Source organism: Lepisma saccharinum, chromosome 2 (assembly GCF_977018435.1).
Source record: "Lepisma saccharinum chromosome 2, izLepSacc3.1, whole genome shotgun sequence".
Taxonomy (NCBI): Eukaryota; Metazoa; Arthropoda; class Insecta; order Zygentoma; family Lepismatidae; genus Lepisma; species Lepisma saccharinum.
The window spans coordinates 44,265,850-44,396,676 of record NC_139230.1 but is presented as its reverse complement, the minus strand read 5'-3'; the positions used below and the strand labels follow the sequence as shown (position 1 = coordinate 44,396,676).

The window sequence follows — 130,827 nt, the reverse complement described above, 5'->3', positions numbered from 1 at the left end:
TTCTAGGAGGCAAACATTGGACTATAGAAAGAAAGGTTGCAGAATCTAAGAGTAGCAAGACAAAAGGATACTCAAGATGGATTTAGTTTTCACGTCTTTCGTGCACTATTTCTTCCAGACGGCCAAGAGCACCTGCAAGGGGGCACAGAGGGGCAATTGCCCTCTCTCGATTTCTATCTTTATACCTTTTTAAATAAAGTTATATAAACTTGGACAGTTGCTGCTGATTACGGTGTAAGTTTTGCCCGTGTAAGGTAATAAATAGATTTATTATTAATTTTTGAAGCCGCACCGTTCATTTATAAACACACTGTATATGAGTCATTGTGAATTCGAATCAATTTAAACATTTTGCGTTGTTGCGAGATTATCTATTAGGATAAAATTTGGACATAAATAATCTAAATAGAAAAAATGTAACTTGTATATCAAAATTGCCATGTCCATCTGATCTCCGAAAGTAGTGTTAGCACGTCACATTTCAAGTATATGATTGATTGATTTGGTGTTTTGAGTCCACTTTATGCACAGTAAGGCTAATCGGGACTGGACCTACAGTTTGAAGTGGAATCCGAACCAATTGTGCCTCCACCGAGTATCGAACCCCTTGATTACTAGGCGACGACGCAACCACTGCGCCATCGGGGAGGCCATTTCAAGTATAGTCCATGAGTGTATCTGTTAAATGAACGAGATGTGTCCCTCCTCTCAAACAATACGTGGCTTGTCCCCAACGAACGAAGTGTGTCACTTATAAATTAAGTTTCCGAAACCAGGCATTATGCATGAACAGAACAAAAAATACTCCTGAGAAATTACAAAAATTATAAGCCAGTTCGTGGCCGGGAGTTATTGAAGGTCTTCCCCCCCCCCCCCCAACCTATCCGCTTTAGGTTCCGGGTTCGAGTCCTGGTCTGTAAATATCTTTTTTAGGTGTCTCTTCATCAATTTCATCTATTTATCATCCATCTTCATAGTTTCGATTAATTATAAAATGACTACAATGTCAGAACTACATTTGAAAAATAAAATGCGAGCAGAAGATTCATTTTCAAACAGGTATTTGGGTAGAATTGTGTAGACAGACAGCATGCTCCCGAAAGTTGCCAATCCACGTGTAGCATGACCTTCGATACTGGGGTTGCGCTTTTTCAGGAAAGTTTTCTCCACCCTCCTCAAGCGTCTTATCAAGAATGCCTCGGTGTTCGCAGCATTGCCAACTTATTTTTCGTCGGAAAAAATCTTTTTCCTCATTTTTAATCTGCGGTTGGCTCTACAATACATCATATTAAACAAGATACAACAACTGAATTACGGCGAAGTAGGTTAGAAACCCTGCGTGCTCAAGAGCAGCTTCGATAAGGCACCTGAATTGTTTCGAGCTGAACCAGGAATTGGGCGATCTTTATTCCCGAAGGCCATTCCATAAAACTAATGCAACAAGAAGTTTTCTGTGTGGATTTGAGAGCATGAAATTGTAGGTTGATGATAGTACTACAAGACGTCAAGTGGATTTTTTTCCTGTTTCGTTATTTTATATAGCTTTGCTACCTATATAGTTTGAATAACTAATCAATCATTTGATGATCAGACAAACACGAAGAAGCCGATCCCGTGGGAAATTAGTTAGCGTAATACACTGCGAAGTCTAATGTCGGATAAGAAAATATGGATGGGTCATTTGTCTTTATACCACTTCCATCACCTATCACATCCTTTATCATCGCGATTAACCGAAAGTGGTAGACGCGAAATAAAAATAGAACCTTTGCATGAATGTCCGAAAGAGAGGCAAGGGCACGATCCACCTGGAAAAGGAAAGTCAACCAAAAATTATATATATCGCGCAATTGCATTTTAGCTATAATAATATATGTTAATTATTGCATGAACATGATAACTTCAAATTAAAGCAATGGTTTTTGAGGAGACAACACTGTTATGGGGGAACATGCACCTTGTTTGGCCCCCCTGGAAAAAAAAGTACCTTGCTTGCCCCTCCCTGGAAAAAAAATCCTGCAGACGTCCATGACCCTTTGGTATCGACTTCGGAGTATAAAGCTGCAACGTGCCACCACTCGTAACTCCAGGGTATGGAGATCCGAATTGGCAACACACCGCTCCTTGCTCCGGCTGGTCAGTTGGGAGCACCAGTTCTCACCCAGGGATCGGGATTAAGACGATCCACCCTTCCTCCAGGAAGGAAACCACCGAATTGCGACACGTGACAGTAAATAAAATTCCAAATACTTTATAATTGAAATGTCCAAAATCTTTATTCACGAATCGCGCGCGTACATACTGATTCGCACAAGTTAAAAGTTATAATTTATTGGGTCATGCACGCTCGCAGGCAGTCATAAGCAATTTATTTAACACGAGAGTCCGCGCACCACCTTCACAGTTAATAGCAAGACCTCAACTGCTACCTCAAGCGCGAGGCGCAGCATAACAGATTGTTCTAACTTACAATACAAACTCATAACATAAAATAACACAATAAAAACTGATAATTTATATAACACATCAATGTTAATTAGCGATAGTAAGCTAAAGTTAAGGTTGGCAACAATTAAAAATGCCAACGTGGAAGTTTTTACATCGCCAAGAACACGAAGCGTGGTTCCCCCACTCCTAACATAAACAGCCAATAGGAATACGATATTTTATTGAAAACGAGGGAGAAATACTTTGCTATAATATTACAATATTAAACTATATAGAAATAACTAAACTGATTTTATCAAATAAATCATATTTGCCCTTGTACATAAAAAAATGATTAAATAAAGATTTAGTTTATAACGAAGACAAATTACTTCAAGCTTGTACATTGTTGAACAAAAATCGATATTAAGAAGAAATGTATTTAACTTGTGCTTGAAAAACGATGAAAACGTTGCATATATTATTTGGGATAATCATTAGCCTATAAATTCTGAATAAATGTTGCAAAAATACGCGAATAATATATAAAAAAAACGTAATATATACATGAATTATAAAAACAATTAACTATAAATAATTTAATCTAAGTTCTTAACTTGAAAATATACGAATAAGATAAATGCCAATATACAACTGAAATCTGCCTAACATGGCGGTCGTTAGAAAGCATTGTTTCTTCAATGTATAGCGCGGCAATAGACCGCGACAGCCTCTTATTTGCCAGGAAATATCAGCACCAGAACAGGGATAGGAATTCCTCTTATTTTAGATTTTCTCAAACTAATTTCAAGTATGTGGCGAAAATGCCTTCTATTTAGTATGAAAATCGTGGTTTTTAGTTTGAATGGTTTTTCCTAGAGACGATATGAGGCATTGCGGATACGAAGGGCGAACTCAACAAACGTACATTGTGAGGGAAATGGGTTTCAAGTTGTCAGGCACAGTTCTAGCTCCACAAAAACTTGGTAACAGTAGATCGGAATGTTTCATGCGCGATTTTCAAAGTTTTTTATGGGTGTTCGCACTGTGTCTGGCAACTTGAAACGCATTTCCCTCACAATGAACTTTTTTGAGTTCGCCCTTCGTATCCGCAACGCCTCATATTTAAAATTACTTTGAAGCATTTTGGACCATTTTTATTTCTATAAGCAAGTGCATTAATTATACATATGATAGAATGATCTTAAACATGAAACTCATTGTTTCTTCCAATGATTAACTGTTTTCTTTGCCTTTCATTACGCATGGTCACTCAGCCGCTATCTTTGTTGTGAGCCTAGATTAAGTGTGATTGGAGCTTATCCTCTATGCTTTCTTCATACAGCGTGGCTGTGGGCTACATGTTTGACATCTTAACACAACTTCTTTCAAACATCACTCATAAAATGTATTTCACCTATCGTCCTACGGGAATCAGAGGAACGTAACTACAATAATGCTGTTTTCAGTTTTGTTAGAAAAAATCCTCTGAAGAGTATTTGGAGTAAATCGACATTTTTCCACTTCTAATTCTTATTTGTAAGGCGGAATCACGTTTAAGAGTCATATTCCTAAGAATACATTATTTCCTTTCCTATAAATTTGATAAATTGGAGTTAAGTCCCTCTGGTTCTCACACACGCTATCAGCCCCTATTTTCAAAAATTTGGCACGTTAGGTATTACGCCAGATGTGTCATTTGGGTATGATACATTTTTATTATATGCCTGTGGAGATTCGAACAGCGTTCTCGACGTGCGAGCCAGGTTATACCGGCGTCAGCGTCCAACGTTTGGAGCTCATACATTGATTGCTCTAAGCAGGATGCTCTCTACCTTATGATGGGAGCAATGTATGCGCTCGAAACATTGGACGCTGACGCCGATTTAAGCTGGCTCGCAACCCGAGAACACTTCGCCAGGAAAGCTACACTTTTTTACCCATGAAGATTATTGTCCGTGGCCTGCAAGCAAGGTTCTTGTATGTGTGACTTTTCTGTTTCTCAGACTACGTGTGACTGCCTACAAATTATGTGAAACGATAACAAACAACTTCCCGACCGATTTCCAAGGCTCGTTTCACCCTAGCTACAAACTACCACTTCGATCACTGCATGCACGAGTGAGTAGTGCTATTCGCGTGTCTTCCCTTTAATGCAAAACCACAATTTGCTCCACAGCATACTAAGATTTTCGAAAGCAATACTTGGGTGTTAATTTAAATTTTGCCCTGTTCATTCATCTATACAGTATTTACTTCCAAATTTGTGTGCCTGTCTTGAGTTTGCATTCTCGTGGCTGCTGTCATATTGCGTAGATGAACGAAAAACACACTCAATATACCAAAATTGCTTGTAACATCAGACGATAAGAGATGAAACAATTGCAGCCTACAATTTCCCTCAATCAACTACAATTGCCATCTGAGTATGAGAAACCACTTGCATTCTAGCCGGGTTCGATTCCTGGTGGAGGCACAGTGGTTCATTTCCCACTTTAAACTGTAGGTCAACTCCCAATTAGCCTATCTGTGCATACAAGTGAACTTAAAACAAGACAAACTTTCATTCTAACCTCAGTCACTTGTGGGAGCTGCTTAGAAGTAGTAGTGTTGCTGGCATGGTGGACTTCGGTTCTTACTTTTGCTTTTAACAGATAGATACATTTTGAATAATAGTGAAATCAAAGTAATCGATAATTTTACCGAATAACAAAGTTATAATGGAATTGTGTTATCTCCATTACAGAACAACTACCTAATATCATTCAATTCCAGTGTTCTATCTGGTAGATAGATATATCAACCTTTGCAATGATGTAAACTTTCAGTGCAATGGCGAAAAAGGTCCAATAACTATAATGTCAAACTTTAAAGGTTTCCTGACAAAATGAAAAATGGACAGATCATGAATATTCTCAATGGACATGTTGAAAAAAAGACTAATATTCATTTTTTTTAATTTCTTTTTTTAGCGTAGGTAAAAGGAAGTCACTTGAAAAAAGTGGGAATATAATCAAAATGTCCATCAGCTATTCATTGATTTCAAAAAAGCATATGATTCGGTCAAAAGAGAGAAATTATATAATATATTAGTAGAGTTTGGAATACCTAAGAAGCTTGTTAATATGATAAAAGTATGCACCAGTGAAACAGAAAGTAAAATTCGTGTGGGTATTAATGTGTCTGACAAATTTACAATTCATGATGGGTTAAAACAAGGAGATGCATTATCTCCATTGCTCTTTAATTTTGCCTTAGAATATGCTGTTAGGAAGGTAAAAGAAACTAACGAAGGACTAAAATTAAATGGTGTGACTCAGTTGTTAGCCTATTAGGGGATGATATAAATACAATTAAGAATAATGCTAAAATATTTTTCAAAACTGCTAAAGACATAGGTTTGGAAGTTAACAAAGAGAAAACTAAATATATGCTTACAGGCCGAAAGCAAGGGTTAGGTAATAATCAAAATCTAATTATTGATAACAACTCGTTTGAACCAGTTTCCAAATTCAAATACTTAGGAGTAATATTAACAAATGAAAATTATATTAAAGAGGAAATAAAAAGTAGGCTTAATTCAGGAAATGCATGTTACTTGTCTCTTCATAAACTTTTGTCTTCCAGTTTAATAACTAAGAAATTAAAAGTTAAAATATACAAAACAGTAATTTTGTATGTAGTGCTCGTATTATATGGGTGTGAAACTTGGTCCCTTACATTGAAAGAGGAACATAAATTGAGAGTATTTGAAAATAAGGTTCTTAGGAAAATATTTGAACCTAAAAGGGATGAGGAGACAGGTGAGTGGAGAAGGTTACATAATTTAGAACTACATAATTTGTATTCATGTCCAGATGTTAGACTAATTAAATGAAGGAGACTTAGGTGGGCAGGCCATATGGCACGAATGGGAGAGGAAAGAGGAGTTTATAGGATTCTTGTTGGGAAACCTGATGGTAAGAGACCTATAGGAAGGCCAAGACCAAGATGGAGGGACAACGTTGAGATGGACCTAAAGGAAATCGGTAGGGATGGAAAAGAGTATATAGATCTTGCTCAATATAAGCACAGATGGAAGGCCTGTGTTGCTGCAGCCATGAACCTTCGGGTTTAAGAAAGCTAGAGAGTTAGTTAGTTAGTAAGTTTAGAGGAAGTAGCTAAAAATGAGTAAATAAAAAAATATTACGTGGCAGAGTGGTTAGCACAGCGCTCTACGACGCCAGGGGTCCCGGTTTCGAATCCAGACCTGCGCATGAGTGTTCTCTGTGAGTGTCCCTTCATCAGTTTCAGCATTCGTCGCTCATGCTCATCTTCGCTTTCTGAACCGCCAGGTGTACAGCACGTAGAGTAGCGTTTCGCTTCCGAATACCAGGAACAGGCAACTTACGGTTACCTGACCAAGTAGCGTTTCGTCCGAGGGCTACCATCCTAATAGTGATGAAGCAAACTCTTGCTAACACTCTTAAATGCTCCATCCAAGAAAATATTTTTTTGTTGTTTTAATATTTATTTCCCTCAGGAAATTGCAAATCTCACCTTCATAGTTGTCAAATAGTAAGAAAGTGTTGCCATCTGCCATGACTAAAATTTCTAGATCCAAGTTCACTTCCTCTCGACGATTTGTTTTGATTTGTGTTTTAATTTCACTTTATGCACATTAAGGCTAATCGGGATTGGACCTACAGTTTAAAGTGGGATCCGAACCACTTGTGCCTCCACCGGGTATCGAACCCGGGACCTCTCTCTCGACAATTTGGCTGTAGTGTTGCCCACGAGACGAGACTTTGGCCTGTCTCGTCTCGTGGAGTCTCGTGGAAATGCTGTCTCGTCTCGAAAATATCCGTTTGTCTTATGACACATGTTCAATCTCGTCTCGAATTTTTAAAAGCCTGTCCCGTCTCGTCCCGTGGGCAACACTATTTGGCTGAGTCTGCACTCCCTGCGCTGCACTCCGCTGTCTATGCAATGTAGTTTCAAAAGTTGTAAACCGAGGTATCCTAGTCACCAATTCCATCGCTGCCAGTGGTTAGTCAAGGTGTGACTCATCATCAGCCAGGCTCGAACGAAACGCAACTCATTAAACCGGCGCAGAAGAACTGTAGCATTTTTCTAGAAATTTCGCTTTCGGACGAAACGCTACTGAACCGTACAGCAGTCCCAATGCCTGCTCCAAGTTTCACAACTGCTTTCGGAGCCCTTGGTTTGGAAAGGGGGTGGGGATGAGGAAAGGGTCTTGATTTTTTATACTGAAGCTCGTTCATTTCGTTCTCCTATTTCTCTTTGTTGAATTTTCTGAGATACGGAATCTACCTCATTTTGCTTTTCATTACGTTTTATTGCGTCACCCACGGTACGCTTACATGTACTTAACATTTTCAATTTCCCTGAACCCTTTGGTTAGGTACGGTAAAAATATATAGCTGCCGTTCGTCAAATGTTGTATTTTTGTTTTTGTTACCCATTTTTCTCGTACTTCAGTCAGGGAGCAATACAGCTACTGGTAACAAATGTAGTCAGGAAGTAGCATCAATTGTTCCTTCCCCGCACTGTAGTTGACCGGTAAGAAACTATGTAAAGCCCCGTTTCCATTACCACAAATTTGCCGCGCAACATGACGCGCGGCATGCGACGCTGCATGTGCCAAGCATTTGTTGAAATGGAAACTGTCTGCAACATGCCGCGGCGCAAGTGCCGGGGACAAAATTGCCCCAAACGCTTAAGACGCACAACATGCGCCGCGGACAATGGAAACAGCTTGCAGCAAGTTCCTGGGGCATACGCACTAGGGTAGAAACAGACGACGCGACTACAATCTGTGGTCCAACAAGATATAATAACAATGCAAAATCACTTACAGTCATTCTTACAAAGTTTTCGTATCCACTTTGAAGACGTAAGTCTCTCATCAACGAGTTATACGCTCCTTCCGAATTTATTTTCGCTACAAAACTTTTAATCCACCATCTAGGTCGTTTTCGCCTCTTTTATTTACAAGTTCATGGTACGCGCCTGCCATAACCACAAAACCCGCCATAGTTGTATTGTTCTTCTTTACACAAGTTAAATCACTACCAAATTATTACAATACAAGAGAAGAAACACTGACTACTCTAAGGCACAATGGAACAACGCTACACTCAAGTCCTGCACTCCGGTGTTGTTGCGGGCGTATTTTGCAGAAGTAGTTTTGAATTGGAAACAGTGCACTAAATGACGCGCAACATGCGCCGGCACATGTTGCGCGTCATGGGTCTGGAACTTGTCAGAATGGAAACGTAGCTTAACAAAAACAGAAGTCTTTCACGATTTGTCTAAATATTAAAGTGATCTCTTTTTTCACACCCAAACATAAATAACTATTTTCAGATTTGAAAACGTAACAAGGGTGTAAGGGGTGACCTTCCACGTATTACATCCAATCCTCAACTTCATTCCACGTAGTACACCATGGACTGCTCTTTCCAGACTAACGAGACTCTGGCGACTGGCCCTATGGCCAGTATAATTCTGTGTGTTCTCCTGCTTTCTGTCATGTGTGCTGAGTGCCTCTTTACAGCCTCAGCTTTTAACCTAAGTCAGAATATTTTAATATTTCAGTTATGCGACATTACAGTTATGTTATTTGTTATGGTAAGGGGCTGCACCTCGTATAACGTGGCGGGTGCAAAATAGCCTAAGTGCTGACGCACCCAAAATTTAAAAAGAAGTTACATATAACTTTAAGAGATGCGTATAAATATTTCACCATCGTTTATATTTATGTACATGTTGTTAATTTTCAAATATTGTGAAGAAATGCAGCAAAATGCTACGTATTTGATTACTAATGTGAGCCACTGTATATGTTATGTTTTATTTCATGAACGATGTATGGTCAAACATTACTTTGCAGAGCTCCGTGGCGGAGTGGTTAGCATAGTGCAATACGACGCCACAGGTCCCGAGTTCGGATCCCAGCCTGTGCATTATTTTCTTTGTGATGTCCTTTCATCAATTTTGTCATTTCATCACCCATCCTCGTCTTCGCGATTAGCCAAAAGTGGCATAAAACCAAAAGTTTCACACAGAAACTGATTGATTGGATAACGACTGCGGATTCCTACTCGAGCAGAAAATATATACATTTCCATTTATTACTTACAACAATAGCAGACTGATTTCCTGCTAAATCAAAGAAAACTTCCATTCACAGTTACAAATTGACGTGTTGAATGAACTTAACTACAGATTTCTCTCACTCGAATTCTGATTAATCGAACAGCACACCACAACGTGGGTCATTATATATTTCCAACTTACTCTCGAGTTCCTCAACTAAAAATAAATTGACTGCAAGACAAAAACTCCTCTCCGCTAACACATTATATGCAGAGTGTACGTAAGTTGAAGTTCCATCATAATAATAATTTGAATTCTTCAAGTAGTAGCTACAAATATAATTTTCCATACATATTTTCTTAGCAAAATATGAAGTTCCTCACTTCACAAGGATAACATATACACAGTATTTCACAAGAGTTTTTAGTTCGAGCTAGTCGTAGGCCTAATATGAATATAAACGTCACTTCATTACTTAGTTAAAAAAAAGTGCCAGGCAATCAGAATTCGAGGGTATGCCTGAAATTATTTGCAGTATCTCATGTATCAAGCAGGCCCGTAGCTAGAGGGGGGGCAGGGGGGGCAACTGCCCCCCCCCCTGGGACCATGCCTTGCCCCCCTGTGAAAAATATAGAACACATTCCTATCTGGAATTCTCACTGTTCTTTACAATTATATCCTATATTGCTCTAGGAACTTAACAAAGACACTTATGGATTTGGTAATTTATTAAGGAACGTGTGTTGGATTCCATAATGTCGTACCAGAATTGGGAAAAAAAATTCTCTCCACATTCAGATTTCGGAAAATGATTTCACGATTTTCAATATCTAGACATTCTGAGTGGCCTTATATTATTAAAGATGCATAATGTGTTTGGATATGTTTTCTTGAATGCATTTCTATGGAGTTTGAACTGCTCAATTTTTTGTTTACCACGTCTACCTTTTGCTAATAGTGAAGCATGTGGTACAGAGAGGAAGAGAGAGAGTGGATATTTGATTTTTCTTACTTAACGTCTCTTTTCTGCCACTTCTAGTTAATCGTGACGATGAGAACGAGTGATGATATGAAATTGATTTAGGGACACTCATAAACAACACCCATGCCCAGGCTGGGGTTTGCACAGCGACCCCTGTCATCGCAGTGCGTTGTATAACCACCCCACCATGGAAGTCGTCCAGTGAAAGATGTAGGACAGATTACTGGGTCAGTTATCAAACATGACGAAAATGTGATAGTGTTTCACATTTATTATTTCTGTTAGAAAGCAATACAAATTGTGGTGTGATATGGGTTACACCAGGTATCTTTTGGAGTGTAAATAGAAAAGGTTCTAGGAAGGTTTTGCAATACACCTTTCATTTTCAAAATCTTTGAAAATACTTTCCACCACTTCTTCATCCTTCAAAAACCATTCGTCGAACCAAATCTTCCATATTTCCTCAGGGAAGTGGGTACACTCGTCATCATCCCACGCCCTTAGAAGTTTCTCTTCATTGGAAAACCTATTCCTTTGAGCCTGTTATTGACGTGAGGAAACAGTGCAGAGTCGCATGGAGCGAGGTCTGCACCGTAGGGAGGATGCCCCAGCACTTTCAGTCCCGTACGTGCCAAATACTCGATACAAACTTTGGAGCGGTGCTCAGGAGCGTTGTCATGGTGGTAAAATTAAGCGTCTGCCTTTGAGCGTGGACGAGTATTTTTGAGAGCTTGAACTACTTGGGCAGGCACTCCTCGGTGTACCACTTCGCGGTGACGGTCGTCTGTGTCAATAGCACCACGTGCTCCACAACTCCCCTTACAGCAAAGGCGACCACCATCCTCTTCTTTACTGATCGAGATACTTGCACAGACACGGGCGTAGACCTGAGCAGACCTTCTGATTAGGGGGGGGGGGCAAAAGCCTTGATGAAAGTTCAGTCGGGAAAGAAAATCCTCATTTTATCTCTCTGTTTAGTTTCATTGCATTGTTGGGTATATAATGCAGTAACATAGAGGCACCATAACGAATAAATAAATTATCTGTGAAATATGCTGCCCTTCTTTTCCTACAAATAATTGTGTTCATACATTTAAGACAAAATAGTTTAGCAGCAAGAGTGTGAAGTAATTAGTTATAACTTCTTTCTCTGATAATTTAGAATGCATTACAGAAAATAATAAAATTGCAAGCGAAGCGAGCAAGAATCTCTTACATCCAATTTTTTGCAAACTGAAAACAATATTGATTTAATATGGCACAAAAAATTCCATGGGGCGCCATGGCATTCTCTTTTCTTTTTCATTTAGATCGTTCACAACCCAGGACCAACTCCCACCGCCCACTAGCTATGGCTCTGAACTTGACAAAACTTCAAGAAAAGAAGTAATTTTACGAATTGTATTTTTATGTGTATAAAATGTGATATCTAGGGGGGAAATTGCCCCTTTGTGTCCCCCTGCAGGTGCTCTTGGCGGCCTGGAAGAAACAATGCAAGAAAGAGTATCTTGAGTATCATTTTGTCCTGTTACTCTTAGATTCTACTAGTCTTGTTTCTTTGACCTCAATGTTTGCCCCCCTAGAATTGATTTCTGTCCAAGGTTGGGGAGGGGCAATGCCCATTGCCCCCTGTGGTTGCGCCACTTCACCTTCTTCCCCCGTAGTGCTTTGAACTTTAATCGCTTGAAAATACTTGATTTTCTTTAAGAGTCTAATGTCGTCTAATATCGGTGATAAGATTCCTCTACACTAAATTTCTAGGTGAAACTATAAAATGTAGGGACATGGAAGGGGGGGCAAGGCCACCCCTCCCCCTTAGAAATCGAATGTCAACCTAAAAGAATATATTTAACACGTGTAATTTGATTTGTCATTGTAATTTACATTAATGCGATGATTTCAAATGGTGTTTTTTGAGGGGGCAAATATGACAAGCAACATGGGTGTGTGATATGATAAATGTATTTTATAAAGGAAAGGGTAAGTGTTGACTTACTGTTGGCATGCTATCATTTTCATAGTATTCTATTGCTTTTAGAAGTTTTAGCGGCAGTAAAAATAAATGCCATTTGCAACCATGAAGCTAATTGGGATTGCATACATTAAGAATGGCAGATAATGCCATTTTTCGATGGCTTGTAGCATCGAATCAAGAACTGAACGAACAAATACAGGGTGGAGCATTTTCGACTACCTATTTTATAATGAAGACAGAGGATTTGCTGATTACATTTACTTTTATTTTTCATTTCTAGAACAAACTTTGCACCTTTGGATTACAGAAAATGTATACATGAACAATGTGCACACAATTATTTCTTGAAAATAACATATTTCAAATGACGTCCCTGGCAGGCAACATATTGTGCAAGACGGTCTTAAAAGCTACGCTTGACCCATGTTCTCTGGTGTTCTGACTGTTCTTTTTCTTACATGTGGTTTATATTGAACACTTCCAACTTCACGACATTGTTTCCACCATTCAATGATTGTTTTCCTGTTAGAAACTCGTCCACGGCATTGTTGATCACCATTCTCCCTGCGGAATGCACGCTGCACCGCTACAATTGACTTCGTCAACACTTACTACTCCACACAAAACATACGTTGCTGTAGAGGCCAACGCTCCATTGCTACTGAAATCCAAAGTCCCAGTGTACACGAGGCAGAAGGAACAGCCCTCCCAATGCATTTGTTTTGCAGTGTTGCCAACCTCAAACTGTGTAGTCGAAAATGCTCCACCCTGTATAAGAAAAGTTGCTCGCCTTGTGTCCTCTACACACTGTGAAAATTGCCCTGCGTATATAGGTTCAAGAAAATGACACTGCGTTGTCAGAGGTCCTGGGTTCGAATCCCGGTTTGGACATGGATGTTTGTGTTTGTCCAAAAATGTAAAAAATGACAACCTGAGAAAAAGTGAATAACAGGGCATACTACCGCTTAGGGGTATTCCTTTAAAAAATAAAAAAGTCGGAACGGCGTTTGTATGCCACGTGGGAGACCCGGATACAGTTCCTGGGGTGGGTGATCTAAGATAGGAATTTTTCCGGTCTTGTCCCGCATAAAACAGCTCCGGGGCTCATCCAGCCTCAAATTAATGGGTACCTGGGGGCAACCCTGGGGAGTAACGGCTGCCGGAGCATGGTGCTGATCACATCACCTTCAATTTGGCCGAGGTCGATAATGTGTGGGGATCTATCCCCACATCCCCTAAATGTGTCTTCATGGCACGGAAACTTTCCCTTTTTTATAACCTAATTTTTTGCCAAAACATTCTGTTAACTCTTCTGCTGTGGAGTGGATTTTCCTAATTTTACTCATCTTAAGCCATTCTGTTTTTCACAAAAACCAGTATCAGTATAAAAAAACAACAACTGATATTTGGGGTTTGTACTCTTTGGTGGTGACAGGCATCCATGAGACCTCATACATCGAGCATGGAGTAAGGTGAAGGAGGCCCCTTATACACTGTATAGTTGATTTCATATTATAGTCATTAAGGAACATATTTTTTCATAATGTAAAGAGGATACAAAATTCCCCTGTATGCAACTTAGTATGAAATGACACCGAAATCCAAGAAGTCATTGATCAATCAAGGGGTTGCCATTTGTTTGTCGGGTGTCAAAGAAATGTGTTTTCAACAATAAAATAATACAATTCACACAATATTTTGCAAATTGGTTAACGTGACCAGTAAGCCAACATTTTCTGTAGTGATGTAAGAGTGTCCCCTTTGAAGCAAATAGGATCCGTGGTAGTCCTAAGAGACCCACGTTTTAATGTACAAAAAATGGAACAGAGTTTTACAAAGTTTTACAGTATCCATCAAAGTATAGATAATATGTAACCATTATTATTCACTTTATTCGATTTTTATTGCTTAACACAGCACATTGGTGTTATTGAATTCTTGTTAGATTCGTTTATGCGTAAAAATCTTGCATACTGGAAACTAGAGGAAAACATTATGAAGCACGATTTATAAAATTGGTCCGTGTTAATTGACTATTAACATTACCGACCTGCAATCTAGTTGCCTCAGATTCTATTTTGGGCGGCAGCACATTTAAATTTCAAGTAGATACAGTCCAGATTATCCTATTTATCTTAAATTTTATTCATATTTGATGTTCGACCTTTTTTTTCTTTTGTTCGTTGGCGTTTCACAATATCATCCCTTTCCGGTTAGTAATTGCTTTGTTTGTGGGGGGGGGGGGCAACGCGTCCTCCTGTGTACCCCAGTATATCTGCCAATGCGACATAATATATTAAAAATTTGCCCCCTCAAGAATTGACTTTGCCCCCCCTACTAAGAATTCCTGGCTACGGGCCTGGTATCAAGGGGGCTTTTTAAGTAAAATGAAGGATACATACCATATGCTTTGCTCAATTCAGAGTAGTAGAAACGTAATTATACTGCATGTTGCAACTGAAACCGTAGCCTCGAAGGCCGAAGTCGTTTAGTGATCCAGTCATACACTCGATACCAAACATTTCAAGTTCGAGTAGACATCTGGGCATGGCTGTTTTTTTTGTAAGCATCCCTTCATAGATTTAATATGATCATCATTCATCTTCATCGTCGCGATTATCTACAAGTAGCAGAAAAGCGATGTAAAACATGAATAATACGAAAGTATAACAAACAAAAGAGGATAAAAGGATGAACTGAGTTTGAGTTAATGATAGGAAGTTTTATAAAATTACTGTTTCTTGAATAATCTTGTCCTTTGTCCCGATTGTATTTCTCAGTCACACGTTGCTAAATGTCCATGTCGACTGCCGTTCTTGCGTTCTTGAAAATTACTTTCTTGTCTGTCTATGCCCTTCTTTCAAACGCGGTAGGTAGGCGGGCGTTCTGTCTGTTTGTACACCAAAAGGTTTAATGCACCTCCTGTCCAAGAAGACAAGAGTTACTGAAAGTAATTTTCAAAATTGTAAGCGGATGAAGGCCCTTGTAAATGATAAAATATATTGTCCTTTTATTCGCTTAGTTTTGAGAATCACTTTCCATACAATTCTTGCCTTCTTGAGAGTCCAATGGCCCTTTCTAGCTACAGACCAGTTGCACAAACGCGGTTTCGTTTGTTTCGTACAACAATTCCATCTAACATTTCGTTTCTACGTATTTTCTACTTGCCAAAAGTGCCTTTCATATCGCCCCAAGGCGTTGTCTACTCGGATGCTTCGTGATCGAAGGTCACGTGTACAAAGTTTCAGGATTCAGATTTTCCGATTTTGCGTGGTGCTGCTGCTATCAGTTCGGTTCGCCTTCTCAAGGTCGCGCAACAAGCAATTATTTTTCGTCTTCCGATAGGAGAAAGCTTGCCTCTCGCTTAGGTGGACGAACGCGTGGCACGGATGATTTTTTGGCTCGACCATGGTTGGTCCTTTATGTTTCGTCCTTCAGCAACTTAATCTAAGCACGAATCATTCTCATCGCCAAACAACTGTATTTTTTAAAAAAAACATGATGTAACACATGTAAACAGAGAGAGAGAGAGAGAGAGAGAGAGAGATAGATATAAACGTTTTCCCTTAACAAACGTTTGCTTTGCTATCGTATAAAGTGAACGTACATGTTAAAGTTCATTTTGCATAAATAATCAAATTAGAACAAATTTACATAAATTCACACCCATATATTTGTGATAAATACATAGTTAATAAGTAAATTCCAATAACCAGAACTTTTGTCACGCCGAATCTTGTTTACGGATGTTTTCAAACGTTTTGTTTTACAATTTAATTTTTTCACTGACATCCAAAACGAAAATACGTATTATAACTCAGTGACTTTCAAGGGGTCAAAGTACTGTAATGTTAGTGTGCTGCCGATCATAATTATGAGGCTTCTTCGAAAACGCCTTCGATAACGGTATTTGCTATTCGTAACGGATATGTGTATCACTTTTTCGAAACAGACTTTTGTGGAGGAAATGAACTGTAACGTTACAAAAGTAACGAGCACAATTATACGAGAGACCTATGTTATTCTCTCCGGAACACGGCATCGGACACGGTATTGCAAATCAGAACGTCTGTATGATACCAGCTATAAATAACGTTGTTGCTTTGAAAAAAGGAGTGTAACGTTTTTACAGTCGTGACCTCAATTAAGTTACTGGTTAATTGTAACGTTACTATCACTTTCCACATACATAAAGTTACTAGTCAATACGTGACGAACCTCTTTCTTACCCTGTAACGTTACTGGTTGCCGGCAATATATGTAACGTTAAAGCGTCACCTAACGACCTACTGCTTTACAAATCAGTTATGGTTCGGTACCGTTATACACACCTGTAACGTAATGTTTATATACCTGAGGTAACGTTTCTGTTCACGAAAAAAGTTATTCTGTTTCTGGTTGTAACGTAACGGAAACCGTAATTGAAAATACCGTTTCATTTCGTTACGTTACGACTCCCTGCAATTAAGTAACTAATCTGATATCGCCTGCATTCATATGTTATTTTGACATACTTAAACATATCCAAAATTACTAAAATCATAAACAAAGTATTAGCTACTACATAATTATAGTGTTCCAAATGTTTGTATCAAACATACATAACATATATTGTTTGTTTACTTATAGAATTAAATATATGAAAGTATTATTTTATGGAAAAAATGCAAATTCACTACAGTGTCAAAATTCAATGAAGAGTAAAGAAAACAATTATGTGATTGGATATGAATAAACATTGCTACTTTTTTAGTTAAAGTAACAATATGATATCGAGCTTTCCCGGTTTTGCAATTAAATATGTACTAGGGGTACATGAGATTGATTGAGTGATCGATTTGTTGTTTTAAGTTCACTTTATGCCCAGATAGGCTAATCGAGACTGGACCTACAGTTTAAAGTGGCGGGATCCTAATCACTATGCCATTTCCCTCTACCTGGTATCAAACCCGGAACCCCTTGGTTATAAGGCAACGACATACATCAGAATGAAAACGAAATGAACATGTAATAGTGTTTACATTATGATTTTGTAGGACAACACCTGTACTTCAGACTAAGGAACAAAAATTTTTTAAAAAAATAATTATACTTCCCGCAAATATTTTATGCCCCAGGCCCCGTAATGCAAGATTATGTTCTGCCAAATACTTAAGGACATACAGTATTCGTTTGAAGATCTCACACTAGTCCTGCTTTTCCTGTGAAATCAACAGTCCCTGTTGCTCATCAATAGTTACGTTTTTCTGCAATCTAAATTCACATTCGGTCCATTTTTTAAGGCATTGAATTTGGCTTTCTGATATTTCGTGGTTTTGTAGTCGATAGCTTAAATGCCTTCAATCATCGCAGCCTTCATTTGCCAGCATGCCCCCACCTTTCTCCCCAAACAGCTTACAACAAAAAGGAGAGAAAATTTTATCTTTCCTCTTCAAGTACACCAACCCTTCTGTTGATCGTTTCCCCATTTTGCATAACACGCTTATAATGTCCAGGTGAAAAGTGTAAATTATCACCAATAATTGGGTAATCATGATTTATGATGCGAACAGGGTCCTTTTGAATGATTGAGTCAAATTCGGAACTGTTTAAAACTGAGGTTCACTCACCTTGATCTAAAAGGAGAGGCGATCTGTCACCTGGCTCAGAAGATGACATGAAGCATACCCCCCCCCCCCCTCGGGTACAAGTAGTTTGGCATCTGGTTCACAGACGAGCTACCGCCGCCACTGATACATACGACTTGGACTATATCGCGAACACAGGCAAAATATTGATTGCCGGCCCCTGTGGCGGAGTGGTTAGCACATCGCGCTATGACGCTAGGGGTCCCGGGTTCGAATCCTGGCCTGGACATGGATGTTTGTGAGTGTTTATTCATCAATTTCATCATATCATCACTTATCCCCATCTTCGCAAATTAGCCAAAAGTGGCACAAAAGGCGAAGTAAAATAAAGCAAATCAAACTATATTTATTGCTACTTTTCTATTTTATGCCACTTTTCTGCCTCAGTTAAATCGTAACGATGAGCACGAATGACGCATATATAGAATTGAAGACGGGACACTCACAAAGGAACATCCAAGCCCACGTCAGGATTCGAGCGAGTGCATTTCTTGAGAATTAGATATTTGAATAGTAGGAATTAAAAAATGGGATGATATGAGTGAAGCAAACGAACTGAACTTATCTTTAATCTAGAAATTCTTCACAGTAATGCTGCTACAAACAAGTCCGTGGCACAAGAGCCGTCTTAGGGGCACAGCCTGCCACTCAGCTTTTCTTTGGGTGACCCGTGATGAGCGCATCGAATCCCATCGCCGCTATTTTCTGGCTTTCGAGACTGGAGCCCGCTACTGTTTCTTTTCAAGTAGCTCCTTAATTGTTCTCACGATGCTGGGTTGACACCGAAATTTTGAGAGTTCGTACTGGGAATCGAACCCGGGACCACTCGCACCAAAATCTAGAGCGCTAACCAGTAGACTTCGCGGGAGCCCTCTTCACAGTAATAACTACGCTTAAATTTATTTCCTTAATATAAAATAACGTTATCCTAATTTCATTTAATCATCATTCATCATCGTCGCCACGATCAGGCCAGAAAACAGAGAAATGCATTTTTATCCTTTGGGTGCCTATTTGCCTATTTGATTCAGAGGTTTTTGCTGACTACAAATCCACACCCCTACCCATTATTCTTGAAAACAAGAGCGTTACGTGCTTTGCACTAATGGAGTATTTATTACACACTCGGTAGACGGTTTCATCTTGCCGCTGCGGTTGTAAACACGAGAGGTTGTAGTAAAGAGCTCAGCGGACCTTCAAGGCTTTGATGCCGACTCTTGTTTTCGTCTTTTCGCAGAACGGCACACCCTGAATTTTGTTGGGCCTCAGTTTGCAGACAAATAACCATTTTATGATGCCTGGAGTCACAAATGGGTCGGTGAATTTTCACTGGTGGCTTGACAAAAGGGGACATAGTTGTCCGTTAGCAGAAATACAACTTTGTTATGACGCAATTTTTCTTTTCACAACAATTATGTTTTTCGTGGTGGCACGCGTCGCACACCCCTAACGGCGACCCGGGCTATGACACGCACAATAACTGGTTCGCTGGTAATCAGAACCTATCTCCTGATGTTTCCGGGTTCGCGTAATTTGTTCTTTGTGAATTGTGAGTGACCCTTCAGCAGATCCGTCTAATCAACATTCATCCTCATCGTCGCTGTTAACTAAATGGTGAAGAACGCCAACGCAAATGGAATAAATTAGAAATACATAAATAAGCGTATTAGTATCTTCCAAAATCAATGTCAAATGAACTATCGACATGTCAGATTGAACTTGTCCATCACTGACTGTGGCGTAGCGGCTGCCCCCGCAATGTCGGGAGCGCTAAATTGTAGGGGCCCACTATGTTCTCTCTCTGTGCTTCTGAAATTTTATATAATCCAAAAATTCAGCAGGTTGTGTCGTTTATTTTAAATAAAAAATGATTTTAAGAAACAGAAATCTGGTTCCCAGTAATATATGATATGACGACGTCTCCGGTATTGTCTCAGCCTGAGGGACCCGGGCAACTTGACATATGGGTCTCTACCGAAGTACAGAATGAACTTATTCACATATGGCAATCGGTAGGAAAATTCTCTCGTCTCGTACCTTTACAGTTACAAAGTTTATCGTAAACGTAGCCTCAATATGAAATTGAAATAAGATCAGAGATAAATATCCCACATTGTCCACACCAGGGGTTTATCCAGGATTTTTCCCTTGGGGGGGTGTTGGAAAATTTTGGGGGGTGTAAGTTTGGGGAAGTAAAGTGCATATTTTGGACCGTTTTAAAAATGTTCGCCCTAATTCAATTTGTTCATGGATGTTTCTAGAGATTAACCCCCCCTCCCTTCTCTTCACGTAACATTTCAGAAGAAAAAAGATGTCAAATACAGGAAAAAATGGAAAATAGATTAATGTTAACATTTCAATTTAACATTTCGAGTATTGCTTTCCTTCCGATAATGTTCAGTACTTAATTTAATCAATCGTTAGACAAAACACAAGGGATGACATTAAAAACACAAGATTTTAACATATTATTACCAGGAATCATTTCATGCAATTCTTAAGCTAGTTATAAAGAAATTAGGAACACTTGCGCAATATTTTAACTGTATTTGTATCGTTCTTGCCGTAGGTGTAAGTCGGAGTTGGGGTGCCCAATTGAAATATCAGTGAGAATGCATTGCATGGGTGTGCACGCACTTGCCTGTCTGAAGTAGTAGTAATAAATATAGATATAATATGACTTAAATAAATTATGACACTGCCAGCGAAGCGAGCAAGAAATTTTTTAGAACTATTTCTTTGCAAACTGATTATGCATATTATTAGTTAAACATAGCGACAGTATCCCATGATGTTTACACTTTACAATCTTGCTTTGCTCATTCGTTGAAGATTTCAATATGAAATTCCTTGACCGATTTCATTCAAAAGCAATATCAGGTATCTATCAAACGTGCATCCCAACTTCCCACTATATTTTAACGTCTTCATGGCCATGCTCTAAATATATCGAGTTTCATTACTTTATTTCAGTTTGTGAATCATCGTTTAAACAGAGATTTGAAAACTCCAGCAGAATTTGGAACTCACTCGCTACATAGAACTATTAAAATTATACATGCATATCTTGTAACTGTTAAAACAGGAGGGGCCAGGGGGCATGTGGTGAGGTAAAGAGGACGCCGAACGAGCAAAGCAAGATTGTAAAGAGTAAACATCATGGGATACTGTCGCTATGTTTAATTAATAATATGCATATGTATTATACCTTAAAACTTTGGAAAATACGCTTGGCGCTTTTGAGAGTTTATCTTTGAAATACTAAATGAGAGACTCTAGGGAATTAGGAGTCACGTGCCTCTTTGCCTTAAAAGAAAACGAAATAACATGTGCAAATAAACGCATGGCATGTTAACTGCAAAAGGAAGGCAAGGAATTTTCACTTCTAAATTGAGGCAATGCTTTATATTCAATTATTTAAAAATTGAATAGCATTTATTTCACTATCCAACACAAAGAGCACAATGAACCAAACAAATTTTCTCTCTCCACGTTTTTCAGCAGGCAGTGGCAAGCGCCGTCGTGCCCTCACTGGTGCACCTATGGTCAGATATAAATTTGGGACTTAATGTAAATTAAATTTCTTTTATGTTTAATTCCTTACACTCAGGCCCGTAGCCAGGAATTCTTTGTAGGGGGGGGGGGGCAAAGTCAATCCTAGAGGGGGCAAATTTTTAATATATTGTGTCGCATTGGCAGATATAGCAGGGTACACAGAGGCACTTGACACCTCCCCCAAAAGAGATAAGTAACAGAAAAGGGATGATATCTTGAAACTGCAACGTACAAACAAAAACTTCGATCAACATCAAATGGAATTTTTTCAATAATGACCTTTTTGATTGCAAAAGAATATAAAGTTTAACATAAATAGACTAATAGGGACTGTATGTACTTGATATTTACAGGTTGATAATGTTAATAAACGATTAATGGGCCTCTCTGCAGAACTGATTAAGGGAGCCCTTTATAAATCATGCTTCATAATGATTCCCTCTAGTTTCCAGTATGCAAGAAATTAACGAGAATCCAATAACACCATTGTGTTGTGTTATACAAGAAAAATCGAATTAATTAAATAATAATGATTACATATTATCTACACTTTGATGAATTGTGTAAAAATTTGTAATACATTTTTCTTGTACTTGCTAAAACATGGGTCCCTTAGTCCACCACGGACTCTATTTCCTCCAAAGGGGAGACTCTTGCATCGCTAAAGACAAAGTTTGCCTACTGGTTACGTTAACCATTTTGCAAAATATTGTGTGAATTGTATTATATTATAGTTGAAATACATGTTTTGACACCTGACAAACAAATAAGAATACCTTGATTGATCAATGACTTCTTGGATTACAGTGTCATCATTAATATTTCATATGAAGTTTCATAGAAAGAAATTGTTTTAATAGGGCGCAAATAATTTTACGGGGCACCATGGCATTCTCTTTAACATTTTTTTTCATATAGATCGTTTGACTCCCAGGGCAGAATCTCACCGCCCCATAGCTCTGAACTTTGACTATAAGAACACAATGCGAGCGAAGCGAGCAAGAAAATTTTACGAAATGTACTATTATTTGTATAAAATTTGAAATCGAGAGGGGGGAAATTGCCCCTTGCAAGTGCCCTTGGCCATCTCGAAGAAAAATGCAAAGAACTCGTAAAAACTAATTCCATCATGAGTATCCAATTGCCCTGGTATTCTTAGATTCTCCTAGTCTTGTTTTGTTTTTTTTACTTCAATGTAAATTCAATTCAAAGGTAAGAACTCTTGGAGCCACATAAATGGTATTCAACTATAGACGTGAATAAATCATGAAATACTTGCCATTTCATATCGAATACTCGGCCAGTAAATTTTATTTTGGTACTTTATGAATATCGGTTGGAAGGAATATAGTGTCACTGATTATCTACTCATCACGTTCGGTTTCTTTCTGTCTGGTTTTTCATTTTCTCTATCTTCTTCAGACAGTTTTGCAGTAAAGTTTCAGACATTGTTATACACTAAACAGAACGACAACACACGAACGGAGATGCTACACTGAGACTGACCTAAGGCCAATGGCATTTGACTGTTCTTTTCTCTACCGCTCCAAAATCATCCATCTCGCCAAGTTACAGAAAATAGTGTTGCTAACCATAGTAACAGAATTCACTACAAGGAGTCAAACCTGTATCTTTGAATTTCTTCCCTTACTTTTATCGTACATTTTTCACATTAAAGAATCGAAAGGAAAATGCAACAAAATGTAAATTTCATTGACTCAGGGGTTGAATAATTGAATTTACGAATCTGTAACGTATTTAAGAAATATATAAGGTATTCAAACGCTGAACTGTCAACACTGTGCGCGGAATGTGCTCCCTGGAAGGAGGGCGAGAGGTCAGTTTGACATTTTCCAGATGGCAGTGTCCCTTCCCTCCCCTTTAGAGCTGACCGAAGCCTTGTCAAGGGAGCTAGTGTTTCCAGGAAATGACCATGCTGCACATTCCACCCTCCTTCCTTGATACTTTGGTTTTAGGTGATCGAAAGGTCCATTGGACTACGCTTCTTCATCTACAAATGATTCCTTTCTGTTAATGTTGAAGTATTGTCATTCTTATTGTTGATATAAACATCCATATTTACACCCCCCCTGAGGGGGGGTGTTCCACTTTTCTGCTTGGGGGGGTGTTCACCAAAATTTGGGAGGGTGTTGGGGGGGTGTTAGGGGGGTGTAGATAAATCACTGGTCCACACCCCTTATGTTTTACTTCAAAGGGGCCTAAAAAATCAGGAGCTAGAACCCGGGGGCAATTATCCCTTTTGCTCTGAGGCCCAGTTGCCCTTATTTCGCCAAGGGTGTATACAGTGCTTGAAGTGAAAATTCCTAGCTGCGAATTTTCTTGTTCGAGTTAGAGGATAGAAGGAAGGATCATCACATGGATCAACGTGAAGACAATGCAGAAGGTGGAGGAGGATGCTTATGCAAATTATCCTAGCTGGGGGATGCTTTATGATTATTATTTTTTTGCGTCTTTTACACCCCTTCCCCCCTTACACACGCTCTTCGAGCACTGATGATCTAATAACAAAATGGCTCTTGTTTCATGAAAACGTCTAAAAGAAATATGAGTGGTCTATCGGAAAGAAATGGCATCGTTAAAACTATGAATAATAATATACGTCCATTAACATCAAAATTAAACACCTTGCCCGTGCGGCAACAACTTTTTTTTGTGAGTGGCCCCGTCTTTCCAATCGGCATTTCATTGAGTGACAAATTTTCAGTGAATGAAGTCCCATCGCCGCTTTATTATCTATCTCTCAAGATTGGAGTCCGTTGCTATTTTCTCGTAGCAGACTGCAATTGACCTTGTGGCGCTAGGTCACCATCGACAATCTAGAGGTCCGGTTCAACCCCCAAAACTGAAATCATAAATTTTCTTGAGTATATAACTATTTGTATAAGAAGCTTAATGTGAGCGGCTCTGACATAGACGCTTAGCCTGGCGCAGCCAGGCTTTGGGGGCTGAAGGCGCATCCACCTCAAAGTCCAAAAGAGGAGGGCTTCTGGGCTTACTACCTATTAATCACTTTCCACAAACAGTATTTATACATGTGTATTATATGTAACCTAATTGTTTCTTTTTAAAAATGTTTCGAGCCAAAAATACAAATGATCACGAGTAAAATATTTGGCTGTGTGAAGTCTCCCGAAAATTGATCCTGTCTGTGCCACTGCAAGATAAAATATTTCTAAATTCGTTATTAAGTTATTGATCAGAGATTTAGACCATCTTGATTTAGTTCCGAGAAACACTGATATATAGCCTATGTCGATGACAAAAAATGGGAAGGCAGGGTATTTGCGGTAAAAGTTAATTTGATTTAAACGGCGGGGGAAGGGGGTATCTAACTATTGTTATTGTACGTCTATTTATTTATTTTTTCACTGAGGGGCCCCAATATTATACTTGAAGGGGGGCTCCAGGGAACTGCGCTACGCCACTGATCACTGGCATACATTCATTAGATTCAGCTAATGAATTATCCCTGCATACAGAACACACCTTCATGTCTTAAGATAGGCTCTATTGTGCTTGAGATAGAGCGATGGGCTCTCTAGAACACAGGTGCAAGCATTCAGAAATATAGCGAATGTGTAACTTATTATCATTTCATAAAGGATCAACCTCAGCCTCCACAAACCGCTGTTCATGTTATATCGGCGTCAGGTGTGGACGCGGGTGGGCAACTGCCTTCTCAAACGAATTCTTATTTTCGGAAGATGTGATCTGGTTTCGATTTCATGCGTAATATCCTTGCGAATGTTGTCGATTCAAAAAATGTTCACAACAGGCATCTTCGCTGTTCTTTGATGCAGGAATAGTTTACTAAGAAAGGCTACCAAAATCGTTGCAAATATCCTGAAGCTTAAAACCTGTGAAATGGAATTAATTTAAACTTTTTTCAACTTCCTTAATTTTATTATTGGCAAGCAGATAGTATTTTCAGTACATTTGCAACAAAATAATTAATATTTACATGAATAGAAGCAATGCAAAATCAACTGACATCATCCCTTACTACACACTCCAGACCACTTTTGATGATACAGATATCTATATCATACAAGAAAAATGTACAGTATTGAATTCTAGTGCATACTGTACATTACACTCCGGCCGAAGCAATGAAACTCCCCTTCGTTCACCAAACTTGGAAGCTGTTAACTATTGTTGCAGATATGGAAGGAATGTGAATTATTCATCAAAGTCACAGATTTCTGTCTAAAGGAGAGGCCGTACGGCTTTAGCCTTAGGCAGAAATGCATGGCGAAACTTGGTTGGGGGAGGCAAAATCGAACTTGGGGATTAACTTTGGAAAGGGGGAGGGGCAGAATCGACAAGTTGTTTACCCCATAGAAATAGCACAGATAAACTTATAAACCTAGAGACATAAACCTATATACGTTTATCTGTGGAAATAGCGTCCACTACTACTTGGTATTTAAAATTACTCTTTCATTCTTTGTTCATCAGAAAATGCCCTGAACTTGTAAATTTTACTAGGCCTGAAAATTTCAGGGAAGGAAAATGACCCTTTCCCTCGCCAAGTTCCCCATACATTAAATTTTAACCTTAAACCACATGTCAGTGAACGAAATAATACATTCTGCAAAAATCTACATTATCATTTGTTGGTTGTTTGTTTTTTAACTCAGAAACGCAAAATTTAACTCAGTGATAAAACACCTTTGAAAATCAGTATCTATTGATACGTTTTTTGTTTGTTTGTTAAACCGTGGACGGTGCATAGAGTCTCGTCACCATTGTTACCTAGTTTGTTTATAATTTAATTATATTTTATTTATTTTATTTTTGCCGGAGACCCATTTTGGATATCGCCGTCACTTTCAACTTTCCTCTGAGACCGACACAGATTTACAGTCATAAGTACGGAATTACGTACAGTAAATTAATACGTATTAAACAAAATAACAGTGAGTAAGAAATGATTGTCTCATCAGATTTCAATTGTGCATTGCGGAGATGGAAATGCTGGACGTTAGCTACTTCCTGTAGGAAGTGGGGGATCGGCACAAAAGTCCCGGTCCCGCTAATGAACCATTCCAACGCCTGATGCTGGAAATAATAATGGAAAAGAATAACATAGATGTTGACAAGAATAATAAATCTCTTACATGTCTTCCTTGTCACGTACTGTTTCCATTGGAACAGATTTGCAAATGTCTTGGAAACGACCACTAAAGTGAATTCAAAGCCATTTCTCGAGAAAGCTTCGGATACAGAGCTCCCAGGAAACATGATCAGTTGTGTCCTGCGTCTTTGTCGGAATCTTTGAGCCTGTTATCTGAAGGAGGGAAAATGATTCCAAAAGGTTTTGGAACGGGTAGTATAGCCACAACGTACCATATGTTTTCAATTTTGGCCCTCAGAGCCTTTGCTTCCTCATTTTCGCGATTCAGTGTTGCAGACTCAAAGCATAGTGTTTTATAATAATAGAAATAACACTAAAATAAGGTCACTTAAAAATAATAATAACCCTTATTTTCACACTAAACAGCGAAAAATAACATAGATTGTGCTGCAAAATAACATATTTTGAAACTTATCTATTGAAGATAAATTGTTAGAAATTATTTTTATAATTTATTTTTTCAAAGCTTTGGTTTTCTCTCAAATATTCCATGAATTACACAGACTACTACCATATCATAAACTTTAAATAAGATAGTTAAGAGAAGCAACAAGTATTAATTCCATGAATTTCGCTACTTGATTTTTTATTTTATTTCAGTTGTGTATTTATTGTTTCATCTTAGGATATGATAACTATCGTTTTCAGCAGCACCGATTATTGTACGTTTGATGTTTGCCGAAGAATCAAAAACTATAATTTTTAAAGTAGGAAATAATGGACATTACGTTTATTCATTCTCTGTATATTTTGAGAATCTAGTAAATGTCTGGCTCGATATTGATTGATTGTTTTAAAATTAGTGGGTGCGTGGGCACATGTGGCCATTTTGCACACCTAGCTCGATATATCATCGGAAATAGGACGTGACAGTTGTGGTAGAAGGCAGCCTCAACTCTCGTGAGAATAAAAGAGTGAAGAACGAATGGTGAGAAGAATTCTGTATACCTTTTGTACTAATCTAGAGGAAACTAGCTACGCACCTGAAGAATCCCTGCCAGGATTTCCTTCACGTTCACTTGTAGGTATACAAATATACATGCTGCAATGTTGGAGACATAGGGTGCACAGATATTTTTTATTATTATTATCATTATTATTATTATTTTGCAACAGAGTTAAAATTTATTTCTAGAACATTGATTGCTTGTGTGACTGATTCAAATATTGTTTCATACATCTTATATATAGTATAGTGCCGTACTCAGATTTCTAAAAATGGAATAGAATTTGGTGTCTCCTGTACAAATTCACGCGTTCTGCTTCTGGTAATCTGTAGAAAAAATTACATGTGTTTTATTTCAAGCGAAAAATTCACTTCCTGAAATAAAAGTGTAACCCGACAATAAGTTAGAAATGGACTCTGCATAATGAAACCAGACATACAACTTTATTTGCATGTACAAGATTTGGATTGCTAAACTATACATATTATGTCTAATTTTCTTATATCTGATCAACTACTAACAGTATTTTTACATTAACGTAAAGAGGGTACAATATTAATACATGACTGTAAGGGAAGAGAAAGTCTGTGTAAAGTAAAATTTATGTAGTGCGTAGAGCGTACAGCTCGCACAAGGAAAATGCAAATAAATAATAAAAAAGTAAAAGTAAAAGTGCTCCCCTGTGCACAGCACCACGCCATGAAGGCACAAATATTATTTATTTTTCTAATTTTATGGAGTAATTTATATACAAGGCTCTACTATGTAGTGTACTTAGTACAATTATTACATTTTACAAGAATCGCTAATACAATAACAGGATAAAGTAAGGTAATTTGGTGGCATAGGTTATTTGGTGATAATTGTTCTAACGTATGCCGCCGCATAACCTATACATTATGCTCTGTCCAGGGAATCTCAGGAGCGAAGGAAAGCAACTCTGCACAAGTCATGACGTGAAAGGGCTCAACCAGTGAAAACATGGCAGGGAACGGGATTTCGTGGAGGGGAGAGAAGCAACTGCAGTTACCAGCCTCTGCAGCAGCGCGTACTGCTTCGCTCCTCGCACTCACTTTTTACCCTTATGCGCGGCCTTGCTCCAGAAGATTCCCTGGATAGATTGTAGATGAGATGACTCGCGATGCCCATTATGAAGATGCATTTGTGAAGACAGTCCCAACGTTGTCACTTCAACTCACTCATTGCCAGGCCCAGATTTATGTGGAGGCTAACGTGAGCCCTCCCCCCTCCCCTACTCCCCCGTGTTCGATTAGAAGTAAACGTGGAAGGAGGGTAAATTTTCAGAGCTTTCTATTTTTACATTTTGAGATTGTTGCCTGATATGTAGTTCTTCGGAAGCCAAAGGCGCAGGCAGAATTTTTTTCGGAGGTTGGAGGTGTCAAGAATTCTTTATCTCAAACTTTATGGCCTGCTTATTTCCATATCTCGAGGGTTTCTGTGAACTATTACTTCTATCGAATTTTTTGTTTAATCAGATAAATTTCACAGTAAGATATTTGCTATTTATGCATATGGTAAACCATCAAAAATAGTAATTTAATGGCGTCAATACTTTCATATAACTTTTAGAAGAAAAAAATTGTTTCACCTACAGACCAGGGTAATATTACATAGATTTCTTTTACAATCATCGATTTTTAATGTAAAATGTAGTACAAAAGTTACAATGTAGGCTGTTTTATTACTGTGAATTGACTTGAAATTAAACGATAATTATTACTTCAATTTATAAAATTAATAACAACAATGGCGGAATGGAGAAAAAGTCATTCCCTCGTTAGAAATTAATTTAAACACGCAGAGGTTGGAAAATAAAATGTGGGAAGACAAAACTCCATGACTCAACCTCCTCCCTCCACCTCTTCAATTCGAGCACTGCCTACAGTCAATTATTAATTCTAAGGTAAATTATGTCAAATCGTTAGTCATATTTTTACATGAGAGTTCAAATATCATCCATTTTTCTTCGTTGTGTGGCCTCTTTGAAAGCAATTTTTCCATAGTTGAGGGGAGACAGCTGAGTGGAGAAGGTAATTTAGAACTGCATAATTTGTATGCATGTCCACATTATTATAATAATTAAATCAAGAAAACTTTCGTGATCAGGTCATGAGGCACGAATTGGAGAGGAAAGAAGAGTTTACAGAATTCTTGTTGGGAAAACCTGATGGTAAGAGACCTGTAGGAAGACCAAGACGAAGATGGAGGCATAACGTTGAGAAGAACCTAAAGGAAATATGTATGGGATGGAAAAGATTGTACTGATCTTGCCCACGATAGGGACAGATGGAAAGCTTTCGTTGTTGGAGCCATAAACCTTTGAATTTAAGAAGATTAGAGTCTTAGAGAGTTAGTTAGATTTTAGTTAGTCCTCCAAATTTGATACTCAGTCCCCCTACCAAAATTCCCGATATAACCTAAGATTTAACATTGATATTCCCCTCTTTCCATCGAAAAAATACTCAATCTCTCGCACCGGAATTCGCCTGACAATTTAAGACTTAATAGGTCGCCACCACCACCACAACCAAATAATACATATTACCCGTTATAATTTCCTTAGCAGTCTACACATTTCTATTTATAAAGCAGCGATGCTCGAATGATGGCGTAGTTCAACTTCTGTCCAACACTCAGCGCCGCCATTAGACGTGCGACGCGTGTCACAACACAGGGCCTCGCGCTCCCAAAGTACAATTCTATCGAATTGTTTATTCATTCATTCATTTATTGTGAAAGCGTGATCCCATTCAAATAGAACGAGGGAAAAAAAACAACAACATACATATGTTAGCAACCCTACTACTACATAAAACGATTGATTGATTACTTCGCTTTTCTGCCACCTTTGGCTAATCGCGAAGATGAGGATGGTGAAATTATGAAACGACACTCATAAAGAACACACATGTCCTGGCGGCCTGGATTTTAACCTGGGGCCCCTGGCGTCGTAGCTCGCTGTACTAACCACTCCGCCACGTAGAAGTGATTTCAAACGGGTACAGCAAGATATGGCAACAGCCAAAAATCAACATTATTGCTATAAAAACATGCGAAAATAAAAATTTTATCCGCAACACAGTTGAATTTCTTGATTCGGAAAACGGTGTTCATTTTTGGCAAGTATTTGTTACTCTCATGCTACCACTACCAGTTAGTTCAAGTTCGCCGATAAGGAGCAATAAGCGACACTTCTGTTGTATGTGACCCTGCCGCTTTCTACTGGTTCATGGTTGCCCGTCATAAACCACTGCTCGAGAGGATGCAGGTATGTCCTCAAATTTGGAGACCATATTACGGTACTACCGTAATATGGTCTCCAAATTTGAGGACATGCCGCCCCTCGTGTCCTTGGAAACTTCACCACATTGGTATGTTGCATGTTGTTCTTCCCTTTGTAACAAACATGTCCTCATAAAGATCTGGAGATACTTCTATTTTTACTTCCTGAAAGAAAACACCCCCCAGAGAAAGGACGCTTGCTTGTTTAATGTTCCAAAAAGTTTCAAGTCATAAGCAGTGGCGGATCCAGTTTAGGGATGGCCAAACGGATCCAAACGTTAAGGATCTGGATCTGGATCCGAAAATTCCAGATCCGGGTCTGAAAGTTTCGGATCTGGATCCGGATCCGGAACTATCTCAATCCCATTATAATATTACCACACCTTAAAAGGTATTATGATCTTCGAAATTTTTCATTAGTTAGTCCTACAAGAATTTTTTTCAAGTGGTGTTCCTAAAATACTTTGCTACGCATCGGCTAACACACTCGTGCACAAAAATAATCTTACTTGTTTAACATAAAATGTCAGAGGTGATTTTGTAAATGCCATTGAAATGAATATGTATTCATTCGAATGTATTGGAAATGAAAACACACATAAATGTGAGACATTCCATTCCAGGATGAAACCTTTAACACACATAAGAAGATAGAAATGTTATACAAAAATTATACAATTGTTCTACAGTTACAGTTTTACAAATTAAAATAAAACATTATAATATATGCAGTGTTATATAATTACAAAGTGTAAGACTAAGAAGGGAAGTTATCTAAGTGTCCCCTTCCGATTTCCACGAAACTTGGCAGGCGTATAGTCGGGCCCAAAGGAAGAAATACGTGTTTTTTTGTTTTAGCTAAAAAAAGATTTTAGGGGGGCAAAACACCCTCAAATGTCAAGATGAGGACAAATTGAAGTGAGGATCTGACCCCTGTGCCCCCTCCGATTTCCATGAAACTTTTCAGGTGTATAGTGGGGCCCAATGGAAGAAATACATGTTTTTTTTGTTTCAGCTAAAAACGGTTTTAGGGGCAAAACCCCCTCAAATGTCAAGATGAGGACAAATTGAAGTGAGGATCTGACCCCTGTGTCCTCCTCCGATTTTCATGAAACTTCGCAGGTGTATAGAGGGGCCCAAAGGAAGAAATACGTGTTTTTTTTTGTTTCGGCTAAAAAACTGTTGTAGGGGACAAAACCCGCCTCAAATGTCAAGATGAGGACAAATTGAAGTGGGGATCATCTGACCCCTGTGTCCCCCTCCGATTCCCATGAAATTTGACAGGAGTATAGAGAGGCCCTATGCCCCCTGTTTCTTCCTATGCCATATTTACGTGGTTTCGGGGTCAGATCCCCACTTCAATTTTTCCTCATCTTGACATTTGAGGGGGGGGGGGCCTCTATACACCTGCCAAGTTTCATGGAAATCGGAGGGGGAGACTTACACCTCCCTTGTAACTGTATTAATTAATTACAAATCGCGCACGCGCGCACACACACTATATATATGTGTGTATGTATGTATATTATATATATATGTATATTAGCAGGTAACAATATGTTATAAGCACATTCTTACTTTCCAAAGAAGCGCATGTGGGATGGCAAAACGGATCCGGATCCGAAAAATTTTTGGATCCGGATCTGGCCATCCCTAATCCAGATCCAGAAGTTACAGTTGGGAGGGGCGAATTTCAGTCGGATATCTCACCTCACCCAGAATCAATTCTAACCTACACTTGCTCTGTATTATATAAGCGAGATATCATATTATAAACAGGAACCAAGTTCTAGAGACTAGACTTATTGTTTTGCAAAAATAGGATTCCAAGGCTGGAATAGATGTTTTTTATTGTCGTTATCATAATTCCTGCTACAGTAAACTGAACGACCAGATATGTTAAACTTGGTAATCATTTGAATCTTCAAAAATATTAGGCATAATAATATATCTAAAAGCCTGGCAGTTGGGAGGGGCAATCGCCCCTATCGCCCTCCCCGTGAATCCATGCCTGGCCATAAGTCATTATCGTTTGAAAGAGTATTGCGTGCAGCTTCCATCCAAGTATTACAGTTTATACTTATATGTACTAAAAAACCCGTTTCCTAATAGCTGTAACAGGATAATGCTAACAGTTCCAATAACACTCGTGAATGATGAAAAAGTTTCCCTCGTTTGAAATTAATCAAACGTGTTTAAAAATTAACATGTATCTTTATACAAGGTAAAATATTGAAAATTAATATTGAAAGTTTTTCTTGTGTCTCCAACCGGTTGCCTACGTCACCTGTGTGCACCATGGTAGCGTGATTAGCACAGCACGTTACGACGCTAGGGGTCCCTAGTTCAAATCCCGGCCTGGACATGGGTTTTCTTTGTGGGTGTCCCTTCATCATATCATCACTCATCCCCATTATTATTCCCCTTTTTACTAACTTCCTCTTCTAACAGTTGTGCACTATTAAGAATTTTGACTTTGCACTCATCTGAATAGGAGATGACATTGTTCAAACCGACATTTTCCCTTCAAAACAGCACTTCACTTTTTCCTGGAATGTGCGTTGCCTACGTAACAGTAGCAGTAGTAGCGGATCCAGAAATGATAGTTGCAATGGTCTAATGTTAATCGGTTACCTTACCTACGTCTTATGACAAATACATTTAAAATTATTTCCGACAATGATAATAAATTCATGAGGAATCTTCATCATTATAATTATTGTTTTTATTTGTCTTATAACAACTATAAACAGCATATTTCTATTTTTACACACACACACACATAGTATACATACATACATGTATGTACGTGTGTGTGTGTGTGTGTTTATATTATATATATATATATATATATATATCAGTTTGTTCCTTCTACCTCCCTACCTCTTTCTGTTTCGTCATCTTTCTCTCACTTTCTCCCCCATTTTCATTATGCTCTTGCTCTTTAACTTTCTATCACGGTATCTTTCTCTCAGTCTCTCCTTTCCTCATTATTGCCTTATGCAATACACATACATGATACTCTGGCTACAAGAGTCCACGTAAACTCAAAGGTGTAAACTCCATTTTTGTCCCTTTTTCTTCTTACTAAAACGGGTCAATGTCACATGACAAATAGTGTGTGATTGAAACATTATGTTCCAGAACTAACTTTACAGCTTTTTCATTGTTATTTTATGTTATTTTGTGAAGGGCCTCGTCCTTTATTTTTCTACCTCTTACCATTCTCAATCAAATAGAATGTAATATTTAAAAATTTTGTACTACCAATGTTTTATATTACAAAACAAGTGAATATTTTAAATGGGAAATGGACAGTACAAGGGGCAATTGTAACAGTGTTACAACTGTCACAATTAAATGTTACCTTTGCCCCACCTGCGCCATATTGATTGATTGATTGATTTGCTTTATTTTGCTTCGCCTTTTGCGCCACTTTGGCTAATTTGCGAAGATGGGGATGAGTGATGATATGATGAAATTGATGACTGGACACTTACAAACATCCTGGCCTCCCCGATGGCGCAGTGGCAGCATCGTCGCCTTGTAATCAAGGGGTCCCGGGCTCGATACCCGGTGGAGGCACAAGTGGTTCGGATCCCACTTTAAACTGTAGGTCCAGTCCTGATTAGCCTTACTGTGCATAAAGTGGACTTAAAATAACAAATCAATCAATCAATCAACTTACAAACATCCTGCCCAGGCTGGGATTCGAACCCGGGACCCCTGGCTTTCGTAGCACGATATGCTAACCACTCCGTCACGGGGGCCGGCTTGACGCCATATTGTTTGCGGGCTTGCAGCTACTAACCACGATCACGATACCAGAAATTCATATCTATATTAACAAATAAATAAAATAAGGCGTATTGCAATGGTATAGACAAACCTTGATAAGACGACATCGAGAAAGTACTATTAAACAATAAAGCAGTGATTTAAGTTTTTACTTACATGTTGAAATTTGGAGAAAATGCGAGTAATAGCTGCAGTAATCATGACATAGGCAACGCCGCCACATGAGACACTCACGACTCAGTTCTTCTTTCTGCAGATGCCTCACGAGAGGAGCACAGTAACGAACGCTGCATTTGCTCCGTGTTACAATTGGCCCCGTTCTCCACTACACCCTGGACTGCATTTTGCAGACTAACGAGGCTCTGGCACCTAGACCTGTAACCAGGATAATCCTCCGTGGTGGGACTCATGTTGGGTTGTCTATTTGTGTTTGTGATTGTCCTTTCACCCATTTCACGTAATCGTTATCCGCATTTTATTTTTGCAGATACTGATAAATAATTTGCAGTTGGAATGTAGCAAACATTGTGTCATTCTTCCAAACACACTACTTTGTGTGTGTTATCAATATTATTCTTAGTAAAGTATTTGAAATGAAGACTAATTGCTTTTTTTTTTTTTTTGTAATAAGAAAAATTCTCCCCACGAAATTCTTGGAAATATCTTAGGACAAAATTATTGGTGAGGGGAAATCCCTCACAGGATTTCGCACCATGCTTTGCATGATCACAGAACAAATGCATTCCACTTGTGTACAAAACTTTCAACCATAGAAAAAGGATCAACTTGTACCTCTCATTTACATCTCCATGCTTCACAAGAATTTATTGGTATCCCCTCCACCCACAAAATTAAAATTTATCAAACATCACGCAGTCACCCTCAAGAAGTTCCTCAACATCCCCTATAACGTTTCACCAGGGCTAAATTTATGGGTAACCTTGATTCATAACTTACTCTTACACCCCCGAAATATGAACTTACACTCCTCCAGATGGAAAATTCATTATCCACTCCTGCCATGAAATAACGAAAAAGAGATTGTAAAAGACCCTGACTCAGCGGCGGCTCGTGACTTTTCAAAGATGCGTGCTACAACTGATGCTGTTTCTCATGAACTTATAATGACCCCTACCCCAAACCCCCACCCCACCCCCACCCACTGTGGTCGACTTTCGATCTCGCCATCGAAGTTCAGAGTTGGAGTCTCGGCCCGGATATGGGTATTCTGTGTGAATGCCCCTTCATTAATTTCATTATTACAAAGTATTACAAGGAATACCATACCCGGGCCGAGACTCCAACCCGGAACTTCGATGGCGAGATCAAGTGCCTTTAAATGCAGTGCTGTTGTCAAGATGTTCTTTAACAGTATTGTCTAACCTGCTGACAAAATCAAGGAGCCCTAAAAATAACCCCAGGGTTTGCGGATGAATCTGTTTCATCGTGGCCGGCCACGCAGGACCAACGAAAAACTCCACAGAACTTGATGCAGTCTATGATTTTGGACAAGACGTGGGGATTTTTTTTCAACTTGCTCATTATGCGATTCTAGATAAGCGTGGCTTAACTGCGTTGCTATGTTGACAGTTCCGAGAGAGACAAAATTTAACTCATTATTCATGTGCTTTTTGCTTTGACTATGCTTTCCCATATATTCACATAAATGTCCTAGATCTTTTACACCTCCTTTAGACCACGAATCATTACTTCCAAAAAGTATGCAAGGAAAACAGAATAATGCATTTTGAATTTGACACCCACAAAGCCATGGTTCACTATCGTACAGTTTTCTATTAAATTGCCTTTTATACGTAGCGTTCTTACCTCCCTTTGCATTTTGCGATATATCCAAATCTGGCAACGGCCGTCCTAGTGCTTTTATTTCCAACTTTTCTTCAAGCGTTCTTGAAGAGATTGGTCGCTGAAACAAAGAATCCACCGAATTCATCGTACACTAACACACAATCACTTTCCCTTCTAACAACAACAAAAAGCTAATCCTTCACAACAATGACCACCACTTCACGCGCCACGCGATTTTAACACAATGAACCGCGCGGAAAATTTTCGGGTCTGGAAGCCGGGGAAAAATGACGGTACTCTGTAAGTTTGTTTCTTGACTATTGAAGTGCTACATAAACACAAGGAAATGTATTTCTAGCATTTAAAAACAGGTAATTTAGATAAAATATAAAATTAAAATTTCCTAAACATAAATTACAAAGCAGAATCCACTTTCGGAAGCAAAAAATGCACGGACTATAGTTTCAGAGTTGCAATCTTTACAACTTACCACCGAAATAGATAAAAGGCTAAGGGGTAGTGTCAATTCGCGTTCCAACTTTTTGTAGCTGCTGATGTTGTATACAACATGTTACAAACATTACGTAAGTCTACACTGATAACGTACAGAACGTTTGAAAATTACATTAAAAAACGTTGTTCTTACAGAGGCAATAGGTTGTTGTAAACTTTCTTCTTATCCTGAGATGGCACACTTACCGTGCTGAGTCTTCCTGTAGCACGCTAGCAGACGATTTTTCTCGAGCAGAGACCCTATCCCCCGTACAAATCGAGGAGTGGGGGTGTACAGTATTCATGCGCGGAGTGATGAAAAAGGGGCGAAAACGTGCTGTTGAGATTCTAGCACGGTACGCTATTCCTTATAACCCCAACAGCGTGAGGGAAATACGTGGCGCCGCTGGTAAATGTTGAGGCTCTTAACATGAGAAGTTTCATTTCACTTTGCGGCCTCATTAAACTTCTTGCATCTGTGAGATTTGCTTTTATCTTCTTTTCATTTTAACAAATTTAGCAACGTGCTATAGCACGGTAGCACGTATTAAGCAGCCGCCACTGCCCTGACTGACTAAACGGAGCTATTTGTTAATATTTATTTATGTACTGCAAAATAGCTTACTCTAGTGGGATATATTACACGTACTATCAATTTGAAAATGGTTACGTGACAGAGCAGATAAGATTTTATGTCGAACAATAAAAAGAAAAACTTCTTCCGAGGCTGCAAGTAGCTTCAATCCTTTGCATCGCTTCAAGAACTACTAATGAAGTACGGTGACCCAAAGCGTATTGTCTCTGTAACACGGTTTCAACTGCATAAGGAGAATCTTGATATATGTGGCACTAAAAAAGTAATGAAAGGTTGCACTGAAAATTGTGATTCAAGAATATCCACATTCGGAAAAGTCGATTAGAAGTTGAAAGTATATGTTCTGCTGAAATATGCCACTGTTGTTATTTAATCAAGATTACGTAGCAATGTTGTTTTTATTTATACTGGAAGTGGCAGTGTTATAGGTACGGGTGTTCCAGAAGTCTTTCAATGATTACAAACTTTATTCATATCCGCTATAGCCTATGCAAAGTAGAGATGTGAAAGTGGTGCCAAAATGTTGGAAAACTAACCAAGTTTTTTTTTGTTTTTTTTTGCAAGTTTGAGTAACGTGGCTGTAGTGTAGCAGTGTCAGTGCCCAGAAAACCGGAAATGTTCACAAATCAGGAAAAAGCTCAGCATGTCCTCTGGTATCACGAGACCCGGTCACCAATAACAATGCAGAGGAACTTTCAAATGTACAGAATTCTTTCGTCTAGAATATCTGCCATCAATAAGTTGGTATTTATAAAATGGAATTTATCTTCATTCCCAAATCCTGTCAAGTCCAAGAAACATTGTATGGAAAGATGCCACCCGATGTCAAGAGCATTAATTCCGGATTCCTTGGCACTGACGCTGCTACACTACGGCCAATTACTGAAACCTGCAACAAATACACTTGGTTAGTTTTCCAATATTTTGGCACCACTTTCACATCTCTACATTGCATATAGCGGATATGAATAAAGTTTGTAATCAGGGAAAGACTTCTGGGACACCCGGTACTTATACGATGAATAACAAACATTTGAAAAAATACGCGCGCCGCCCGCTTTTGTTTATTTGAAGTCCACTTTATTCTCAGTAAGGTTAATTAGGACTAGACCTAGAGTTTATACTGGGATCCGAACCACTATGTGCCTGCATCGAGTATCGAAGCCGGGACCCCCTGATTGCAAGGCGAGGGCGTTACCGTTATCTAGCTAATAAAGTTCGATGTACCCTGATACATAGGGCCGTATCAAGGTTTGTGGAGGCCCCTGGGCAAAATGTTTTGTGGGCCCCCCCCATTTTGTTTATTATTTTTTTACTAGGAGCTTTATTAGCTCAATAAATATTAGGTAGTGTCTGCTGCCACGTTCTTTTTCTGCTGGAACCTCAAAAAAGATACGCGTGGCAGCAGACTCGGTCTTTGTTTTATCGTGATTTCATCATGCTATATATGCAATTACGTCTGTAACACATACTGTGAAGTTGTAGCGATTACTTTCACAAAATGTTTTAAGATTAGGTCCCTTAGCATTCTTCTAATAATAAACCTAAATGCTCTCGTAGTTAGGTTAGGTTCTGTTCACATTAAAATAATATCGCTAAATGCTTTCTAAAGAAACAGGTTCTAAATTACCTGTACATTCATTCCCACTAATCATAAACTTGCATTTCTCTCATCTTCATCTGTTCTTAAGATTTGTAACATCCTTTTAGCAGACGAATTACGTGGCAGGAGCAAATTTGACGCTTATTCTTACTGCTGACACGTGCGTGACAGCAGACTCGGCCAATATGTTAACCACCAATTTTCAGCAGTTGAAATGGTAGACCTGATTTTAGAATCGGTAGTCATTCACAGTCGAACATATCGCAGATAGCTTTGCAGGGAGAATAGCGCAGTAAAACAAAGTTACAGGACGAAAATTGTAACGCTATAGCAGCAGTAAAATTCTGGGTCTAAATGTCTACAGCATATTATGAAGAGTGAACACCGTAACTACAATATATAGTAAATACTAATGGGGTTCAGACGGAAACAGATAACTGAGAAGTAGACTGTACTTACGTACATAATTTATTATAAATGATATTATTTACAATTAAGAGTAAATATGTGACTACATATGCACGATCCATCTACTGGACAATTACCGACAGGTTCATTGTGGAAATTGTAGTAACTACACTTTCTTCAAGAAAATTCCCAAAGGCTTAACACTTATAGTAGACACACTTTTCTTGCCTTTTTCGCCGAAAATTCATCTACTATATCATCGAAGTCCAATTCACGAAGAATAATGCTTAATAAACAAAGATTGGATAAGCGATCCTGTCCCATGGCAGCACGAAGCCTGTTTTTCACTAATTTCATTTTTGAGAAAGCGCTAGTATCTCTACATTTTTTCCCTAGAAAAACTCACAGTTCTAATACGATGTTATTAACGAAAGAAAGTTATGTACTTCGTAGGATTATTTATTATCTTAATCGTATCTGAGAATTGGTTGTTTGAATAAGTGTGCCTTATTTCCACACCACAGCCAATTCAGTCCATGGTATAAAGTATATTGAGTTTCATATATCTACAAACAGATCGACTGAGAGCTGTGCTACAATTTGATCCAGAAGAGTGTAGACATACGACAATATTGAAGTTTTATTTTTATTTTTAAAATAACTTCTTATGTAATTTTTCACAAGCATAGCCATTTGGATAAAATATTATTTTTGGTGGAGGCCCTTCACAGCTTCCTCTTGGTGGGGGTCCCGGGGCAATTGACCCAGTTGCCCATAGGTTAATCCGGCCCTGCTGATACATGTTTTTATGTTTTCAGTGTAGCTACCTACTCGCACGCGGAAAGAAATTGGTATTCATACTTCGCTTAACTTTGCCCCCCTAATATCGCTAGAAATCGGCACCTATGTTTTCCGGTGCTGCTTTGCTTGCTTGATTACTTGTTTAAATTTTTCCCTCTAAGTTCTACCTAAATGAAACCTTTTTACAAACATATTTTTGTTTGGTTACATTTTCCATTTTACCATCCAATTCTTGTCTCGTGCCGACCCTCCGCGATTTAGTGGTTAGCACATCGCGCTATGAGGCCAGGGGTCCCGGGTTCGAATCCCAGCCTGGGCATGATTGCTCTTTGTAAATGTTCATCAATTTCATCATATCAACACTCACTCGTCCTCGTTGTCGCGATTAACCTAAACAGGAAGAAAAGCAACGTAAAATAACAATTGCAGAACCAGTCTTGTCTCGTGTATTCATCCCTCTCCACTCTTTTTACAATGTGATGTAGTAGGTCTACTGTGCTTTCTACATGCCTGTTTCAAGATAATATGATGGTTCGCAGCTCGACTAAAGAGACACTCTGTGGAGATCGCTGGGAAGCCAGTCAGGTTCATTCTGGAACTTCTAATACGTCTATTGTCTCTCAGGGGTCATTGAAGGTCATGTACCTAGTTCTTTGCTCAATAATACGCCCCACTTTGCACTATTCATTGACATGTCCGATATTACAAATGCATTACACAAATATGATGAAAATAAATCAAATCACACATCATGAATGCAGGGAAAGTTACTTGGAGGAGAGCGGAGGGGGAAGGGGGTTATTGGCCATTGAAATGAGTCTGACTGATAACAAATATTAGCACACACAAGAGTCTCTGGGTATGACGTGGCGTTAGTCAACATCAAGTAGCAAAATAGTAGTTTGCAGAGCCGCTGGGCAGGATGGTAGAACGAAGTTACATTAAACTGTAAATTCAGTCCCAATTAGCCTATCTGTGCATAAAATAAAAAAAAACAACTCAAAACTCAATGAGATACGTTCTTTTCTAATAATTAGTCCCAGATTTAGTTAAAATCAAATGGTACATCCAGGGTTCGATACCCGGTAGAGGCACAAGTGGTTCGGATCCCACTTTAAACTGTAGGTCCAGTCCCGATTAGCATTACTGTGCATAAAGTGGACTTAAAACTCCCAACTCAACTCAACTCACATGGTACATGCATTTTAGGAGCGGAATGGAAGAAAGTTCATTGTTTACTTAATTTTTGTTAAAGCTGGCTTCCGTGGCGGAGTGGTTAGCACTCGCGCTACAGGGATCCCGAGTTCGAATGCCGGTCGACCCATGAGTGTTTGTGAGTGTCCCTTCATCAATTTCATCATATCACTCACCCTCATCTTCGCGATTAGCCAAAAGTGGCAGAAAAGCAAAGTAAAATAAACTAAATCAATCAATATTACAGAACGGAAATCATGTCACTCTAAACTTTGGCTTCCTAGGAGAGACGGACCACTTTCTTACGCATGACAAAGAGAGAGAGAGAGAGAGAGAGAGAGAGAGAAAGAGAGAGAGAGCAGGAGCTCATTACGCCGTCGACCCTAGTTTCGCCATCTTGAATCACGTGTTCTCTCGTTGAGTGTTGTACACGCCCACATTTTGTTACGCATCATATGATTGGCCTGGCCTCTTCTTCTTCTTTTGAGATTCTAGCGGAAAAAGAACGTGGCAGCAGACAGTTGCCATTTTAAAAGTGTGAAGTGATACGTTGTTTACATCTCGCGCTGCTGCCATTATGGGAACGAAAGACTATCGACAAGTACGGTGTAACAAGTACCGTGTGAGGCGAAAACTAGCAAATGGGTAGCCAGTCCAGCGTCAACCAGAGCATTCCTACTGGATATCCAGTTCCGTGTGATTCATGGCCGAGTGCACCAACGCCGATTATTTCGAAGTTCAGATGAGCGGGATCAATTTTGATCCACTCTAAATGAACTTGGTTTAAAGATTTGCATTGCACCAACGAAAAACGACGTTCAAGAGATTCCGTTCAAATGATCCGAGATTAATTTGTAAGGCTATACCTGATTGGTTGGCTAAAACAAATGACAATCAAGAACCCCACCGAATAGTGTGATGTGTTAAAGTATCAACGTGTAGGAGAAGAAAGTAATTCGGGCTGCAAACTTATCTGAATTTGAGAAATGTACTGATCAACCTTGTCGACGAGTACAAGGATGTAGTAGGGTGTAAAGAAATAATAATCTTAAAAAAGAACTGACGGCATAAGACAAAAGAATAAGGAGAAAGCATGGAACCTTCTTCTACGGGACTTCAATGCCTTACGAAATGCATTCGCGAGAGAACAGCGTACGCTGAAACTCGCCCGCTCAATAAAGATATTTTATTATTATTATTACTGTATTGTGGTAAGTATTTGAATTTTTCATTTCTTAATTCTTATATATTTATATTGTCATGTCGTGTAGCAACACCATGTAGCAATATCGTAACATTGCTCTGTTCTAATTTACCTTGCACTTGCACATGTTTTGTGTTCTGGGATAGAAGGTACAGTATTTAGAAAAATTTCGACTTTGCACCACAGAACCACAAATTATTATTATTATTATTTTGGCAGTTTTTAGTTTACTTTACACAACTCTCGAATTATCAGCATTGTACATCCAACATCTCTAGCGTTTGCACGCCCTCGATATCACTTTCCGCTTTGTTTATATTCAAAAACAACTGCCTGCAGTCGAAGCGTCAGTATCGTGAACCAGGATCGGCCACCAAAACGGTCTCGAATGGCCGTTCAGAAGATAAACTCGTTTTGATGTTCCTAGATCGCGATCAAGTGTTGAACCGTCTTCGTGCAATGGAATTTTCCAGTGATCCTTTCCCGATCCGAGTTTAAAATTTGATCTTCGTTCGTGCACACGGCCATCAGGCTTTAGTAGCAATTAGAACATGTCCTATTCCTCCAAACCAGTCAAGCAGTCAGACAGGCGGCCATGATTGCTACCTAGAAAGTTAAGCCCCTATCACACGGAACTGGATTTCTAGTAGGAACGCTCTAGTTGACGCTGGACTGGCTACCCATTTGCTAGTTTTCGCCTCACACGGCACTTGTTACACCGTACTTGTCGATAGTCTTTCGTTCCCATAATGGCGGCCGTGCGAGATGTAAACAACGTATCACTTCACACTTTTAAAATACGATAACTATTCAACCGAAAGGAATATCGCTTCGTATTAAATGGTTTTAGGTAGAGAAGAACGGCGCTGATAAAATACATACTTTACAACGTTTACTATACACGTATGGAAGAATATTTTAGCTTTTTCAATTGTAAACATGCCTTTCGTGATGTATGCACTCGGAAACCACAGACAAAAAACGCTACTTTGCAAACTCACAGATTATCTTCACATGGCCAAACTTTGCTCTGATTGGCTGTTCCACAGAATCTAGTCGAAGAAGATAGTAGCAATTAGAACATGTCCTATTCCTCAAAACCAGTCAAGCAGTGAGCCAGGCGGCCATAATTTCTACCTAGAAAGTCAGTTCATCGCCAACTAGGGCATTCCAACTAGAAATCCAGTTCCGTGTGATAGGGGCTTTAGTTCAGCGCCAACTAGGGCATTCCTACTAGAAATCCAGTTCCGTGTGATAGGGGCTTAAGAAATGACTGTCGCTTGTACGGCCCATGCTAGTTTACGGGACGAGCAGAAGCCCTGCCTGCACGCTTTTCTAAAGGATGACGTCAGACCTGTTTAGTCTGTGCAGAGGACGTTTTCAAATCTGTGACGTAGAAGGTGAATTTCAGCAGTGTTTGAAGGCGTGTATAGACGGTGTTAAAGGCGGGGCTACTGCTGAGCATGCGCACTCGGCTGGTCCCCCTCGAACATCCGGTTACGCTTACGGTGCTATGGACTTTAAATATGAAAGGGCAAATTGGATGGTTGTACAGTTCGATCGGGAACAAATTTATTGAGTCAAGTATCACTTCGTAGGTTTCCGAAGGACGTAGAAAGACTAAACCTGTTGATACAAGCAGAACGAAGAAAGGATTGGTACCCGGAAAGGATTTTTACGACTTGCATTTTGTTACAAGCATGTGGATCGTTTATCTGCGTATTGTGTTGTGGTGAAAACGCCTCTTAGTGAGGTCTCAAACCGAAGCGACACGCGACAGCAGTGGTTCGTACCGAAGTGGCAAGCGACACAGGCCCATTTAGTCTATAAATAAGCATTTACAGCTCATGGGAAATCAAGTCTCAGGCGGCACAATACACGCCATTGGAAATCTGAGCGACACGTACAGCTTGTCGCGTTGCTTCGGTTCGAAAAATTTCATTGATCACTGAGGATTCACTTTTAAGTGGCACGGAGATTACACACCGAAGCGGAAAGTAACGGCCCCTCTAAAGGAAACAATTCACCTTGCATACGAGTACAACAGAGGCGACACGATGCATGGTACTGAGAAAACAACAGTCCAGTCCAAGCGACACGTGCATTTTCTCGTGGTGAATTGATTCGAAAGGAAGCTTTCACACTGCAGCGATACGTGTCTCTTGGAAACCAACATTCAAAAATAAGCAACACCTTCCGAATTAAAGAGATACGACAAATTGCAGGTGTCGCTTGTCGCTCAAATGGGCCGTTTTATCAATACCGTGCATTGTGTTGTCCCGGCCTGTTATTTGCGCAAGCGTGACTGGTGAATGGTTTGCTTTAGATCGAATGCTTCTGTGCGAAATCCCGATGTCGCTTGTGGCTTCAGTCTGAAAACTCCCTTATTGCCTGAAGTAAATTCGTGCAAGTGAGAGTGGCATGACATATGATAGGTTTTCCCTAAATCTCTCAGGCGGAAAGGCGACGTTGAAAGCACATATATTTACTAGCCTTTGCTATGTGTCATTTCATTACTTCTGCAGATTTGTTGGCAAAGATTCACTTAAGCATACTTTATAATATAATAATATCACTAGTTTTATAGAATTATCTTTCCCTCACTTTTCCATTTACAAAATAATTGAATATATCTAAACTTTCGTACGTTTTGAGTTCGTTGTGCGTGTACATGAGATACTTGTATATAGTATGCTATACAATTGGCGGCAACAAAGACACGTCATATTTTAATAATCTGCTCTGCAGTTGATCATCCGACGGATTCTAGACGCCCACTCATTCATAGTAGAACTTTAACAAATACCTTTCTTGACTATCGTCGCACAACTAATGAAAACAAGCGCTCAATTCTTACTTCGTATGCCGCTGAATCTGCACTGGCAACAACGGGGACTGGCCTAAACCGGAAGTTCCGGGGGGACCGGGCAAGACCTCACCAATGTTTATGTTTACATTTTTAACACGGTCTATCTCGAGAACCAAAACAAATATCGCCGAGATATTTTGCACATTTCAGTTTGGTGTCATTATCAGTAAAATGAATATATTTAAAACGTTTTTAATGTCATAGTGAAAATGTCCATTCCTTCCGCTGACGCCATGCGAAACTTTCTCTAAACAAAACGCTGCGCCTGCGCTTTCGCCTAGAGTATCCCATAAGTCTGTAAAATAACTGGTTTCACCAGATTCAAGAGCCCAGTTATTTTCGTTGAATGCGTTCGTTTCGTTAAGACTTTCGGAACGCACCCACTGTTATGCTAAATGCCTAAATCGTTAGCTTATGCTAGCTAGGTTTAGTTCTCTTATCAAGAATCATACATTTTCAGTGTATTTATGCTAACAGAACCACACCTAACCTAAAAATGCAGGCAATCGTCATCTGACGTCAGAATGAAAGGCTGCTCTAGTGTGATGCGATAAGGGAGACCCGGAAGTCTCATAAAGTCACAAGACTAGAAATGAGCCATAAATGCTCTCGTTCATTTCGTAAGGTTCATTATGATGTGCAAGAACGAGATTCGCGAAACGAACGGGCCAATAAGCTGGTTTGTTCGATGAGAATCGTCTGCTGCTTGCAGACAACGCGCGTGCGTGATGGCTTCAAACTGCACTAGTTCGGGAATTGTATTATAATTTTTAGGGGTGTGCAGGATACTGAAAAGTCTGTGTAAATTAATGGCCGAGTCTGCTGCCATGCACGTGTCAGCAGTAAGAATAAGCGTCAAATTTGCTCCTGTCACGTAATTCGTCTGCTAAGAGGATGTTACAAATCTTAAGATAGGATTAAGACGAGAGAAATGCAAGTTTATGATTAGTGGGAATGAATGTACAGGTAATTTAGAACTTTTCTTTTACAAAGCATTTGGCGATATTATTTTAATGCTAACAGAACCTAACCTAACTACGAGAGCATTTAGGTTAATTATTAGAAGAATACTAAGGGACCTAATCTTGAAACATTTTTGTGAAGTAATCGCTACAACTTTACAGTATGTGTTACAGACGTAATTGCATATATAGCATGATGAAATCAAAATGAAACAAAGACCGAGTGTGCTGCCACGCGCATCTTTTTAGAGGTTCCAGTAGAAAAAGAACGTGGCAGCAGACACTACCCAGATTTTTATTTAATGAAAAGACAGGTTGCCAAACAAAAAAAATATCACAGACTAAAGTACCAAAATGTGTTTTAAACGCTTCTAAAAAATGTTTAAAACACATTGTTTTAAACGTTTAAAACACTTTTGTTTTAAACATGCCAGCCCTGTTCAAACGCCAGGCTGTTTTTTTATAAGGGTTTTAAAGGAATTAAAATTGAATACTATACGGATAAAACAGTTTTTTTCTCACTTATTACACTGCACATAGTTGTTAATGTCAATATTTTGTTACATTCACGATAAAATGTATACAGAAAAAAAATAGGTTAACTGCCACGTGGATAGAGTGGGGCCGGGCAACGGTGCTCTAGTTGAAGCTTCTTGAACAGCCTACATGCGAGATTTTACTTTTAAGATTAACAAGAGTAACAAATAAGTATTTTATGGAGTCAGTCAATCGTTTACTTCAAAACTAGGAACATAGTCCTTCCTTGGATTATTAACAGATTGCTGATTAATAATTATTCTTAGAATATAAGTCTTCTTGCCATTATGTTTTAAAGCTTTTAATTTATTTGTTTAAAACATGATTTTTTGGCTCTTGTTTATAACATTAAAAACATATTTATGACAAAAATACGGTTTGTTTTTTCGAAAGAAAAAAAGTTGCCAACCCTAATCCCATAAGTCTGTAAAATAACTGGTTTGATAGTTACTTTCGTTCGTTTCGTTATGTACATTCGGAACGCACCCATTGTTAAACAGCTTCAATGTAAAGCTTACGGCAAAAAAATGACGAACGAAATTATGTAGTGATACAACAGGGGTGGCGCCGCCACCTGAAGTGTTTGGCAATGAACAGCGACGCTGTCAGGAACCATTGTACTTATTCTAACTCGCTGTTCCGTTTTGAATCTGTGCCCCTCTCCGAAAACGAGACATTTGTTTTGAAACTGTGCTTTTGAGGAACGAGTGAAACGAGACGCTGTTTCTTTTGGCGAAATTTCGCTGTTTTTATCGTCTTGCCAGGTTTGTTTATTTTAGTAAATTTATGAAATTTTGTGTAATTGACAAGGTAGTATGACATAGATGTGATGCAGATCATTTTTATGTCGTCAATTGTGACATGCTAGTGCCGGCGGGTGGTGTGATCGGCAGGTAATCCCACACAATGTTAATGTTTAAGTTAATCGGTACCAGTTAGATGTGCAGGAGACACATTTAACTCGTTTATTTTCAAATAAAAATCATATCTACTTACCTCATATGCATAGTGGAACATTTTTCAAGTTGGGATCACTTTTTTTCCCATGAAAAAGCGTTATTTTTAACATTATAATTATTTATTTGTCGTTGCTAATTCGGCGAGCAAATCTTGACTCACTTTGTCTGTCTTCAGCTGATATGCATTATCGTCAGCTGATGTGCAGTGTTCCACAAACCATTCACTAAAGGTTAGGTTACTTTTTCCTAACCTCACCCGCATATATGCGATAACGCCCGGACACCTTTCACTCATTTATTTCCTTAATTTTACCACTGGTACTTACCTATTTTGCCTTGCGGAACATTCTTTAAGGTGAAGTTATGCCTTTTTCCATAAAATACTGTCAACTTTTCATATTACGATTGATTATTTGTCTTACTTGTTCCGCTTCTGTAATACACAATATGGCGTGCACTCGTAATGGATCATCGTGCGTCGTGACGCGCCAGCTTGTGTTTTGTCGATTTTCAGTGCGCAAGCAGTGTTTCAAACCATGACTGAAAATTACTTACTATTTCGATTTTTTTTTCATGTTTACCTCCACAAACCATGCACGTTAGCCCCAAAAACCATCCACAGATATCCCCACAAACCATTCACACAAGGTTAGGTTAGGTTCCATTAGCACTCATTTCACCCCTAAATTCATCGAAAAAAGAAAGCGCACCGAACATAGTTAAAAAATAGAAATTTTCGTAAAAAGAAGGCACGTTTGGAAACACTGCAGAGATCGCGTGACTTTCAACACTCTCGCCATCTGCACACACTCAATGGAAACAACGGCATAATGTGGCAGGCAATGCCAATTTCTTACGTAAAAAGTGATTAATTCTTGTTCGGCAGCATTAAACTACAAAGTTTTTACTTTCCGTGAAAGAAAATACCTCCAAGAACGTCCAGAATGCTAAAGAAACTCATTTCAGTAAGTACTTTCTCCTGTAAATTTGAAGAAATCCATCTGGGCGATATCGCATATTTACCTAGGAAAATTTAGAAAACAAAAGATAAAAATATTTAACTTTCGTACACATATAGATCCACTTCCCACCCCGTGCAATGTGTAGCTTACATATACTAGTACATTTAGGACATTCCATTTCTTCCTTCACGATTCAATGTTCAATTAAAAATATCTCGTTGGTCTACACTATCCGGGAACATTTTCACAACACAACCTTGACATGTCATCCTGTCAAACTACCGCGTGGTTGCTACACTGACAGGGGGTTACATAACCGAACGCACGGAACATTTGATTCACGTAGTCGACGGCAATGGTGGCACGAGCTATCGTGCAACAGAGATGCATGAATGACGAAAAATACCTTATTTACAGGCCAAATAAGTTGCACGATTCGAAAAAACAATTTCTCCGGCTTCAGAAAGTCCACAAGAACTCAATTGCGTAAGTACTTTCTCGTCTTTTCTGCTGTAAATTTCAATAAATGTGTTTCCGGCTTATCTAATCGTTACCAGTTAAACCACTCATGCTAACCGTAACCTATGAGATGGAACCATAAAGGTGTACAGGCCCGTACCCAGAATTTTTTTGAGGGGAGGCCAAGTCCGAGACTTTGGTTATAAATATATATAATCGCCATGAAATATGTCAATTATCAAATAATTAGGAGCGAATTTACAATGGTTCGTGGGGCTATCCGTGAATGGTTTGTGGGGCTACCCGTGCATGGTTTTACGACCCCAAATTCTAACTATGTTTGCGTAACCTAACTTAACCTAACCTTACCGAGAATGGTCAGTGGGGCTATCCGTGAATGGTTTTACACTAATTGTGATGACAAGCCGATAAATAATCTTATTTTTGTATCACTTTAATGGCAAACGTTCTTGGAAGATGCTATTTTCGTATCCTGCAATTTTACGATCGATGCATTGTTGCCAAACTTACCTATAATCAACAACTTTTTTTACTGTTCTCTTCCACCATTCTTACACGATCAATGCTCTCCAAGTATGAAATCAACAGTGTGGCAATGCTGTAGACAGCGTAACTAATTGTGAACGTCAATTATTCATATCAACTAATATGGTTCCCATACTTGTATGCGGAGAATCATTGCGAGAATAGAAAAACTTATTTTACAACTTCTACACGTTAATGAACTATTTCTACACCTCACCCCAACAATTTAACCTCAGATAAATCATCGCGACTAATTATTTAATGAGTATAAGCAGTAGCATAGAAATTACATAAGGATCCGGTATTGTAAATTCTTGCCAATAATTTATTTGGTAACTGTTCTATATATTGGAGATAAATTTCTTCATTTTTACTAAGAAAACTATTTATGAAAACTCGTTTCAGCAGAGTACGAAATGCTGCGGAAACTGAAAACCTCACCGTAGAACAGTGGTGTATCCTGGATTTTCATAAAGGGCATGCTGTACAAATTTTTTTTAAAACACATATATTATGGAATGGGGGATAGCATTATATGTATTCAATAGTTACGATTTGCACATTAACATTACTAAATATTGCATAACGTATAAAGTAGTGAAATATGGATAATGAAGTTCAAAACTCACCAGGTTTGATGTCTGATGTGGAAGTCTTCATAAAATTATGAAATCACTTGATATTTATAAACAGTTTATATTTACATTGGAGATTCACAATTTAGGTTTGTTTGGCTTACGCAAATAACATTATAGTAGAGGCCTAAATTACAATCAGACAGACCAGACTTAATTAAAATAATTTAAACGTAAATTCTGCTCTTCTGTTTTGGGTGTTAAATTCCCTTATAAAATCTTCGTAAAATGAGGGCAATGCTAATTTTCAGAAGCAGCTCTTTTTCAATGGATAATATACCAAGCGCACTTAATCTTTCTTGCGATTGGGTTGCTCTAATATAATTATTAATTCTTCTTAATGCTGGAAAAGATTGTTACACTGATGCAGTTGAAGCTGGTATTGACAAAATGAGTGTAGCCAACTTGTAAGTTTCACTCATAATGTTATGATTATTGTTCGTGTTCATATATGATACTAGTTCATGTACAGGTTTATTTTCAAACTCGGGGGAAGAATAGAGAGCAATCAACTCATTCTATAGCTTTACAAAGTCAAATAATAATAATAATCCTCTATCACACCCTCTGTTTTTTTTCTGTCATTTTTAAAAAAAAAATTACGGGAAAATACTGCACTAAGCCATGTGGAACTTTGAAAGAGGCCCAGAAATAAAAATAAACCAAACTTTAAACTAAATTTGCATTGCGCTGTACTTCTAAAGAAAAAAATCAGTCGCTGCCACCTCTTTGTTCAACGAAACAACAAGCATACTATTCTCTGTAGCTGTCACCTCACAGCATGCAGCCAATGCGATTTTCACGCATTGTGAAGGAGAAGAAGCGGAAAGGGGAGGGAAGATACACAGGAGTAGCACTTGCACACGTTAAAATCTTCCTTCACTGATGCGGTACATCGGACAGCTTGCTCTGCGCAGACATTAATAAGCATTTCTACATTCTAATTTCTTCATAAGGGAGAAGTGAAGACTAATAATTGGTAAACGCTGTGCCACAATAATTCAAACACAGTTTTCCACGTTAAACTGTGAAATGTGCCATGCTTTATAATGTGGTAAACGTGAAACATGGCTTGTAATCCTCTAAATAGTTCAAAGGGCATGTAAAGAGGTCACTAGTGTGCACATTCTTACCGACTGATGTGCGGAACGATGTGATTTCCTAACACTTTCACTTTTGGCACTTACAACGTTTACCACTTTTAGTCCTCAAGTATTTATTTTACACGAGAGTGCTCAACTAAGCTTACGTATATTACATTTCTTGGATCTGAAGTGAAAGAAAGTAATAATTGTTTTCCCACAATTGACGCATGCATCGCATGTGCCCAGAATACGCCTCTGCCATAGAATGCTGCAGATCACTTTTCATTTAATGAACTTGCCTTTTGTGTGAAGCGACATCATTATGATGTTGTTTCCATTATGTACCTGCAGATGGCGCGAGTGTCGATGTAAAAAGCATAATGGCACCTTGAACTATGTTCCGCAATACACAATTGCTAAGTACAAACCAAGCGAAACACAAAATATCCGATTTTAATGTGCCTCCGATATACGGAGCTGGTAATGTTTATTTATATATATTTATAAACATATATAAACAAATTAATTTGCTACATTTATAAACTAGCAAATTAATTCCTTTAGTGACTGGTTCAAAATGTCAAGAAATTAGAAGATAGGTCAAATGTTTTTAATAAGTGTTAGATATTATTTAATTATTGCTTTTTATTAAAATTGATGGTATGAATTTACAATACCGGAAGTATCTCCAGTCACGAGACATGCGCAGTTCGGCAGGTTAGGTTAGGTTAACATAGTAAAAATTAAGAGATTAACTTACCATCATAGCATCTTTTGGATCTTTATTCCATGACACATCGTTACATGTTTTGAATTTACATGTACTGCATGGTACTGGTTTGTTTGAAAAATTCGTGCATTCTCTCTTCGGTGGGAAATTTTCCTTAAATAGGTGCTCTGCTAGGTAGCCTGTGAAGTGATGCTTCTTCCATCCAAAAATTGGTATGGTATGACTTACATTATGCCATGCTCTTTTGATGTTTTGGGAGTGGATTGGAATGTCATCGCCCAATATTCCTGGCATGTTTTCCTGATGTATATGTCCACTTGCTGGTGTGTCCACAAACTCTATACTGTGGTTTACTCGCAGGTGCCTGTAGCCTGCTCCCTGTAAGTTTATATAGGCTTTCCAGCAGTCTGGCATTATGGTTGTATCTGGAAGAATGAATTTGCATGTGTGTTCCAGCAGGGTTTGTTCATCTCTATTGTCTACTGGGACAATTAAAAAAGCTTTATGGTTTCCTCTTTCTATTCTGCCGAACACCCACTGTCCCTCAACTGGACATCCTCTTCTTCATCTTGCCGAACTACGCTTCATCTATTTCGACAACAACTCCTTGACTTCCTAGGCGGCGAGAATTTTTAGTTACCCATTCCTCACAAACCTGTCTGCAAAAGTTTGACCAGTCAACAATAGTTTCTCTACTCATCTTTAATTCCTCTTCTATTACAGCTTGTTTTTGGGATGAAGCCAGAGATTGCAAAAAGTTAATATCGTATCCACCGATAGCTAACTGGAACCTATAAATGTGCCATTTCTTGCAGAACGTTCGAATCCGCACAGAACTTTCTGCGACGTAATGTACCTTTTCCCTCGATTCTCTTAGGACAAATAAACAAGCAATTGCCATCACATCCAACGTGCAGCTTACATGCACTGCCACATTTTTCACAATCTATTTCTTCTTTCACTATGCTGTGTTGGATTGTAAAATACAAGGAATCTTCTACACCCGATAATAACTTCACGTCTCATCCAGGGCATGCCATTTTCTCATAAAAAAAGGGCACGTTTGGAAACCCTTCTTCCACTGGCGACACCGCATGACTATCGACACTCACGTCATCTGCAGGTACATAATGGAAAACGGCTTCACACAAATGGCAAGTTCATTAAATGAAAAGTGATTATTTCTTGTTCTGCAGCATTCTTCGGTGAGGTTTTCAGTTTCTGCAGCATTTGGTACTCTGCTGAAACGAGTTTTCGTAAATACTTTTCTTAGTAAAAATGAAGAAATGTGTCTCCGATATACGGAACCGTTACCCAACATTCACACACAGGCAGACATGATTCTTTGTTATTCCTTCTTTGTATGTGTTTATGATGTTATTCTTAGTTAAGTATGTTTGAAGTCTAAACTAATTGCTTATCTTTGTTGTTATAACATAAACTCTTACTCTTTCTCTTAATGGGGGAAAAATTTTAATAGAACAAAATCTTTGGTGGGAAGATGGGATATCCCCCTTCCACCATGGGAATTCATACCCTGAATGTGACTACCAACAATATGGAATTATCCTTATAATGAAGCACTAGTCTGAATGTGAATTAACCACAAGAAGAGGACATTTTCTCATCAAGACTGCAGTTCGTTGAAAGTCAAAACGGGGAGTAAATATGGTGAACTGTCCCGACCAAATTGGAACATTTAGTAGCTTCATATATATGCTTATAATACTAAAATTACTAAATATAGTGGACCTCATACATCTGGAGTCTGCCCCCCAGAGACAACCCATTATTTTATACAAGAAGAAAATGTAAATTCTTGCAAAATCTTAAAAAATATCCATGTTATTTTTGTAGGTTTGCATCAAAATATTTCATGGCTCGAGAGGGTACGGGCCTGAAGATGTATCACTATAGAGTGCAGTTAACCTACACATTGTGGACATTTGCAGTTAACCTACAGTGTGGAAATTTGTGATTTTGTTTTTAAATGGAGACACATGGAACCTGACTTGACTACCCTAATAAGCAGCGTAAAGAGAATGAAACTATATTTCAAGGCAATGTATGTTTTATATAGTAAATTTCCACACAGGGATGAATCATTACACCCGGTGAAAATAGCACAAATCCTAGGGTCACCACCTGGTGAAGGTAGTCAATCTGTTTTATAAAATTGCATTTTGTTCAGTGGAAGTCACTTTTGCCCCATCTTCATCATATTCTACATTAAACCACTATCTTAGAACACAGTGGCAAATTTTCTACTCTTGATTCTTGCATGAGTATGAGGATAACATTTCAAAGAAATACATGTAAGTTTGTTGGATGTGTTACATTCGTTTGAGGTGAAGAGGATGCAGTCGCCAAAGTTCATTTTATTTTATTGCGATTTCATCATGCTATGCATGAAGTTTTTACATGTTTCTATTTCAGGTTACGTCTGTTAAAACATACTGCGGAGTTTTAGCGATTAGTTGTTTCATGTTTCCTTGACACTGGTTTTTCACTTCCATATACTTCTATATAATTCTGTACTTGCAAACAGCTATTTGTTTACTATCGTCTTGGTTATGAACGGATGCTTTCGTGGTTAGGTTAGGCAGTCAGGGTTAGTTCTCTTAGCATTAAAATAATATTCCTAAATGCTTTCTAAAATAAGGTTCTAAATTACTTCTACACTAGTCAAAAAAATTAGGGGAGCAAGCAAGAAATCCCAAAACCAAAGTTGGTAAGTCAAAAGTAGCAATGTATTTTGATTAGGTGAGTGTGTCCTTAACCAGTACAATACATGTCTATTGAGTCATTAGCACAACAGAGTTCTAGGGGTGATTTCTGCAAGGTACTGCACAAAATCAGGAGAACAGCACGGTGATAAGACAACAGAAATGGACAGATACGCAACAGATCCATACCTCTAATAAGGCGTGTGGTCGCCATGAACTGCTATGACAGCTGCACATCTGTTTTGCATGGAACCAATAAGGTTATCAACGACAGCCTGCGGGATATTCACCCATTCCTCCAGAAGGGCCATTTCCAACTGTTGCAGAGTTGTAGGCGGCACTGGCCGAGCAGCAATGCGTCTTCCGAGTGTGACCCACACATGTTCAATGGGATTCAACTCTGGGGAGGACGCTGGCCATACCATTCGTTCGATACCCTCATCTCATAGCATGGCATCAACCAGACGTGCTCGGTGAGGTCGGGCATTATCGTCCACAAAAATGAAACGATCACCGATATCTGCAGCCATTGGGACAACATGAGGCCTGAGGATCTCATCCCGGTACCGTAAGGCTGTCAAAGTACCATTCCGGATAATGTGCAGGGGGGTACGTAGACCAACACTGATCCCTGCCCATACCATTAAGCCATCGCCACCATACTGAAACACTTCGCGCACATGTGCGGGATAATTGCGAGTCCTGCATTCCCTCCAGATGAGAATGCGTCGATTATCTGACTGGAGACTGAAACGCGACTCATCCGAGAAGAGAACTGAACTCCACTCTCCATGTCCCCACTCACGATGTTCCACAGCTCACTGTCTGCAGGCCCTACGGTGTTGGGCATTCAGAGGGACACACACCATTGGTCTTCTTGCATAAAGACCCCTTTCCCGCAGGCGATTTCGTACAGTTTGGCCCGAGACTCTTCGTCCTGTTGCCAAAACAAGGCCGCGTTGCAAGTCAGTTGCAGTTTGCTGCCTATTCCTGCGAGCCGACAATGCTAAGTACCGGTCTTCCCTAACTGTTGTTGACCGTGGGCGACCTTGCCCAGGCCTGCTTCGTACTGTACCTGTCTGTTGAAATCGTGTCCACAACCTGGAAATGACACTGCGTGACACACTAAGGGCTGCAGCCACCTCACGTTGTGTTTGCCCTGCTTCCATCCTCCCAATGGCTCTCCATGGGCTAGATTCCCCTAAATCGTGTTGTTCTGCCATCATTCCTATTCAACACTACTCAACTGAATCCCACCTGCACTTACGGTCTGCCAGCACCAAACAACGGTGTTCCCAAGTGACCTCGTGATTGCTCCTCATATCACAAATTCTGCCACGTGCCTTATGGTGTCACTAGAGAGCTCTTCATGCTGATGATTCATCACAGATGAATTGTACTGGTTGAGGACACACTCACTTCATCAACATACATTGCTACTTTTGACTTTCCAACTTTGGTTTTGGGATTTCTTACTTGCTCCCCTAATTGTTTTGACCAATGTACATTCATTGTCACTAGTCTATGATACTTACTGTTGCTTCTATCAACAGAGAATGCCTTGTTCATGGGGAGCTTGCATGCTTTCGTAAGGTAATTTTAAATGTTTTTTCCAACATATATATATATATATTTTTTTAAATACAAAAAGTGCTCATTATCGTTACTTAAAGGAAGGTTCATATTTCGTGTGACAATGATTGCCAAATTTCTTGTACGATAATTAGTCTTTCTGCTATTAGAATTTGAAAAAATCACAAAACAATTTGAACCATTACCAAAGCAGCAATGTTCGGAAAATGTGTTGTGAAAGACAGAATGTAGAATTCTTTGTTCTCTTAAAATGTGTTTTCTAGTATAGATTAAGTGATAAAAAATTTGTTCAATTGAAACATAACCTGCCTACACAGTAGAACATTTCTAAAATAACTAACCAAATCTAACAATCCTAACCCAATGACATAAAATTATGGTAGGTGTTCGTAGGAACGTCTACATAAAATTATAGCTGCTGTTGTGGAATGTCATATTGCAAGGTGTATTCACTTGTGCGAAGCCTTCAGGCTATTCTGCTTTACAGTAAGGTAACAGTCATACTTCACAATAACACATTTCCTCAAGCTAAAAATAATTGAAAACATTTGCAAACAGCTAAATCTTTTTAAGCCATGCAAAATATTTCTTTCTTGAGGGGCTACAATGGGTCAAGGGTACCGACTGCTTTGCTCTGTCCACACACTTTCTCCCCTTCTCTACTGTCATGCACAGTGGTAATGGTTCCGAATGTATAATGATTTTTCACAAGTTTTATATAATACTAGGTAGTGCTTTAGATTACTGGAAATGGTTGGGGGAGTAAGTTCAAAGCTTGGAGATGCTAATTGGTACAGTTAAAAGCTTCATTCAGTATTATTTATAGAGAAATTTATATAAAATGTATCTTACACCAGCAGGCATTCTTGGTTTGCTTTTGACTGGGACACGAATCTTCCCAGATTTCATGCGAGGCTTGAAGGAGGGTTTTGTAGCCGAGACCAAATTTTATGTAATTAGATATTTAAAGCATTTAGGGACATTATTTTAGATAAGTGCCATAAACCTGACAAAATACCCCTACTCTACACACATGAAGTAGAAAGCAGCAGCACTCTGTATCTACGATGACAGTAAACGAATTGCTGCTCGCAAACAAGAAAAGATATATGGAAGGGAACAATATTTAACCAGATAACATGCAGAAAGTAATCACTGAGAGACTGAAATGTGTGTTAACAGACATAATTTGAAATTGTACCACTCAATGATAAATTTGTAATTAAACAATTGGAACTTGGGCCCTGCTTTGCTCCACAGATTCTCTGGACAGTGTGATTCTTAGGGTGACCAGATGTCCTCTTTTATCCGGACATGCCCTCCTTTTTTGGAAAGAGTATAGCATCGACCATAGCACTTGTGCTGCATCAAGAATGCTTCCACACATAACGATTGTCATATCACTTGGGGCACGTTAAGTATTTGAGCAATGCTCACTTCTGGGAGATGAACACTATTACTTTCCCAACTGAGTCATTAGTGGGGGTGTGTGGGATCCAGAAAAGCCGGTACCGAGATAGGTTAAAAGATTTTCCCGTTCCGATCCCGACTTCGGGAATGATTTCCAGACTTTTCAGGATCCCGAGCAGCAGGAACCTTCAAATGGTCATTTTTAAAAGTAGTTAATACTTGATGTTTTGTACATTGTAAGTGTCATGACACTTCTCGAAAATTGTAAAAAAAAAAATAATAATAATAAAATAAAAGACTTACATAAAATTCGTGATTTCCTCAGTGTTCTGTCCCACACACTCCTAGTCATTACATTAGTACATTGCTTCGCAATCTGAGACTTCTGCAACACATGTAATCTGAGCAGTTTGTTTTCGATTGATTGATATGGTTTATTTCATTTCGCTTTTCTGCCTCTTTTGGCTAATCGTAAAGATGAGGATGAGCGATGATATGATGATTTTGATGAAGGGACACTCACAAAGAACATTCATGCTCAGGCTGGGATTCGAACCCGGGACCTCTGGTGTTGTGGCACAGTGTGCTAACCACTCTGCCACAGAGGTCGGCCAGTTCATTTTATAGTAAAATATATACGCGACACAGAAATGTTTAGTGTGAATTTTGATTAATAAGTCATATGTACTTTTATGAAATAACGAAGCGAAAGTGTAAATTCATCAATGACCTTGCAAGAAAATATTCATCTTTTAAAGGATGGAAGAAATGAATATGAGGTAAAGTGTACCTGTCACTTTCCTCTGCTGTTGAAAGAGTGCAAAAATGTTCGTGGCATTAAAATCATATTTCCTGACACAATATATACTACCTAAAATTTAAATTCGGTTTTTGGAAATAAGTTAAAGTGAAGCTTACTTGTAACATTTGCATTCACATATGGGGATATTGCATTCTAATATCCAAGAATTGGAAAAAATAGTAAAATTCTGTGCTTCAAACTATAGATATTCTTAGTTATGATTGTCATGTTAATCAATAGATTAGGAGATTGTTCTCGTTGCTTAAAAGTACGAGGAATTTATTGAAAAAATGATCAGAATTATCTGTGAATAAAGTGTTGGTAGTTCTTTTATTTTTATTTTTATTAAATTAAGAGTAGTGGCAAAATGTGTTCCCATTTTTTGCGGTGTCCTCTTTTTTATGACTTTGTCCTCATTTTTGAATGTATGTGTCTGGTCACCCTAGTAATTCTGAGATAATGTGGGGCATGCTTATTCTTAACATAGGTTGATTTATATTCATCTCTCTGCACACACTTCCATCAGTGATAAACTTAATACTATGTATTGTATGGATAATGACTTGTCTCTTTTGTTCACTCATATATGCTTATTTGTTTGCGAGCAACCATTCTATCTACAGGGTGGCTCAAAAAGTCACTTAACACCCTCGGTACAAGGCCACTGCAGCATGCAACATGGAAATGGTGATGACCAATAGTTGCCAGGTCAAGGGGGAACCACATTTACGGCACCCGCACGGTCGGTGGCCATCTTGATGTCCGCCATCTTGAATTCAACTTTAGAATTTTAAATGGGAAGGGGGTGATATATCAAATCAGGCTAGAATTTCACGAGAAATGCAATGGTGAAGGTTTTTTCGACGTATCTGTAACCAGTAAAAAGTTATGACTGAATTCTTGTACCAATTAACTCCTTTTCGAGGTGTTAGAAAAATGCCTTAAAATTTGTTTAGCGCATTGGTAATGCATCGAGATCAAAGTGACATCTAGGGAGAGAAATTCGCATGCCATTGCACAAGATTTTAATCGGATACCATGACGAAGCAGTGCATTATGAATGGTTGTTGTGAACAATTACAGAGTGAAGCTTCCATTAAATGAAAAGTCCTTCACAGTGACAAGGCTAATGTTTATGTTCATAAGGAAGTTCATAAACAGAATATTCAATGTTTTTTATCTGACAACTCATTTTCTACAGATCAAAGCTGAATGGTTAGTGCTGGTAAGTTAATGGTGTGGCGTGCTGTGTGGAACATGATTGGTTAGTCAATTTTCCATCAACGGAACCTTAAATGCTTAGGGCTACTTGGATTTGTTAAATAAACAGTTTCTTTTTCATCCTTGATTATGGAAGAAGGTACTTTTTACAGTTTTTTTTCAATAGGGAGGAACACCAGAACAGTATGGGAACGTTGTGAAGCAGTTTCTGTCCAAAGTTAGTTATCACATGACAAGGGTCACATATTCTGTTTATGAACTTCCTTATGAACATAAACATTAGCCTTGTCACTGTGAATTACTTTTCGTGTGCTTATAAAAATAAATAGTGTGCATACATGTGCTAACTATGTGCAAAGGTTTGAGATATAATTTCATAATTTATTAATATGTGGCGATTTCCACTTGACATACGTTTTTCCACCGCCTCACCACTCACCATCATCAGTTCCAGGTAGAAACGAAACGGCCTTGTCACTGTGAAGGACTATTAATTCAATGGAAGTGTCACACTGTAAATTGTTCGCGAGAACCATTCATAATGCGCAGCTCTTCGTGGATGTATCCGATTAAAATCATGTGCAATGGCATGTGAACTTCTCTTCCTAGACATCACTTTGATCTCGATGCATTACCGATGCGTGAAACATTTTTTAAGGAATTTTTCTAACTCCTCGAAAAGGAGCAAATTGGTACAAGAATTCATTCATAACTTTTTACTGGTTAAAGATACGTCGAAAAAACTTTCACCATTACATTTCTCGTGAAATTCTAGCCTGGTTTGATATTTCATATCACCCCCTTCCCATTTAAAATTCTGAAGTTGAATTCAAGATGGCCGCCGACCATGTGGGTGGGGTCAATGAGGTTCCCCCTTGGCCTGATAACGATTGGTCATCACCATTTCCATGTTGCATGCTGCAGTGGCCTTGTACCGAGGGTGTTAAGTGACTTTTTGAGCCACCCTGTATGTCACACGAGTGGGGGTGCAAAGTGGTTTTCTGCTCAGAACCTGTTACCACATGGGGTGCATCAATTATCTGAGCGATGCGCACTGAGCAAGGTTTTTGCTGGTTGAGCAGACATCATTTACTTGACAGTGTGTGCTCAATGCTCATTGATCAAAATTTCAAGGTATAGTTGCGCATATGATAAGAGAATGGTTCAATTGGTGTTGTGCAAAGCTAATATTATAATTATTTCTTCTCAAAACAATAACCGGCTGCTTATGAATGACAAGAAAACCAAACATTTATTTTCACACACTTGGACAACTTTCCAAAACTATAGTGTATATTTGGAATAAACAGCACTTTCATTTTAAAGCGATCACAAACAGTGGAAAATTGTATTACCTTCTGTTAATTGTACTTCCTCTTTAATTTATGCTATATCGCTCCGTATCGTACCGTCAATTACAAATACTTCAAAGTTGAATCACAAAAAAGATACATTCTGTGGCTTAAACCTGCGATGAGCAATGTTTAAGTTCACTCAGTGAGCAAATGAGCACCACTCGCCAAGCAACGCTTATTTGGATGTCAAGTAGCTGAGCGATCACATTGTTCCCTGAGCTCTCGGATACTCAACGTGCCCCTGATAAGTTATTATGTTGCTTCCATTACATTGTAAAGGGGAAGTGGGAGTAAGAACATACAGGAAGTGAGTATACACCATTTAAAGGATAGTGAAGGACACGAACAAGAAGGAGGAAGAAAACATATGAAGAAGGGGTTATCTATGAAGTTAAGTGCAGGAAATGTGATAGCGTATACATAGTGGAAACACAGAAGAGACTGAAAGACATGTTGAATGGATAATGTGAAACTGAAGAGAGACAGAAATGTGAAAAGCAAGGAAGAGAAACGGGACATGACATAGAATGGGGTAAGGCTAGGTGGATGGGGAGGGAGAAAAGGACTAGAGAGGAAGTGGAAGGAAGGCTAAAGAAGTAAATAGAGAAGACAATGAACCATTATGGATGACTTAATATCAACAAAGAATGGAAGAGTGTGTTAGAAAGGATAAAAAGGAAGAAATGTGATCAAAAGAAGAGAAGAGGGAAGAAGACCACAAGATAAGGAGTCCCTCTACATCCAGATGTGAGGGGAATGATAAGAGGATGGTACTAGACAATTACTAGGTACCTATGGATCACCTGTCAGGAGACCCCACATACAGGAATGCCTGGAGAGCAATGTTGCAGATAAGAACTGGTACCTTTTTGTGTCTAGACTATGTATACCCAATCTTCCTGTTTGGACTTTATTTAATTTTAGTTGGGTTCTGAGACTGAGTAAGACCCTGATAGAGGCTTGAAATATCATGTATTAGGTGTTTCTTCAACTTTAAGGACATGTGACAATAAGAGATTCAGGAGGAAGTGCCCAGTTTTCAAAGTTTTCCAGAAATTACAACTGTAGAAAGTGTTTTGTTATTTCTGTTATTGGGGGACAGGCATTACTTGTTCTCAAACAGTGGTCTTTTTGTCCTGCTTCTATCCAAATTTGGTCCATCCATCATCCATAAAATTGATGCCAGAGTGATTTTTCTGATTTTGTCCATATGGTGGCAACACTGCGGCTCTTGTACATTATTGTTTTTTATCCTCAAGAAGTATCAGCATATTTTCAACAGAACTTTACATGGTTGTAGGAAAGTGCCACTGCCATATATTACGTACATTTTTCCATTCACTTTAATCTATTGTGGTGGCCACAGGTGTGTGCCAAATATATATATATATATACACATTATTTTCTTCTTCCTTTAACTTTCATTCATGGGAGGTACACTGTATAAATTTCACTTCTGCTAATAGCCCTGTCATTCTGAAAAAAGAAAAAAAATAATTTCATCTCTCTACGACAATTAATTTCCAAGTTATGCGTTATTTGTATATCGTGGTAAGTTCGAAAAACACATTCTTGAAAAGTTCCCATCGTAGAGGCTAGCCTGTCTGTTAAAGGTTAATGCTTCTATCAAGTCATAATATTTACCTAGTGTCAATGTTATGTTCCTAGATTCTACATTTTCTCACAAAAATGAAAAATACCATGTTATATATATATTGACAAACACTAAAATTTGAAGAGAAAAATTGTGTGCATGATCTGTGACAACTTTTACATGCTGTTCTTTTTCTTATAGCCATTGTAAAAGTGATGGACAAATCTAAATCAACTGTTCCAAAAATTGGGACCCATGATGGAACTTTCCATTGTGATGAGGTTCTGGCGTGCTACATGTTGAAGAAACTACCCCAGTATAAAGATGCAGAGATAGTTCGGTAAGATCCATGTTTTCTCAAATTTGTTTAGTCAGGCCAATAAAATACTTAAACTGGATATATTGCACCCATGTGTGTGTGTTTTCATATATGTATGGTGTCCCAATAAAATATATGCACAATTTGAACGAGTACAGCATCAGTGTTTATTAACACAGTTCATATTTATAATTTAAAATGATTTACAGACATGAAATTATTTTTCAACATCTTGTTAACTTGCAGTTAAATGAATTTTTTTCTGGAATCAAAGCACCTATAGGAATGATTCAGACAGCGTTGGAAAGGTCTTGAAGGGCTCTTTCACCTGAGATATAGCATGCATATGCCAGGCAATTGAAGTTGGTGTAGAGACAATTGTTGTAGCTGTTTTCTCAAAAATAGGTCTTTTAATTTTTTTTCTTCAAAAAATTGTTATACATACACTATTACTCAATAACTGTACAACATTTTAAAATGAGACACCAATGGGATCCAGAGTTATATTAGATTTAGGTTAGGTTACAGTAGGATAGTGTAGGCAGAGCGTATAGAAGGAGAAGTGTGTGCACTTGACGTAGTTTCGTGGCTCTAGTGTTGAACTCTGCTGACCCGCTCAATTAGCCCAGCAATGTAACCAAGTAACACTTGTTGTAAATTATGACAGTATGCCACACAATTTTAATTCAAAACACTCAACATTTGAAATACATATTTAATAATTTCTGAAGTGAAATTACAGGATTTATTTAACGGAAACGATAATTAATAATAAAATGAATAATGATATGTATGTACTCGCCAAAGCTATTTGTTCGACACCTTGGAAAGTTTCCGGGTTGATTTTGACGACTTGGATGACTGTAGCTCCTTACGAATTTCTTTTGTCCGGAAGAAAAATCTGCATTTTATATAATGTAGCACTACTTTGGGAATAATATCTCTGGAGTGTTCATCACAGCAACCTATTTCTGAAGATGGAACAGGGATATTTTCTATGGCATTGAGACAGTCAAAAAATAAGTCTCTCCACTTTGTATTTGCCAAACACAGTTTACTTTTGATTGCCCTTTCAACATGCAGGAGGATGTTGAGAATGCTGTTCGACGGATGAGTGAGAAATGCCGTGTTGTTCTTCGATCCGTAATCTTATATTTGCGTGAAGGCTGCATCTCCTGATGTTTGTGTGTTATGACTGCGAAGAGAACTGATGCATTGTTGGCACAAAATAAATTTATGCGAGTGTTTTATTATGTAACCTGCCAAATAATATACTAAGGATCTTTCCGTTGCAACATAATCAATCGAGGCTTCATCTGCAATGCGTACGTCACTTTCCCAACATTGATAGGAGTATTCAGCAGGGGTTACAATTTTATCTTTAATGCAATTTTCAATTGAAGATTTCAGTTCGAAATTGCTTTTCTCTTGTTTTCTTGCTAATAGGCGCATTTGACTGACGAACAAAGTGAGTGGCACATCACTTCTGACCTCGCAAGGGCCTCCCCCATGGCGCAGTGGTCGCGTCATTGCCTTGTAATCAAGGGGTCCCGGGTTCGATACCCGGTGGAGGCACAAGTGGTTTGGATCCCACTTTAAAACTGTAAGTCCAGTCCCGATTAGCCTTACTGTGCATAAAGTGGACTTAAAACACCAACTCAACTCAACTTCTGACCTCGCAGTTTGCAAATGTAAGAAGACTATGGTCGAGGGTTGTCACAGCTTAAGGAACATAAATTTCGAAAATGTATCTCAAGGGGATCTTGGCTTAATTTCCCCGTTAACACATATTTGTAGCCTTTGCCCCACAGCCATTCACTCAGTTGCAAAGTACTTTGCAAAGAAATTTTTAGCGATTCCATGGTCCTATAGGATGCAAAGGTATTATCAGTTGTTTTTAATGTGATTAGAAAATTGCACAAGAGTATGTAAGACCTTGAACCATTGTATAAGGCGTTGGAAGGAATTCGAGAATTCAAAGTGTCACTAATGTCATTTAAATCTCTTGTAAACTTTTCTGTGTGCTCACTGCCGCTCAAATCAGCCGAACTATTGGTCTGTTAAAAAAATCTAATTCCATCCGCTACACTTCTGCTGAAAAGTTGAAATGCCAATCTGGCATTCATCCTCTGGAACGGCAATGGGTCTAAATGTGTGCATGTTATTTTAGGACATACTCTAAGACCGGTGGACTGCTCTGTGTCTGCATCATAAACTTTCCGATAGCAGTCACAATTGAATTTTGTCGTGAAAGTGATTCCTTATGCATTTCAGTATGTGAACGAAATCTGAAAAAGCCCATATTTTCCTATTGTCATCGGCAGGATTTAAGATAAATGGTTGTTTTTTGTATATTCCTAATTATTTCCAAGGCTTTTTATTTGTTCAGCTGCCGTCACACGTAGAGCTGACAATATTAGCACCTGCTTTTTTCCAATTGAAGAACTACTTGATGTAACGTGGTAGTGGGGTCAAGTTGTGGTGGCACGCAATATTTAACTTGGAAATGGCTGCACGGCAACCACAACCACGAATGCAATGAAATAGATCTGAGACCCGTACTATACGTCGCAAATTTCTATTTGTGTCGTACTTCCTGCACGGTGCTGCGGGAGTTTACAGGCGGCACAGACAAGAAGCACGAGACAAAGGCCCTGTAAGAAATGCACATATACAATTACGCAAACATACGCAAAAATATGTCAAGGGTCCGACAATGAATAGCGAGTTATGCCTTCTCCATTGTAAGCAAGGTTTAAAAAGTCGTACTTTTACCCAACGTTATTCCTTTTCTCAATTTGCCCCTTTAGATTGCTTTATGTTTTAATTTGATTCTCAAATGCAACTTCTCTCACGCGAGACTTACTGACTAGAATCTGATAGGTAAGTTAATTTAAACTACTCCACAATTCAATTAACAATAACATATGTATATTGTCCCATTACGATACATTCTTATAAACACAATTATCCAAAAGGGAGTTGTAACAAAAATCAACAAACGTATAACCCAATCAACAATCTTTTTTTAGAGTGCAATCACTCAATTACTTTGTCCGCACGTCCAGCATGCCATGCCCCTTTTTACAATTAAACTTCAATTCTGCACCCACAAATTATGCGTAATTACCAACACGCATGCATGCTTAACAACAGACTAATTCAATACTCACTAACACAAAAAAAAGGAATAATTGACGTATGCACCATTCTCTCTCTCAAGCGTGCATGGAACGTTCAGCAGATCCCCTTTTTACTTAATCAATGACTCCTTTTTGACTTTATTTTATATTAGACTTAACCCCGCTGTTATTTGTTTTGTTCTGATCCCCTTAGCATCGTTAGTGCTACCGTGACAAGCATAGGATTAATAGCAATTTGCAATTCAAACAAACTAGGGAAAAGGTGGGGAATTGTAGTTTTCTACGCCGTTTTTCTCAAGTTCAAATAATGTCCATTTAACGCCACTAAGCCCAATCTTGAATAAACAAGAATATCAAGTTGCACTGCAAGCACGAACTCGCACCTCGTACGTCGGTCCAATTATGGTACGTCTGTTCGTTAAGTAATCGACCGTGCCGTATACGTTACTTACAAAAGACTATTCAAGAGAACATATTTGTGCAAGGGTACTTTTAACTAAGTTCGCTCATATTTTATGCACTTTTTCCTTCTTTTGCCCCTTTGCGACACACACGCAAAAATATACGTATATATTTATTTTTGGCACAATTAAACTGTTCTACTCGAGAAAAAGAAGGGGGCAAAATGTTGGGGGGAAGCTATAGGTTTCTCGTCGTTACTATTTAAGTCACGTGAAAACAAGGACGTCGCAAATAATTTTATGATGAACGACGACGAGAAGTTAATGAGTTCCAATATCACAGTCAAGAGTTTTCTTACGTACCTCACCACTAATATTCAGCCGATGTAAAGACACAACGCCACCTTTCCCATCGGAATCCTTGTGTCCATTAACCTGGCCTCTTCGCGCTGGTAGTTCGCGTGGCAGGTTTCTCTTCCACAGGCAGCGTGGTTGGGTACGGTCCCTTGCCGACGATGAATAGATGTAATATGCAAAAACTGGTGCGTGCCGTTCGTAGCGGGCGATCGAGAGAGACTGTTTGCAGGGTGGGGAGAGATTTATGGCCAGGCATGTTACGCAAAATGGCCACCAGAGGCAGCACTAATAGAGCTATCGAAGGAAGGAAACGACCTCTGGTAGCCAAAATTGAACATGCACTTCAATTTTCAATTATGTAATGTTTGCAGGCACGAAAGTAATGAAAACGTTACATTGGATAAATATTTTAACAAGGATTTCTGCAGGAGTGGAATTTCAGCTTGCATAAATAGCAACAGGCTGTACCCAATCGTATATAAAAGGTATAAACATAAAAACCAGGGCATGATTTGCTAAAACATTTTCTTTTGCGAATCTGGAGTTTCGTTCCCAGAGTCAACAAATCCATCCACTTTAAGAGAAGAGCTATTGAAACGAATTTCCTCCCTAAGTTTGACTTCATCAAAAACCACAATTCCATACCTCTTGTTATCGTCCATTTCATTTTTGTAAAAGTCACTTATTGCATTTATGGCATGTGGATTTAGGCCGTATGTACACTTCAACCCTTTAATAGGTTTTCTTAAATGCTGCTGCGATGGAAGAGGCAATAAATCATGCTTTAAACAATGCTTGTAACCCTTAGGGGATTTTATTTTTAATAATAAACTCTCTAAAATAAACTCCTCACTATACCTCATACCTTTTGAGTACTTCACGTGGCACTTTTTTTTAGCATACAATCTATAACCATCTTTCACCTTTCCATTGTAACCTGATTTACAACCCGGCACAAAACACGACAGTATCTTTGTTTCTCATTCACATTCTTTTGTTGCGTGTGCTGGCAGCAAGCTACAGCAGAATGCCACACCAGCGCATTAGTTCATTGGTCCGCCACCCGCTATGGGAAAGTCGCAGAGTGCGCCCACTTCTCCTTCTATACACTCTGGTGTAGGTTAAGTAGTGCATGATAACATATTTTGACAGACCAATTCCTATCATTCACAGTATTTTGTAGCACAGTACGGGTAAATTATGAATGCATTATTATAATTACAGGCAAAGTAAACAAGTAAAATGTGAATGTATGATATTTGCATTGGCACATTGTGGAAAAAAGTGCGTTCATTTTGGCTGTGGGTCAAGACTGTGTGTGACGACAGACAGAACAGCATGGTGCAGATGCCAGCATTTTCAACCTGTGATGTCCCTCTTATTTTTACGCACATATCTTTAGCTTGCAGACAATTATATTTGTATTAAAACGTAATCTGCATGTATGCAACCTAATACGTAGGTGGCGACAGTCCTGGAAAAGTCAGGGAATTTGAGAGGTAAAAAAAAGTCTGGGAAATGTCATGGAACTTTGTCTTTATTTTTCATGGAATGAATGTGCCTGTCGTTTGCTTTGAAGGATGATGATATGTAGTGCTGCATGGGAACAGGAAATATTGATGCCAGATCTCGGGGCCCCTGTTATGCACAACACAGCCACAGCACCAGAACAGAAACCCATGATGGGGGAGGGGAGGGATAGGAAATTTGATAAGCCTATAAATATCATGTGGAAAATGCATTGAAATATTATTTTTCTTGTCTGTATGGAAGTAGTAAGGGGACAGAACAGTCAAACAGATGCGGGGTATGGTGAGAGGGGCATTACCATTGTGGCACTGTCCGATAGTTATTGGGCATCGTATCATAGCATTTTGTCGGACATTCTGAAGGAACATGGAAACAAAAAGGGCACTGTAATTTGTTGAATGTTGTGGTATAGCATTTGTCGGATGAACATTTAGGCTCCATTGATGCATACGATTTTTGCCGGATATCGCCGTCTGACTAATGTTGAACTTCGACAAAATGTTCACTACAATGTGAGACAAAAATTGTATGAATGGCATTCTTTTGGGATTGATTTTTGTTGGATGTCTTTGGACTGCAACATCTGACAAAAATTCCGTGCATAAACAGAGCCTTGTACATTAGAGTTTGTCCGACAAAATCACATGCATTGCGCTCTCATGAATCCGATGTTTCTTGGATGTTATGTTATGACATTTTTTTGTCATTTACGATGTTTGTAGGATGCAACATCCAACAAAAATGGAGCCTTAGTCTGCTGCACCACTCAAATATGCAGCTGGAATTTTATTGCTCTTCTGGCTCACTTAATCTTATTCAATGTGGAAAAGCGTACGAAGGTTTTCTATCATCATCCAGGCGTAATACTGGTTTTTTACAGGTTAACATTAGTTTATATGTATAATGTTGAATAATGTCACGAAAAAGTAAAACAAATATCTGCATTGGTAAATGTCGTTCGTATAAATTTGACAAGTTTTCTGCAACACTTGTATTGCAATTCATGCCCCCCCCCTCTCTTTCGGTCCTGTTTGTTTAAACGAGTGGAATGTCCAATGTTATGAAATAAAATTATAATAATAAATAGTAAATATTTTAATATAATTACTCGAATCATTCAATCCTAAAAGCATATCACTTTCTTCAGTAATTGATGTTTCTCTGCCAGACCTGCTAAATTTTCACTTTTCATGTATTGATTCCGTAAAGTAAGTTTGAATTAGTAGGCACCTTGATTTTTTGCAAACGCGATAATAGTGAAAAAAGTCAATTGCTGCGAAGTAGTGTTTATGAATATGCAGTGATGTGTGGACACATTTTTCACCCATTCGAAATAGCGAAATAACTAGAATTTGGCATTAAATGTGAATTGTTTGTATTTTTTGCTAATTTTAAAAATGTGCTTAAACAACGAATGATACTTCAAAATCCAACATTCGTGTTGTTTTTAGGCTTAAAGAAACAAAATGTTCCATATTTGTGTATCTACAAGGTGGCGACAGACCTGGAAAATTGGGAAAAGTCAGGGAATTTGGGAGGTTAATAAAAGTAAGGGAAATGTCAGGGATTTTTTTTGCGCGCCCGCGCACGCGATGGGATGAATGTCACAGACATTTTCTATGAAAGATGTTATGAAGCCCTGGATGGGAACAGGAAATCTTGTTGCCAAGTCTTGGCGTCAACTTTTAGATCCCTTTTAACCTTTAATGCGCAACACAACCATAGTGCCAGAAACGGGTGATGGGAGGTGGGAAGAGAGACATTTCCTGAGGTTGGAAAAATTTGATAAGCCTCTAAACATAAATATTAGGTGAAAAATGCATTGAATTATATTTTTTTCCTTGTCTGTATGGGAGTAGTAAGGGGACAGAGCTGTCAACAGATGGTGGGCGAGGGGGGTTGGGGGTGCACCACCACTGTGGGGCCATCCAGTAGTTGTCGGACCTCGTAGTACGGCATTTTTTCAGACATTCTGAAGGAACATGGAGACAAATAAGGACGTTATGCAACCCTGTAATTTGTCGAATGTCATGGTACAGCAGTTGTCAGACAAACATTTAGGTTTCATTGATGCATGCAATTTTTGGGCTATATCGCCTGTTGACTAATGTCGAACTTCGACACAATATATCACTACAAGATGCGACAAAAATTGCATGCATGGCACTCTTATGGAATTAATGTTTGTTTCATGTCTTCAGACTGTGACATCTAAAAAAATTGCATGCATAAACAGAGCCTTGTACAGTCACAGGCAGTTCTAGGTAGTCTTTATTCATTGACTTTCAATGTTGCATCCTAGTTTCTCGGGTGTGGTACCACATTTTTGTCGGTCATAGCAGTTTGACTTTTCTTCCCTTTTCTACAGACTGCCCAGCCAATTCAATAACTTAGTGAACCAAATAGACATTTTAGAAAATCAGGCATGTTTTAGAACGCTGTTGAGTAAAAATATATGTCACTTCATTGCATGTAATATTAGTTCATGTTATTATTTTTCTTGTTATTTTCGGTTGTTAGTTCATTCCGTATTTAGAATCTTATGAAATAAATAAGTAAATTTGCCATCTGCGACATCCCACAAAAATCACATGCTATATACTCTTATTAATTTGATGTCCCAGTATGTCTTTTTTTTGTTGTTTACGACATTTGTCGGATGCAACATCCAACAAAAATCACGTTCATAAACTGAACCCTTACACTGCTTCAAATGCCACTAGAATTTTATTACTTTCCTGGCTCACTTAATAGTACATAAATAAAGGAAATTTGATCTCTAAACATTAGAAAGGGGATAGGTGGTCCTGTGGATCCACCTTGGTCGTTTCTCTAAGCTTGAGGTTTTAAGGGTTAATGTAGCAATGTGTATGAAGTTTTTCTTTCACCTCCCCCCCCCCCCCCCCAGGCATTTTGCACAGGTTTACATATGGTTACAATGACATTGAACTGTTTAATGTCAAGAAGAATCCAACAAATCAGGATATATCTGTTGAATAATATGACAACAAAGTCAAACAGATATATGCATTCGTAAACGTTATAAACATTTGACAATTGCATGCTCTGATCCTCAGTTTTCTGCTACATTCGTGAGAGATTATTGTTAATCTGGCACTGATTAATGTCCAACGTTATGAAATAAAATAATAACAACAATAAATAGGTAAATATTTTAATATAGTAATTACTTGAATCCTTCAATCCTAAAAGCTTATCACTTTCTTCATTAATCGATGTTTCTCTGTCAGCCCTCCTAAAGTTTAACGTTTTTTCTATTGATTTATACAAGGGGAGTCCAGAAAGTAAGTTCTGATTGGTAGGGATCTTGATTTTTCGCAAACGCAACAACATTGAAAATTGTTAATTGCTGCAAACTAGTGTTTATGAATCTGCAGTAATATTTGGACACATTTTTCACCCATCCGAAATGTCAAAATAATGTGAATTTGGCATAAAATGTGAATTGTTAGGTGATAAACAACTAAAAATACTGTGAAATCCAACACACTTGTGCTTTTTAGGCTTAAAAAACAAAATGTGCCACATTTGGACATGTAGAATGTGCACGTTTTCCAACATTTTAACTAAGAGAAATGTATAATACATGTTATACATTGAATAATTCCTACAGCTACATGAAACCATGTGTTTCCCACGATTTTTCAATTTCTATCGGAACACTTTGCATCACAGTGCAAAGTGGCGAGGTTCTGACAGGAGATCGAATGCTTATCTATCGCCACACGGGAGCCGTAACATTCAGTATTTGTCAACCGGGAAATAATGGAAAAATAATGTCAAATATCAGTTCCAACATATCAAACTCTCATGAACAGGTAGGTCATGTGACATACAATTTAAAACACTAGTTCAGGGTGGCTACTCACCGGGAATTTCTTGAATTCCAGGAATTATACGTGAAGTTTTGGCTCCGGGAATTCTGCGTGAATTTTCTCCATAGACATGAAAAATGCAACTTTTATTAATCCAAATGCAATTGAGTTTATATAAAATGGTAAAGTGTTTCCCTGTGCTTAGCACCACACCATGAAGGCGTATAGGGGGTGTGGGGGTAACGCCCCACACTTTCTTGATCCGGTCGTGAGTGGGTGTGATGTGATCAGCATCACGCCCCTGACTGCCTTTACACCCCAGGGTTTCCCCCAGGTACCCATGTCATTCGATCCTGGGTGGGCTCCAGGGTCGCTTCCAATGTTAGAAAAGTTCCCGTATTTGAACCGGCCAGGGATCGAACCCGGCACCTTTAGCGTGATAGTCAGATGCGTTACCAACTGAGCCACCGCGGCAATTGAGTTTATATATATATATTTATAAATGCCCTGAGGCAAGTCCATATTGATGGGTCACATTTTACTTTGTAATTTTAGATATTATGAATATTTTAACATTTTTCTAATGCATAGTATTGGAAGCCTGAGCTTGGGAGTTTATATTAATTCAATTTACATTATATTGTTCTAATTAATTATGCTGCTGTGGACTTCGGTTGAAATTTCTTAAATGGGAAATTGTTCCTCACTATTTGAAGCTTCATCATTACATCACAAAGGCAATTGAGAAAAAAATTCGAGAAGCGCAAAGAACCATCTCGGGAAGTAATCCTGTGTGCTGTGAAAAACATCCATGAAGCAGCTAATGCTGACTGGAAACTTTCACCTGGTCGACCTCGAACATCTCGTATTGAACGCCTGGCGAATACAGCCGAGCAATACCTAACCGTAACAGTTACTTCTGAGTGCCACAACGTCATGTTAATCACGTTTTTCGTTCCCTAAATGAGGCTGGGTCCTACACAAAATTTGTATTTACATTTAATGTGAATGCAACAAAATGGTGTCACTATTCATACAGGATTAGTGGCAGTGAGATCCCTTCAAGATAGTTTCCCCAATTGCCCCATTTCCAGATTCAGCCATGTTAATCATGCAGATGACCATATATAACGCCACTCCTGCAGGATTAACTAAAGGATGTGTACACCACAAGACCCCAAACAGCTGCTCAACTCAAGGGAAACATCTGGAGGGAGATAGAGGCCATTCCAATCGGTTTGCTGCACCACAGTATGGATAGTATGACTTCGAAAGCCCAGAAAGTTCTCCTCAAGGTGGTGCCCATCTACGGGATGTTACATTCAAACGATGAACAGTGCAGTAAACTCCCGTATCTTGGCTCCGTATTTCACATGGAATGTTCCATTCCTAGAAATGTACATCTGAAATGTGTCCCATCACTCCTGTATTTCACAATTTAGCTTTTATTTTTATGGAGGAAGGAAAATAAAACTGAATTCTCTCAATCCATTTACTTTGTTGAACATCTATCTGATAGACTGAAGTTTTTTTTGCAAAATAAGATACCTTGAATTTGATGAGGTAAATTTGAGTTTGAAATTCATGTATAATTTACAATTTTTCGTAGATTCGTATATCCTGTAACATTTGTGACTTGTGTTTGTAGATGTATTTCGAGTCTGAGTATGTGAAATGGCAAATGTAAACTCTGCATTTTAAATTAAATATTTTAAATATATACACCGTTTTATTGAATTGAATTAGAAATTTTTGATACATTGGAATCACAAAGACTCTTTATATTGTTAATATACTGTATTTGAGGGAGGGATCAGGGGGTGGTGAGAAACAGTAATACGCAAGGTTGAAATAGAGAAAACATCTGCTTCTACCCTTGAATTTTTGGAAAGTTCACCTTGAAAACCGGAAATTATACTTGAATTTTATCATGGTCCTAGAGTGGTCACCCCGTATCTTCAAAACACCGTGAAACTAGGTATATTTGCTAGAAAATGCACTAAAATGAAAATGCGAAATTTGAGAAAATAGTAAAACAATAACACCGACTTCGAAACTTCCTGCTCTGACCACTAGTGCCACGTACAAACGCCATCGGAATTTATTTTCTCGATGCACCTCGTATATAAACTTTCAGAAACTTATCAACAGCATGTTTTTGTTTTAATATTTCATTAACAAAATCAGGCACCTGTACAACAATGCAGTAGATTCCCCTCTAATTATCTTGCCTTAAATTTTTAGTATGTATATACCATTTATGTAAATACCCTTTTCATCAGCAATAATGGTATAACTATGTGTTGTCAGTTTTACAGTACCTGGATATACTGTGAATGTTTGTATTGAAGGAGAAGTTCCATTGATAATATAAGGAAATATGACACCTTGTTTTGTACAATTACATTGTATCACTTTTAGAACATTTACTCTCGATAATCAGGTTTAAGGGATTTTAGGGGTATTGGTGCCAAGCAGACACTATGTGTTCCCATGTGTGCATCGAATAAGCTGCAAATTGCTTGTGATTTGTATTAATTTTCCAAATTCACTCTTTTTGCCGTTTGAATCCAAATCATAGAGAAATGAAGTCAATTTCTCTGAAGATAATATTATTACTTAATTAATTCTACCTGGATCTGTATGACTTTATTATATCTATTTACTAAATTATGGATTAAATTCATAATTGTCAGGGAAAAAATTAAAATTTGTCCTGGAAATGTGGAAAAGTCAGGGAATTTCATTTCTGGTTGTCTGTACCCACCCTGATCTAGAACACACAAGTTTTCCAACATTTTATCCAAGAGAAAACTATAGGGGTATGCAGGATCCCAAAAAGTTGGGACTGGGATCAGAAATAAACATTTCCTAGCCCGATTCCGACTTCAGGAAATTACTTCCCGACTTTTCAGAATCGTGAGCAGTCGGGAAATATCGAATGATCATTTTAAAAAGTCGTTAATTCTCAATGTTTCCTGCATTGTAAGTGTCTGGAACTTATCTGAAATTGTTAGTTTTTATTCCAGAAATGCAAAAACAATCACTTAAGGTGAAAATGACATGTAGTATTCGAGATTTTCAGAGCTTCGGGAAGTCGGGAAATTGCAAATTTTTCCCGTCCCGCCCAAAAAGATTCTGTCCCGCACACTCCTAGAAAACTATAATACATGTTGTACATGGAATAATTCTGACAACCAAATTCAATCAAATATTTCCCATTATTTTCTCAACTTGTATCAGAACATTTTGCACCACAGAGCAATGTAGCAGGGTTCACACAGAAGTCGCATCATCAGTATTTGTCACGCAAGAAGTGTTTTGAATCACCGAGCTAAGTGGTGTGATTTGGTGGAGATCGAGTGCTTACCTACTGCCACAGGGGAGTCGTAACATCGCCATTTGTCAAGTCAGAGATGGAAAATAACTTTCTCAAAAATCAGGTCCAACATATCAAACTGTCACAAATACATACACCACGTGACCTATAATTTAAAACAGTAGTTTAAAAACACCATGAAGGTATAATTTTAGGTATATTTGCCACAAAATAACAAAAGATCAAGGTCCCTACCAATTAGGCATAAATAAAACAAGAATAGCAGTAGTAATTGAAAGCATTAGTTACAGTGACTCCTCATCTAATTTTTGGCATAATCACCACTGTTGCTCTGGCATTGGTTGTAGCATGACACTAAATTTTCTCTCTCCATGGCACTGGAACTATCTGTACTGCAGTGTAGTTGTCAAAACCTTGTCCTGCCAGAAACCTCTTCAGCTGAACAAGGAGATGAAAGTGGGCACATGCAAGACGAGGACTGTACAGGCAGTGAGTGGTCCAAGATGCTGGATTCTGAGCATGCAAAAATCTGATTACCACAAGTACCTTGAAGTCGGTGAGATACTGTATGAAAGCTGCCATATTTAACCTAGAACTGTCCTAAAACGGCTGCATTTTACTACACCAGCATACAGCCACATGACACTTCTTCTTGCCTGCATGTGCATGTACCGCTAGCGTTGCGCTGCGTACAGGTGATATTGGACCTTTTTCTGGATTCCCCTCGTACATAAACTTTCAGAAGCTGTTATCAACAGTGTGTTCCTTTTTTAATATTTGATTAGCTAAATCAGGCACCTTTACAGTGCAGTAGATTCCCCTTCTATAAATTGCTTGCATTCAAGTTTTAATACATATATACCCTTTTCGCCAGTATAATGGTATAAATGCATGTTGGCAGTTTCACAGTGTTGTGAATGTTTGTACTGAAGGAGAAATTCCGTTGATAATGTAAGGAAATATGACACTTTGTTTTGTATGATTCAGTTGTTTCACTTGTGTGCAAGGGTTAAGTTGTTTTCTTTACACAGAAAAGAGAAGAAGGTTTGTGCATTGAATAATGAGTCTGCACTCATGGTTCTTGTAAGCAGAGGGTTCCAAACCTCAGTGGAAATATCGACATATAATAACAAGAAAGACTAGATTGAAAAATTACAAAATTCCTTTTTGCACCAATCACTTCACTCTAATCTCATTTAGTCTTAAATTTAAAAATAATCAAATATTGTATTGAAGAACTGGGTGTATATGAAAAAATCCCGTAATTCCTCTCTTGCTTGTGAATAGTAATAATTTTCCAAATTCACTATTTTGCTAAGCTAATATAGGTACTTAATATACCTGGATCTGTATGACATTCTTATTTCCATTTGCATAAACATGAATTTAGTTTATAATTGGCAGGGAAAAATCTAAATTTTTGTCCTGGAAAAGTCAGTGAATTTCATTTCTGCTTGTCTGTAGCCACCCTGAATACAGCAAACAATCGCTCTGACGTAACTTCCAGGGACACGTGACAGGTTTGCTACTAGCATGGAATGTCCTACAAGCACCAAACTGTGAGAGTTTTTAACGGAGTCCTCCTGGGCACCCAGGCACTGCAGCCATCATTGTGTCAGTTCCATGAGTCTTTTGGCATAGAAGGAAGTTGACTGCTGTCGTAGATGCTGCAGGACATCTTTTGTCAGTGTATCATCTGTGTTTGAATGTGGATTTGACCCAAAGTCATCTGCCTGAATTATTCCTAATTGCTCATCATACCATGCAACCACAAAGGTCTTTGCCGTTTTGGACAACAACCAATAAAAGAACGCAAATGCCCTGAAAGGCAACTTTATTCAGGAAAATAAGCACCTTCTACATCATTTTTTTTCTATCGTGATACAAGGTCATAAATACCCTCGCGATAGAAGTTTCTGTCCTGTGTGCTAAAAAATGTCTGTACCACGTTCCGCATTCGGGTTTCGTCAGCAAATGCCTCATTTCGGAGATGATTGTCCAGTGCCCTAAAGAAGTGGTAATCTGTAGGGGAATGGTCAGGTGAATAAGGTGGATGGACCAGTCTCTCATAGCCAAGGTGTCTTTCGTTATTCTTGCAACATGTTGATGAACATTGTCCTGGAGCAGTAACACATTTTTCCTATTCACCAATGCTGGCTCCTTATTTTGAGAGCTCGAACTGTCAAGCTGCTGGGGATAGAGGTTCCCTATGTTGGTTTGCCCAGAAGGAAGGAGCTCAAAATGCACAAGGACACTTTCCATTCACCAGACCCACTGCAAAAGTTTCTTCTGATGCAATGGTGGTTTTGGGGTGAGAGCAGTGGGGCCACCCAGGGTCAGCCAATAGTGAGAAAGCTTGGGATTGTTAGTCAAAAATGGCTCGTTACTTTGCCTAGACTAGAGGAAAAGACAGACTGTTAGTCTTTGCTGTTTCTGCTCCATATCACCACTTCGAAATTTGGCAAACCAATGTCCGGTCAATCACTGTGTTATGTCCAAGTACCTCACATATGCATCATGTCACATTTGCTGCAGATGTGACCATTTTGAACTCGTACAGTAAGCATGCTCTGATTACTTGCACTGGTACGCCCATGTCTGCACCATGACACAAGACTCTCTCTCGCTGCCTAGGCACGCAATTCATGGCAAATGATTGACTGGGACATCCTTCTATTGGAGCACACCAGAGGTGGCACCTGTACATCCTTCCGGAACTACTACATGTTAACAGTACCCATGTCCGAAATGGCAAAGACTTTTGTGGTTATCTGGTTGTTTATTAGAAGAAGAAAAAACATTCACAAACTACCCAATCCCTAATAATAACACAAGGACTAGGAGTATACTTTACCATCCTCCAAGCACTTCAATTTCTTCCCTCTCATATGCTCTTTAAGCAGCTCAAACACATCTGATAATCACTGAGGGCTAAGTCATGAGTGTAAGAACTTGGAGCAAAACCTTTCACAGAGTTGTTGCTGTCAAATTGACCATATTGGGACCATGCATTGTCATGGTAAAAAATGACATCTGCAGACAATATTCCCACTCTTTTCTTGCAAATGGCATTACATATTGCACCCTTCATCAATGTGCAGTAATACTGGTCATCAGTCATGACCCATTCCCAAAAATATCCACATAAAGAACACCTAGTCAGACAAATGTGTCCATGTGGTTCATTTGCCAGCAACTAGCATTCTTCAGCAAAGAGTTGACATCATTCATACACTCTTACCCTTGACGTCATTTGTTCCCCATACTGTGCTTGCAATCTTATCAAATCTTCAGCTATCTTCAGTTTCTCCTTCACAAGAAATTTGATCATACACCACTGCTCCACACCTACAGATACACTACTTGCCACCATTTTTGTGAACACTACTGCGCATGTGCCAACTACATTAGAGCAAACATGCAATACTCATGAAGGATGGAGGTACATCCTCTTGCAGTTTTATCGTTCTCCAGCTACTTAACATTTTTTATAAACAAATGTCTGTCAACTTTAAATGACCCTTGTAAGAAAAAGTTACTGGTTTTTATGATATCTACCAGCACAACCATTGTTGAAGTTGTTTTAGGACACCCTGTATATATAACAGTAAAGTTTATACCATAATAAGTGCTTGTAATTAATTTACAGAATACAAATTTAATCCTTTGGGAACTTTTACTTCCAAAGTTGATGCAATATTGAAAAAATTAGGACTGTAATGTCTGCATGAAATTTATGACTTTGTTTAGGAAAGAATATGAGTCAATCATTTACTTGTGTGGATTTCTTAATAACAATAAAACAAAAGTGTTAATATTAGGAGTTACCATCACTTCTTTGTGATTACTTGCAGAACTAGAGATCCAGAAGTTTTATCTACCTGTGATATTGTAGTTGATGTTGGAGGAGAGTACGACCACAGAAGAAAGAGATATGATCACCACCAAAGGTAAGTGATGCTCATGTCGAATTGCATCAATATGAAGACAATTACAATGTATGCATGTGTTTGTCCCTTTATCAATTTAATATCATCAGCATTTGTCCTCATTGTTGTGATTAACCTAAAGAGGCACGGCAAAGTATAATAATCAAAATTTCTGGATGCAGACACACCCACTCCTTTTAAGAAACATAGTTTCAGATTTGAGCAGTGTGGCTTGGCTTTTAATTTAAAGTAGGGAATAAGTGGAGAATTCCGTACGCCCTGGGATAATAGTGTATAATTTAATATTGGAAGAAACATTTCTGAAGTTTATTTACAAAGCGATGTGCTTGCTAGTTGTGGATGTAACAAATTTAGTCCAGTAAACAAAGGATTTTTGTTGGAAAATTAGGGAAAGCTGAATTTTGTTGTATTGTTACGGCACATCCCCCACTATGCCAGTTGGCATGGGGAAGCTGTTCTGCTTTGCCAATATCGATGGATGTTTCCACAGTACGACAGTGTGGAGACATGCATCAGTTTGATGCCTTGTTGCCAGCACACGTGAAATACTCCCATGAAAATGTATGATGAGCACGGTTGGCACAATTTTTTTAAAAAAAAGAAACAAATAAAACAAGTTTTTTTTGTTTCAAACATGTTTCAAATGTTTTAAAACTGTGTTTTAATGAAGAACAAAGAACCATGTTTTAAACAAATGAAATGTTTAAAAACAATGCGAAAAGGACATCTTTTCTAAGAATAATGATTAATAATGAATCTGTTGATCATTCTAGTTATAAAGTTGACTATTTTCTTAAAATACCTATTTATGTTACTCTTAATCTCGCATGCATAGGTGCCCATTTTGGGGTGGGGGGCACTTGCCCCATCTGAAGATAAGTGGAGAAAATTCATATGGTGAACTTGTAGTGATATTTTATTACAAATAGTATATATTTACTGTGATTTACAGGCAGTCAGTTACAGCAAATAACTACCATGTCCTACAAAATAACAAGGGAATGTTTTCACAACCAAAATGCCATTAAACATTTTACAATGAACTCCATATATAAAAGACAAAACGCAACCTGTTAGTATAACATGTTTCTGTTTCCAAAGGTGTTATATATATATATATATACTGTATGATTAATTTACAGTCCTTGAATGATCCCAGCATCACACACGACAATATGAAATTATAACTCCTGCCCTTCTCCTGAGAAAAAGAAATCCTGTGGGCACCCTTGCATTTAACCCTATCACTGCTACCGGCAAGTATACTCGTCCAAGGAATGATACACTCATATGCTACGGACGAGTATACTTGCCCAACTAGTTCGCTATTTTTAGATTGGCGTCAGCACAATGCAGGTTCAAATTTGTTGATCACTGATAGCTACTGCCATCTTGGGAGGTACAAAGCAATTATGTTCATGTATACTGAAACCTCTAAGCTCTGCTACGGGTGAGTATACTTGTCTTTTTTGAGTTGTGGAATTGCCATGTGAGTTTGTGAATCTTATTGTTGATAACTACCGCCATCTATAGTGAGAACGGTCATTGTTTTGTATACTTTGCACATTATTATTGTTTGCAATGGCTTCTAGTCGTGCAAGTATGAGTGCTCTTACCAATGCTGAAATTGCTGAATTTATTACAAATGACGAAAGTGAGAGAGAATGATTTACATGGTGAAAAGGAAAAGCAGTGTCACGGCAGGCTTTCTGATGATTCCCCACTTTGCCTTACTGAAAGACATTTTTTGACATTAGTTCCAGCTACAGAAAAGAAGAAGGAACCTACCAGAAAATGTCATGTGTGTGCCAATTCGACTATAGAACCCAAGAAGAGAAAAGTCTCTCCTTATATGTGCCAAAAATGTAATGTCACACTTTGTGTAGTACCGTGCTTTGAAAAATACCACACTTTGAAAAACTACTAACATTATGTGTGTATTGTTATGTGTATATTAGATAGATGAATGTTAATTTGTTTCCTAACAAATTTTAGCAGTGCTTTCTTTTATGATACAGTTTCTTGTACATACATTTATAATAATACAGTGATTTCATATACAAAAAAAGTTCTTACAAAAATATATACACGTTTAGATAGTTACCTATGTGTATTATGTGTGTAATTTTTTTGGTGATAAATAATAATATGTACAACTTTTTAGCAGTTTTTGTTTGTTGAAACACTCTAAAATCGTTAAAATTGAAAGAGAAAAATGGTACAAATTAAACTGTTAAAATGTAAAAAGTAGTTAGCACAGCATGGTATTACAATTGAGAAAGGCCGTAGCAGTGAAAAGGTTAAGCTGTTCGAGAAGCTTCAACTAATCCACAGTCGCCATTGCCTGGCCTCACTTTTCCACATTCTAGCTACTCTGTTTTCTGAAATATGACATTTTATCATAACTGCAACAAAATATTGACATTACAAGTATGTGCAGTATGTTATGTTTGGAACAAGACAGTTTCATCAATATACTATTCAATGTTATAAATGTTTTAAACACTTGTAAAAAAAAAAGAAAGAAAACATAGCCAGGTATTTTAAATGTGGCCCAAGGGTACTCATTACGATATGTTTCTTTGTTAACTGACAATATATATTTTCAGCAACTGATCAGATTTCTGTAATATGCAGTGTTTTAGGAAAACATATGCATTTCTTTGTAACCAGTGGACATATCGGTACATTCGTTTTGCTATTTCAATCTCCATGTTATGCTCTACAAATTTGGTTCACTTGATGTTTGTAATACACCCAATGGTTTTTGAGTAAAGTTACAACAAACCATAAAATAATGTAAATTTTTCTTCTTTTTTTTCTTTGTGGCACTGTATTTTAATGATGAATGACTTTGGGAAAATTATTCAAACAAGTTTTAGAGTATAAAATTATCTTTCGATTTATATCCATATTGACAAGTTTACTACTAAAATTGGCCACTTAGCAAGATAAGTTTGAAGGCATGCATGCTTTCATTCACAAGTGTGTGCTCTACAGGTCTCGCAGACTCCTACTAAATTTAGTTACTTGGTGTACCGAATGCACACATTTTGATAGCTTTTGCTTAATACGCTATATTTGTTTTAATATTTTGTAAAATGCAATGCAAAGTAACCTATGTGCTGTAGAAGAATAGACTATACAATTTTAATTGTCTCATGTTGAAGACATTAAAATAACCTGTAGGGACATATTTCCTTTACTTTCCTCAGATAAAATATCATTAATGTCTTGCCATTCTCAAATTGATGAATTCAAGCCCATAGGGACAGAGGCTGCAGACGTTAACACTGTACACATGTTAATGTACACAGTTTGAAGTACTTTTCATATCTAATTTTTGTTTTTTAAATGGGTTTCATCTCCCATACACATGTTATTTTCAAGGGTCTATGATATTCTACAACTAATCTTCAAAATCTTGTTCATTTTCATTAGTAAACACTGAAGAATTATAGGGTATGACATGTCAAAATGTTACTACTTCCTGTGAAAGCCTGGACTTTCCTGTCAGATATAAAACTATCTTCAACTATGACAAAAAATTCTCCTGTTACAGTTTTTTTTATGTACAAATCTGCATATTTGAAAACTTACACTCAAAATATAATTTTTAAACAGATTTTTGACAACTGTACCATACTTGAATTACGTACCTTTTTATGTCTACTTGTATAAATGAAAAAGGAAAAGGTGAATGAAATATCAGCAGTAGTTTTGGAGAAAGGATGTGAAATTAATTCATGTGCCACCAGAACATATATACATATTTGCCACAGCTACCATTTAGTACTTGAGTTTCAAGCATGGATATATATTTTTTTCACTCACAATTGTGAGTGTATTTGTGCTTGCATGTGATTAAGGGGATTAGGGGCTGTGGACGTGAATTTTTTTCCAATTCTTTGTATTATTTGTTGCAGGTCTTTCAATGAAAGCATGAACTCTTTGAATGGATCAAAGCCATGGAAGATTAAACTAAGTAGTGCTGGGTTGGTTTACAATCATTTTGGTGCGGACATATTAAGCAAAATACTGAATAAGCCTGCTGATAGTGAAGTAGTGAAACAAGCATTCCACCGTGTGTATGAGAACTTTGTTCAGGAAATTGATGCCATAGACAATGGAGTGGAGATGTGTACAGATCCCAAGTAAGTCATATTTGAAGGGCTGTGGTGTGAAACATGGTAAGTGTCATTTTGGTTATTTTTTAATTACAAAGTAAAATGTGCCATCCTTCAATTTTCGAGTGAAATTTCCATGCCATGGAATTTGCATTGGACTCAATGAAGCCTTCTGAAATTGGTAAACAGAACACAAAAACAATTTATCTACAGTAGAGCTTCTAATAACATTTTTTCTTAATGAACTCAGAAATGATCAAAAAGTCACTTACCATGTTTTACACCCGAATTCTTCATTTGTAAGTTGTTTGTGTCCATTTTTTTAAACAGTTTTCAAATTCTTTTAACCAGTATTTTAGTGGTTGAAATATCTGACACAATGGACCACATGTCACTTTCAAATATTGTTCACTACTTAGCTTAACTACAGTCTTTCCCAATAATAGTTCACTGTTGTGTTCTGTTGTACTTTTTTGTTTCCATTGCCCTTTTTCCATTATAATTTATGACATTTATTGTCTTGGAGCAAACAAGCTTGATTTATATGTCTAGAGGATCTGTAATTCATTTTAGTGTACTTGACATTGTAGACTGAAATTTTTGTTGACATCACAAATACAGATCGATCTATCCTTTCCCTGCAGTACTCTAATTAAGCTTGAAGGTGTGTTTGCTGCAAGATTTAGAGAAGAGATCAATGATTAGATAAAGTTGTGCTCACAGTGGTGTAGATATTGGTGTTTGAAACTCCATCCACTGGATGCTAATTTTTCTCACCAACCCCTACAGGCTGTTACTACTTGAGTTTGTTGCCACAACCAATATCTGCTCGCTGCATGTACATAACCAGGGAGAATCATTTTTTTCTTCATCAACCTTGTTTGAATTAAATTTTTACCAAATACACTCCCCCAATGGAGTCTTCGGCAGCATGATGGCATGTTGTACACATCTCCCAGAGACAGCAAATATTTTGGCCACAGAATTGTCTAATGCATCCAGTTCAGATAATTACCAGCCACAAGAGGAAGTGAAACTTCGTTGCTAAAGCCATAACACAGCCATAAAATTTGCCATTCAGCGAATGAGACATGCTTGCTTTGGGACTCTGAGAATACCACTACTGGGCTTGATAACATCCACTATGAGATGCCACGATAAGGTAAACTCTTCCTTCTTGCAGGCTTCAAGAGGCTTTGGTTGGAGGATTCCTTTCCCACATCTTGAAAGGAGGCTATTATTGTTCCCATCCTGAAGCCAGGTAAAGATTGACACACAGCTTCTAGTTACAGGCCCATCACCTTTAAGTAGCTGAGTGTGCAAGCTGATGGAACACATGGTCAACAAGCATCATATCTGGTTTTTGGAGGCAAACTCCTTGAATAGTCAATGTGGGATTTGCCCCAACTGTTCCATGCTCATTCAGCTGGAAACACATATTCAGGATGCTTTCTTGAAGAAGAAGCACTTAATTGCAGTCTTCTTGACCTTCAAAAGTCCCATGACACAATGTGGCAATTTGGTATCAAAAAGCAGCTCCACTCCTGGTGTGTCTTGTGGCCCCCAGAACTTTTGAGGTGATTGATATTTATCTACAAGAGAACGGCATTCTGCACAGACATGCTCTGAATATAATTCTGTTTGCTATAGCAGTCATCAGTATTATGGCAAACATTCTTCCCTCTGTACATGGTCTTGTCTCCTCTGTGTCTAAGACCTGGAGATCTTTTGCCGCTCATGGCAGCTTCTAGTCAACTTCACCTGACTATAAATTGTTTGGTTGAGTGGGCCTCTCAAATTGGTTTCATCTGAAAAATCTGTGTGTGTGTGTGTGTACATATTTGTTATCAATACACTTGCCATCTAGACCCTAACCTGTATACGGGAAGAATGCCTCTGCATTTTGTGAATGAGGTGTGATTTCTTGGCCTCATTTTTGACTAAAAGTAACCTGGCAATCAAGCCTTCGCCAGCTGAAATTTTGTCTGAGAGTTTTCAACCTTCTTCCTGTCTAAGTCATACATCTTGGGGTGTTGATAGAATGGTTTTCTTCAGTCCCCACTGTTCTCTTATGAGGTCAAAACTCGTATTATAAATGTGTGTGTGTGATCTTCTGCCCATCATTCTTGGCTTCACATCCTCGACATTGTTTGTCATGCTTGTATTCATCTGTGTTCCAGTGCATTTCGTAACAGCGCAGTCATCAGCGTGTATGTGAGGGCATTGAAACAATCATGGTCTCCACATAGACGATGACTCATTCTTGATTATTACCTTCATCTTCACTTGATGCCTTCCCATCTATCCTACCACACTGTCTCTGAGAGAATGTTCTGTACTGCCTACATCTTCATGCCACGAGAGCATTTGGTGTTTGTGCAGATGAGATCCTTTCAGCACTTGGTGTTGATAGCGATCCACCTGGTCTCTCCACTTGTTCCACCACTGCCCCCTTGGAAATTTTCTGCACCTTTTGTTGACCTATCTCTAACTACCCTCCCAATGGCAGAAACACATGTGGTCAAATCTCAGCAATGGTATTTAGAGCAAGACAACCCCATACATCTTTCTCCTGTTAAGTTCAGTGATGGTTCAATTTTTATCTGTGTTTGTTTTTTTGCAGGTATAGGATAACAACGAATATCAGCAGTAGGGTAGCCAGATTAAATCCTCATTGGAACAGTCAAAATAAAAATGGGACAGAAGGATTTTACAAGGCCTTTACCATGGTTGGCAAAGAATTTGAAGAGCGCGTTTTATACATAGGGGAAGTTTGGTGGCCAGCAAAAGAACTTATTGTAGAGGCTGTGGAAACACGTTTCAAGGTGTGTACTAAGTTTATTGTATATTTCTTTATATGCTACATCCACCACCCACACCTTGGCCAATTCAAATCAAAATTAAGAAATCATCAAGTTACCAGTCCTGAAAACAGGGAAATAAAATAAAATGAAATCTTCATGTAAACTTGTAGGACCAACACCCACTGATTTTTCTGTAATTTAGTACGTTTGTTATGTGTGTGTTTACATTTTACCTGTATTTTTTACTTTCTTACAGTGTATATGTGTTTTTCTCTTTTTTTGTGTTTTTTAATTTTTTTGTATTTTAACGTTTTTAGTTTTTTTTTTTAAATGAAGAAAATGATAGGAGAAGACATTTATTGTGATTGATAAACAAGTAAATACCTTGGCTATTTTTTGACGTAGTCACCATTAACCTCCAGACATTTCTGATAGTGTGGCACAAGCTTTAGTAGACCTTCTGCGTAAAAATCTACCGTTTGAGAGTGCAACCAGTCCAGAACTGACGTCTTGAGCACGTCACTGTCGTTGAAACACTTCGATGCAAGCCACTTTTTCTGGCGAAGAAAAAGAAAGAAATCACTTGGGGGCAAGGTTGGGGCTGTAGGGGGGATGATTTACTAGTTCCTATCGAAATCTTTCAATTGTCTCAACAGTATGAGCAGCTGTGTGTGGGTGGGCATTGTCATGGATTAGAAAAATTCCAGAGTGTAGCATTGTAGTGTGCCGATTTTGGATGGCACGTTGCAGATTGTTCAGTGTTTTGCAATACACCTCTGCTGTAATTGTTCATCCTGGTTCCAAGAATTCCACAAAAATCACACCCTTTTGGTCCCAAAATATGGTTGCCATGATTTTGTGAACTGATGGTGTTTGAATTTCTTCACTTTAGGAAAACCAGAGTGCCGCCATTGCATTGACTGCTGCTTCGACTCTCCAGTGGCATACAATATCCACGTTTCATCCCCCATCACTATGTGCGAAAAGAGGTCATCCCCATCCTCCCCCCCAGCAGGCCAAAAAATCAAGTGGAGCTGTCCTCCTTTGCGCTTTGTGAGCATCTGTCAGCATTTTTGGTACCCACCTCACACACAGTTTGTGTTACCTCAGGTTGTCAGTCACAATTCGATGCACTGTTTTTGCAGACACTTCTGGAAACTTTGGCGAGTTCAGATATTGTGAACCGGCAATTGGAACGCACTTTCTTGTTAACGCATTCCACCAGATCGTCCGTCTGAACACTAGGCCATCCGCTACGCTCATCGTCATGGACATTTGAACGCCCTTCCCGAAACACTCTGCACCATTGTCTGACCTTCCCTTCACTCATCACTGTCGGTCCATAAATGGCGCATAATTCCCGATGGATGTCAGCTGCATCCTGTCCTTTGGTGTTCAGATATCATATGACAGATCTCACTTCACATTGGGTGGGATTTTGTATTACGGCAGCCATTTCACCTTACTGCTACTCGCACGTATGCAACCCCACTCTGACGATTCTATCTCTGTTGCAAGCACAGAATAGTAGGGAATGCTCCTGCCCATGCTCAACTTCATCAGTGTTGCCAACACCGCGTAAACATATTATCGACCCTTTACCTATTATAATCAATTTATAAAATGTAAAGTAGAGATGGCTAAGTGGAAGAAAAAGTTTGTGCCTTAACTTCCCCATGAAAATCAAGAAATAAGTAAATATTATAAATTACAGTGAGACGAGAATGGTTAATCAGCAGATGATAGATTATTAGCAGAGGCACATATTTTTGGTAAATAATAAAGCAAATTTTTGGTATAAAAACAGAGTCAATTTCAGATTGAAAAGAATAGAATAAAATGTTGCTGTTATAACAGTGAAAAAGCGGTATATAAAAATCACATTTTGGTTTTAAAAAATGTGAATATAATCCCAAATTTGATTTAAAAACTGCACATACTACACAAAATAAACATATCCCTTCTAATAGCATATTTACGTCGTTTCCAAAATATTTAGTTTATTCCTGTATAAAGAGGTCCATTTTTGCTTCTCAAATATTTACAGCAGAATTGATAAATTTTCCATGAATTGCATAACTCCACAGGATAATTCTGACTTCAGAAAGTGTCGCATCTGTAAATGAACCCTAAATTTCATGTTAAAAAGTCTATTTTGCATTTTGCAGTTCATTTTGCATTATTTCGTTACAAAACAGGGTAGGAAAATGCACCTCACACCTTTCAGAAACATGAAAAATTAACATTAGAATGTGTTATTTCACATTTCGTGTTTTCGTCAAAAATGAAATATGCATGCCTCTAATTATTAGCTATGAATGGAATTTTGTCAGTGAAATTGTTGTAAAGTTAGTTATCTGTTAAGGATAGCCTCCCCGATGGTGTAATGGTAGGATCGTCGCCTTGTAATCAAGGGTCCCAGGTTTGATACCCGGTGGAGGCACATAGTGGTTTGGATCCCACTTTAAACTTTAGATCCAGTCCCAATTAGCCTTACTGTGCATAAAGTGGACTTAAAACACCAACTCAGTCAATCAATCATTATCTATTAATGAAATTAGCTCAGTTATCGGATAGTGCTCTAATATCGGATACCACTGTTTCTCGCCAACCAATTGTTGCACTAGAGTGGCAGTAAGTGTATAGAATCAACAGAATGGCGACAGACCTGGAAAACCGGGAAAAGTCTGGGAATTTGAGGTGTAAAAAAAAGTCAGGGAAATTTCTTGATTGACTTTTTTTTTAAAGGATATTGTTATAGAACTCTGCATGGGAACAAGAAATCTCAGTTTCAGCCTGAACTTTTAGGCCCCTTTTATGCACAACACAACCACGGTGCCAGAAACCTGTGATTGCAGGAGGGAGAAAGGGAGAGAGACAGGAGAGAGAGAGAGTGAGTGTGTGTGTGTGGGGGGGGGGGGGGGGTAAGGGAGTAGTAAGGGGGCAGAACTGTCTACAGATGGAAGGGATGGGATCGGGTGGCACCGTCCAATAGTTGTCGGACATCGTAGTAAGGCATTTTGTTGAACAAACTGAAGGAACATGGAAACAAATATTACTCTTCTGGCTCACTTCACCTTATTTAATGTAGCAGTGCTTACGAAGGTTTTCTTTCATCATCCTGATGTATTACTGGTTTCTCACTACAACATGCGACAGAAATTGCATGCATGGCACTCTTATGGAATGATTTTTGTTGGATGTCTTCGGACTGCAACATCCAACAAATATTGCATGCATAAACAAGAAGAGCTTTAGACTGCAAATATGCTGCTGGAATTTTATTACTCTTCTGGCTCACTTCACGTTATTTAATGTAGCAGTGCTTACGAAGGTTTTCTTTCATCATCCTGATGTATTACTGGTTTCGCACAAGTTAACATACGTTTACAATGACATTACACTATTCTTAGATATCAAGAAGAATCCAACAAAACTGGATATATATTGAATACTATCACGAAAAAGTGAAACATAAATCTGCATTGGTGAACGTTATAAAAATTTGGCAAGCGCATGCTCCCAACCTCAAATTTACTGCAACACTAGTATTGCAATGAAATTAACGCCACTGGCTGTCCTGTCTGTTTAAACTCATGAGAGATGGTTATTAATCTCTCACTGAGTAAAGTTAATGTCCAGTATGAAATTAAATACTAATAATAAATACGTAAATATTTTAATATCATATTTACTCTAATCATTCAATCATAAAAGCATATCACTTTCTTCAAGAATTGATTCTTCTCTGCCAGCCCTGCTAAATTTTCACTTTTCATCTACTGATTTATACGAGGATGGCTAGAAAGTAATTTCCAATTAGTAGGTACCTTGATTTTAAGCAAACGCGAAAACCGTGCAAAATGTTAATTGCTGTGAAGTTGTGTTTATGAATTTGCAGTGATGTCTGGACACATTTTTTCCCATTCGAAATAACGCACATTTGGCATACAATGCAAATTGTTGGCATTTTTAGCAATTTTTTTAAAGAAATGTCCTAAATCAACGAAAAATTCCATGAAATCCAACATTCTTGTCTCTTCTAGGATTAAGGAAACAAAATGTACCATACTGTGTACATAGAACGTGCAAGTTTTAAAACATTCGAATAATTCCGACAGCCACATTAAATCATGTGAAAAACTCAATATGCTGACCAAGGCAGAAATTTATTTTATCATAAAACATAAATTAAACATAACGTTTCAACTTTGTAGCAAGGTCTTCTTCAGACTCTGCACCAAGTACAAATGTGCAGAATCTGAAGAAGACCTTGCTAGATGGTTGAAACGTTACGTTTACTTTGTTTTATAATAAAATAACTTTCTGCCTTGGTCAGCATATTGAGTTTTTCATATCATGGAAACAATTAATTTAATTAAATTATCAATTATAATTAAATCATGTATTTTCCATGATTTTTTCAACTTCTATCAAAACAATTTGCATCACAGAGCAATGTGGCAGGGTTCTAACTGGAGATCTATCGTCACACGGGAGCCGCATCTTCAATATTTGTCGCGTGAGATGTGTTTTGAATTACCAAGCTAAGTGTGCACCATCGGCATTTGTTGAGCGAGAATAAAGCTCAGTTATTAAGGTGTCTGGCTACTATGTGAGAGACCCAGGGTTGATCCCCTGCGGGGGAGAACCATGATCTTTTTCACCTGTTCAAACTGCTCCGGCACCCACACAGCATCGTATCAAGCAGCTACCTGGAGGAAACTGTGGGGGGTAAAGGTAGCCAGGAGCATGGTGCTGATAACATCACCCCCACCTTCGGCCGTGATCAAGGAAGTGTGGGGCCCTAACTCCACACCCGCTAGATGCCTTCATGGCTTGGTGAGCACTTACTTTTACTTGCTCAAAAATCTGTTCCAATATATCAAACTGTCACGAAAATACGTAGACCATGTGACCTACAATTTAAAATAATAGTTTGAAAGCACAATGGAAGTATGAAGTATAACTTTTGGTATATTTGGCAGAAAAATGTTCTAAAATAAAAACGCAAATTTTGGGAAACTTAACACTTAACAATCCAAAAAAGATAATGCCAATTTTTGGTGCCATAATCTATCAGTATCTGCCACTTGAGATTGCTTGATTTAAAATTTTTGGGTGCGTTGCCATTTATGGTCATTATGCACCCTTCAGTATATATGGGGAAAATTCCCTTGTCTAAAACCCTTACCTTAAAATTAGAAAGGCATTATGGAAAATAACTTTCCCAAAATAACTTCCAAGATATCAAACTCTCATATATCTTCAGGTATTTGCCAGAAAATGCGCTAAAATGAAAATGCGAATTTTGGGAAAAATAACTTAGAATAATAATAAATAAATTATAATATAAAAATACATCAATTTGAAAAAAAAATAACAAAAAAATCAAGGTCCCTACCGATTAAGCATAAATAAAAGAAAAACATCAGTAATAATTTATTACATTAGTAACAGTGACTCCTAATCTAATTTTCGGCATAATCACCACCGTTGTTCTGGAATTTGTCATAGCATAGCACTAACTTTTGCATGACCATGCCATATGTGTCTGATAGCAAGGACTGAAACTATCTCTACTGCAGTGTAGCTGTCAAATCCTTGTTCTGCCAGAAACCGCTTCAGTTGAACAAAGAGATAAAAGTCTGTACATGGAAGGCCATAGCTGTACAGGGTGTGGTCCAAGATCTCTCACCTGAAGTGATGCAATGGGCCCACATGTACTCAACTGTATGGGGTTGTGCACATTCGATTGGCCTTCTGTGAATTGTCTACACCATCGTCTGACCATACTATCACTCACGACGTCCGATCTGCACACCTCCCTCACGCGATTGCTGGTGGCTCTGTGCCAAATTCTGAGCATGCAAAAATATTTCTACACGTAGGCTACATCGCAGTCGGTGGGAGACTGTATGAGAGCTGCAATCTTTAACCTAGAACTGTTGTAAAATGGCTGCATTGCGACTGTACCAGATTACAGCTGCATGCCACTTCATCCGGCCTGCATGTGTGTCTAGCTCTCCGGCCACTAGTGCTACGTACAGGCACCATTGGAGCTTTTTTCAGGATGCCCCTCGTATATGAACTTTCAGAAGCTGTTATGAACAGAGTGGTCCTGCTTTAATGTTTGCTTAGTTAAATCAGGTACCTATACAATGCAATTCTATAAATTGCTTGCGTTAAATTTCTAATACCTACATACCCTTTTCATCAGCAATAATGGTATAACTGCATGTTGTCAGTTTCACAGTACTTCACTTGAATATACTGTACTGAAGCAGACATCCCATTGATAATGTAAGGAAATATGCCACTTTCTTTTGTTCAATTAAATTGTTTCACTTATATGCAAGAGTTAAGTTGTTTGCTTTACAGAGAAGAGAGAAGTAGCTTTATGCATCGAAAAATAAGTCCGCACTCATGGTTCTTGCAAGCAGAGGGTTCCAAACCTCAGTGGAAATATCTACATATAATACAGAGAATGGATAAGGGAGACTGATAAATTACAAAATATATTTCTTAATCAATCACTTTTCACTCTAATCTAATTAGTCATAACTTAAAAAATAATCAAGTATTTTAATTTAAACTTACTGCATATGATAAAATTTTGTAATCCTTCCCTAGCTTGTGAATTGTAATAATTTTCCGAATTCACTATTTTGCAGTTTGAATTCAAATCATAGAAAATAGAGAAATTAAGTAAATTTCATAGAAGATAATATTTGTACTTAACAAATCCATACCTGGATCTTGATGAGTTTATTATTTCCACTTCCAAAAACATCGATTTCGTTTAGTTTGTAATTGACAGGGAAAATTGAAAATTTTGTCCTGGAAAAGTCAGGGAATTTCATTTCTGCTTGTTTGTAGCCACCCATTAGTCTTTGTGTGAGGCAACTTGTCTTTGTGCCAGATGGTGCCTGACATCTGGCTTTGTTATTCAAGCAGTCCCCAGATGAAATAAAAAATTGATACAGATACAGGTTGTTAATGTCAAAAGTCATTCTCCCACACTATGTTCTTGACTATTTCCTAAACTTCTGTTAAATTTGTTGCTGACATGACACACATGATTTTTTTTTTTGCTAACAAGTACACTGGATGAGAGTACATTGGTATGATTGGGTGCATCAGGATTCCTTTATTTTTGTGTCTTTGGTATACCAAAAGCTTCGGATACTCCAGTTCTTAACTTATCTTTTTCAGCATCATTGATGATCCAACTAATGATTGTCTTGGGGTTGTCTTCACAAATTTTAGTCTTCATTATGAAAACTTGCTTTCATTTCATAGTCTTCTGAATGCCTGATCACAATCTTATTTTCTTTATTGGCATAGAGAATGAAAATTTATTTTCTTTACAGACATCTTGTCAGTGTGTGTGTCGTAAATATCGGAGTTCTTATTTCAAGGAGGACTTTTGATCCAAAAATAAGAATATCATCTTGGATATTCACCACACTGACAAGATCCCCACATGAGTGATATGCTGAAATTGATGATGGAACACTCACAAAGAACACCCATGGATTTGAACCTGGTAACACTGGCATTGAAACATGCTGTGCTAACCACTCCACCACAGAGTTCGGCAGTATTCAGAGGAGTTAATGTATTTACATGTCTAGGTGCAGAGGTCTGCAATAACAACAACATGAACATAACCTAAAATAAAGAATACTAGCTGACAATTGTGCCTGTTATGCAAAACTACAACTATTTAGAAGTCAGTTGATCACAAGAAATACAAAAATAAATATATAAGATATTAGTATGGCCAGTTGTTTTCTATGGATCAAAAACATGGACATTAACAGAACCAGATAAAATATCATTTGAATATAAAACATTAAGAAAGAGAGATGGGCCAGTCAGGGAAGACAATAATTGGAGGATAATATATGGTACTGGATGTGTTAATCAATGCTCAAGTTGGGATTTAAAAGGCAAACTCACGAGTCATTTGAGCCACTTCAGTTCTGAATTAGGAGAAAAATGTGACATCACCTTAATCAAGCATATTTTATATGCTGCCATATGTTAGGGTTGATCAACTGAAAATGGAACGAGTGCCACAGAATTAAATCAACAAGATTTATTACAAATGTAAACTCGAAAGTTACAAAAGCACTTGTCCCACTGATTCACTAAGCGGTGAATACCCTGCTCATAGAACTCCTTTGGCTAAGTTCGGAACCAGTTGTGAACATTGTCCATGACTTCATTGTCTGAGTGGAAGCGCTGATCCTTCATTGCCTTTTTCAATGGACCAAAGATATGGAAGTCACATGGTAATAGATCAGGGCTATATGGTGGGTGTTCCAACACTGTCCATCCACACATTTTGAACGTCTTCTTTGTAACAGATGACATATGTGGCCATGCTTTGTCATGCAGCAAAACCACTCCAGAGGACAACAGGCTGGGCTGTTTGGCGTTGATTGCTGCGCGGACGATACTGCTGCCTGACCGCCTACGCAGATCATGTGCTCATGCAGGACTATTTAGGGAGAATCCATTATGCAGTAGGGGTTTCCTTCCTTACCTCCCACTGTACCTCTACACAGGGTTGTTGCCACGCACATATATAAATATAACCCAATACATCCACTGTTCCGTTTTCATTTGATCCACCCTCATACATAGAGGCACATATTTTTGGTAAATAAAAAAGCAACATTTAGGTAAAAAACTGAGTCAATTTCGGGTTCAAAAGTGGTAAATAAAATAAAATTTCGCTGTTATAGTGGTGAAAAAGCAGTATACAGAATGACATTTTTGTTTTAAAATTGTGAATATAATTCTAAATTTGATTAAAATGCTGCACTTACTATGCAAAATAAACATGTCCCTTCTAATAACACATTTATGTCGTTACCAGAATATTAAGTTTATTCCTGTATAAAGGGGTCAATTTTTGCTTCCCAAATATTTACAGCAGATTTAATCAATTTTCCGTGAATTGCATAACTCTCAGGATAATTGTGACTTTAGAAAGTGTCATGTCGGTAAATAAACTCTAAATTTCATGTTTATGAGTCTATTTCACATATTTCAGTTCATTTCACATTATTTCGTGACAAAACAGGGTAGGAAAATGCACTTCACACCTTTCAGAAACATGAAAAATTAACATTACAATGTGTTATTTCACATTTCGTGTTTGCGTCCAAAATGGAATATGCTTGCCTCTACTCATACAATTCCAAAAGAATGTGTTTAAATTTAGTCATGCATCAGATTCCTGTGACATAAGTCTGGTGTGATTTTATTCTGATTTATTGATCAGTTTGATGCTACACCTTATGCTAAGTGCCAGCTGCCACTGAGTCATGTACCCTCCAACTTCAAACATTTGAGCTTGCTGAATTTGTTCACATAAAACATTCAAGGTCAACAGAAAACTTGGCTCTGCTCCCTCTTGCATTAATCCAGTTACCAAGACATGATAGATGGCTACCTTCTTTTCAGTTAAGATAAACAGTATTCAGCACACTGAGCTGGGTAACATTAAAAGATAATTGATATTGAACCAATTTAAGCTTTTTTTTATCATTTCATCATTTGTACTGTTGAAATTAGAATACATGATGATGTTAATGTAGTTGTTTGATTCCAGTAGCTGAAGTTATTTATACATACACATTTGTGGTTCTAGGTGCACAGCAGTGGCCAAATAATAACACTTCCAGAAGGAGGAGTCCCATGGAAGGAGCACCTGTATGCCATTGAAGCCCAGAAATGCATACAGAACATAGTAAAATTTGTTATTTTTGCCGACAGCTCAGGTGCGTGGAGAGTTCAAGCCGTACCAGAGGAATCAAAATCCTTCGTGTCAAGGTAGACGAAATATTAATTTCTGGAAATATTTAGATTAATGTAAAAGTTAATATATATATTTTTTTGCAGGTAAATTAACAAGGTCATTGAACTTATGAAAAGTTCTGAGGAAGAAATTGCCTGTATCTTGTGCATTTCATTTATTTGCTTATGTACAATGATGGAGTTGAGGCACACACTCTTTTTTTTCCACTCAACCTTCCCTTTTTTCTTGCGGTTGGCAGTTGCATTACTTAATCACATTACAGATCAGAAGGATATGAAGCATTCCTTAAAATAAATACACATCAATAAATAAATTATCAATTAAATGTTCTGAAGCAGAAAAGAAATATTTTCTTCTTTATTCAGTGTGGCAGAACTGCTATGTGATAAATTCAAAACTTTTATTTTGATGAGTACATAGGAGCTATGGTGAGGTGACTGACTGCCATGTGGGGGACACAGGGTAGGTGATCTAAAGTGAAAATTTTCCTGACAATGTCTCTGCATAAAGTGACTAGTCACCCTGGGGGCAGGGGTTAAAATCAGCTGGAGCATGGGGTTGGATCACATCACCTTTACTATGGCTAAGTTGAGAATGTGTGGGGTCCTACTTCTGCACCACCTGTGTGCCTTCATAGTTTAGTGAAATGTATAGGGGATAGATTTATGTTTTATTATTCTCTCTTTACCATTCAGACATAACATTTATCCAAAGATTTGAAAATATTTTGAGTATTTTTTGCCACCTACAATGCAGTTTTAATATGCAATGGATGACAATCCTCACTACTTATAAGTAGGGACCTTGATTTTTTTGTCATTGTGATAATGCCAAACAATGTTAATTCTTGCAAAAAGTGTTTATTTATGTGCAGTGACATGTTCTGAACACACTTTTCATCCATTGGAAATGGCAAAGTAACATGAATTTGGCATAAAATCCTAATTGTTGCCTTTTTCGCAGGTTTCAATGCATTTAGTGCTAAAAAACTAAAAATACCAAAAAAAAATCAATCTTCCTTGATTTTTAGGCTTCAAAAATAAAATTTACCATACTTATGCCTGTATAATGTGCACATTTTCCAAAATTTTATCCAAAAGAAAACTATGGTGTGTGTTATTCATGAAATAATTCCAACAGCTACATGAAACCACATGTAAATGGATGTTTCCCTTCTATGGGAATGTTTTGCATCACCAAGCAAAGTGGCAGGGTTCTGACAGGAAGTTGTGTGCAACTACCTTCACAGCGAGCTGCAACATCAGTATTTGTCACGCGAGAAATATTTTGCATTACAGACGAAAGTGACATGATTTTGGGGTTGAGATTGAGCCATAACATAGGTATTTGTCATGCAAGAAATAGTGGAAAATAACTTCCTCAAAAATTGTTTCCATGGTATGAAACTGTCATGAACAGCCATAGGCCAGGTGACCTACAATTTAAAATAATAGTTTAAAAGTGGAATGAAAGCATCATTTTAGGAATATCTGGTAGAAAAGTGTGCTAAAATAGAAACTTGAATTTTGGGAAAAATAACACCAAAAAATCGAGGTTGCTACTTATATTCTTATTAGTATTTTCTCATAGATTTCTCAACATTGGTAATTGGCAGTAGTAATAAGTGTGTGTTCGAAAATAAATTAATCTTGAAGGGCCTCCCCGATGGCGCAGTGGTAGCGTCGTCGCCTTGTAATCAAGGGTTTCTAGGTTCAATACCTGGTGGAGGCACATAGTGGTTTGGATCCCACTTTAAACTGTAGGTCCAGTCCCAATTAGCCTTACTGTGCATAAAGTGGACTTTAAACACCAAATCAATCAACCAATCAAATTAATCTTAAACAATATGTGAGGGGTTCAGAGCACAAGTGGCATAAATCCATTCAGGACAGTTTTGAGAAAGAGACACACTTAAATAAGTTAGTACTGTGTTTCGCTAGTACTCCAAAAACAGAATATATATATATTGGCAAAAAACGTGTCATAAAGGAGCATTTAGATCACACCTTTCTCATAAAATGAAAACATCTTTTTATGAGATACTGATGTCCCCTGTTCTGCTTTATCCTTAACACACATGGACAATATCAAAAACTGTTAAAAGGAATTCTTTAAACTACCTATTTGGTTCAATTAATGAGAGAGAATCCTAGAGCACAGGGTTCAGTATAGAACCATCTATATAGCCTTTTTCCAGGATATGTAATCTACTAGGTGGAAGCAAGGGGAAGATGTGCTTAAGGCCGCAGACAACAAAACTATTCCTTATCCCAGTAATTACGAAAGTTGCTACTTTTGGAAGTGTGTGACACGTTGTCATTAAGTAAGACACGCTTCAGTCTCTCAAGAGAACCATGCCCAGAAATAAATATCAAGCAAATTGAACACACACGCACGCACACACTATAAGACAATCCACCAAATAACTTCTTTAGCACCAATTAATTAACATTTATAAGACAAAACACGTCTCTTCCTCAAGTATGCACAACCCTCATCAAGAAATACTTCAGACACGGTTATGCATATTGTGTTTCAATACCTTGGACAATACTTAACTATTAATGTCAGAATAAAAACCCATCCAAAATTATGAAACAACTACAAATTCGTATTTCATTTTTATGTAACAGATTTATTGCAGTAACTGTCGTAATGTTTGCAAAACTTTTAACAAGGTAACAAATAGTTAACAATAAGCTGACGTAACAGAGTCAAATTGTAATTTCAAAAAGGGTGCTCATTTAACTAATTAATTATATCAACAAGAGCTCGCAATAGATAACACGTAAAAATATAACTTCTATTCGTCTACAACATACATTTAGATAGTTCTTGCATTATTTGTGCTCGATGCTTCATAACTACCAAAAATCAAGTTACTATAAACTAGCTTCATTTGAATCAACTGATGCTCTTTACTTAATGACAGGTTTTAAACAAGGTAAGTTATTGGTTTACTTGGTATTCATTACGTGACATAAGACAATTTTAACCTTTTGGGGTTTCTGCGCAAAAGTCTTCATTTAATTTATCAAGTGAATTAAACTCAGCGTCAAATGCAATTTTAGGGGGAACTCCTACTATTCATCCAATTTTATCATCTTACGACGTGCAAACTACAATCTTATAACTTTTAGTTTGTTCATTTCGTAAACATATGCAATTGCAACTACTCATCTTTTTGCGCTATCTATGTCAGCACAACACAATCGCAGCACTATTTGAAAGTGTACATACCTCTTTCACATTTAGATTCCTTAGTAGACTTTATGCTGCATCAGGAAGTCTCTTGAGATTCTTTGCTAGTGACGTCACCGTCTGCTTCATTCCACTTCATTCCCTCGTCGAAACTTCTCGTACAGTTCGGAGGCATACAAAATAGAATGGCTCACCAAAATTCAAGTTTGGTTAGACCCTCGTGCTTCCATCCAAATGTCCAATGCAATCTATTGGTGTCATATTCTTTCCTTGCACCACAAACACTCCTATTGCATTCTTGTCGACTACTGGCATTTAACTCTGTGAACAATCGCAGTCAAACAGTTCCAAACTCTTGTCTATCCACTTACTCACGTAAACCTTGTACATGCAATTTCCACAAAACGGTAATCGAGTGAAACCATCAAGCTATCTCAATTACTCCCAAAGAAATGTAGTATTGCATTCCTGTCAAACTTCCCACTGTCAAACTTCCCACTGTACATTCTTCCTTAGTGCCAACATCACTCGAATAAAGTCTTGTCGTGAGTTACGTAATGATCCTCACAGAGGTAATGTACCAGCACCGCACCTCTCTAACAAACGTGGCCTTGGCTGTTTCCCGTCAAACCACCAGCGATAAGGAAGAAGTTCCATCTGTTGCCTCTGGGTGAAGGAGAACGTGGGTGTGTGTTGCTTGAATGAACGAATGTTTGTGCTTGCTGCAGAAGCTGAAGTTTTCTGATGCCTGCTATGTCCCTCTATCGGACAATTCTGCAATTGTTACCAAAACAAAAACAAAAGATGCAAAGCATGCTGAATTGAGGTGAGGTGAACTTGTGGCGTATTTCTGCGGTAATAACTGCAGAGAAATACATCACAGATACTGATATAGTGAAATAAACATCTTCAGGTTTAAAGCCCAACAAACCCAGAGAAGTGGATGGGGAATATTGGTCTAAATATCATTTGTCATCATCCTTGGCCATTTCCTGCCTCTGTCTGGGTCTGCATAGAAGTCAAGCCTCTCCATTTTTTTTCGGGTTTTCAACCACTCCTCTTTCCTCTCTTAACATTCTCCACTATCTGCTTTTTCCACCAACATCTTGGTCTCCCCTTTGGCCTTACTCCCACTCCTTGCACATTGTAAGTTCTTACTGGCTTTCTGCATCCATCCTCTTCATGTGTCTGGACCATCTCATCTGTGCCTGATTTATTCTGTCCTGAAGCTTCACCACCCCCACTGTCTGTCGGATCTCCTCATTCCTTATTCTATCCCTTCTAGTATTCCCCAATATACTCTTTAAAAATTTCATCTCCACTGCCTGCAACCTTTTTTTCTCTCTTTCTGTCACAAAGCATATGGAGATCTAGTTGGGGAGAATTTCTGTCCCCAGGTGGGCTGAGCTTATGCTGGCATGGTTGCCACTACGTCTGACTCAGATATTGGCCGCGGTCGGAAGAGAACCTAGAAAATCAACTCCCGTGTTGTTTCAACAGTGCTTCACAAAGGGTGTAATAAAATGGTTTTAAGTTTAAATGTGTATACTGACTAGTGAGTTCACAAACAAGATGGTTTCATGTTGAATATTACTTCAATTAGAAGCAGTGAAGTTAAAGATACAAGAGCAATGTGTGACAACCCTAGATTTGACTGCTGCCACCACCTTCCTGGTGCATGTATCTCATTTGCCTGTTATGTTATAGCATACATGCAATTCTTTGGGTTAAGATTTACAGAATTATTTTTACCTTTTCCTTTCATGGAGTTGCTTGATATGCTTTTCAAAATGTGCACAGATATCGTGACCATGATAATGAGTAATATTCTCGAATGCATTTGCTTTTGCAAATGCCGTGCTACGAATTTCCCACAAATGATTCTTTAGTGAAATGAAAATAATAATAAAAACAAAAATATGACGTTCGGTAGACTAAAATCTACAGCTTATTGCAAAGTATGGTTGAATGCAGTAGTGCAACCATGATGGGGTCAGGGGCCATTGCCCCCTAACCTTAGACAGAAATAAATTATAGAGGGAACAGGCAATAGGGAGCAAACATTGATGTAAGAAGTAGGACTAACAAAATCAAAGAGTAACCTGATGAAAGAGGATATTCAAGATGGAATTAGTTTTAGGGAAAATTGACGCCAAATATTGACTGTCATCTTGAAATCATATGACTATATGCTACTTGATTTGCACCAGTCACTGAACAAAGACAAACTTATACTGGAACAAGCTTCCAATTTTATACAAGCATTTTATCTTTATCATTTTTAATTATACCTAGGTATATGGTATCTACTATTTCACATGTAATTTCTGTGTGTGTGGTACTATTCATGTTTGCACTTATATGCAAAGACTTCGTATTTGCATATTTAGTTTTCTGGTAGGCAATTTTTTATTTTCGATTACAATTTTTTGCCTTTCAATTGAATTGTCTATGCATGCTTACTGATTTTTGTCCGCCATTAAAGATACTGGCACTAGTCCTCCCCAAGGGCATCTGCAGGGAGTGCAAAAAAAGGGAAATTCCCCCGTCGAATTCAAAATTTACACTAATTAAAGTTGGTCTAAATTATCAATTTTTACCTAAAATTTGGTAATTTGTTTTTGCTTGCTACGCTCGCAGCTTTTAAGTTTTTAGGAGCCACTGACATTGGCACAGTGTTAAAAGTTGTTAATATTCTGAAAGTGTTTACGACCTGTTATGTTTATATTGAAAACAATATATAGAAACAATTTTGTAGCTCATTTTGACTACAGCAGAATTTATACATATTATAATGAAAATTTTGGTTGTTATTAAATTAATAATCTTGACCATTTTCAAAAAAATAGATTTCAAAATTTCTGTACTTGATCTGCTCGCAATGCGGATACTTTTGTGAACTACTTTTAATGTTAAAAATAATACTAATTACAATGTAAATAATAATGTTTGTGCATATAGCACCATGTCATGATGGCACATTTAGAGGATGTGGGGGTACGGCCCCACACATTCTCGAGGCCTCCCCGATGGCGCAGTGGTAGTGTCGTTGCCTTGTAATCAAGGGGTCCCGGGTTTGATACCCGGTGGAGACACATAGTGGTTCGGATCCCACTTTAAGCTGTAGGTCCAGTCCCCATTAGCCTTAACGTGCATAAAGCGGACTTAAAACAACAAATCAACCAACCAACCACACGATCTGGATTTTGGCCATTTTGGAGGTCATGTGATCAGCACTGCAGGCTGCCTTTACCCACCAGGGTTGCCCCCAGGTACCCATTGTTTTGAGGCTGGGTGAGCCCCAGAGCTACTTTATGCCAGGACAATGCCAGATCTGATCTTAGATCATCACACCCTGGAAATCGAACATGGTTCTCTCGCATTGCAGTCTATAAAACAGCTCTATATTGGGTGTCAAATATGAGGCCAATATTTAAAAAAAAGAAAATTGAGGATATTTCTTAACAGTTTTCATGTTATTGATGATGAAAATTAAGCATTGTGAGACTTTCAGAAAATGTTGTTCAGTGTATGAATATAGAAAGGAAACAAACACCTTTTTGGTTTTTTGGGAAGCGGAGAAACTTACATGTTTTCCTTGTTCATCTTTTCTTCCTTCTGCAATTTATGGCAGAACACCAAGTCCTCCATCTTCCTGGCATTGTCCAGCTTCAAACAATACTTTTATTGCAACTTTGACAGTGCACATGCCAAAGATATGGCACAACCAGTTTCTGCTATGCACGCTGGTGCTCAAAACCCGGCCACCAATCATGTTGCCTGCCACGCAAGGGACACAAACATCAAAGGAATTGACACTTCGCTATCTCTCTCTCTCCTGATGTATGTCTCTGTCATTGTCCAAGTCTCTTCTCCACACGTAATTATTGGCACTTAGTATGTGTTATATATTATCTTCTTACGTTTCATGGGTACATCCCTGTTACATATTCATCTTTGAACTCTTTGATATAGTCCACCACCCATTTGTCCTCTTCTGTTTGCCTCCTGATATATTCTTCCACTTCTCTTATTTATGCTTCCTAGATATATGAAACTCTCCACTACCCTCAATTCTTCTGTGTCCACCTTTATTCTTGGTACAGTCATGCTAGAAAAATCTGTCGTATGAATTTTTTCTAAGTCCAACGTCTTGAGAAATTATGTTGGTAGCTCTGAAACAAGGAAGCGTTGTGAAATATACGATCCTCCAATCAGTGAAGTTCGATTCGGAGGAGCAGAAGGCGTGACTCACGGTCTTGTCCACAGGAAGTTCAACCAATGCAGCATTTCCAAATATGAGATAACGTCCCCATTGGTTAAATATTGTTTAAATAACGCGAATCGGCAGTCCGCAAAAGTTTACTTTGTCGCTTTAATTGCCTTTAATCGTTTCAATATTATGCACAGATAGGCTAATCGGACCTGGACCTACAGTTTAAAGTGAGATACGAATCACTATGTGTCTCCACTTGTTATCCTGCACTGAACGTAAAACAAACAGCTCCCTGCCCCCATTTTTAAAACAAATTTACATTAAATATGGTATTTTTAAGATAATCATTATTGATTTGATTGTTTTTATTACTGAACATCAAAATAAAACATTTTCCACAATCACCTCTTCATCCCATCTTTCTGTCCCTCTCTTTTCCCCCTCCCACTCATGTATCAAAATAAATATTTTCTTAAGTTTGTATGTGTATAAATATAACATTAAATACTCCCAAAAATACTATTTATTTTCTACTTTCCGTCACCCCTCTCCCACTCTTACAACCCCTCATTATTATTGGCGTTTGCCAGACCAAGTGGTAATGTATCGACGTCTTGTAATGAGTGTGTCCTTTTCCGAGTTCCAGTCAGGGCGCATAATGTTTCAGATTCCAATTTAAATGCATCCTGAGTCGTGATTAGCCTATGTGTGCAAAAAGTGATGTTAAAAAAAACTCTTGACCTCAATAATACAATTTGTGTATTTTCTTTCATCTGTGGTTCCCTCTTTTCACGAAAAATAACGAATTAACCTAATCATTAACTCAACAAATAAAAATGCATCTCTAAATTAATTAATGATAACTGTTATTACACCCAAACCACTATTTTATCGTAAATGTAAATGAAATGTCATCTCACGTTGTGAAAACAATGTGAACATTGTTCTAATGAGTGATATATGATTGTCAAACACACACTTGAATACATTATATTAAGTTCGTGAACTATAATTGGGGCATTTTAATACTAATTTGAAACGATTAAAGGCAATTAAAGCGACAAAGTAAACTTTTGCACAATCTTTCTGCCGATTCGCGTTATTGAAACAATATTTAACCAATGGGGATGTTATCTCATATTTGGAAATGCTGCATTGGTTGAACTTCCTGTGGACAAGACCGTGAGTCATGCCTCCTGCTCCTCCGAATCAAACTTCACTCTGATTGGAGGATCGTATATTTCACAACACTTCCTTGTTCAGCGCTACCAACATAATTTCGTAAGACGTTGGGCTTAGAAAAAATCCATGGGACAGAATTTTTTAACATGACTGTACATTTCTGGCTATACCAAGAATAAAAGTGGTCTTGAATACCATTCAGTTGTATTGAAACAGCACAGCATTTTAGAATACTTTGGTAATAGACATTTGTAAGACTAGTGTATTAGTTTTAATGCATCAGAAGTCTTAATTACACCTTGAAATTTAATTCACATAATATTGTGCAGTTAGGAGAAAATTGTCAGTTAAGGACTTAATGAAAAACATGCTGAAATTCATTCAACGTACACCCTGTCCTGAAAAGTATCTTTGCATTTTTTACCATTACCTGTCTTTTCTGCCAAAAAGGATGATAATTTATTGTAAAGTATGATGCATTTTTATGAATCCATAACAACAGCAATTTTTCTTTGACTACATTAGAAACTGTTTCTACCTTCAAAACTCCTTAATTGATTGTCGTGGCTAATTAATATGTGAATGCATGAACAGATGTAGAGAATACTTATTCCATAGTGTAACAGGAATGAAAGTTAAATTTGCGAAATAATCCTTAGAATGTTTTACTTTTGGTTTTCAAATGCTTCTCTCACATTGCTTTCTTGTATTACAGGGTCCCTTTGTTAAAGGAATGGTGTGGATTGAGAGATGAAGAGTTGACCAAGATCAGTGGGATAGATGGCTGTGTTTTTGTTCATGCAAATGGGTTCATTGGTGGGAACAAGACTTTTGATGGATGCATTAAGATGGCATCTAAAACCTTGGAAAAGGCATCAGCTATTTTATTGTGCGAGGTTTGTCAAAATAGCCAATCCAGTGACATATTATAAATTGATAGACCTTTGCTGATCTGGTTGTGGTTGTATTGCCTGTATTTTTTTACACCATCCTGCAGTGGATAGTGAGAGTAACTGTCATTTCAAGTAATTTTAAAGTATGTGAAATTGTGAGAAGTGATTTTAGTGAACAGTGTTATATCAGACCATTTTGAAGTAAGACTATAGTGTTGAAGTATAAAAGTAAAGTTCGTCCAGTTTTTGATAAATGAAAGTGATAGCTGTAAAAATTTCATTACAGTTTGATCAGAAGTGTTATATCAAACCATACTGAAATACTATGGTTTTGAGTATAGAGGAAAGTGATTGTTACTAAATTAAAGTACTGTACCCTTCTTAACAAGATTGCATTATTAAATTATTATTACCTTGTGTCTTCAGTGGATGGTAACCTTTTTTGCATGGAAGCCTCTCAGGATGGGAGGTTTTCAAGAGAGCACTTTTCAAATGTGCAGAGCTGCACAAAAAATTCATACAAGGAAAATTATTTACTGTTAGACAGTCGAGGTGGCTTTCTCCTCTTCAAATCATTGCAGTCATGTGAGAAGGGAAATTTTCTATCTGCTTCCCCAAAAATGCAATTAGAAGCACATTTAAATTTAGCACAAAATATCTTACTTGAAGAGCCCCAGTGGCCAACGCAATAAACTAAACAGAAAATAAAATTCTAAAATGTAGTAATATTAGGGTTCTACAGCACCATGCAATGTTGTGTTGATAATTGTTCACTGATAAACTCTGCTGCTGAGACCAAAACCCACAATCCCAGCACTAATTTCCTGACCCACCTAGTTCTCACATGCAACAACTTTACCGTCGAGGACAAGCATTACCTTCAAATCTGAGGCATAGGCATGGGCACCAGAATGGCCCCATCCTGTGTCAACCTTTTGATGGGCAAACTCGAACAAGAGTTCCTGGAGACCCAACCCCTGAGACCTATCTTCTGGCTCTGTTTCCTCAACTTCTTCATGTTCTGGACACATGGAGAACCATCCCTATCCACTTTCCTGGACCCACTCCAGCAACCAAATCACCTTCCTGGTTGTGGATGTGCACATTAAGGAAGACCATTTGGAAATTTCTATCCACATCAAACCCACCATCCATTCCACACCATTCTTCACCATTCCACCCACCTCCCGACAGAACTGCAACCTCTGCCTACACCAAGCCTTCGTCATTGGTCAACCATGGAGAATATTCTTCCACCCTGGTCATCAAACAAATATCCCGAGCTGGTTCATAAACTTTCATCAAGAAACCTGCCACCAATCCCTCCCCTTCCCTCCTGTGCTTGTCATCCAATATCACCCCACCTCATCAAAATCAGACAAACTCTACGTTCCCTCCTGTGCTTGTCATGCAGTATCACCCCACCTCATCAAAATCAGACAAACTCTACGTTCCCTCCTTCCCATTCTCCACAGTGATACACCAGAAACATCCTCCCTGACAAACCCAGAGTTGTTTTCAAATGCCCCCGCCCCTGAACCTCCAAAACATCCTGGTCCACCATATCCTCCCAAAACCCACAACCAACTCCCCCTTTCCACAAATGCAACTGCCCAAGGTGCAAAATCTACTCCATTTTTGTTACTTCCCGCACCATCTAGAACCACACTGCCACTGGCTAATTCACCCTCTACCCCAAAGGAACATGCCACACCGCTAACCTAATTTATATCCTCACCTGCAACATCTGTGGTGGCTTCTACCTGGGGTCAGTGGTGGCTGGTGGTCTGTCGCTATGGGTGTGCACCTCAGCCTCATGTCCAGAAGTGTTGTCACCCCCACCCAATTATTGGGCAACTCCAGGAACACTCAACATAGTCAACTCTCGATACAACAACCTTTCACAGTTCCTGGAAAAGGGTCGTTAATGAAATTTGCACCAATTTTCAGCTTAAACTGAGCTCAAACGGACACAAAGATGCCTAGGTGATGGTAACACCATTTATCCTGGTAGTTATACAACCTGTTATGCACATGATGCGTGTTGTGAGAAGGAAAATAGAACATGAAAACGTTTTCACAAAAAAGTATTTAAAATAATAATATTTTCAATTGTGAACAGTCGTTGCAATGTTGGATTTTATACGGGTCTACTGGAGCATTGTCTGTTACAAGATTAACTGGTAAGATAAGATCTCTTGGGAGAAACAACACAACCTTTCTAGGCACCAAAAAAAAAAAAAAAAGCGGGGCTGTAAATTTCATTCTGGTTAGGCTGTGTAAAATACATTGTAATAAAAGTCACGTTTTCTTCACTTCAACCAACTTCATAGTCATCCCCCTCCCTTATTCAAGGGAGCAGTCCAAACTCCTTCCTCGACTTGCATTGTAATCCAGCGTGAAAAAGGAAACATGCAACTTGCGATCTGTTTTCACCCAAAGTGTATTATAGGACAAGTCATTCAACAGCGTCGCAGTCGAAAGTCATTTGGGTTTGAAATTGGATTGCACTGTATATTTAGTCCTGATTAGCCCATCAGCATAAAATGAAGTCAAAACAAGCTTTATGAAACCTGCACATTTTTAGATATCAAAATGGAAGATCGTTATTTACACTCACGTTAATCGACAATTTAATGTTGGATTTAAGAGTATTCTTGATGTCAAACTTCTGCTCCTCCAAACGTTTTCCCCTTGAATAATGTTCTTTTTTTAAATCTGTCTCAGCATCCATTCCTACATTGAGCACTTTTTTTTTCTCCCACATGAATGGTTCTGGAGAAAAGTGGCGATTATATTGTGTGCATTTTCTTCCTACACGCTCGGAATGTTGAGGAAGTTTATCTTGTCAGATGCAAAATAAAATTTACAGTTTTGTTTATCAGAAGGTGCAGAACATGAAGTTGTTTTAACTCTTGTTTTTCTTTCTGGAGATTGAATTTCGTTATCTTCAAATCAAAACAGCTTTGCAAGATTCAAAACAATGACTTTTTGCTTCATGCTGGATGAGTCATTGCTGTTATCGGCAAGTGACTTGCAGATGCTAGACAAAACACTGGCGCCAGCTGCAGCGTAAAAACAAGGAGACCGGCTGAAAGTTCGAGCAACAGGTGGTCGAAGAGAAAATCCTCAGATAACGCTACTGTGGAAGACAGAACTTTTATCAGTAGTGTGAAGAAGAAAGAAATGACCCTTGCTTTATGTTTTACTATGCAACAGACAATAATACAAACAATATTTCCTATGCAGTAAATAGCATTAATAGAAAAAAATAGGACCTGAATTCTGCAATTATCACATTGCCTCTCTGCCATTGCTGTGCACACCAGTGGTGGAGAATGAGCTTGGAAGGGTGGAAGCACTTTTCTTTTTTTACTTGTTCTATGTTTTTTGTTCGTTTTCAAGAATGTATCCAGAACTCGTTGCTCCATGATGTCAAAGGAAAGGAAGAGCAGTCCACTTCCACCCTCGCCTGAAATCACCCCGTGTACATACACAAGCAAGAAAATCGTGGCTGAAACAATCATCATCTCTGCCCCCTCCCCCTACACGTTTGCTGAAAGGAAAAGAGAGAAGTCACTCAGCCAACAGAACACTTTTTTCAGCAAATATTACGACATCGGCACAGTTATGAAAGCGTATGAAGTGGGAAACTGGAGTTATGATGCACGCAAGATCGAAGTAAACTTTTGCGGAAGCTTGGATGACAAACAAGTCAAGGTCGATTTAATTTGATTTGATTTAGTTTATTTTACTTCGCGTTTTGTGCCTCTTGGCTAATTTGCGAGGGACATTCACAAACATCCAAGCACATTCGATCTTCTTTTCTCGAGTATCCAAGAGCAAGCGAAATCACAATGGCAAAACAAGCCTAGTGTGTTGGGTAGTGGCCGTCGGGTGCGGGGTAACATTGGCATGCTTGCGGGATGGGAGGGTAGAGGTCAAGTGCTATTGGATATCACTCAAGCTTGGTGTAGTGGTGTCTATTTTTAGATCAGACCCACTTGTGAGCAGTAGAGCACTCTTGAAGGGAATGAGTGTGAATAAAACGAGTGCAAAAAACTTATTTTTCAGCCGATTTCCTTCAATTTTTCAACTTTTTTCCAAATTTTTCATGGTTCCCGGGAAAAGGGTCGTTACTTCAAGAGGGTCGTAGGATCAAGAGTTGACTGTAGTAGCAAATATTGATCAGCTATATCACACAGTTTTACGGCCTATCTTGGATGCAGAGTTGAGAAGTAGCAACGATACAGTTGATAACTATTGAAAATCACATTGAATTTGCCCTGTGGCATCTGCAGCGAAATTGTAAGGGCGTGATATGCTGTTGATTATGGTGCCACTATTCATGGATTATGACTCTGATGATGGTGAATGCCATTTTCCAAATAAAAGTGTGTGGTATAGCTCAATGTAAAACATGCATAGATCTAGCTATACAATTGGGGGAAATGTTATATTTCTAATTTGAGAGCTTTAGTTACAATAAATTCTCTGTGGTTATAATTTTCTCTCTCCAAGTAATAATAAAGATGTAGGAGTGACAATGAGTGTAGAAAGGCTGTGGCCAATTTTATTTAAGGATCTATGTTTAAATTAAAAATAATTTTCGTATAGGAGTGTAAGTTCGACACAACACTCAGTTTTTTTTGCATGTGTGTGACCTTATTGGTTGAAAACCTTTGTTATAACATACTCTACACTAAATGTGAAAGAAATATTTATTTCGAGAATGTGCTTTGGAATGGGATCCTTATTCCTAAATAGTGTCATGCCATTGTTAATAGGACAATAATTATTTGATTTAATTTTTGTTAGTGTCGCTTTTCTGTCATGTTTGACTAATCAAGACGACGAGGATAAGTGTTGACATGATGAAATTGATGAAGGGACACTCGCAAAGAACACCCATACTCAGACCGGGATTCAAACCCGGGACCCTAACATTGTAGAGTCCTGTGCTAACCACTCTGCCACAAAGGTCGGCTTAAGATCAGAAATGTTAATCAGTGAGCATAAGTTGCAAAATGTGTGCAAAATTGTATAATGGTCTTGATTTCATGTACGTAGTATTGTTTGACATAGTTAAAATTATGCTTTTGTAGCTGAGAAATAATCTGTAAATAAACATGCACGAACTGGCAGTTATACAGGAATATGCCTTATTTTAGTTGTCTTTGAAATTAACTTAGCATGATCATCATTTAAGTTATTGTAATACGCTCTTTGTCCAATGGATTTTCAAATATCACATTCTTAAATTAACCGTGCATTTCTTGATATCATGCTCTCTTGAAAAGTATGTATTTCACACAGGAAATAGACTCAATACTTGAAGCCAAGTTTTCTTGCACAAGAAGCTGGACACATACTTGAAGAAGGGATATTCACAAATAACATCCCGAAGTGTTTAACACTGCATGCTATGATGCCAGGGTTCCAGGTTCTAATCCAAGCCTGGGCATGGGTATTCTTTGTGAGTGTCCCTTCATCAATGTCATCATATCATCACTCATCGCGATTAACCAAAAGTGACAGAAAATCAAAGTGAAATAAACCAAATCAATCAAATAACATCCATATACTGGACTCGAACACTAAACTTTTGTACCGAGATCAAAAGTTGACCACTTAACGCACTTGGCCACAAGGTGGACACGTGTTTGAATGAACATGCTCACCCGTTTGCCAAAAAAACTTAATGTTGTGAACAGTACCTGGGTTCATTACTTTTTTAAACTGCAGTATTTGGTTGGTAAATATACTTCAATCGAAACCAGTGCATAATTATCCATATGCGGATGACCGATTCTCCGAGAATGTAGTGGCAGAAAAGTTATTACTAGGGATGGACGATATTGGAAATTTGATATCGTGATATATCATCAAGAAAATAATGCCATAGACGATACAATTATTTTTTATCGTGATATCAGCAATATATCATCTCCACAATATGTATCACCAAATATCATGATATATCACTGACATGATATACAGTGTGTTTCAGAGCGACCCAGACACTACCTTTTTCTTGAGAACGTAAGATCGTATCAAGTTGAAACAAAAAATGCACCACTAAGTTTGGCCCAAAGAATCCGTAGAAAGTATTTGCAACAGCCCAAAAGCCACCCTTTGTGGTTTTAGTGGGAGGCACATGCCCCAATTGTGCAATTTTCAAATGGGAATGGTATGTTTGGAATGCAGATTCGGAAAGCTGGGGAAAAAATATGTTTGTCATATGAAACATTTGTCTGTACCACCTACAGTTTTCCGTGTAGAAAATGGTTTTGCAAAAAAAAAGGAAGGTGAGCCAAATCGAGTATACAGAGCTTAACAATTAAGATAAGTGCAGCACCATAACAGTTTCGGAAAGTGCAGGACACAAGCTTTGCAACGATATGCCACATGATGACTGCAGGACTAAAAAAGGATGAAACCACGTGACCCAAAAAAGGGGGTCTAATGTTAGGGAAAAACTCGAAAATTTCAAATGGCAAGGGGGGTCGAGTAATACCTTGTTTTAAAGGTCACAGAAAACTTGAAAAGGATGCAAACATGATTTTGTAATCCACTAACCAGTTTCAAAATGCCGACCAAAACAATTCCGACCTCTGAAGTTGGTGTTCCAAAGTGAGGAATTACGTACGTAAATAGCAAAACACAAACACTGGACAGAGTACATAAGATCCTGTACAAACAATTATGGTAATGGGTCTGCTCTTGAAACACCGTACTACTGTAAGATTTGTTTGAGCTGCAACTTTGACCGCCCTTCACACTTTCTCCAGGCTTAGGACTGGCAACGAATGGTTTACTGTCACGCACAATAAGGAATTCATTGGCGTGTTTAATGGCTGCTTCGCCAACGAAAAAGGTCCTTTTCTTACAATCTATTTGCCAAACCATTGGTTGACAAGAGAAATAGGCCTAACTGAAATGATGATAAGAAAAACGAAAGGGTAATCAGAAACCAATGAACAACGAAAATGAGAAGAATAGGTAAAGCACCCAGTGTGATGCAAATTTACCAACTTACAGTAGATGTTCGAAATGTCTTCCCTCGGTCTCAATGCATTTCTTCACACGGACACTGAAATCATTCTGTGCTGCAATAACTTCTGCCTCACTAATCTGCCTGCATGTAGCAACTATGTGCTCGATCATGTCGTCCCTCGTTGTAGGGTGATTTTGGTAAACGATTTCTTTGTCATCCCCAGAGGTAATAATCTAAACATGTTAAGTCTGGTGACATAGGAGGCCAGGGCACATGTGTAGCCACATGTGTGTTCTGATGTGTAAAGGGACGTCTTCGAGAAGACTGGGCAATTGTTCTTGAAGAAATGTGTGGTACACAACACCCATAAACCTAGCTTGAAAAAAATGAGGTCCAATTATTCGTCCGCCGATGATACCACACCACACATTCACAGACCATCTATGTTGATGATCAACCTCTTGCATCCACCGTGGGTTTTCGGCAGCCCAGTAATGCATGTTGTGCCGATTTACCTGACCATCACTTTTAAATGTAGCCTCGTCAGACTACAACATTTCGTCAAAGAATCAAACATTTGTATTCACTTGAGCTTGAGACCACATGCAAAAGTCTAGCCTGCTTTGAAAATCAGTTCCGTGTAGCTCTTGATGCAAGGACACATGGTACGGATGAAATCTGTGATCCTTTAAAATCCTTCTCACTGTACTTACGCTGACACCTGAATCACGAGCAACTTGCCTGATACACACATGAGGATTGAGATGGAAGGCTGCAAGTACACCAGCAGACCTCTCATCTCAAACAGGCCGAGCAATGCGTTCATGTTTGTGACTGCAAGAAGGCTGAACATAGCCCCTTCTGCGTACAGGATCGGCAAGGGTGCGAAAAACATGTCTTGAACGATGTTCCCGATAGGGATACCTTGCAGCATACACACGAGCACCAGCAGAACTATTTCGTTTGCACTCACCCAACACCATGAGCATATCAAATGCTTCTTCGTTCATGAAAGGCATTATTAGTTCACATTCAACAATTTGCCACTGCGAATTAAGTACAGGAATGCACACTACCCACGAGGAATGCACTGTAGAACGTCCTGAGGTATCACACAATGCCTTCGACGATGCAACCACTTGTGACAGATAACTGTGAATGAGACCAAGATTGGAGGGTCGTATTTGCGTTATCAGTGGAAGCACACTGGAACCGACTGCTATGCAGGAGAGCTCATCACACCTTGACCCGTGGTACTTTCAGATTGTCTTTGTTGAACCAGGCAGTGGGAACAGCATACGTGCAGTCAAATGGAACTGGACGCACTGGCAATTGGCGTACTTTATAATATGTCGACTGGGCCAACATGCTGTGTTGTGTACTGCAGCCTACCCAACATGTGGGCTTATGCTTATTCCTACTCATACACAATGGACATGAAGTTCTACTCGCTGCATGTTGTACGTTCACAGAGGCATGTACTAATACGAAACCGCAAACCTCTCACCCGGACATTCAGTACACTGACGTTACATGTGACGGGTGGCATGGTCTGACAATGGTAGCAAACCAGTAACCATTTAGAAACCTTGTCACGAATAAACAGCTGTTCCGCTGGCATTGTTTGTACAGGATCTCATGTACTCTGTCCAGTGTTTGTGTTTTGCTATTTACGTACGTAATTCCTCACTTTGGAACACCAACTTCATAGGTTAGAATTGTTTTGGTCGCCATTTTGAAACCGGTCAGTGGATTACAAAATCATGTTTGCATCCTTTTCACGTTTCCTGTGACATTTAAAATTAGATATTACTAGACCCCCCCCCCTTGCCATTTGAAATTTTCAAGTTCTTCCCTAACTTTAGACTCCCTTTTTCGGGTCACACGGTTTCATCCTTTTTTAGTCCCGCAATCATCATGTGGCATATCGTTGGAAAGCTTGTATCCTGCACTTTCTGAAACTGTTATGGTGCTGCACTTATCTTAATTGTTAAGCTCTGTATACTCGATTTGGCTCACCTTCCTTTTTTCAAAAACCATTTTCTACACGGAAAATGGTAGGTAGTACAGACAAATGTGTTATATGACAATCATATTTTTCTCCTGCCTTTCCGAATCTGCATTCCAAACATACCCTTCCCATTTGAAAATTGCACGAACGGAGCATGTGCCCCCCACTAAAACCACAAAGCGTGGCTTTCAGGCTGTTGCAAATACTTTTTACGGAGTCTTTGGGCCCAACTTAGTGGTGCATTTTTTTGTTTCAACTTGATACGATCTCCCATTCTCGAGAAAAAGGTAGTGTCTGGGTCACTCTGAAACACCCTGTATATCACTAAAATATCATGATTATATATTGCCATCATAATGTATATTGCCAAATATCATGATGATATATTGCTGACACGATATATATTGATAAAATATTGTGACAATATATCACGAACATGATATATATTGTCAAATATTTTGACAATATATAACAAAAACAATATATATATTTAGTGACAATATATCGCTGACACGATATATATTGATAAAATATTGTGACAATATATCACGAATATGATATATATTGTCAAATATTTTGACAATATATAACGAAAACAATATATATATTTAGTGACAATATATTGCTGATACGATAGAGAAAAGTCTTAGAGTACCAGACATCTGACAGTACTGGACAATGCTAGTTCTCACTTCGGATGCTAGAGGGCAGCAGTTGCCAGGTACCAGTGCGACGTGTGTGTATCAATGTTTAACATAGTTTGGGCACACAAGTCTGTGAGGAGTGTCTTGGACAAGGGGGCGGTTGAAGCCGTTCGTAGGAGAAGGGAGTGTGAAAAGTTATTTTCACTGTGATATTCCTCCAGTTCTAGATATGCAGGAGATATGGTTTTATACGTAAGTATCTATGTAGGCCTCTAGTTCGTAATAGCTGGTAAAGGATTTACGATAGCATCTGCACGAAATGTAAAATTGGATGAGGTGCTACCATGTGACGATCGTACAGTACCAGACAACAAAGAGTCTTCCAGTACCGGACAAAAAGAAGTTCAAAACCAAAAAAAAAATGTTGCTGGGTTTGTTGACCTTCTCTTTCATCTGTAGAATGGAACTTACACAGCTATCAGCTGTTTGGTCTTTTTGCTATTATTATTATTTCATGCAGAATTTGATTCAAAACATCTTCATCGAACTCGATTGGTCGACAGGTGTGTGATCCATCCTTAAGATCAAAATTAATATTTTTCAAGCGCGAAAACCAACAGTGGGCAGTACTTTGAGGCATTGTTCCTTCTCCATACACAGCACAAATCTCATGAGCATCTTCGGCAGCCTTAACACCTCAATTAAATGCAAAAAGCAAATGGTGTCGAAAATTCTCTGTTTTGTCCACTTGACATTCCATTTTGATGATCTGAAAATACACAGAAATCAAAAACATTAAAAAATCAGAATACACTATCTTTTAGAGCAAACAATTCTCTTTCAACTAACATAATACATTTTTCCAATGAGTTTTATTTCTGTGTGGATTTTTACATTTGAAAAAAACGCTCATGAATTATTCCTCAAGCCAATAGGAACGCAGGGGTATTTGTCGATTAAAGGGATTTCCTCCCTGTTGGGAACTTTACAGAACCTAATGCAGTCTACGTTTCTGCAACGCCAGTGCCAAATGATCTGCCAGTTGCCACATCAACATATAGGAGAGAGCAATAGCAACTCCACAGCCTCTGAACCAGGACCCTCGTACACTAATCTGTGAAGAAGAAGAAAATGAAAACCCAGAAGAGACTAAATGAACGAGACATGCTGGAAATTGGAAAGATGAAGATAACATGCCACCTATGAAGAAGACAAAACACCCAGACTTCAGTTCTATCATAAAGAAGCAAAGGAATGCATCATTTGTAGTGAGATATTCAATGAAGAATGGGTGCAATATCTCTCGTGTAATGGGTGGGCCCACGTCCAATGTGCAGATGAGAACAGCATCTTGTATTTTACTTGCGAACATTGTAAGAATGGTGCTAATCTGTAGGCAAATGCCTTGCCACTGCATTTATGTGGTCGGTGATTTTTAATTTATGATTTTGATTAATCTATAAACTAACACATTGCCTGTCCGGTACTGTACGACAATTTTTGTTATTCTTCAAATGTTAATTTTTTTTGTTTGCAGTCTCATTTGTACTTTGGTTCCCATATTTCATCAGTGATTCCCTGTTCTTACATTCCACGTATTCATTTTCTAATTATTGCCAATAAACTTCGGGTGTCTGGTACTGTAAGACTTTCCTGTATATATCACCAAAATATCATGATGATATATCATCTAGTTGATATCGCCAGGACGATATTTTTTTTTCAATATTGCAATATATCATCTGGACAATATGGCACCCAACACTAGTTATTACTACCATGCGTCCATTTCGATCTTCAGCCGAGAGATCAAGAGAAGCGTGGCGGGCGGCGCTGACGGAGATGCCGACATTTGCGCCCTGTAATGCCCGCTTATTTTAATGGACATATGCAGACATTTATATAAATATTGCAAAACGAGCACTAACCTGTGTTATAAGATTACGGTTTTAATTTTAGTAGCTTAGTTAGCTTAGTAGCTGTATGTGCCGATAATTTTGACACGCCCACCTCTTTTGAAACACGGCGTAGAGGTTTGTTTGGAGAACGTTCTAACGCTGCACCAATATCATCGAGTTTTGCTTCGGTTATAATCCGTCGTTTTTGCTTAGGTGTTTTAAAATTTAACGATCCAGTTTCTCGTAATTTAAGGACAAGATGTCTAACCGTATCTCTATGTGGAGGTGAAATGCCTGGGAATTTCTGTACAAATTGCCTACACACTTCTCGACACGAGTCTGTTTTCACTTAAGTGTCATTCATAAAAATTCTTTGTTCTAACATGAACCTTGCGGCTGGCATTCCAGTCATTTAACTGACACAACACACATACACACTGCAATAACACAAACAAGTAACTGCAAGTAACCAAGAATAACACTCTTGCGCACAGTACGAAATTAACACGCTCTTGGCTTACATTGCTCGCCTTTATATTCACAGCTCTGTCTTCATCTAGTCGCGAAGGAACAAAAAAACTCTGAGCTCGGAGATTTCGGATTGCAAGGAAGCTCACGAAAACCATTCACTTTTAACGGTTTCGTCTGCAGTGTAATCTTGATACAGTGTTGCACATTCGAAACCTCCAAACGATTCCCATCGCCACAAAACTCTTTCAAGGATATAAACTTAAGCAGGACGTTACTGGTCAAAATTATGATTAAAATCGTTTTATTATCTGTAGCTCTTAACATCGTTTCTAAAGCGTATTTATTTGTGTATATAAGGGCAGAACTTGGATGAATTACAGATGATAAATTATAACACAGTTTAGTGCTCGTTTTGCAATATTTATATAAATGTCTGCATATGTCCATAAAAATAAGCGGGTATTACAGGCCGCAAATGTCGGCATCTCCGTCAGTGCCGCCCGCCACGCTTCTCCCGATCTCTCGGCTGAAGATCGAAATGGACGCACTGTATTTAAGTCTATCATATACGTGACCTAAAGGTATGCTTGGGTTAAGTAATCAAACTTGCAGGTCATTTTGTATTCCATGCATCTTAATTCCTCTATCTTGCAACTAGCAGATGACTATGTTGACTGCAGGTAGCACGTGAAATTCTTGCGGCTGGAAGTAGCAATTGCTACCTCGTAACACCCAGGTAGCAAGTGTCCATTCCCACCTGTTTCTGGCAATTGTATTGGTAATCCAAATTTATGATGAATGAGATGATAGCAAGTTATATTTCATGAAAATTTATAAAAATAAGGTTTATTACAAATTCGAAATACCCCAGTCATTTCTTCAATCGATTATGAGAGAAGATATGTTGTTTGGTCTTTTTAGTGACCCATAGAAAATTTATCATTCGACGACTTGACAAAATTACTCACAACACTACACCGTTTAACTGCTATGGTTTGTATATCGCCAGTATTTTTGTAATTACCATGTTTTAATAATTTACATTATCTTTCTTCAATATAAATATTCCCAAATCAGAAACCCAAGTTTAATGCCACATAAAAAACATTTCAGAGCAACTTCAGTTAATTACCATTTTTAATGTACTTATTCAATTTAGTCATTGTCATGAGGATCCTCGAAACCCTAATCAAATGCAACTAGTTCTGGCCAGCACTTTTACAAAAAATATCTCCAATCAGTGAAATATAAGTTACAGATTCTCATGTGCACTGAATAACAAATTGGATTGACTCTTCTATGACAAAAATACAAGATTAAACTCTTCATTATTTGAAATTTTTGTTGAACTTCCAAATACACGTCAGAGCATCTAAATGACACCAATTCCTTTGATTTTATGAATAGGTCTAATTCAAACCACTGACATTTTTTAAGTGACTCTTATATACACATATTTTTCCAGCACTTGTATAAATGTGTTCTACCCATCGCATCTGACCTTGCATCATTGAATACACACCTCACTACACGCCACGCCCTCTCCCCTGTGAGATGAGAGAGATCGAAATTTCCCTTGTGGAAAAAAAAAATCCTTCAATTTGCAATAATGGGTGGGGTTCTTCTCAACTCTGTCACATGACAAGGAATGGATAGATTGCAACACTACATGACGAAGAGAAAACAGTGCATGCCCATAGGTACTATGTCTCAATTCTTGGTGCGAAGCGAGTCTGAGAGCCCACTGATCCAAGCCATAACAAGAGCCTTTCTGCTTCCTCTACTTGCCGTCGAACACAGCACCACTTTGGTATGCACCTGCGTGCACTTCCCAATTTTGTTCATGCACATTCGACATGGGTTACTCAGATAGAAAAGCTGATGTAAGGAAGTAAATGTAAGGTGATGTGGCCCGGGCATTCAATGAATAAATATAATAAAAATTAATTACATTGCACATTTATTTGGGTGTGCAGGAATAGGCAGCAGTCGCTAGTGCTACAACTGCAAACACAAAATGTTAATAAAAAAAACCATGTTGAACATCAGAATTCCTATTGATAGTAAACCATATTCTGGCTAGTAGCATTCCTGACGTATAAACTGCTTATGTGCTATATGTGACCATACCTGTAACATCATCATCAGCTGAGAGGTCCTTTTCCAAGCTATATTAGCAATATTGTAGTTTTTGTAGTAACAGTGTGTTTTCATAAATAATTATAATATATGTATTTTTTTGTCTGTTGTTTTAATCTTTCATATCAGTTTTTACATTGATTCAAATTACATGTATTTTCATATTTGTATGTACCTAATATGAATGTAGGCATGAGTTAATATTTTTAAAAAATACATTATTTAAACGAGTAGGGGCCGCAGAGCATGTTAGTTACACTAATGTCAACAACCTTTTTGAAAGAAACTGTTCACTTAGAAAGATGGTGTGCAAAAGGTCACCATGCAGCTACTCTGCCATGCAATTATACAGTATTCACACATTCATGGTCTATGTGATGCAAAATATTACACCCGAGTCACTGAGCATACGGAGGGCTAGTTGGGGAGAATTTCTGTCCCCTGGCAGAAGGAGCATACACTGGCATGGTTGCTACTGCGTCTGACTCATATGTTTGCTGCAGTCAGAAGAGAACCAAGAAAATCGACTGCCGTCTTGTTTCAACAATGCTTCATGGGAGGTATAACAAAACGGGTTTTAGTATAAATGCGTAAACTGACGATTAAGTTCACAAACAAGATGGTTTAATGTTGGATATTACATAAATTAGAAGGAGCAAAATTAAAGATAAAGAAGGAATGTCTGACAACCCTAGATCTGGCAACAGCTGCCACGCCACCTTCCTGGTGCATTGGTCCCACTTGCCCGTGATGTTAAAGCATAGGCATAATATTTTGAGTTGTGATTTTTTATAAAAATGTAACCTTTTTCTTTCACTGAGTTGCTTGATATGCTTTTCAAAACATGCGCAGATATCGTGACCATGATAATGAGTACTATTCTCGAATGAATTTGGCAAATGCCATCCTACAAATTTCCTACAAATGATTCTTTAGTGGAATAAAAATAATAAGATGTTCAAAAATATGACATTCGGTGGACTAAAATATACAGCTTATTGCAAAGTATGGTTGAATGCAGTAGTGCAACCACGGTGGGGTCAGGGGACATTGTCCCCTTAGATGGAAATAAATTATAGGTTGAACAGGCAACAGGGAGCAAACATTGAAGTAAGAAGTAGGAATAACAAAATGTAAGAGTAGTCTGATGAAAGAGTATATTCAAGATGGAATTAGTTTATGGAAAACTGATGCTGAATATCAACTGTCATCTTGAAATCATAGAACTACATGCTACGCGATTTGCACCAGTCACTGAACGAAGACAAACTCATACAGGAACAAGCTTCCAATTTTCTATGAGCATTTTGATATCTCTTCATTGTTTTTAGATATAATATCTACTATTTCATATGTAATTTCTATGTGTGTGGCAGTATACATGATTGCACTTACATGCAAAGAAACTTTGAATACATACACGATTTAGTGTTAACATCTTGCATGCATATTTTCTTATTTTAAGTTGCTCCATGTTGCATATGTTGTACAGTGAATGGCAAAGATAATGGTAGGCAAATCGTCCACCGCTATTTTAATTACTTTTTTATTCTACATCCTGTGTTGTTTTAAGAAATGAAACCATGTTGGTTCGAAGCAGGCATTGTTCTCTGCTTATTGACATCATTATTTCAATTCATTGTCATCACAATGTGTGATACAGACCGAATTAAAATGGTGGTGGACAATTTTCCTACTGTTTCTTTTACCATTGGGTGTACATGAAAGTTATACATGTCATATGTGCAAATTAATTATATTCGTCATGCATTTTCTGTCTTTCAAAAATACTGTTTGTGTGATTGTTTTCAATAATTAGCTAATGTGAAATTGAAAAAAAATATTTGAAATCGTTTATTCCAACACAAAAGCTTTAGCAACGACTTCTATCCACTTTTTGCATGATTTACGAGGATGATAATGTCTTTGATACTACTACTACTACTAGTAATAATAGTAGTGGTAATGTTAATGTCATTATTATTGTTATTATTATTGGCAAGTTTATTCTGGTACTTTCCCCACCCTCCCACCACCTACACAAAAAATTGTGGTTGCGCCTCTGATGTCAATACACATGCACATATATATTACCCATATTTGCAGTCAAATTTGAACTTTTCATTGTTTCTAACCCAATAAAATAGCATATTTTTCATGTTGCTCAAATAATAAATGTCCCCTTGTGAGAGCCACCATAAAGGATATCCAAGGTAGAATATACCTGACTACTGTAAATGATAGTGGAATGATGATGAAGACGATAAATGCAAAACAGCAAGTCTTCTACTGTCCCCCTGTCCTCCTTTTATGCACAGTAATATACTAGGTAATTCACATCATAGACAATAAATCACACCATGGCAACAATTTGGTAGATCTAGTTTCATTGATTTGTGAAATACAAAATATCAATATACACTTCTGGATGCAACATTTGTTAATTTCTTGATGACATTATTTGACAGTGACAAACAGGTAAGGGGAAAATTATTTTAAAAATATCCCAGTGGACAGATCTTTATAAGGTTAAAAAAGGTGAGGATATTTCTAAGATTCCATGTTATTGATGATAAAATTTAAGCGTTGTGTGACTTTAAGAAAATGCTGTTCAGTGTATGAATATACAAAGGAAACACCTTTTTGGTTCTTTTGTGAAGTGGAAGAAACTTATGTTTTCCTTGTTCATCTTTTCTTTTTTCCATTGTTCTTGCAATTTATTGCAGAACACCAAGTCCACCTTCCTGTTCTCGGCATGGTGCAACTTCAAACATGTTCAGCGCAGCGACTTTCATCAGCTAACGTGCCAAAGAAACTGTTTCTCTAGGTGCGAAATCTGGCCACCAATCACATTGCCCGCCACGCAAGGAACAGGAGGATCAAAGGAACCTACACTTTTCTATCTCTCTCTCCTGCTCTCTACACAAGTGGTTTGTATCCAAAAACACCCACAGACCCAACCTAAGTGCAAGGGCCATTAGGTTAATAATAGAAAGGGCCTGTGAGAGCCATTTCCCAAAGTCTTATACTTTCCCACAAATAGCATCATGGGTAATCTTAAGAACCATTTGCTACACCCATAGGATGGATAGAAATGCTTTATTCATTAAAAAAGTAACAATTTTCAGGCAAACAGTAGCCATCTTGAATACTAGAAACCATATGCTCCAAACCATATATTTGCTAAATCCCTTATTTTTTTTAAATATAAAAGATAACATTTGTTGTGCATAGGTAAAATAATGCCTAAATCATGAAAAGTTCTCATTTTTAATTATCTGGCATGAATAGGCCAGAAAAAGTGAAAAATACCTTTGTTTACATTTTACATCCAGGTATTTTTTACAACCACCTGATAAGTCTGCCATCTGATGGGAGGAATTGGAACCCCTTCCACAGACCAGCAAAAGCCACATGTGACCTCAGCCAGCCAATGAGAGGCTTCCAAGGCTGTGACATCACATAGGAAATGATCAGGTGCTTTATTATAGTCTGAGCTTGGCGTCCAAGCTCACTTGTGTAGTTTACCTGTTTGAGACCAGGTCGGAGGCTGTGCTGCCAGTCAAAACCAGTGTGTTAGTGGCCGCGTGGCCCGGGAATAATGGATTGACACAGGGAATAGGCGCCCAATGTCCATATAAGGTTTAATATGGACCAGGGTGAGTGCTAACATTGTGGAAATGGAAGCCGATGCCTCACTTGGAATTCTCAGTGCAATTTTCACCAGTTTAGTGAAATCCGTGTGTTCCATATCCAATTATGGAAATCCAGACTGCATGGCATGCTAAATGGAACAATAGGAGCATCTTCCAAGAATCCAACAGCATCCATAGTTGTATTCATCAATCTTCCCTTGGGAAGTGCACATATTATCTTCCAAGTTCTTTGTCACCTGGAGGAAGTAGGCCAAAATTACCGATAGTCCAGGAAAATACCCCTCTTTTTGTTTTCGTGCCCCATCTAGTGCCGAATATTGGGATGTGGCATGTGAGTGTCGGAAAGTGTGCCCCCCCCCAGGTATGAGAGGTAGTTTAAGGAAATGGCTGTTATGTAAGTAGCAAGTCTTTCATGTATATATATATATTTTCTGTTTCCTTTGTGTAACCATGGTGTCCATGTTTGGTGGTGGCCATGCCAAACATTGTGTCATATATTGAATAAATGTGTTGTTTCAGTGTGATCGACTTTGGTATCATTGACGTGAGCAGTAAGACTACAAAGCCCCTCTACCTACCGCTATAGAAGTTAGGCAAAAAGTGTCTGTTGGCTAACGGGTAACCCACGGGACACCTGTTATTATCCACGGAACAACACATGCAGCATAGGGTTTGCATGTGGCAGCGTTAAGTTGCTCTTTGAATGAGTGTTTTTTTTATTTATTATTATTCTTTGTTGATTTAGTTATACTCCACCAAACCCTCCCCATAACAGAGTCGCTGAATCTCTAAGGGTAAAAATCACAATGTACAACATCAGCATTTCATTCTAAATAACCCTCATAGTTTCATGCCATGTGCCTAGAACATAATAAAATTAGGGTTGAGCTGGTACCACTTTGAACAGATACCCATACCAATCAGGGTTGGCATTTTGCCCATTTTTTTTTAAAAAAAAAAACAACCCAAGTGGATTCAATTTGTATTGCTTTGTACACTGTCCCAGTTATCTCTGGAGCAGGCAAACAAAAACAAGTCTGAGCAAGTAGTGATGCGAGATGGCTCACCAATGAAGTCATGACAGGGAACTGGATTGCATGGAGGGTGTTAAGCAACTGCAGTTACCAGCCTTCACAGCAGTGTCTACTGCTTCACTGCCCACTCAATTTCCTCCCCTTCTCTGATGCTATGCACAGCCTTGCTCCAGAGATAGATAGGGCAGGGTATAGTTCACTGAATCAAAAACTATTGAACATTTCTGTTCTAAAATATTTGTCCCAACAGTTTGATTCTACTATTCCTGGAAGGTGTAATAGTTAATACTATTGCTTTGTGACCAATTTTCAGGATTGCATTTCCTGATGAGGCACAATCAGACTATGGTGGGGAGGGGGGGGGGTAACATTATGTTAGAACCAGTACTTTTTTTACTGGCAGTCAATAGCGGTACTCCATACTGGCTCCTTATTGATTTGAATGATTTGGTGTTTTAACTCCACTTTATGCACAGTAGGGCTAATTGGGACTAGACCTACAGCTTAAAGTGGGATCTGAACCGCTATGTGCCTCCACTAGGTATCAAACCTGGGACCTCTTGATTACAAGGCAACGATGCTACCATTGCACCATTGGGGCGGCCCCATTTGGCACATTATTGTAGGTGAGGACTAATAACATTTTATTTTAACAAGAGAAATGCCTACAATGCCAGAGGTCCTGGGTTGAAATCCTAGACTGGACATGAGTATTCTTTGTATGTCCCTTCATGAATTTAATCATATCATCACTCATTCTCATCTTTGCGATTAGCCAAATGTGGCAGAAAAGAGTGTTAAAATAAACCAAATCAATGAAACAAGAGAAATGTATATTGTGTGTATGTTTGTGTGTATACTTGGATGCATCATCGTTTATGAACATAACACAATTTTGACATTAAAAAGCAACACAGTAACATAACAAAACAACTTGAATAGTGGCGGAACCATTCTTTCCAGAAAAAGAACAACAATAACTGTAACTTTTTTAGTGAGACTTTAAATTTTATCGATCAAGTTTGTTACTTTCTTCCTCCTGCAATGATACTCAAATTTAAGCATTTTAAAAGAATATGTTTTTCAAGATGCAGCACATTTTTAGTAAATACTATTTGTGAATATTCCATTCTGAACTTCAGTTTATGAAACAAATTATTTTGTGAATTTTGTGCCTATGTTGTAATGAATTATGCTATAGCTATAAACACATTTCATACCTCATTTATTTCATTTCCTTACAAGCCGCCATAGACCATTAAATAATCCAAAAATACTATGCAACACAATGTTTCAAATCTGCTTCAGTACAGTCTGTTCACAGTTTATCACAGTAGTGTTTTCCCATTATTTTTCTGGATGTTTCAAGCAAGCATAAATACCTCCTACATATATTAACCATGGCAAATTATAAGTTTCCCAGATTTAATTGTCTGGCTGATTTCGTCATTATATATCCTTCAAAATATCTGGCTGATATGAAAATGGCAATTCCTACAGTCAAAACATTTGTGACCCTCAATTTTGTCCCCAATGCTCCCTAAACATGCACTATATTTATTGTCAAACTATAGCTTAAGTGACGCCCTAAAATTTTTAAAAGGTTTCTTTTCTTAATCTCCAAAAATGTAGTTTAGGTATTTGAAAGTGTCATCAGAATTTGGAATTTACTTCAGCACATGAAAAATCAAATTTTCATCTGCAATCTTGAAATGCTTTGAACAAACGTAAAAATCTTGGTGTGATTAATTTCAGTTAAAAACCTCTAAATTTGCTGCAGTTATCATGGTCTCAAAATGGGTGACTTACTCTCACTCACCCTTCCTAAAACACACTACATTCCAGAGTTTTTATTAAAAACTTAAAACTCAAGTGATGCCATAACATTGCTGACACCTGAGTTTCTTAATCTACAAAAATGTAACCTAGTCAAATATGAGCATAATTTAAAGCTCTACCAAGACATGTTAAACCAGTCTGTCATCTACTATCTTTAAACATGGTGACCAATTTTTCTCAAATACAATGAGAGTCCAATCCTTCAAGATATCTTGCAATTATATAAATTGCAACTCAATGGCTTTGCATTTTTGGTGGTTATCATAAATACAACATTTGTGATTTTACCACCACTCCTGTCCTAATCCATGAAATATATTATTTTACAAGTTTTACTGCAACATTACGGACCAATGAAATATTGTATTCTAGACAGTTTTGAAAGAAAAAATGTACAGCATAGAGCTGCAACATTGGGAAAATCAGTTTTTCATCCACCACCTTGAAACACATTTTCTAGCTGCAGAAATAATTTTACCTAAATGATTCTAAATTTGCAGCAGTTATCATGGTCACTAAATAGGTAACTTATCCCTCTCTGTCCATCCACCCTAACTCATTCATCATATTTTGAAAATTTTATTGTCAAATTATAGTGCAAGTACATAATGCTCTTGTAAGTTTCATGCACAAAGCTCAAAACTATAGTCTATTCAACCTTTTTTATAAAAAAAAAATTAAAAAATGTGGAAGACCATGAAGGTGAATGACTACATGGGTACAGAACTCCTAACCAGAAATAAACAACATTATATTGAATAGGCAAGCAACCCATTATGATGAGAAAAATCATTTGAAGAGTGTTCCAATTTAATTATACCTTAATTAATTACATTTTAGTAAAATGTACTCAATTCTCCCTTGTAATGCTTAAACATGCAACAATTTATTATATCAACGATCATCACAGTTGAAACTATGATGTGCTACTATGGTTTTCCCCACATAAGGAAGTGACTGATAACCAAAGTGCTACCACATTTCAAAATTATAAGATTTGTTCAACTATGCTGCATCAATCAATGCAAATGTTTTATCTAAACATTTGATACTTTTTCTTTTTTGTTTCTTGGATATATATATTCTTCTTATTTCTGTTAAAGTCCATTTCTAGTATGATTTGAGGAAAATAGCCTGAAAAACCCACATTATTTTTAGTATTATAAGCTTTGCTATGCCTTTTTGTTTTACAAGTTTTTCAATCATAGAACGTCACAAAGTATTTAAAGCAATATATAATTTACAACACTTTCTGAAAAAACTTGCATGGGGAAAACTGGGCTGGGCCCACCCGGGCCAACCCTGATACCAATGCTAATATTCTTGATGATTTCCACCAATACCGATGCTTTAAAATTGTAAATATTAAAAAGTTGTTCAAAATACCGATTAATATTAGTGGGTGAGTATTACATTCCAATTAAAAGCATCAATTTACTAGAGTTTAGTTTCAGAATATTCAAGAATTACATCAAAGTAATAAGTGCCTGTTATACAGGGTGTTTCTAAAGTTCATTTTCAACGCATAGGAAGTGATTCTACAAGTGAAAATAGACACAGAAGTTCATGTGACGAAATACCGAAAACGGCACCCATTCGGATTTATTGAAGTGGGAAAATTATGTTTACAAGGAAATAGTGGCACTACGGCCAACCATATGACCGCGGCGAAGGGAGCTTAAATATCCTAGCTTTTAAATAATTTTCCTTCTCCCTAAAATTTGGACAAAAACAAGTTGTGTGATGAGACTTTTAGTAATAACTAGAGACCCAATCTTAAAGGGAAAATTTTTCCTCTTAAAAAGGACAAAAAAGGGGGGGCAGGACTACAGTTTCTTTGCACTCCATTAAAAATACTATTTTAAATGAAAATGCAATATATACCGTTCATATATAAAAAGGGATACATTAAATTTTGTATTAATGTGTCCCTTTTTTATATGAATGGTATATATTGTGCTTTCATTTAAAATAATATTTTTAGTGGAGTGCAAAAATAAACTATAGTTCTTTTCATCTTTTTTTGAAGGTATAGTACAGTGAATAATCTTACCATCCATTTTGATGAAATCTTCCTTGCAAGAGCTTCCCGCATTCCATAGCTTGCTGCCACTTGTACCTGGCTTTGCCATTTCACCGACACTCAATACTGTTGTCACAGTCGCAAACAAAAAAGGTCAAGTGCTCCCCTGTGCTTTGCACCATGCCATGAAGGCATATAGGAGGTGTGGGGTTAGGGCCCCCCACTTTCTTGATCTCGGCCGAGCTGAGGGTGATGTGATCAGCACCATGCCCCTGGCTGCCTTTACTCCCCAGTTTCCTCCAGGTACCCACTTTATATGATGCTGGGTGGGAGCTGGAGCCACTTGAACAGGTTGAAAAGTCCCAGTTTTCCCCTGCTGGGGATCGAACCCAGGTCTCTTGTATGGTAGTCAGATGCCCTAACGACTGAGTTACCATCGCTACCTTGTCACTGTCACATAGTCAAGTTAAAGCTTTCTAAAAAACTTCACAATAAAAGTCTAAATCTAGCAGATAAGTACACTTTCATCCCAACAGGTGTGTCACTTGCAATGCTTTTGTTGTTGTATACGCCCAGATCACATTGTTTCAACAATCACTGTAACATACTCCCAACACTCATGGAGGAAGGGAGAAGGTGCTTGTTCTTTCTTTCCTCTAAACTGCACCAAATAGACAATTGTTGAATGTTTTGTTCAGGGAAAAAACAGTCGTACAAAATATTTGATATCTTGTCAATAAAGGGACCAAGGAAGATGTTTTTTTTTTTAAAAAAAGGGGGGGAAAAGGGAAATCGAAACCATGTAATCTTGTGGATGGAAGATAATTATCAACACTGTTATTTATTCCATGATCAGTGTTGAAAAATAGAAAAGGACTTCCCTTTAAAATCTGGTCTCTCAGTAATAACTAATAAAGCACCAATTAACCTTGGGGAAAATCCATACAAACTTTTAAATACAATCGTAACAATTTGGCCACTGGATGAACTCGGCTGATGCTTTGATATGCAGGGGTCCTGTCCTGTTTAATAAAAAAAAAAGTTTGGAACCATTGATTTACAGTATTTCTGCATCTATTATGTTAAGTTGATCTCAAGATATGCTTCAAATAATGCTTTGCACATTTCAAACAAATACCGAGGTTACATGATGTCCAGAGAAAAAATATTACAAATTTTAGTTCTTCAAAAATACTAAATTGTGACTCAACCAAGTCATTATTTCATGCGTGTCCTCAGGCACTTAACAGAAATAAGAAGTTGTGGTATATATGGAGCACAAAATATATGGACAGGATTTGAGAATTATCAATTGTTGAGAAGCCAGGAGCTTGTCTTGGGAACTTCATTGGTCACCGAACAGTCACCACATGAAGGCATTTTTTTTGGATGAGGAGCTTTTCTTGTTAGTGCCCTAAACATTATGAAACTTAATTACCTAGTTAAAGAAAATTGATACAAATATATTTAGGGTAAGTAGAAGAGAAGACAAATGTCCAGACATATATCTTAGAAACAATCCAAATTTTCAAACATGCTTAGGTGGTTCTTCAGGGCTTG

At 38.1% G+C, this 130,827-nt stretch overlaps 1 protein-coding gene across 1 annotated transcript; it reads left to right on the top strand.

Annotated features, from left to right (window-relative positions):
* The first annotated feature begins 47,985 nt into the window (after nt 1-47,985).
* On the top strand, nt 47,986-106,930 carry LOC145984421 (MYG1 exonuclease). Its single transcript, XM_083118084.1, has 7 exons — nt 47,986-48,108; nt 63,623-63,761; nt 80,202-80,297; nt 84,224-84,451; nt 87,048-87,249; nt 96,896-97,077; nt 106,378-106,930. The coding sequence occupies exons 2-7, from the start codon at nt 63,637-63,639 to the stop codon at nt 106,592-106,594; spliced, it is 1,050 nt and encodes a 349-aa protein (XP_082974210.1). The 5' UTR covers nt 47,986-48,108; nt 63,623-63,636; the 3' UTR covers nt 106,595-106,930.
* Nucleotides 106,931-130,827: the final 23,897 nt, after the last annotated feature.

Bases quoted from the DNA above. Each gene is read 5' to 3' on its own strand.
- LOC145984421 (XM_083118084.1), top strand. From the start codon at position 63,637: ATGGACAAATCTAAATCAACTGTTCCAAAAATTGGGACCCATGATGGA. The intron at 63,762-80,201 runs GTAAGATCCATG...GATTACTTGCAG, and splicing joins AAAGATGCAGAGATAGTTCG to AACTAGAGATCCAGAAGTTT. The intron at 97,078-106,377 runs GTAGACGAAATA...CTTGTATTACAG, and splicing joins TCAAAATCCTTCGTGTCAAG to GGTCCCTTTGTTAAAGGAAT.